The 144,179-nt window shown below is 48.4% G+C and overlaps 1 protein-coding gene and 1 pseudogene across 1 annotated transcript; both read left to right on the top strand.

Moving 5' to 3' along the window:
* The first annotated feature begins 40,943 nt into the window (after positions 1-40,943).
* Positions 40,944-143,054, top strand: LOC142312851 (uncharacterized; annotated as a pseudogene).
* Positions 98,095-111,812, top strand: LOC142311997 (oocyte zinc finger protein XlCOF29-like). Its single transcript, XM_075350873.1, has 3 exons — positions 98,095-98,282; positions 111,272-111,416; positions 111,546-111,812. The coding sequence occupies exons 1-3, from the start codon at positions 98,278-98,280 to the stop codon at positions 111,768-111,770; spliced, it is 375 nt and encodes a 124-aa protein (XP_075206988.1). The 5' UTR covers positions 98,095-98,277; the 3' UTR covers positions 111,771-111,812.
* Positions 143,055-144,179: the final 1,125 nt, after the last annotated feature.

Genomic DNA, 144,179 nt, shown 5'->3' with positions numbered 1-144,179 from the left:
GTACACTGTACGTGTACAGCCCACAGCGAAATCTGACTTGTGGTGCTGCTTCCCGAGCCCTGGCATGTCAATTTATTGCTGTGTAGCCACAAGTGTCTCCACAGAGAGATCAGAAGAGAGACCACAGCGGCCCGATCCCTGACTGTGGGCACAGGCTGCTGTGGTCCCTGCGGAGAGCACTCGTGGCCCTGCAGGAGGGGACATGCTGCGTCCAGGACACACCATGTCTAGACCGTGGGCATGTAGCCTTATAGTGCATTGTGTATGTGTAAAACATTTGTATCTGTAGGACACAACACTAAATCTATACGGGTGAGTGCCCACCATCAGGCGTCCTCACGGTCTGGAGACGCAGCGTGCTTTCTCTGGTGGAGACACTTGGCTCCTGGGCGGGAGATCACGCTGTCAGTGCACACCATCAGGCGTCCTCATGGTCTGGACGCAGCGTGCTTTCTCTGCTGGAGATGCTAGGCTCCTGGGCGGGAGAACGCGCTGTCCGTGCATACCATCAGAGTGACTGTCAGCGGATATTCGCTATATTCTCCCGCTCAGAGCACTAGCATCGCTGTTAGAATAAATTGACTTGCTGAGGATAGGAAAGCATCGCCACAGGTCAGTTTATGGAGCGTCCAAAAGAGCCCAGGGGGCCGGAGATTTCTATAAATCCATCCACTGTGCCTGTGCTGTACAATGCAGCATTTTGGACTGTGAAAAACACTCTGCATCCAAAACGCTGCCGACACTGATCGTGGGCACGCAGCACTAAGGGCTTGTTCACATATGTGTTAGGGAATGTCATTTGTCTTTCCATGTTTATGAAAAGAAGTGAAATTAACCCCTGCAGTGTGAGGTAGCTATGTCACCACCTTATGGCCTCCTTCACGTGTGTGTGTATGTGGTATGTGTTGTGTCCGTTTTTTTCACGGTTACAACGACTACCCATTATAATCTATGGTGCTGCTCACATGTCCATGTGTTTACACAGACCGTGTGTTATCCCTACGGAGACATATGTTTTTTTTTTCCGGCAGCGCAGATGGCAAAGGCCAATAGAAGTCTATGGTGCCGTGAAAAACACACACAGCACACAGATGGCATAAGTGTATAGTCCGTGTGCCAGCCGTGTTCTGTACGAGTTTAACATTGAAAATATAGGATAAGCTTTGTAATTGCTGTATATGTAGTTAGCTGGGTTATGGTACTGTATCTATGTAGTTTTGCTCCTATATCAATACAGTAAGCTCAGTTATGGTACTATGTCTATGCAGTAAACTTGTTGTCCTTGCTTGGTGTCCTGTTGCTGTTTCTATGTAGTAGACTAAGTAAGTACAATTTTGTTCCTGTATGGGTACAGTAAGCTCGGTTCTGCTCCTGTATCTCTGTAGTAAGCTCGGTTCTGCTCCCATATCTCTGTAGTAAGCTTGGTATTGATTCCCTTATCTCTGTAGTAAGCGCGATTCTGCTCTCATATCTATGTAGTAAGCTTGGTATTGTGTTACACCTCGTGGCTCTCCTGTTGCAAGGAATGAGGTGGTCCCCCATTCCTTGTCTGCTGCGAGCCCTCCTGCTCAGCAGCACCAAAGGTCTGGGAGACTGTGCAGTCTGCAGGAGTTGCCTCCTTGGAGACGCAGCAGAAGGGTGACACCTAGTGGTTCTCCCCTAGCAAGGAATGGAGTGGTCTCCCATCCCTTGTCTGCCACGAGCCCTCCTGCTCAGCATCACAGAGGGGCGGGGAGGTTGCGCAGTGTGCAAAGGATGGATACTCAGGGAAGCAGCAAGACTTCCCTTATCTCTGCACATTGTGAAACCGAGGATCCCGCCTTCATGACCCAGAGGCAGGAAGATGAGTATGTGCCCCACGTGACGTCTTCTGATTCGCTCACACGGCCCGATAACGAGGCTGGTGGTGTGCTGAATCTTGACTGGCCGGGCCAAGACGTCACGAATCCTGATTGGGTCACGTCCATCTCGCGCCCGCCCTTGGGTGGAGCTACACCTCCTTAAAAGCTCCCCCTGCCATCATGGCGGCGCGTGACTGGCCTTCTATGTTTGGATGTCTGGCAGCGTGCTGCCACGCCACTGCTCAGGCATTATTGTCTTTCGTGGGCTTTGCCCTTGCTGCTCAGGCAGCACCTGGTTTGCAGGCCGTGTTCCTGCCTTGCTGCTTCGGCAGTATCTCCTTTAACAGGCCGTGTTCCTGTCCCAGGTGAGCTCCTCGAGTCTCCACCGGACTCACCTGGTTATTGAAAGCACACGTGCGTGGGCACCTCTGTGCTACCCTCGTGCCATATCCTGTGACTCCCGCTGGCACACGTGCGTAGGCACCTCTGTGCGTCCCCGTGCAACAGGTACACCGATCGAGAAGCCCCGAGCCATACAACCCTCACGGGTTAGGGCGGACCGGTGTACATAGATCGTCTGTGACATTCCAGACGATCACTAGTAGCAACCCGCTCACTCTTTCCTGACCATAGCAGCGGTCCCTTACACCGCACAGTGGACCTTGACTGGCGGAAGCTGTCCATTTCCCATCTTGGCACGCTTCCCCGGGTCCCCCTCGTAACAGTATTGATTCCCTTATCTCTGTAGTAAGCTCGGTTCTGCTCCCTTATCTCTGTAGTAAGCTTGATTCTGCTCCCTTATCTCTGCAGTAAGCAGGGTTCTGCTTCCTTATCTCTGTAGTACAGTAAGCTCGGTTCTGCTCCCATATCTCTGTAGTAAGCTCGGTTCTGCTCCCATATCTCTGTAGTAAGCTCAGTTCTGCTCCCATATCTCTATAGTAAGCTCGGTTCTGCTTACATATCTCTGTAGTAAGCTCAGTTCTGCTCTCATATCTCTATAGTAAGCTCGGTTCTGCACCCATATCTCTGTAGTAAGCTTGGTTCTGTTCCCATCTCTCTGTAGTAAGCTCGGTTCTGTTCCCATACCTCTGTAGCAAGCTCGGTTCTGAACCCATATCTCTGTAGTAAGATCAGTTCTGTTCCCATATCTCTGTAGTAAGCTCTGTTCTGCTCCCATATCTCTGCAGTAAGCTTTGTTCTGCTCTCATATCTCTGTAGTAAGCTCAGTTCTGCTCTCATATCTCTATAGTAAGCTCGGTTCTGCACCCATATCTCTGTAGTAAGCTCGGTTCTGTTCCCATACCTCTGTAGCAAGCTCGGTTCTGAACCCATATCTCTGTAGTAAGATCAGTTCTGTTCCCATATCTCTGTAGTAAGCTCTGTTCTGCTCCCATATCTCTGCAGTAAGCTTGGTTCTGCTCTCATATCTCTGTAGTAAGCTCGGTTCTGCTCCCATATCTTTGTAGTAAGCTCAGTTCTGCTCCTGTATCTCTGTAGTAAGCCCGGTTTTGTTCCCATATCTCTGTAGTAAGCTCGGTTCTGTTCCCATATCTCTGTAGTAAGCTCCTTGCAGTTCCCATATCTCTGTTGTCATCTTGGTTCTGTTGCAGTATCTATGTAAGCAGTAAGCGTGGTTCTGATCCCATATCTCTGTAGTAAGCTCCTTGCAGTTCCCATATCTATGTAATCATCTTGGTTCTGTTGCAGTAATCGGGGTTCTGTTCCCATATATATGTACCAGTCTGCTCATAAAGTCTGTTACTGCTGCTTTAATGCAGTGGCCAGAGATAAACAGGCTGTACGCAGGGGTTTGTGTGTATGTGTATACGGCTGTACGCAGGGGTGTATGTATGTGTGTGTGTGTGTGTGTGTATACGGCTGTACGCAGGAGTGTATGTGTGTGTGTGTGTGTGTATACGGCTGTACGCAGGAGTGTATGTGTGTGTGTGTGTGTATGGCTGTACGCAGGGGTGTGTGTGTATGTGTATACGGCTGTACTCAGGGGTGTGTGTATGTGTATACGGCTGTATGCAGAGGTGTGTGTGTATGTGTATACGGCTGTACGCAGGTGTGTGTGTAGGTGTATACCGTGTCGGTGTATATGTCTATATATGTGTACACATCTCTGTACTGTATGTTTACAGTTCGTGTTTCTGGGGTTGTGTATGTGTGTAAGATGCCCGTATGTGACGCTGCCTGCCCACCATCAGAGTTCACAGTGTGTTGGATTCAGAATGTTTTCGCTGCATTGTACAGTACAAGCCCAGTGGATGGGTTTTGTACAAATCCTGTGTACACTGTACGTGTACAGCCCACAGCGAAATCTGACTTGTGGTGCTGCTTCCCGAGCCCTGGCATGTCAATTTATTGCTGTGTAGCCACAAGTGTCTCCACAGAGAGATCAGAAGAGAGACCACAGCGGCCCGATCCCTGACTGTGGGCACAGGCTGCTGTGGTCCCTGCGGAGAGCACTCGTGGCCCTGCAGGAGGGGACATGCTGCGTCCAGGACACACCATGTCTAGACCGTGGGCATGTAGCCTTATAGTGCATTGTGTATGTGTAAAATATTTGTATCTGTAGGACACAACACTAAATCTATACGGGTGAGTGCCCACCATCAGGCGTCCTCACGGTCTGGAGACGCAGCGTGCTTTCTCTGGTGGAGACACTAGGCTCCTGGGCGGGAGATCGCGCTGTCAGTGCACACCATCAGGCGTCCTCATGGTCTGGACGCAGCGTGCTTTCTCTGCTGGAGATGCTAGGCTCCTGGGCGGGAGAACGCGCTGTCCGTGCATACCATCAGAGTGACTGTCAGCGGATATTCGCTATATTCTCCCGCTCAGAGCACTAGCATCGCTGTTAGAATAAATTGACTTGCTGAGGATAGGAAAGCAGCGCCACAGGTCAGTTTATGGAGCGTCCAAAAGAGCCCAGGGGGCCGGAGATTTCTATAAATCCATCCACTGTGCCTGTGCTGTACAATGCAGCATTTTGGACTGTGAAAAACACTCTGCGTCCAAGACGCTGCCGACACTGATCGTGGGCACGCAGCACTAAGGGCTTGTTCACATATGTGTTAGGGAATGTCATTTGTCTTTCCATGTTTATGAAAAGAAGTGAAATTAACCCCTGCAGTGTGAGGTAGCTATGTCACCACCTTATGGCCTCCTTCACGTGTGTGTGTATGTGGTATGTGTTGTGTCCGTTTTTTTCACGGTTACAACGACTACCCATTATAATCTATGGTGCTGCTCACATGTCCATGTGTTTACACAGACCGTGTGTTATCCCTACGGAGACATATGGTTTTTTTTTTCCGGCAGCGCAGATGGCAAAGGCCAATAGAAGTCTATGGTGCCGTGAAAAACACACACAGCACACAGATGGCATAAGTGTATAGTCCGTGTGCCAGCCGTGTTCTGTACGAGTTTAACATTGAAAATATAGGATAAGCTTTGTAATTGCTGTATATGTAGTTAGCTGGGTTATGGTACTGTATCTATGTAGTTTTGCTCCTATATCAATACAGTAAGCTCAGTTATGGTACTATGTCTATGCAGTAAACTTGTTGTCCTTGCTTGGTGTCCTGTTGCTGTTTCTATGTAGTAGACTAAGTAAGTACAATTTTGTTCCTGTATGGGTACAGTAAGCTCGGTTCTGCTCCTGTATCTCTGTAGTAAGCGCTCGGTTCTGCTCTCATATCTCTGTAGTAAGCTTGGTATTGATTCCCTTATCTCTGTAGTAAGCGCGATTCTGCTCCCTTATGTCTGTAGTAAGCTTGATTCTGCTCCCTTATCTCTGCCGTAAGCAGGGTTCTGCTTCCTTATCTCTGTAGTACAGTAAGCTCGGTTCTGCTCCCATATCTCTATAGTAAGCTCGGTTCTGCTCCCATATCTCTGTAGTAAGCTCAGTTCTGCTCCCATATCTCTATAGTAAGCTCGGTTCTGCTTTCATATCTCTGTAGTAAGCTCAGTTCTGCTCTCATATCTCTATAGTAAGCTCGGTTCTGCACCCATATCTCTGTAGTAAGATCGGTTCTGCACCCATATCTCTGTAGTAAGATCAGTTCTGTTCCCATATCTCTGTAGTAAGCTCTGTTCTGCTCCCATATCTTTGTAGTAAGCTCAGTTCTGCTCCTATATCTCTGTAGTAAGGTCGGTTCTGCTCCCATATCTCTATAGTAAGCTCAGTTCTGCTCCTGTATCTCTGTAGTAAGCCCGGTTTTGTTCCCATATCTCTGTAGTAAGCTCGGTTCTGTTCCCATATCTCTGTAGTAAGCTCCTTGCAGTTCCCATATCTCTGTAGTCATCTTGGTTCTGTTGCAGTATCTATGTAAGCAGTAAAGGCCCCGTCACACTAAGCAACATCGCTAGCAACATCGCTGCTAACGAACAACTTTTGTGACGTTGCTTGTGATGTTGCCGTGTGTGACATCCAGCAACAACCTGGCCCCTGCTGTGAGGTCGTTGGTTGTTGCTGAATGTCCTGGGCCATTTTTTAGTTGTTGCTGTCCTGCTGTGAAGCACAGATCGCTGTGTGTGACAGCGAGACAGCAACAACTAAATGTGCAGGCAGCAGGAGCCGGCACTGACAGTGAGAGCGGCGGAGGCTGGTAAACATCGGGTAACCAAGAAGCCCTGTCCTTGGTTACCCGATATTTACCTTTGTTACCAGCCTCCGCCGCTCTCACTGTCAGTGCCGGCTCCTGCTCTGTGCACATGTAGCTGGAGTACACATCGGGTAATTAACCCGATGTGTGCTGTAACTAGGAGAGCAGGGAGCCAGCGCTAAGCATTGTGCGCTGCTCCCTGCTCTGTGCACATTTAGCTGCAGCACACATCGGGTAATTAACCCGATGTGTGCTGTAGCTAGGAGAGCGGGGAGCCAGCGCTAAGCGGTGTGCGCTGCTCCCTGCTCTCTGCACGTGTAGCTTCGTGCGCTGGTAACCAAGGTAAATATCGGGTTGGTTACCCGATATTTACCTTAGTTACCAAGCGCAGCATCTTCCACGCGGCGCTGGGGGTTGGTCACTGGTTGCTGGTGAGCTCACCAGCAACTCGTGTAGCCACGCTCCAGCGATCCCTGCCAGGTCAGGTTGCTGGTGGGATCGCTGGAGCGTCGCAGTGTGACATCTCACCAGCAACCTTCTAGCAACTTACCAGCGATCCCTATCGTTGTTGGGATCGCTGGTAAGTTGCTTAGTGTGACTGGGCCTTAAGCGTGGTTCTGATCCCATATCTCTGTAGTAAGCTCCTTGCAGTTCCCATATCTATGTAGTCATCTTGGTTCTGTTGCAGTAATCGGGGTTCTGTTCCCATATATATGTACCAGTCTGTTCATAAAGTCTGTTACTGCTGCTTTAATGCAGTGGCCAGAGATAAATAGGCTGTACGCATGGGTTTGTGTGTATGTGTATACGGCTGTACGCAGGGGTGTATGTGTGTGTGTTTTGTGTATGTATACGGCTGTACGCAGGGGTGTATGTGTGTGTGTATACGGCTGTACTCAGGGGTGTGTGTGTGTGTGTGTGTGTGTGTGTGTGTGTGTATACGGCTGTACGCAGGGGTGTATGTGTGTGTGTGTATATGGCTGTACGCAGGGGGGGTGTGTGTGTGTATACGGCTGTATGCAGAGGTGTGTGTATGTGTATACGGCTGTTCGCAGGTGTGTGTGTGTGTGTGTGTGTGTATACCGTGTCGGTGTATATGTCTATATATGTGTACACATCTCTGTACTGTATGTTTACAGTCCGTGTTTCTGGGGTTGTGTATGTGTGTAAGATGCCTGTATGTGATGCTGCCTGCCCACCATCAGAGTTCAGTGTTTTGGATTCAGAGTGTTTTCGCTGCATTGTACAGTACAAGCCCAGTGGATGGGTTTTGTACAAATCCTGTGTACACTGTACGTGTACAGCCCACAGCGAAATCTGACTTGTGGTGCTGCTTCCCGAGCCCTGGCATGTCAATTTATTGCTGTGTAGCCACAAGTGTCTCCACAGAGAGATCAGAAGAGAGACCACAGCGGCCCGATCCCTGACTGTGGGCACAGGCTGCTGTGGTCCCTGCGGAGAGCACTCGTGGCCCTGCAGGAGGGGACATGCTGCGTCCAGGACACACCATGTCTAGACCGTGGGCATGTAGCCTTATAGTGCATTGTGTATGTGTAAAACATTTGTATCTGTAGGACACAACACTAAATCTATACGGGTGAGTGCCCACAATCAGGCGTCCTCGCGGTCTGGAGACGCAGCGTGCTTTCTCTGGTGGAGACACTAGGCTCCTGGGCGGGAGAACGCGCTGTCCGTGCATACCATCAGAGTGACTGTCAGCGGATATTCGCTATATTCTCCCGCTCAGAGCACTAGCATCGCTGTTAGAATAAATTGACTTGCTGAGGATAGGAAAGCAGCGCCACAGGTCAGTTTATGGAGCGTCCAAAAGAGCCCAGGGGGCCGGAGATTTCTATAAATCCATCCACTGTGCCTGTGCTGTACAATGCAGCATTTTGGACTGTGAAAAACACTCTGCGTCCAAGACGCTGCCGACACTGATCGTGGGCACGCAGCACTAAGGGCTTGTTCACATATGTGTTAGGGAATGTCATTTGTCTTTCCATGTTTATGAAAAGAAGTGAAATTAACCCCTGCAGTGTGAGGTAGCTATGTGACCACCTTATGGCCTCCTTCACGTGTGTGTGTGTGTGTGTATGTGGTATGTGTTGTGTCCGTTTTTTTCACGGTTACAACGACTACCCATTATAATCTATGGTGCTGCTCACATGTCCATGTGTTTACACAGACCGTGTGTTATCCCTACGGAGACATGTTTTTTTTTTTTTTCCGGCAGCGCAGATGGCAAAGGCCAATAGAAGTCTATGGTGCCGTGAAAAACACACACAGCACACAGATGGCATAAGTGTATAGTCCGTGTGCCAGCCGTGTTCTGTACGAGTTTAACATTGAAAATATAGGATAAGCTTTGTAATTGCTGTATATGTAGTTAGCTGGGTTATGGTACTGTATCTATGTAGTTTTGCTCCTATATCAATACAGTAAGCTCAGTTATGGTACTGTTGCTGTTTCTATGTAGTAGACTAAGTAAGTACAATTTTGTTCCTGTATGGGTACAGTAAGCTCGGTTCTGCTCCTGTATCTCTGTAGTAAGCGCGATTCTGCTCTCATATCTCTGTAGTAAGCTTGGTATTGATTCCCTTATCTCTGTAGTAAGCTCGGTTCTGCTCCCTTATCTCTGTAGTAAGTTTGATTCTGCTCCCTTATCTCTGCCGTAAGCAGGGTTCTGCTTCCTTATCTCTGTAGTACAGTAAGCTCGGTTCTGCTCCCATATCTCTATAGTAAGCTCGGTTCTGCTCCCATATCTCTGTAGTAAGCTCAGTTCTGCTCCCATATCTCTATAGTAAGCTCGGTTCTGTTCCCATATCTCTATAGTAAGCTCGGTTCTGCTCCCATATCTCTGTAGTAAGCTCAGTTCTGCACCCATATCTCTGTAGTAAGCTTGGTTCTGTTCCCATATCTCTGTAGTAAGCTCGGTTCTGTTCCCATACCTCTGTAGCAAGCTCGGTTCTGTTCCCATATCTTTGTAGTAAGCTCAGTTCTGCTCCTATATCTCTGTAGTAAGCTCGGTTCTGCTCCCATATCTCTATAGTAAGCTCAGTTCTGCTCCTGTAGCTCTGTAGTAAGCCCGGTTCTGCTCCCATATCAATATAGTAAGCTCGGTTCTGCTTTCATATCTCTGTAGTAAGCTCAGTTCTGCTCTCATATCTCTATAGTAAGCTCGGTTCTGCACCCATATCTCTGTAGTAAGCTCGGTTCTGTTCTCATACCTCTGTAGCAAGCTCGGTTCTGAACCCATATCTCTGTAGTAAGATCAGTTCTGTTCCCATATCTCTGTAGTAAGCTCTGTTCTGCTCCCATATCTCTGCAGTAAGCATGGTTCTGCTCTCATATCTCTGTAGTAAGCTCGGTTCTGCTCCCATATCTTTGTAGTAAGCTCAGTTCTGCTCCTATATCTCTATAGTAAGCTCCTTGCAGTTCCCATATCTCTGTAGTCATCTTGGTTCTGTTGCAGTAATCGGGGTTCTGTTCCCATATATATGTACCAGTCTGTTCATAAAGTCTGTTACTGCTGCTTTAATGCAGTGGCCAGAGATAAACAGACCAAAGGTGGGCCACCGCAACTTGAGGGCCACTGCCTTATGATTGCCCCCCAGCCTAAAATGTGCCAGCCAGCCCCTGGTGTAGAGCGAGAAATAGTGGCAGCCTGGGAGTGAGTACCAAAGAATGACCACCGCCATGAAGTTGTGGCAAGCCTTGGTGTCCACAAGCCTACACGGCAACATTCCCAGGGCATGCATGCCTGTACTATTGTAGATGCTTCCTTCTCGCTATGCACTAATCCCTTCATCCCACAGATTCCCCTTTGAATGAAGACATGACACCCGCTTGGATAATTTGGCCAAATCGGCCTTTATTATACAAACATGACATTAAATAAATATCTTTCTTTAAAGCGAGGAGGGTTATTGGAGCTCCAAAACCTGGCGGACGTTCCCATAAAATTGATAAACCATCCGGAGTTGTCCCCAGCCGCAAACGACCACAAGCTCGGGGACACCATGACCGGAAAACCATTTCCCTAACACCGACTCCCAGGGGACCCCACCCTGGAGAGCCCCAAAGTCTGCCAGGTAATTACCATTCCAAATAAAAGAAGGGGGGTTACCATCCACCTGATGTACAACCCCCCCCACCACCATTTTACCACCAACTCCAAGAACCCCACCTCACTACCGCCACCACGAGCATTACCTGAGACCTCATAATGCGAGTCACCCCACCAACAAAGTGCTCGCTCCACCTTCCTGAACACCTGCTAACGACAGGTGCATCCACCGCGCCAACCTGTCCGTTCCAAGCCAAGAAACTCCCCACTGCCCTATCCACCTTAATTTCAGTCCTGTCGATCCCCTCTATCGACCAAACCACCAGTAAGGTTTTGTAGGCACAATATCCGACCACACCATCTTCACCTCTCGGGGAGGCGGAGCATAGCTGCAGTAAACCTTGGCAAATAACTACAATTTAATCCCCCATAGGGGGATATCCCCACATCATTTTCACCCGTGTGCAACACCAGCACATCGGGGGCACGATCCAACCTTAAAATGGTGAAAATCCAGTGTTACCTTAGACCACTCATACCTGGAACCAGATCCAAAGCACTAGAACGTGATCTCTCAACCAACCCAGCTGGCACTCATTCCTCCCCTCATCTGCCACCAGCCCCTCCCCCCAATTCAGGGCAGTGACCCAATTATCCAACCAGTGGCGCACCGCCTAGGAGAACGTAGAAAAAACAGGGGGGGGACATTTTTCCTTTTTTTTTTTTTTTTTTTTTTTTTTTTAAATTATACTTTTGCAGGAAGTCCCCCACTTTTCCACCTTGTTTGAGGCCCAAGACCACCAAAGGGCCTGAGCGATCACCCCCCCCAACAAAAATAAATACCCCCTGCAACACTCTACCGACCGCCTTATCAACCTCTTTACTGCTCACAACCTGACCCCCCAATTTTTATTTATTTATTTATTTATTTTTTTTTAAATATTTATTTAAGATGTATTCAGTTTGACCATTCCAACCAAACATTCCATGGGGTAGGTTAACCACAACAACCTGACTCAACATGCCACCTCCACTTGACGATGGAGCCACCAATTCCCCAAAGAGCAACTAAGAACAACTAGCCGAAACCACTTCACCTCAAATGGGGGAATTACTCACTGGTCTTGGCAGTGCCCACTGATCCAAGCAATTAACCAGTCCAGTTAAAGGACTCATCCCGCAAATCCCTCAAAAATTTCACTAAACAGTTTAATGACATCAACCAGACATTGAAACTTACAACCAGAAGTGGTCCTGAGCCATAAATTATTCCTTCAGCCGACACCCTACGTAACCAACACAGCAGTGCCCCTACCAAATCCTCCTCAGACTCCCCCGTGCCGAATTCCTGACTCCGATCCCCCGTTGCCTCACCAATCCGCCTCGTATGCTAACCTAGTACCCCCAGCAAAGGATACTGTAATGCATAATAAGCCTAGTGCCCAAATACCACCTCACAAAGCTCCTCCGGCCACTTGCAGCTGGTGGACTCTGCCTCTAGTGCCAGGCACCAAAAGCGATCCCACTACCATTGAAAAAGAGCATTAACGCTAATCTCCAAACACCTGGTGCCTGCACTGCCACTATCTTTGTGCTAAAGCAAAAAAGGCGCCGTAACCCAAAGTGCCTCTATAGCCCTGTTAACGGAGGAGAAACACCAAAAATTAGTTGCCAAAAACACCTGTTGACGCAACGAAAACTGATGTTTTTATTGCTGAAGTAGTCCCCCCACATGGAACTGGCCACTACCAAGAAAAACTCGAACAAAATCCGATTCCTGGTAAAATACTGCCTCCACCCAAGATTGTGGCTCTATGTCCATCCCCCATTTGCCCTGCTGAAAGCTCTGTCAACTAACCCAACCTGCCGCTACAGTAAAAGTTCACAATCAAAATAGACCACAAGCTCCAAAACACTAACGACCATCCATTATAACTACCCAGGAAAATATATCCTGGCCCCCACTGCCAGGTCGTTGAAGAATTCCTCCGGCAACCATATACAAAGCGTGGGGGCCTTGCCCCCGCCATAGCCACCTTCTCACTACCCGAAAAAATTCCGGCTATGGGCACATGCAAAAGCAAATTAAAGCATGCCCAGCAACCACCAAAGGTCTGCCACTGCATTTGATTTTTCTTATTTATTTTTTTAAATATATAACCCGCTTTGCGCACTTCAGTGAGGAAAGACACACTTCCTTGTCCCGTAACCTGTACTCAATCCTCCCCTGCTCTCCATCCTCCTAGAATCAATGGAGATTCCCAAGATGTTCAGACAATTGCCAGGGCCCTTCTTTCTCTCCTGGCAAACTGCTGAACTATCCATGCCCTAGCCCTTAGCAAAGATGGCAAAAAATTGGGGAGCTGACCGCCCCATGTACAGGAAGTTGTTGTCGTGTTTTTTGTTTTTTTTTTGAGGTAAGACTCATCATCAGCAACCCAGCCATACTGCAACCCCCCATTTTAGAAATGAACCAAACCCTTCCAATAGGCACAAGAAAATAGGGCAAACCATAAGTAAACACCAGACCACAAAATATGAACCATCCCAAAACAACCTAACAAATGCATGCTGTCAGGACGCCCTGGCAACGAACGGCATGTCAGAAACGATAACTCACAAGTGACCCGGAATTTATTCGGCTCCTTCTTTTGCACTACCCCTAACGAAGAAAAACCACCAGAACCAGAAATGGCAGAGATAAAACTGAACCGCCCAATACCTGCACGAAACCTCGCGCCCAAATTATTATTATATTTTATATACATTTACTATTATTATTATGATTCTAGAACCCACCGCAGCCTGAACCCTGGTATCTCAACGAGCCGTAAGGCTCCGTCACACACAAGGACAAATCCCCGGCAGATCCGCGGCCGCAGCGAAACCCCGGACACACCGCTTCATCTGTACACAGCCACAAACCTGGCACTGATTGTCCGCAACTTCACCGCGACCACCGATCCGCCGCAGATCCATCCCCGCGCGCGACAAGGCCCCCAAGGCTTTATGCAGTGTCACCCATCCTTCCACTGCCTGAACTGCCCATCATTTCAACACCGGGTGTGATCGCCACAAAACCAATGAACCTTCCTTGTAGCAGAACACCCCTGAACAATTCTCAGGCCCCCCCCCTTTTTTTTTTTTTTTTTGTGTGTGTGTGTGTGTGTGCCTGGATGCTTGCAGAATGGCAAACACCTAAAGCCAGTTAACAAAATCGAAAGTTTAACCACTCACCCTTCTCTATCTGCCCTGACACCGCGACCCTCACCACAAGATGTGGCCTAACTTGATGACCAACCGGCGACCTGCCTCAACGCCCGACACCCAAAACGGAAACGGGGGACCCCATTGACCCGACCTTTGCCTGCTCCACACGTTTCGGCAACTCCTTCCCAAACCCTAACATGCTGCAGACCCTACCAGGGCTGTGGAGTCGGAGTCGGAGTCGGAGTCGGAGCTCATTTTGGTGGAGGTGGAGTCGGAGTCGGAGTTGGAGTCGGTATAAAATGCACCGACTCCGACTCCTAAAATATATAATAAATTGGGGACAGGAGTGCAATGCAGAATGTGCTGAATATTTTACTAAATAATAACATTTAGTATAATGCTTATATTTAAGTGAAAAATTTATTGTAGTATAATGTGAACATTAGACATTTAATTGTTTTTATGATACAATAATCAAGATATTTGGATAGAACATAAAATATTTATTGGATACAACTTTAGAACACAAAAAACTAATAAATTGTAAATATGTAATATTATATATATATATACACAGTGTATATACACACACAAGATATATATGTAATCTACTGTATATTACATAGTGTATTACATATTTACAATTTATTACAGTTTTTTGTGATCTAAAGTTGTATCCAATAAATATATTTTATGTTCTATCCAAATATCTTGATTATTGTATCATAAAAATTATTAAATGTCTAATGTTCACATACACATATTCATGTACTACAATAAATTTTTCACCTAACTATAAGCAATATATGTAGGAGTCGGAGTCGGAGTCGGAGCCGGAGTCGGAGCCGGAGTCGGAGTCGGAGCCGGAGTCGGAGTCGGTGCAAGAGAATTTGAGGAGTCGGAGTCGGAGTCGAAGGTTTGGCTTACCGACTCCACAGCCCTGGACCCTACTAACTGACCCCACAGAGGCCCCCCAACATGCTAAAACTAAGACCGCCACCATTCCCCCTGGGCCTAATAAAACACCTACCCAGGAAAATCGCACTAGATGAACACACACAGAACATATAATTAAACTCACCAGGCTGCGTGGGGGCATGGGACCCACCAGCCGGAACACCCGATGACTCTCCTCAGGATGTTGAGGCACTCAAGCCGCTTAAGCAGCTTGCTTAGGGAGACCCCAGCAAGCCGCCGCGCTCAAACCTAGCGGGACCACCAGGGAGCAGACTACCTGTTGAACGACCTCCCAGGACGTGGATCATCCCCTCCTAGATGACGACCTCTTCCTCGACACGGACCTCATCCGCGACGACGAGCCCCTCCGTGCTGCTGACCTCCAACATAAAGGCGACCTCCACTGTGATGACGACAGCCTCCTCCTCAATGCTGACCTCCTTCCAGATGCCGATCCCTGCGCCGACCTCCTTACCGATAACCATTACCGAGCTGAAAATGACCTCCACATTGACCTCCAGCCAGATGATGACCTCCGCACTGACCACCACACTGAAAACAACCTCCATGCTGACTGCCAGCCATATGATGACCTCTGCGCTGACCACCTCACTGAAAACAACCTCCATGCTGACCGCCAGCCAGATGATGACCTCCGAGCTGACCACCTCACTGAAAACCTCTTGCTGACCGCCAGCCAGATGATGACCTCCGCGCTGACCTCTGTCCCCGATGACGACCTCCGCACTGACCTCTGACCCCGATGACTACCTCCGCGCTGACCTCTGACCCCGATAACCTCCGCGCTGACCTCTGACCCCGATGACGACCTCCGCGCTGACCTCTGTCCCCGATGACGACCTCCATGCCGACCTCTGTCCCCGATGACGACCTCCGCGCCGACCTCTGTCCCCGATGACGACCTCCGCGCCGACCTCTGTCCCCGATGACGACCTCCACGCCGACCTCTGTCCCCGATGACGACCTCCGCGCTGACCTCTGTCCCCGATGACGACCTCCGCGCCGACCTCTGTCCCCGATGACGACCTCTGCGCTGACCTCTGTCCCCGATGACGACCTCCGCGCCGACCCCTGTCCCCGATGACGACCTCCGCGCTGACCTCTGTCCCCGATGACGACCTCCGCGCTGACCCCTGTCCCCGATGACGACCTCCGTGCTGACCTCTGTCCCCGATGACGACCTCCGCGCTGACCTTTCCCTCGATGTTGACCTTTGCTTTTCTGACCTCAAGCCTGAAGCCGCCCTCTGCGCTGACCTCTGTCTCTGAGTGTTTCTCCGGATGTCCAGTTGCTGCCACCACAAGCAGTCCCCCCACAGGTATATCACTGGGAAGGACTGCCGCCATCTTGTTGAAGCCCTGATCACTAGAGGCAGAGCCTCAGTCACGTGATACACCGAGGCCCCGCCCACCTCCGCAGGTCCCGGCTGCCTTGTAAGATTCCTCCCCTGTTCCATCTAAAAGCACAGGATGGAGAGATGGACAGGGAGGGTCCCCGGGGAGGGGGCTCTTGCGGCACCACTGAGACCTCAGGAGCTGCTCCTGGTGGCAGACTGTCAGGCACCCTCGCCCTGCGTGCCCACTGGGGAAGTGGATCTTCTGCAGCACCCCCCACAGCCGAACCTCCCAATATCTCCAGCACCTGTGCTCTGATGCAGCTCCATCCACGCTGCTGGCAGCCCCCTGCAGCTGCTCCAGAAGTTTTAAATCACCATGATTACAGTCACAGCAGGAGATGAGGTGAAGGGGGCTCAGCACCTTTTCTGCTGGCTTCACATGCTGTTCTGATAGTACCCACCCCTTCTACTGATTCTATATTCCCAACTGACCACCCCTAGCACTTAACTCAGCCCCTTAAACTTCTGACCCCCACAGCCCACACTTTCTTTCCCTGCAACCAGTGTTAACCCCTCGTTGCCCTTCAAAGTCAGTCATGAGTCACTTTGCCCATGGCTCCGCTGTGGGCTCCGTTCAGCCTATCTGTCAATATGCCAGTTTAGTGTTTGGTCCTGTGGGTGGGTGCTTGTTTGGCTGGCTATCCATGTCAAAGCCTGGGGAAGGGACACCTGAATGCTGGGCTGGGAAAAAGAAAATCTGACATTGCTGATGGTTCTTGCAAATGTGCAATGACAGGTGCAGGATGGGAGGCATCTGCACCTTTATCCTGGACAGCGGATTGGCAAGCATGTAGGACCCTGTATACTTTCTTTCTTCATCTTCACCTGGTCCACATTCAAAGCTTCCTCTTTAACTGTGAGCAGGGAGCGTTTGAGTAGAAACAGAAGCAGGATAGTTAGGCTCGAGTCACACTTGCATATGACTCGCACGAGTGCAATGTGAGAAAATCTCGCGTTGCACTTGGCCCCATGTAAGACAATGATGCGGCTCAGATCTGCGTGCATTTTTCTCAGCCATAATCGGACTGATGAAAAAATTGCAGCATGCTGCAATTGTCTGCGAGACAAGTCTTCAAGTGTATGGGTGCGAGAGAAACATCGGACTGCACTCGGATGTTATCCAAGTGCAGTACAATATACGCACGTGACGCCCTGGACTATTCGGGTCGTCACAGGGTTCTGCACAATCTGCCCTTCCCGTGCAGGGCTCAAACCCCCATGGTTCTGGGAACCTAACCTGCAGTACTGTCTCCACCAGCATTCACAAATCCTAGATACACCTTGCACCACACCTGTCAGGCACACCAGTGGGCTGCTTAAGCAGGAATGCGGCCGCCCACCCAGGGGTCAGACAGTGAGGTGGGAGGTGTCAAGTTCAGTTGAGTAGTAGCCCTCGAGCTGTGAGGAGCTCTGAGGAAGCTGGGAGTTGTAGCTCCCAGGGGAGAAGCAGAATAGGTCGCAGACAGTGGCCTGGACCTAGAGGAGTCGGACCACTGGTCGCAGGGGATTGAGGCTAGGTGCTTGGAACCCGTCAAGGAGGACGGTGGGCAGCCTGGTCCTATCACCGGTCCGGGGCCGAAGGCACGTCGGGGTACACGGACCCTAGATCGGGGAGAAGCTTCAGGAGACCTGGCAATTAACCTGCGGAGGACAGGGCCTTTATGGACTGTTCCCACGAAGCTCAGAGATCATGGGCACGAGCGCAACGAGGGGGATAGGGCTTTCCTAGCAAGCGGCCCACTGAAATCCCAAGCGTGAGCTCCTTAGAGCAGGCTCCTTCACTTAGCCACAGTGGGGAGCGGGGCCCGGAAAACTCCAAGCTAACGGGCCACAACGGCCAATCTATATTGGTGCCAGGAGGCAGGTTACGGACCACCAGGCAGTGCTGCAGGGGACGGGACCCGGATGAGCCCCCCTCAAGAGACAGCGGCAGTCAGAGACTTGGTTTACCCTGTTGTCAGCATCTGCATCATTGCTGAGTGAGTACCTGACTGACCCCTGAACTGCGTCCCTGCATCACCATCCAGAGTCGCGGGGCCTACCCCTACCCGTGGAGGGTAACGTCATCTTGCTGCCCCACTCCATCACCCCGGGTACTCCCAACGGCAACGGCGGTACTCCCAATTACCGTACACCACGGATGGCGTCACGAACTACATATGTCCCCTGTAAATAGTCCCCCTTTTTCATTTAAGTGTGGCCCCTATCCCCCGGGTCCGGAGACCCTCGAGCCATGAGTAGTCAGCGGTCCAATCCGCTGCATGGGCGGCACACACAGGCTGACAATTAAGGAGATAGGGAGATTAATCCCTCCCTCTCCTCCGCAGCGCCACTCTCAGCTTCGCAGCTGTGACCCGATCGCAAGATTGTGTCACAGTTACATGACACTCAGCTCGCAGCAGAGCCTGAGCCAGGGGTCATTAGAATATGGCATCCGATGCCATACGCTAATGTGACTCCAGCCTTACACTGATTATCGTGTTATCAGCCTCCTCGTTGATTGCTCAAACTTGCAGAACTTCACAGATGTCATGCATTCATGCCCACTCATCGGTTCCTATATGTGGAAGCTGATTGGAATACCGACAGGCATATAATAGCTGGTATTGAAAAGTGCTACGGAATATGTGCTTTGGGTGCTATATAAATAAAAATTAAATTATGTATGTGAGGGCCCTCCCACTTCCCAAATTTCTGTTAGAGGGCCACCTGTGGGTTGTGGGCTCTCCCAAATAAATGAGTGGAAATCACTGTCTTATCATCTACCATTCTGGAAAGATCCGCAGCTCTGCTGACAGGACCTGTGATGATGTCACAGTCATGTGATCAGTCACATGGGTGGAGGAGTCAGAGGAGAGGTTGTAGGAAGTGAAGTGTTTTCCTCTGTAGGAAGCAGCTGCATGTAAGAGAAGAAGCTGGAGGAGAAGTCTGCACTGGAGACTGGTAATGAGGGGCCGGAGGGAACAGGACTCAGTGCTGGGGGAAAGGACCGGGGCTCTCTGCACATAGGAAACAGCCAGAAACACAGGAGAAGCTGGAGGAGAAGTCTGCACTGGAGACCGGTAATGAGGGGCCGGAGGGGACAGGACTCAGTGCTGGGGGAAAGAACCGGGGCTCTCTACACATAGGAAACAGCCGGAAACACAGGAGAAGCTGAAGGAGAAGTCTGCACTGGAGACCGGTAATGAGGGGACGGAGGGAACAGGACTCAGTGCTGGGGGAAAGAACCGGGGCTCTCTACACATAGGAAACAGCCAGAAACACAGGAGAAGCTGGAGGAGAAGTCTGCACTGGAGACTGGTAATGAGGGGCCGGAGGGAACAGGACTCAGTGCTGGGGGAAAGAACCGGGGCTCTCTACACATAGGAAACAGCCGGAAACACAGGAGAAGCTGAAGGAGAAGTCTGCACTGGAGACCGGTAATGAGGGGACGGAGGGAACAGGACTCAGTGCTGGGGGCAAGGACCGGAGCTCTCTACACATAGGAAACAGCCGGAAACACAGGAGAAGCTGGAGGAGACGTCTGCACTGGAGACCGGTAATGAGGGGCTGGGGACGGAGGGAACAGGACTCAGTGCTGGGGGAAAGGACCGGGGCTCTCTACACATAGGAAACAGCCAGAAACACAGGAGAAGCTGGAGGAGAAGTCTGCACTGGAGACCGGTAATGAGGGGACGGAGGGAACAGGACTCAGTGCTGGGGGCAAGGACCGGAGCTCTCTACACATAGGAAACAGCCGGAAACACAGGAGAAGCTGGAGGAGACGTCTTCACTGGAGACCGGTAATGAGGGGACGGAGGGGACAGGACTCAGTGCTGGGGGAAAGAACCGGGGCTCTCTACACATAGGAAACACAGGAGAAGCTGGAAGAGAAGTCTGCACTGGAGACCGGTAATGAGGGGATGGGGACGGAGGGAACAGGACTCAGTGCTGGGGGAAAGGACCGGGGCTCTCTACACATAGGAAACAGCCAGAAACACAGGAGAAGCTGGAATTTTTCATGTCAGTATTCACACAGCAGTTTCTGCTATTCCATGTATTCCCCTTCCATAGTCACTGGTGTGCATACCTTATCTCCCCATAGTGATGTTTTTTAGGTTTTTTGCACCCAGTTCAGACATAGAATGGAGTTCCAAACGTTATTCCTTAATGTTAGTAGTTTTTCGTTTGTGAACCTTCCCCATACACACCTATTGCCAATCCACATTATACGCATATATAGCCTGGGTCTCCGCGTCCCATACACGGTAAGTTTTTTAACTGCATGAGAGGACACACACAAGCTAGGGACCCCAACGTAGAGAAATACTTTGGCGTAGTGTTGGGGCTCTTCTGCATTGATCAATTCAGTAGCTAAATTTCTCTTTATTCATATATTCATGGCAGTAATGCAGGTTCCATTTTTCACATTTCATTCTTACAAATAGCTATTGAATTTTTCATGTCAGTATTCACACAGCAGTTTCTGCTATTCCATGTATTCCCCTTCCATAGTCACTGGTGTGCATACCTTATCTCCCCATAGTGATGTTTTTTAGGTTTTTTGCACCCAGTTCAGACATAGAATGGAGTTCCAAACGTTATTCCTTAATGTTAGTAGTTTTTCGTTTGTGAACCCTCCCCATACACACCTATTGCCAATCCACATTATACGCATATATAGCCTGGGTCTCAGCGTCCCATACACGGTAAGTTTTTTAACTGCATGAGAGGACACACACAAGCTAGGGACCCCAACGTAGAGAAATACTTTGGCGTAGTGTTGGGGCTCTTCTGCATTGATCAATTCAGTAGCTAAATTTCTCTTTATTCATATATTCATGGCAGTAATGCAGGTTCCATTTTTCACATTTCATTCTTACAAATAGCTATTGAATTTTTCATGTCAGTATTCCACACAGCAGTTTCTGCTATTCCATGTATTCCCCTTCCATAGTCACTGGTGTGCATACCTTATCTCCCCATAGTGATGTTTTTTAGGTTTTTTGCACCCAGTTCAGACATAGAATGGAGTTCCAAACGTTATTCCTTAATGTTAGTAGTTTTTCGTTTGTGAAACCCTCCCCATTACACACCTATTGCCAATCCACATTATACGCAATATATAGCCTGGGTCTCAGCGTCCCATACACGGTAAGTTTTTTAACTGCATGAGAGGGACACACACAAGCTAGGGACCCCCAACTAAGAGAAATACTTTGGCGTAGTGTTGGGGCTCTTCTGCATTGATCAATTCAGTAGCTAAATTTCTCTTTATTCATATATTCATGGCAGTAATGCAGGTTCCATTTTTCACATTTCATTCTTACAAATAGCTATTATTTTATGATAAAAATTTTTCATGTCAGTATTCACTACAGCAGTTTCTGCTATTCCATGTATTCCCCTTCCATAGTCACTGGTGTGCATACCTTATCTCCCCATAGTGATGTTTTTTAGGTTTTTTGCACCCAGTTCAGACATAGAATGGAGTTTCCAAACGTTATTCCTTAAAGAAACACAGGAGAAGCTGGAGGAGAAGTCTGCACTGGAGACCGGTAATGAGGGGACGGAGGGAACAGGACTCAGTGCTGGGGGAAAGGACCGGGGCTCTCTACACATAGGAAACAGCCAGAAACACAGGAGAAGCTGGAGGAGACGTCTGCACTGGAGACCGGTAATGAGGGGACGGAGGGAACAGGACTCAGTGCTGGGGGCAAGGACCGGAGCTCTCTACACATAGGAAACAGCCGGAAACACAGGACAAGCTGGAGGAGAAGTCTGCACTGGAGACCGGTAATGAGGGGACGGAGGGAACAGGACTCAGTGCTGGGGGCAAGGACCGGAGCTCTCTACACATAGGAAACAGCCGGAAACACAGGACAAGCTGGAGGAGAAGTCTGCACTGGAGACCGGTAATGAGGGGCCAGGAGGGGAACAGGACTCAGTGCTGGGGGGAAAGGACCGGGGCTCTCTACACATAGGAAACAGCCGGAAACACAGGAGAAGCTGGAGGAGAAGTCTGCACTGGAGACCGGGTAATGAGGGGCCGGAGGGAACAGGACTCAGTGCTGGGGGAAAGGACCCGGGGCTCTCTACACATAGGAAACAGCAAGAAAAACAGGAGAAGCTGGAGGAGACGTCTGCACTGGAGACCGGTAATGAGGGGACGGAGGGGACAGGACTCTCAGTGCTGGGGGAAAGAACCGGGGCTCTCTACACATAGGAAACACAGGAGAAGCTGGAAGAGAAGTCTGCACTGGAGACCGGTAATGAGGGGCTGGGGACGGAGGGAACAGGACTCAGTGCTGGGGGAAAGGATGGGGGCTCTCTACACATAGGAAACACAGGAGAAGCTGGAGGAGAAGTCTGCACTGGAGACCGGTAATGAGGGACGGAGGGGACAGGACTCAGTGCTGGGGGAAAGGACCATAGCTCTCTACACATAGGAAACAGCCAAAAACACAGGAGAAGCTCGGAGGAGACGTCTGCACTGGAGACCGGTAATGAGGGGACGGAAGGGGACAGGACTCAGTGCTGGGGGAAAGAACCGGGGCTCTCTACACATAGGAAACACAGGAGAAGCTGGAAGAGAAGTCTGCACTGGAGACCGGTAATGAGGGGCCGGAGGGGAACAGGACATCAGTGCTGGGGGAAAGGACCGGGGCTCTCTACACATAGGAAACAGCAAGAAAAACAGGAGAAGCTGGAGGAGACGTCTGCACTGGAGACCGGTAATGAGGGGGACGGAGGGGACAGGACTCAGTGCTGGGGGAAAGAACCGGGGCTCTCTACTCATAGGAAACACAGGAGAAGCTGGAAGAGGAAGTCTGCACTGGAGACCGGTAATGAGGGGCTGGGGACGGAGAGGAACAGGACTCAGTGCTGGGGGAAAGGATGGGGGGCTCTCTACACATAGGAAACACAGGAGAAGCTGGGGGGAGAAGTCTGCACTGGAGACCGGTAATGAGGGGACGGAGGGGACAGGACTCAGTGCTGGGGGAAAGGACCATAGCTCTCTACACATAGGAAACAGCCAAAAACACAGGAGAAGCTGGAGGAGACGTCTGCACTGGAGACCGGTAATGAGGGGACGGAGGGGACAGGACTCAGTGCTGGGGGGAAAGAACCGGGGCTCTCTACACATAGGAAAACACAGAAGAAGCTGGAAGAGAAGTCTGCACTGGAGACCGGTAATGAGGGGCTGGGGACGGAGGGAACAGGACTCAGTGCTGGGGGAAAGGACCGGGGCTCTCTACACATAGGAAACAGCCAGAAACACAGGAGAAGCTGGAGGAGAAGTCTGCACTGGAGACCGGTAATGAGGGGACGGAGGGAACAGGACTCAGTGCTGGGGGCAAGGACCGGGAGCTCTCTACACATAGGAAACAGCCGGAAACACAGGACAGCTGGAGGAGAAGTCTGCACTGGAGGACCGAAAATGAGGGGACCGAGGGGACAGGGCTCGGTGCTGGGGGAAAGGACCGGGGCTCTCTACACATAGGAAAGAGCCGGAAACACAGGAGAAGCTGGAGGAGAAGTCTGCACTGGAGACCGGTAATGAGGGGACAGAGGGAACAGGACTCAGTGCTGGGGAAAGGACCCGGGGCTCTCTACACATAGGAAACAGCAAGAAACACAGGAGAAGCTGGAGGAGAAGTCTGCACTGGAGACCGGGTAATGGGTGGGGCCGGGACGGAGGGGACAGGACTCAGTGCTGGGAGAAAGACCGGGGCTCTCTGCACATAGGAGACAGCCGGAAACACAGGAGAAGCTGGAGGAGAAGTCTGCACTGGAGACCTGTAATGAGGGGGACGGAGGGGACAGGACTCAGTGCTGGGGGAAAGGACCATAGCTCTCTACACATAGGAAACAGCCAGAAACACAGGAGAAGCTGGAGGAGACGTCTGCCACTGGAGACCGGAAATGAGGGGACGGAGGGGACAGGACTCAGTGCTGGGGGAAAGAACCGGGGCTCTCTACACATAGGAAACACAGGAGAAGCTGGAAGAGAAAGTCTGCACTGGAGACCGGTAATGAGGGGCTGGGGACGGAGGGGAACAGGACTCAGTGCTGGGGGAAAGGATGGGGGGCTCTCTACACATAGGAAACACAGGAGAGGCTGGAAGAGAAGTCTGCACTGGAGACCGGTAATGAGGGGCTGGGGACGGAGGAACAGGACTCAGTGCTGGGGGAAAGGACCGGGGCCTCTCTACACATAGGAAACAGCCAGAATCACAGGAGAAGCTGGAGGAGAAGTCTGCACTGGAGACCGGGTAATGAGGGGACGGAGGGAACAGGACTCAGTGCTGGGGGAAAGGACCGGGGCTCTCTACACATAGGAAACAGCCAGAAACACAGGAGAAGCTGGAGGAGACGTCTGCACTGGAGACCGGTAATGAGGGGACGGAGGGAACAGGACTCAGTGCTGGGGGCAAGGACCGGAGCTCTCTACACATAGGAAACAGCCGGAAACACAGGACAAGCTGGAGGAGAAGTCTGCACTGGAGACCGGGAATGAGGGGACGGAGAGAACAGGGCTCAGTGCTGGGGGGAAAGGACCGGGGCTCTCTACACATAGGAAAAAGCCAGAAACACAGGAGAAGCTGGAGGAGACGTCTGCACTGGAGACCGGTAATGAGGGGACGGAGGGGACAGGACTCCGTGCTGGGGGGAAAGAAACCGGGGCTCTCTACACATAGGAAAGAGCCGGACAACACAGGAGAAGCTGGAGACGTCTGCACTGGAGACTGGTAATGAGGAGCTGGAGACGGGAGGGAACAGGACTTAGTGCTGGGGGAAAGGACCGGAGCTCTCTACACATAGGAAACAGAGGAGAAGCTGGAAGAGAAGTCTGCACTGGAGACCGGTAATGAGGGGCTGGGAACGGAAGGGAACAGGACTCAGTGCTGGGGGAAAGGATGGGGGCTCTCTACACATAGGAAACACAGGAGAAGCTGGAAGAGAAGTCTGCACTGGAGACCGGTAATGAGGGCGCTGGGGACGGAGGGAACAGGACTCAGTGCTGGGGGAAAGGACCGGGGCTCTCTGCACATAGGAAACAGCCGGAAACACAGGAGAAGCTGGAGGAGACGTCTGCACTGGAGACCGGTAATGAGGGGACGGAGGGGACAGGACTCAGTGCTGGGGGAAAGGACCGGGGCTCTCTACACATAGGAAACAGCCGGAAACACAGGAGGAAGCTGGAGGAGAAGTCTGCACTGGAGACCGCTAATGAGGGGACGGAGGGGACAGGACTCAGTGCTGGGGGAAAGGACCGGGGCTCTCTACACATAGGAAACAGCCAGAAACACAGGAGAAGCTGGAGGAGACGTCTGCACTGGAGACCCGGTAATGAGGGGACGGAGGGGACAGGACTCAGTGCTGGGGGAAAGAACCGGGGCTCTCTACACATAGGAAACACAGGAGAAGCTGGAGGAGAAGTCTGCACTGGAGACCGGAAATGAGGGGACGGAGGGAACAGGACTCAGTGCTGGGGGAAAGGATCGGGGGCTCTCTACACATAAGGAAACAGCTGGAAACACAGGAGAAGCTGGAGGAGACGTCTGCACTGGAGACCGGTAATGAGGGGATGGAGGGGACAGGACTCAGTGCTGGGGGAAAGAACCGGGGCTCTCTACACATAGGAAAGAGCCGGAAACACAGGAGAAGCTGGAGAAGTCTGCACTGGAGACTGGTAATGAGGGGCTGGAGACGGAGGGAACAGGACTCAGTGCTGGGGGGAAAGGACCGGGGCTCTCTACACATAGGAAACTCAGGAGAAGCTGGAAGAGAAGTCTGCCACTGGAGACCGGTAATGAGGGGCTGGGGACGGAGGGAACAGGACTCAGTGCTGGGGGCAAGGACCGGAGCTCTCTACACATAGGAAACAGCCGGAAACACAAGACAAGCTGGAGGAGAAGTCTGCACTGGAGACCGGGAAATGAGGGGACGGAGGGAACAGGGCTCAGTGCTGGGGGGAAAGGACCGGGGCTCTCTACACATAGGAAACAGCCAGAAACACAGGAGAAGCTGGAGGAGACGTCTGCACTGGAGACCGGTAATGAGGGGACGGAAGGGGACAGGACTCAGTGCTTGGGTAAAGAACCGGGGCTCTCTACACATAGGAAACACAGGAGAAGCTGAAGAGAAGTCTGCACTGGAGACCGGTAATGAGGGGCTGGGGACGGAGGGAACAGGACTCAGTGCTGGGGGAAAGGATGGGGGCTCTCTACACATAGGAAACACAGGAGAAGCTGGAAGAGAAGTCTGCACTGGAGACCGGTAATGAGGGGCTGGGGGACGGAGGGAACAGGACTCAGTGCTGGGGGCAAGGACCGGAGCTCTCTACACATAGGAAACAGCCGGAACACACAAGACAAGGTGGAGGAGGAAGTCTGCACTGGGAGACCGGGAATGACGGGGACGGAGGGAACAGGGCTCAGTGCTGGGGGAAAGGACCGGGGCTCTCTACACATAGGAAACAGCCAGAAACACAGGAGAAGCTGGAGGAGACGTCTGCACTGGAGACCGGTAATGAGGGGACGGAGGGGACAGGACTCAGTGCTGGGGGAAAGAACCGGGGCTCTCTACACATAGGAAACACAGGAGAAGCTGGAAGAGAAGTCTGCACTGGAGACCGGTAATGAGGGGGCTGGGGACGGAGGGAACAGGACTCAGTGCTGGGGGAAAGGACCGGGGCTCTACACATAGGAAACACAGGAGAAGCTGGAAGAGAAGTCTGCACTGGAGACCGGTAATGAGGGGCTGGGGACGGAGGGAACAGGACTCAGTGCTGGGGGGCAAGGACCGGAGCTCTCTACACATAGGAAACAGCCGGAAACACAAGACAAGCTGGAGGAGAAGTCTGCACTGGAGACCGGGAATGAGGGGACGGAGGGAACAGGGCTCAGTGCTGGGGGAAAGGACCGGGGCTCTCTACAGATAGGAAACAGCCAGAAACACAGGAGAAGCTGGAGGAGGCGTCTGCACTGGAGACCGGTAATGAGGGGACGGAGGGGACAGGACTCAGTGCTGGGGGGAAAGAACCGGGGCTCTCTACACATAGGAAACACAGGAGAAGCTGGAGGAGAAGTCTGCACTGGAGACCGGTAATGAGGGGACGGAGGGAACAGGACTCAGTGCTGGGGGAAAGGACCGGGGCTCTCTACACATAGGAAACAGCCAGAAACACAGGAGAAGCTGGAGGAGAAGTCTGCACTGGAGACCGGTAATGAGGGGCCGGGGACAGAGGGAACAGGACTCAGTGCTGGGGGAAAGGACCGGCGCTCTCTACACATAGGAAACAGCCGGAAACACAGGAGAAGCTGGAGGAGAAGTCTGCACTGGAGACCGGTAATGAGGGGCCGGGGACAGAGGGGACAGGACTCAGTGCTGGGGGAAAGGACCATAGCTCTCTACACATAGGAAACAGCCAGAAACAAAGGAGAAGCTGGAGGAGACGTCTGCACTGGAGACCGGTAATGAGGGGATGGAGGGGACAGGACTCAGTGCTGGGGGAAAGAACCGGGGCTCTCTACACATAGGAAACACAGGAGAAGCTGGAAGAGAAGTCTGCACTGGAGACCGGTAATGAGGGGCTGGGGACGGAGGGAACAGGACTCAGTGCTGGGGGAAAGGATGGGGGCTCTCTACACATAGGAATCACAGGAGAAGCTGGAAGAGAAGTCTGCACTGGAGACCGATAATGAGGGGCTGGGGACCGAGGGAACAGGACTCAGTGCTGGGGGCAAGGACCGGGGCTCTCTGCACATAGGAAACAGCCGGAAACACAAGACAAGCAGGAGGAGAAGTCTGCACTGGAGACCGGGAATGAGGGGACGGAGGGAACAGGGCTCAGTGCTGGGGAAAAGGACCGGGGCTCTCTACACATAGGAAACAGCCAGAAACACAGGAGAAGCTGGAGGAGACGTCTGCACTGGAGACCGGTAATGAGGGGACGGAGGGGACAGGACTCAGTGCTGGGGGAAAGAACCGGGGCTCTCTACACATAGGAAACACAGGAGAAGCTGGAAGAGAAGTCTTCACTGGAGACCGGTAATGAGGGGCTGGGGACGGAGGGAACAGGACTCAGTGCTGGGGGAAAGGATGGGGGCTCTCTACACATAGGAAACACAGGAGAAGCTGGAAGAGAAGTCTGCACGGGAGACCGGTAATGAGGGGCTGGGGACGGAGGGAACAGGACTCAGTGCTGGGGGAAAGGACCGGGGCTCTCTGCACATAGGAAACAGCCGGAAACACAGGAGAAGCTGGAGGAGAAGTCTGCACTGGAGACCGGTAATGAGGGGATGGAGGGAACAGGACTCAGTGCTGGGGGAAAGGACCGGGGCTCTCTACACATAGGAAACAGCCAGAAACACAGGGGAAGCTGGAGGAGAAGTCTGCACTGGAGACCGGTAATGAGGGGCCGGGGACAGAGGGAACAGGACTCAGTGCTGGGGGAAAGGACCGGCGCTCTCTACACATAGGAAACAGCCGGAAACACAGGAGAAGCTGGAGGAGAAGTCTGCACTGGAGACCGGTAATGAGGGGCCGGGGACAGAGGGGACAGGACTCAGTGCTGGGGGAAAGGACCATAGCTCTCTACACATAGGAAACAGCCAGAAACACAGGAGAAGCTGGAGGAGACGTCTGCACTGGAGACCGGTAATGAGGGGACGGAGGGGACAGGACTCAGTGCTGGGGGAAAGAACCGGGGCTCTCTACACATAGGAAACACAGGAGAAGCTGGAAGAGAAGTCTGCACTGGAGACCGGTAATGAGGGGCTGGGGACGGAGGGAACAGGACTCAGTCCTGGGGGAAAGGATGGGGGCTCTCTACACATAGGAAACACAGGAGAAGCTGGAAGAGAAGTCTGCACTGGAGACCGGTAATGAGGGGCTGGGGACGGAGGGAACAGGACTCAGTGCTGGGGGAAAGGACCGGAGCTCTCTACACATAGGAAACAGCCAGAAACACAGGAGAAGCTGGAGGAGACGTCTGCACTGGAGACCGGTAATGAGGGGACGGAGGGAACAGGACTCAGTGCTGGGGGCAAGGACCGGAGCTCTCTACACATAGGAAACAGCCGGAAACACAGGACAAGCTGGAGGAGAAGTCTGCACTGGAGACCGGGAATGAGGGGACGGAGGGAACAGGGCTCGGTGCTGGGGGAAAGGACCGGGGCTCTCTACACATAGGAAACAGCCAGAAACACAGGAGAAGCTGGAGGAGACGTCTGCACTGGAGACCGGTAATGCGGGGATGGAGGGGACTGGACTCAGTGCTGGGGCAAAGAACCGGGGCTCTCTACACATAGGAAAGAGCCGGAAACACAGGAGAAGCTGGAGAAGTCTGCACTGGAGACTGGTAATGAGGGGCTGGAGACGGAGGGAACAGGACTCAGTGCTGGGGGAAAGGACCGGGGCTCTCTACACATAGGAAACACAGGAGAAGCTGGAAGAGAAGTCTGCACTGGAGACCGGTAATGAGGGGCTGGGGACGGAGGGAACAGGACTCAGTGCTGGGGGCAAGGACCGGAGCTCTCTACACATAGGAAACAGCCGGAAACACAAGACAAGCTGGAGGAGAAGTCTGCACTGGAGACCGGGAATGAGGGGACGGAGGGAACAGGGCTCAGTGCTGGGGGAAAGGACCGGGGCTCTCTACACATAGGAAACAGCCAGAAACACAGGAGAAGCTGGAGGAGACGTCTGCACTGGAGACCGGTAATGAGGGGACGGAGGGGACAGGACTCAGTGCTGGGGGAAAGAACCGGGGCTCTCTACACATAGGAAACAAAGGAGAAGCTGGAAGAGAAGTCTGCACTGGAGACCGGTAATGAGGGGCTGGGGACGGAGGGAACAGGACTCAGTGCTGGGGGAAAGGATGGGGGCTCTCTACACATAGGAAACACAGGAGAAGCTGGAAGAGAAGTCTGCACTGGAGACCGGTAATGAGGGGCTGGGGACGGAGGGAACAGGACTCAGTGCTGGGGCAAAGGACCGGGGCTCTCTGCACATAGGAAACAGCCGGAAACACAGGAGAAGCTGGAGGAGAAGTCTGCACTGGAGACCGGTAATGAGGGGACGGAGGGAACAGGACTCCGTGCTGGGGGAAAGGACCGGGGCTCTCTACACATAGGAAACAGCCAGAAACACAGGAGAAGCTGGAGGAGAAGTCTGCACTGGAGACCGGTAATGAGGGGCCGGGGACAGAGGGAACAGGACTCAGTGCTGGGGGAAAGGACCGGCGCTCTCTACACATAGGAAACAGCCGGAAACACAGGAGAAGCTGGAGGAGAAGTCTGCACTGGAGACCGGTAATGAGGGGCCGGGGACAGAGGGGACAGGACTCAGTGCTGGGGGAAAGGACCATAGTTCTCTACACATAGGAAACAGCCAGAAACACAGGAGAAGCTGGAGGAGACGTCTGCACTGGAGACCGGTAATGAGGGGACGGAGGGGACAGGACTCAGTGCTGGGGGAAAGAACCGGGGCTCTCTACACATAGGAAACACAGGAGAAGCTGGAAGAGAAGTCTGCACTGGAGACCGGTAATGAGGGGCTGGGGACGGAGGGAACAGGACTCAGTGCTGGGGGAAAGGATGGGGGCTCTCTACACATAGGAAACACAGGAGAAGCTGGAAGAGAAGTCTGCACTGGAGACCGATAATGAGGGGCTGGGGACCGAGGGAACAGGACTCAGTGCTGGGGGCAAGGACCGGAGCTCTCTACACATAGGAAACAGCCGGAAACACAAGACAAGCTGGAGGAGAAGTCTGCACTGGAGACCGGGAATGAGGGGACGGAGGGAACAGGGCTCAGTGCTGGGGGAAAGGACCGGGGCTCTCTACACATAGGAAACAGCCAGAAACACAGGAGAAGCTGGAGGAGACGTCTGCACTGGAGACCGGTAATGAGGGGACGGAGGGGACAGGACTCAGTGCTGGGGGAAAGAACCGGGGCTCTCTACACATAGGAAACAAAGGAGAAGCTGGAAGAGAAGTCTGCACTGGAGACCGGTAATGAGGGGCTGGGGACGGAGGGAACAGGACTCAGTGCTGGGGGAAAGGATGGGGGCTCTCTACACATAGGAAACAGCCGGAAACACAGGAGAAGCTGGAGGAGAAGTCTGCACTGGAGACCGGTAATGAGGGGACGGAGGGGACAGGACTCAGTGCTGGGGGAAAGAACCGGGGCTCTCTACACATAGGAAACACAGGAGAAGCTGGAAGAGAAGTCTGCACTGGAGACCGGTAATGAGGGGCCGGGGACAGAGGGGACAGGACTCAGTGCTGGGGGAAAGGACCATAGCTCTCTACACAGGAAACAGCCAGAAACACAGGAGAAGCTGGAGGAGACGTCTGCACTGGAGACCGGTAATGAGGGGACGGAGGGGACAGGACTCAGTGCTGGGGGAAAGAACCGGGGCTCTCTACACATAGGAAACACAGGAGAAGCTGGAAGAGAAGTCTGCACTGGAGACCGGTAATGAGGGGCTGTGGACGCAGGGAACAGGACTCAGTGCTGGGGGAAAGGATGGGGGCTCTCTACACATAGGAAGCACAGGAGAAGCTGGAAGAGAAGTCTGCACTGGAGACCGGTAATGAGGGGCTGGGGACGGAGGGAACAGGACTCAGTGCTGGGGGAAAGGACCGGGGCTCTCTACACATAGGAAACAGCCAGAAACACAGGAGAAGCTGGAGGAGAAGTCTGCACTGGAGACGGGTAATGAGGGGACGGAGGGAACAGGACTCAGTGCTGGGGGAAAGGACCGGGGCTCTCTACACATAGGAAACAGCCGGAAACACAGGAAAAGCTGGAGGAGACGTCTGCACTGGAGACCGGTAATGAGGGGACGGAGGGAACAGGACTCAGTGCTGGGGGCAAGGACTGGAGCTCTCTACACATAGGAAACAGCCGGAAACACAGGACAAGCTGGAGGAGAAGTCTGCACTGGAGACCGGGAATGAGGGGACGGAGGGAACAGGGCTCTGTGCTGGGGGGAAAGGACCGGGGCTCTCTACACATAGGAAACAGCCAGAAACACAGGAGAAGCTGGAGGAGACGTCTGCACTGGAGACCGGTAATGCGGGGATGGAGGGGACAGGACTCAGTGCTGGGGGAAAGAACCGGGGCTCTCTACACATAGGAAAGAGCCGGAAACACAGGAGAAGCTGGAGAAGTCTGCACTGGAGACTGGTAATGAGGGGCTGGAGACGGAGGGAACAGGACTCAGTGCTGGGGGAAAGGATGGGGGCTCTCTACACATAGGAAACACAGGAGAAGTTGGAAGAGAAGTCTGCACTGGAGACCGGTAATGAGGGGCTGGGGACGGAGGGAACAGGACTCAGTGCTGGGGGAAAGGATGGGGGCTCTCTACACATAGGAAACACAGGAGAAGCTGGAAGAGAAGTCTGCACTGGAGACCGGTAATGAGGGGCTGGGGACGGAGGGAACAGGACTCAGTGCTGGGGGAAAGGACCGGGGCTCTCTGCACATAGGAAACAGCCGGAAACACAGGAGAAGCTGGAGGAGAAGTCTGCACTGGAGACCGGTAATGAGGGGATGGAGGGAACAGGACTCAGTGCTGGGGGAAAGGACCGGGGCTCTCTACACATAGGAAACAGCTAGAAACACAGGAGAAGCTGGAGGAGAAGTCTGCACTGGAGACCGGTAATGAGGGGCCGGGGACAGAGGGAACAGGACTCAGTGCTGGGGGAAAGGACCGGCGCTCTCTACACATAGGAAACAGCCGGAAACACAGGAGAAGCTGGAGGAGAAGTCTGCACTGGAGACCGGTAATGAGGGGCCGGGGACAGAGGGGACAGGACTCAGTGCTGGGGGAAAGGACCATAGCTCTCTACACATAGGAAACAGCCAGAAACACAGGAGAAGCTGGAGGAGACGTCTGCACTGGAGACCGGTAATGAGGGGACGGAGGGGACAGGACTCAGTGCTGGGGGAAAGAACCGGGGCTCTCTACACATAGGAAACACAGGAGAAGCTGGAAGAGAAGTCTGCACTGGAGACCGGTAATGAGGGGCTGGGGACGGAGGGAACAGGACTCAGTGCTGGGGGAAAGGATGGGGGCTCTCTACACATAGGAAACACAGGAGAAGCTGGAAGAGAAGTCTGCACTGGAGACCGGTAATGAGGGGCTGGGGACGGAGGGAACAGGACTCAGTGCTGGGGGAAAGGACCGGGGCTCTCTACACATAGGAAACAGCCAGAAACACAGGAGAAGCTGGAGGAGAAGTCTGCACTGGAGACGTGTAATGAGGGGACGGAGGGAACAGGACTCAGTGCTGGGGGAAAGGACCGGGGCTCTCTACACATAGGAAACAGCCAGAAACACAGGAGAAGCTGGAGGAGACGTCTGCACTGGAGACCGGTAATGAGGGGACGGAGGGAACAGGACTCAGTGCTGGGGGCAAGGACCGGAGCTCTCTACACATAGGAAACAGCCGGAAACACAGGACAAGCTGGAGGAGAAGTCTGCACTGGAGACCGGGAATGAGGGGACGGAGGGAACAGGGCTCAGTGCTGGGGGAAAGGACCGGGGCTCTCTACACATAGGAAACAGCCAGAAACACAGGAGAAGCTGGAGGAGACGTCTGCACTGGAGACCGGTAATGAGGGGACGGAGGGGACAGGACTCAGTGCTGGGGGAAAGAACCGGGACTCTCTACACATAGGAAAGAGCCGGAAACACAGGAGAAGCTGGAGAAGTCTGCACTGGAGACTGGTAATGAGGGGCTGGAGACGGAGGGAACAGGACTTAGTGCTGGGGGAAAGGACCGGAGCTCTCTACACATAGGAAACAGAGGAGAAGCTGGAAGAGAAGTCTGCACTGGAGACCGGTAATGAGGGGCTGGGGACGGAGGGAACAGGACTCAGTGCTGGGGGAAAGGATGGGGGCTCTCTACACATAGGAAACACAGGAGACGCTGGAAGAGAAGTCTGCAATGGAGACCGGTAATGAGGGGCTGGGGACGGAGGGAACAGGACTCAGTGCTGGGGGAAAGGACCGGGGCTCTCTGCACATAGGAAACAGCCGGAAACACAGGAGAAGCTGGAGGAGACGTCTGCACTGGAGACCGGTAATGAGGGGACGTAGGGGACAGGACTCAGTGCTGGGGGAAAGAACCGGGGCTCTCTACACATAGGAAACAGCCGGAAACACAGGAGAAGCTGGAGGAGAAGTCTGCACTGGAGACCGGTAATGAGGGGACGGAGGGGACAGGACTCAGTGCTGGGGGAAAGGACCGGGGCTCTCTACACATAGGAAACAGCCAGAAACACAGAAGAAGCTGGAGGAGACGTCTGCACTGGAGACCAGTAATGAGGGGACGGAGGGGACAGGACTCAGTGCTGGGGGAAAGAACCGGGGCTCTCTACACATAGGAAACACAGGAGAAGCTGGAGGAGAAGTCTGCACTGGAGACCGGTAATGAGGGGCCGGAGGGAACAGGACTCAGTGCTGGGGGAAAGGACCGGGGCTCTCTACACATAGGAAACAGCCAGAAACACAGGAGAAGCTGGAGGAGACGTCTGCACTGGAGACCGGTAATGAGGGGACAGGACTCAGTGCTGGGGGAAAGAACCGGGGCTCTCTACACATAGGAAAGAGCCGGAAACACAGGAGAAGCTGGAGAAGTCTGCACTGGAGACTGGTAATGAGGGGCTGGAGACGGAGGGAACAGGACTCAGTGCTGGGGGAAAGGACCGGGGCTCTCTACACATAGGAAACACAGGAGAAGCTGGAAGAGAAGTCTGCACTGGAGACCGGTAATGAGGGGCTGGGGACGGAGGGATCAGGACTCAGTGCTGGGGGAAAGGATGGAGGCTCTCTACACATAGGAAACACAGGAGAAGCTGGAAGAGAAGTCTGCACTGGAGACCGGTAATGAGGGGCTGGGGACGGAGGGAACAGGACTCAGTGCTGGGGGCAAGGACCGGAGCTCTCTACACATAGGAAACAGCCGGAAACACAGGACAAGCTGGAGGAGAAGTCTGCACTGGAGACCGGGAATGAGGGGACGGAGGGAACAGGGCTCAGTGCTGGGGGAAAGGACCGGGGCTCTCTACACATAGGAAACAGCCGGAAACCCAGGAGAAGCTGGAGGAGACGTCTGCACTGGAGACCGGTAATGAGGGGACGGAGGGGACAGGACTCAGTGCTGGGGGAAAGAACCGGGGCTCTCTACACATAGGAAACAGCCGGAAACACAGGAGAAGCTGGAGAAGTCTGCACTGGAGACTGGTAATGAGGGGCTGGAGACGGAGGGAACAGGACTTAGTGCTGGGGGAAAGGACCGGGGCTCTCTACACATAGGAAACACAGGAGAAGCTGGAAGAGAAGTCTGCACTGGAGACCGGTAATGAGGGGCTGGGGACGGAGGGAACAGGACTCAGTGCTGGGGGAAAGGATGGGGGCTCTCTACACATAGGAAACACAGGAGAAGCTGGAAGAGAAGTCTGCACTGGAGACCGGTAATGAGGGGCTGGGGACGGAGGGAACAGGACTCAGTGCTGGGGGAAAGGACCGGGGCTCTCTGCACATAGGAAACAGCCGGAAACACAGGAGAAGCTGGAGGAGAAGTCTGCACTGGAGACCGGTAATGAGGGGACGGAGGGAACAGGACTCAGTGCTGGGGGAAAGGACCGGGGCTCTCTACACATAGGAAACAGCCAGAAACACAGGAGAAGCTGGAGGAGAAGTCTGCACTGGAGACCGGTAATGAGGGGCCGGGGACAGAGGGAACAGGACTCAGTGCTGGGGGAAAGGACCGGGGCTCTCTACACATAGGAAACAGCCGGAAACACAGGAGAAGCTGGAGGAGAAGTCTGCACTGGAGTCCGGTAATGAGGACACGGAGGGAACAGGACTCAGTGCTGAGGAAAGGACCGAGGCTGTCTAGACATAGGAAAGAGCCAGAAACACAGGAGAAGCTGGAGAAGTCTGCAGTGGAGACTGGTAATGAGGGGCTGGAGACGGAGGGAACAGGACTCAGTGCTGGGGGAAAGGATGGGGGCTCTCTACACATAGGAAACACAGGAGAAGCTGGAAGAGAAGTCTGCACTGGAGACCGGTAATGAGGGGCTGGGGACGGAGGGAACAGGACTCAGTGCTGGGGGAAAGGAACGGGGCTCTCTGCACATAGGAAACAGCCGGAAATAGGAGAAGCTGGAGGAGAAGTCTGCACTGGAGACCGGCAATGAGGGGCCGGGGATGGAGGGAACAGGACTCAGTGCTGGGGGAAAGGACCGGGGCTCTCTGCACATAGGAAACAGCCGGAAATAGGAGAAGCTGGAGGAGAAGTCTGCTTTGGAGACCGGGAATGAGGGGCCGGGAATGAGGGGCCGGGGATGGAGGGAGCAGGACGGACTCAGTGCTGGGGGAAAGGACCGGGGCTCTGTACACATAGGAAACAGCTGGAAATAGGAGACGCTGGAGGAGAAGTCTGCACTGGAGACCGGTAATGAGGGGCCGGGGACGGAGGGAACAGGACTCAGTGCTGGGGGAAAGGACCGGGGCTCTCTAAACATAGGAAACAGCCCGAAACACAGGAGAAGCTGGAGGAGAAGTCTTCACTGGAGAACGGTAATGAGGGGCCAGGGACGGAACAGGACTCGGTGCTGGGGAAAAAGACCAGGACATAGGAAACACAGGAGAATCTGGAGGAGAAGTTCACACTGGAGATCGGTAATGAGGAGCTGAAGGGAAGAATTGAAGCAGCAGCACTCACCATTTGTGTCCACGATTCTTTATTTTAATTCCATAAGATCACCAAATGCAAGGTGCATGGAAGGTGGAAAGTTTCGCTCCTGTTAAGCCACGCTTCAATAGGTCCTGAAGGTGGAGGAAAAGTATGTACTGCTGACCATTAATGAGGAGCCGGGGACAGAGGGAACAAGATTCAGTGCTGGTGGAAAGGATCAGGGCTCTCTGCACATAGGAAACACAGGAGAAGCTGAAGAAGTCTGCAGTGGTGGCCGATAATGAGGAGTCGGGGATGGAACTATAAGGCTATGTTCACACGCTGCGTTTTTGGTCAGTTTTTGCTGCAGAATTTTCTTGAGAAATTCTTGTAAGATTTCTGCAGACATTCCCCAGCAAAACCTATGGCAAAAAAAAATTAGCTGTGCGCACACTGCGTTTTTTTCTTAAGAAAATTCTTTCAGTAGATTTTCTTAAGAAAAAGAATGCGCATGTCACTTCTTATCTGCAGCTAACTGCGTTATTTCACTCCATTGACTGTAATGTAATCAGGAAATAGCACAGGAATAACGCAGGTAGCAAGTGATGTGCGTTATACCTGCGTTATTCCCGCCTTATTTCGCATTTTCGGGACATAGCGTACATCCCTGCCCTGCGTTTTGCAGGGAAGTGATGTCACTAGGACAGGAAGAAAAAGCGTGTGCTCCGCTGTATTTTTACTTTCCAGCCGGGTAAACACACAGCGGCGGCCCGGTATTCTCAGGCAGGAAAGGGTGAGAGACAGGGTTAATGCCCTCCCCCTCCTCCTGCAGCCGAGAATCTCAGCCGCAGCTGCCCCGGAACTGTCGCATCCATTATGCGACAGTCCCGGAGTGTCCCCGGCTCTTCCAGATGCCGTGATGCGGTGGCAATCCAGGTAATAAGGAGTTAACGGGAACCAATAGCTGCCGCTAAGTCCAAGATTAGTAATGGCAGTGTCTATGACTCGCCGTCACTAATCTGTAAGTGAAAGTAAAGAAACACACACACACACACACACCAAAAAATCCTTTATTTTGAATAAAAGACATAAAGCCCCTCTTTCTCCAGTTTATTAACCACTCCCAAACACACAGCTCCGACGTAATCCACAGCGATGTCCTGCGGCGCTTCCAGCCCTGCTCCAGCCGCGTGTGACAGTTCCCCACACAGCCTCGGTCAGGGAGCGAATGCTGAATGCGCTCCCTGAGCGAGTGCAGAGGTGACTCCAGGACATTTCTCACGGCCGGTGATGTGAACACACTACTGGCCGCGAGAAGTGCAGTATGTGGGGGGGGGGGGACATCATAAATAAAGCTGGAATATCTATCCCTCTATTGTCTGTCTGTCTGTCTGTCTGTCTCTCTATTATCTATTATCTATCTATTCCCCTAAATATATATTCTCTATCTTTATCTATTATCTATCTATCTATTATCTATCTATATCTATCTATTCCCCTAAATATCTATTATCTATCTATATCTATCTATCAATCCATCTATCCCTCTATCTAGCTATCATCTATCTTTCTCTGTATTAACTATTTTTTTTTTCAATTTTCACCATGCTTTATTGCTGTAAAGGCATTAAAAAAAGCAGGGAGCAACCTGAAAAAACGCACCAAAAACGCACCAAAACGCACCTGCGTTATTGGTGCGTTTTTTAACGCAGGTGCACTAATCCTTCACTCAAGAAATTTCTTAAGAAAAATCATTTTTCTAGTGTGAACATAGCCTAAGGCCACATGCACATGTTGAGTATTTGATGAGCTTTTTACCTCAGTATTTGTAAGTCAAAAGCAGGGGTGGGTAAAATAATACAGAAGTGGTGCCCGTGTTTCTAATATTTTTTTTACTCTGATTGTTCCACTCCTTGGTTTGGCTTACAAATACTGAGGTAAAAAGCTCACCAGATTAATGTATGCAAATCGCCTAGGGCCCTGGATCAAAAGGTCCCTTTGGCATATATGATAAAATCAATGCTACTAGACACCTGCAAGTTTTGGAGGTCAAATTAGGATAGAACCACTGTAATATTTTTATAGTGACCAATTAAATTTCTCTCACTAAACAAAATCCCCTGAAAACATATCTATATTTATTTTAATTTGAAAACTGCTATAGACATAAACATATTGATACATACATTTCTGAAAGGATCCAGATTCCTATGAGTCGAGAAAGGGAAGGGAACAGGGACTCTTTTACCCTATATATTTCCCTTACTGGATGCAGAGGTTGAACAAAACCAAGATGCTCAGTATGAGCCTCGGTGGCCGATTTTAATAATAGTACTTAGCTTTAGTAGATCATTTTCTGTGTTTTGTGTTTATTTTTATTTACACGATTAGTAGTGGGGGGGTCTCATAGACCCCTACCCATTACTAATCTGGGCCTTTGTAGCAGTTGTGTTTTTTTGACAAATCACAGCTGTCATTAACCTCTTATATTATCGCAATCGGGATGAGCCGTGTAAGTGCCAGGATTCGCGCATCTTATGGATGAGCCAATTCTGTGGTAACTGTAGGCTATTATTGTTAGGCTGGGGAGGGCTAATAACCATGGGCCTCCCCAGCCTCTGAATACCAGTCCCATCTTGGTTGGGTATAAAAAAAAAAAGCCAAGTGTAGTCCCCGTATTTTGATACACCACCAAGATGAAGCATACAGCTGGGGCCTGCAGTCTCCTGCTGTCTGCTTTATCTGTGCTGGGTATCAAAATACGGGGAACCCAAATCCATTTTTTTCAATCATTTATTTTTACACTCCACTTCGGGGACCCAGAAAGGTAATGTGAGGGAAACCAATCACAGATGCCGACAAAGAGGGTGGGCAGGGAATTGGTGAATATCCATAAGGTTTACTGAGTAGACCCGGAAGCAATGTGACAGCAGCGGTGGAACTCCTTAAGAATAACTGTCCTGCTTTAATCACCATTTTTTTATTTTTACCTATGCAGCCAAACCCAAACAGTAACATGAGGTTCGCGTTCGCCCATTATTGCTTGTGAGTTAAAGGTGCTTAGCACTCATCTAGATAAATTCCTTGAGGGTCTAGTTTCCAAAATTGGGTCACTTGTGGGGGAGCTCTATTATTAAGGCATATCAGGGGCTCTCCAAACGTGATATAGCACCACTAATAATTCCAGCCAAATTTGCATTCAAAAAGTTAAATGGCGCTTCTTCCCTTCTGTGCCCTGTCATGCACCCAAACAGTAGTTTTACACCACACTTGTGGTATCAGAATACTCAGGAGAACTTCCACAACTAATTGTATGGTGAATTTTCTCTTGTTACTCTTGTGAAAATGCAAAATTTGGGACTAAAGTAACATATTTGTGGGGAAAATGTAAAAACTAATTTTTTTCCTTCCACAATGCTTTAGTTCTTGCAAAGCACCTGAAGAGTTAATAAATTTAACTTCAAATAGAATGTGGTCCCTAAAAAAAGTTTTGTAAATTTTGTTGGAAAAATGAGAAATTGCTGATAAAATTTTAACCCTTCTAATGTTCTAACAAACAAAAATATGTTTTAAAAATGGTGCTGATGTAAAGTAGACGTGGGAAGTTAACTATATTGCAGAATAACTGGTTTAAGAGCATAAAAAATAAAAGTTTGACATTTTCAAAAACGGCACCAAATTTCTGATATGTTTTCACAAATACAAAAAGTATTGTCCAAAATTTGTAATTTTAGTATATAAAATGAGACTGGTCAGAAAAGAAAAATTTGGCCAGGTCATGAAGGTGAAAACAGGGTGGGTGGAGAAGAGGTTAATGTTCTATCATCTGTGCCCCACGGTCCCGATTCTGCCATCCCAATATCTGTGGATGTTCCTGCACTTTATAACTGTGTCTACTTTTTATGAAATATTTATTAAAGATTCAGCTATTTTAGATTTTTCCTTTTAAAATTTATTCTGTGATTTTGGTGCTGGATTGGAGATATTCTGTGATAAATCTCTGTGTGTGACTATAGTTGGATTGTGTGTTATACCAGGGGCAGGACGGGGCCAGAACTGGATGTAGTGATCATGTGAAGCCGGTAGCAGCTCCGGAGATTTCTGACATGGGATCTTTCTGATGTTACATCGTCATCTTCTCCCCATTCAGGTCCCTACAATATCGGATCCTCTCAGATCTTCTATATAAGAGAATTTTCCTGATTGACCTATCAAGGATGGATAGGGACAGGGACAAGATGGCGGAGAGGATATTACACCTCACCCTAGAGATCCTCTTCCGGCTTACTGGAGAGGTGAGAGATTCTGATGACGTCACATTACATCATTCTTATCTATGGGAATAACAGATGGACAGAACTGGAGAGGTGAGGACTCTGGAAATGTCTGTAGTGAGATCTATTAATGTGTCTCTCCATATCCAGGATTACACAGTAGTGAAGAAGACCTCTAGTGAGCGCTGTCAGGCCCCTGTGTCTGAGGGATGGGGAATACCTCTGAGCCCAATCACGGGGCCTCCACCTCACCCCCTGATACATGAGGACATCAATGACCAGAAGATCCTAGAACTCACCTACAAGATGATTGAGCTGCTGACTGGAGAGGTGACACTGCTGGGAATGCTGAGACATTATACAGTAACGCTATGAAGGGATCGGAGGATGACGGTATCATTGTATGTGTCAGGTTCCTATAAGGTGTCAGGATGTCACCGTCTATTTCTCCATGGAGGAGTGGGAGTATTTAGAAGGACACAAAGATCTGTACAAGGACGTCATGATGGAGGTTCCCCAGCCCCTCACATCACCAGGTAATAGACAGGACTAAATACACATGGACTATAATTATCTGTATGTAAAGAATGATTTCAGTCCCTGTATGTGTTTCCTACAGTTGTATCCAGAAAGAGGACAACACCAGAGAGATGTCCCCATCCTCTTCTTCCACAGGACTGTAAAGAAGAAAATCTCAATGTTCCTCAGGATGATCAGGTAGATGGAGGGAAGGTGTCATGAAATCTTCCCTATGATGTGTATGTAAGAAACAGGTCCAAAATGCAACACACTTAGGCTAGGTTCACATTTCCGTTGTTTTGCATCAGTCACATGCGTTGCTTGACGCATGTGACTGATGCGTTGTACAACGGATGACAAAGAACAGAAATCATTGTCGGACTCCGTTGTGTGCGGGGGGTGGAGCGCGAGGGGGCGGAGCCGAGCGGGGCCATGGCGCTGAGGACGTCAGTGCAGCGGGGACTGCACGGCTGGGGACAAGTGAGTGTGTGTGAGTGTGTACACATGCGGAGTGCGGGAGGGGGCAGAGCCGAGCGGGGAAGTGTCGGCCTCCTTAATCACGTATCCAGGGTAAATATCGGGTAACTAAAAGCAAAGCTCTTTTTGCTTGGTTATCCGATATTTATCTTGGATACCAGCGTACACCGCTTAGCGCTGGCTCCCTGCACACGTAACCACTGTAAATATCAGGTAACTAACCAAAGCGCATTGCTTGGTTACCCGATGTGTATCCTGGTTATGGGTGCAGGGAGCCAGAGAGAGCATGCGCAGCAAAATCCTACGGATTGCGCTGCTCAAAAAACGTTACAGGCTGCGTTGCTCCCGCCCGGCGGTCAGTTATAAAACGACTGACCTCGACGCAGCGGATGCAACGCAGCATCATCAGTCGCAATCCGTCACTAATAGAAGTCTATGGGGAAAAACTGGATTCCTGAAAAATATTTTGCAGGATACCGTAATTCCTCAAGGCGACGGATTGTGACTGATGCAAAACAATGGAAATGTGAACCTAGCCTTAGAAGGATGACGCAGTGTTGATTTTATATGGTATTTATTATTTACACAGGTTGATATGAGGCTTGGGAACTCAATGTAGGTTCCCGGGGTACAGTATATGAGCTTAAAAATACTCATCAAATATGGATTCAGGTTATACGTACAATGACCATAACTCTTAGCAGCATGTTACCCTAAGAACCACCTTGTAATAACACTCCTTTACCAGAAAAAGATGTAACCCAATTAACGATTGTCAAGTCACCCATTAATACAGTCATCTTCCTTGAGAGGTTATAAGCAGCGCCTGTGGCTTGACCACACAGCTTGGGCTTGTGGTTTTGACCATCAGCATCTGCGGCTTCACCATGTGGCGTGGACTGAGAGTTGTGACAAGCGGTGTCGGCCGGTGGCTCATGGGAGCGACTTGACTCACACACTTCACAGTCTGCAATGAGTTCGCTCCTTCAGCTAGGAGGGTAACATCACGCACCCTTGCACATACATCTGCTCGCTTCTGCTTCTTGGTGCCAATCCCGCCCTTTTGTCAACGTCCTACACTTTAATATTTTTCTTATTTTCTTTATATTGTCCTCTCATCTCTACTTGTAAATACAATATTCTTTTCCAATGGAGGCACATAACTTATACAGTTTCCATCAGTTACACCCAGTAGTTTTCACTGACCCTCTATTTTTCCTCATAGGACTTTTCCTGACTCCTTTTCCATGCAGTCCACTCCTCTGTACAGTCAGTCAGGGTAATACTTAGCCACTGTCCTTGTCACCTCAGGCTTCCCACAAACACTTAGCTACCTTTCTGGACCTTCAGCTCAAATCCACAAGAGTTGTTTCTTCTACTTCATTAACAGATATGTAATCTGGCCCCAAATCCTACCATCTTTACTCCAGTTTCTCGGCCTCTTAGTGGTCATTTTAGAAACACAATGTCTTCATCCTTCCTTGTCACACACACTGGTCCGGCCTTCTCCTCGCGTCTCTGTATTTCATTTCCTCTCTCTCAAACTCCAAGGGGTACTTTGCACGCTACGACATCGCTACTGCAATATCGTCAGGGTCAAATCGAAAGTGACTCACATCCGGCGCCAGTAACGATGTCGCAACATGTAAAGCCGCAGGAGCGAGGAACATCTTACCTGCGTCCCGCCGGCTATGCGGAAGGAAGGAGGTGGGCGGGATGTTTACGTCCTGCTCATCTCCGCCCCTCCGCTTCTATTGGCTGCCTGCCGTGTGACGTCGCTATGACGCTGCACGACCCGCCCCCTTAGTAAGGAGGCGGGTTGCCGGCCAGAGCGACGTTGCAGGGCAGGTAAGTGCATGTGAAACTGCCGTAGCGATAATGTTCGCTGCGGCAGCTATCACAAGATATCGTATGTGCGATGGGGGTGGGTACTATCGCGCTCGGCATTGCTAGCATCGGCTAGCGATGTCTCAGCGTGCAAAGTACCCCTAAATCTACAACTGATCTCTAACAGCCTATTTACAGAGTCTATTTACAGATTAAAACTTTACTCTTTTTCCTTAGTTTTTTGGACACATAATATCACATCTCAAGTGCAACAATGAGCAGTACATGGTGCCACAACGTCACTGTACAGAGCCCCACATAGGAAATGTGTGCTAGAATTACAGTCTATTGTTTATAAAATGAGTCAACTAGAAACCTCTCCAAAGACTCCCACCAGCTGCAGGACTGACCCTCTGTAACTCTCCTCTGCCCAGCTGCAGGGCTGACCCTCTGTAACTCTTCCTCTGCCCAGCTGCAGGGCTGACCCTCTGTAACTCTCCTCTGCCCAACTGCAGGGCTGACGCGCTGTAATTCTCCCCTGTCCCAGCTGAGAGGCTGACCCTCTGTAACTCTCCTCTGCCCAACTGCAGGGCTGACTCGCTGTAACTCTCCACTGCCCGGCTGAGAGGCTGACCCAATGTAACTCTTCTCTGCCCAACTGCAGGGCTGACGCGCTGTAACTCTCCCCTGTCAAGCTGAAGGTCTGACCCTCTGTAACTCTCCTCTGCCCAACTGCAGGGCTGACTCGCTGTAACTCTCCCCTGTCCAGCTGCAGTGCTGACCCTCTGTAACGCTCCCTTGCCCAGCTGCAGGGCTGACCCTCTGTAACTCTCTTCTGCCCAGCTGAGAGGCTGACCCTTTGTAACTCTCCTCTGCCAACTGCAGGGCTGACTCGCTGTAACTCTCCCCTGTCCAGCTGCAGGACTGACCCTCTGTAACTCTTCTCTGCCCAGCTGAGAGGCTGACCCACCTGTAACTGTCCCTTGCCGAGCTGCCTACTCTCCTATGACTTTCACATAAAAGTAATTACAACAAAACATAGTATCAACCATATAATGACAGTACTTAGCATAAGAGTCCTTTAATACCAGTATATCCTTCAGCATCACATGTAAAGCTTTATGTCACACAGCAAGTCTCTCCATTGGGTACCAGGATCTTCTATTTCTTTACACCAGGAACATGACATTACTTCTTCTTCCTTCCCCGGCCTTCACAGTCCTCAGATCTTAATCATATAAAGCATCTCTGTGCCAAGGTAGATGAGGTTGTTCAAAGAATGTCAGCTCCTCCATCTAATTTGCAGCAACTGCAAGTAATGATCCTGTTGGCAGTGACCAGTATTCCTGGGGAACAATCTCAACACCTAGAGGAATCTGATGTGATGAATTTGTGCTGCCCCCGTGCCAGCAGCCGGCGCTGCTCGGGCCCAGACCTTCAGGGGTGGTGCCTCGAGGGTCTCGCAGACACGCCGAATATACGGGCTGGGCCGTATTAAGTTCATGACGCCACCCACGGTGCGTGGTGAGTTGGGACACCACCGCTGCAGTTACGGGGCACCCGGGGGAGATGTTGCGCAGCAAGTTGTTAACCCCTCCGTGGGCAGGGATGGTGGCCCTGGGACCCGGTGGCTGAGGTGCAAGGGGATTGCAACCGCAAGATGGTGCAGGTGTACTCACTGTTAGTAAAACACACAAGTCTCTGGTAAACCAAGGTGATGGTGGCAGTTGCCTCGGCCGGTCGCATTCAGGGTCCCCCGTCCAGCTGGTGGTCTCTATCTCTGTCCTCTGCACTGTTTTAAGTAGAAATAACTTCCTAGTGTGAAACGTAGGAGTCCGCTCCCGGCTGGATGTGGCCTAAGAAGCCGTGCCCGCAGACGCTGGCCCGTGGGATCTATGGGCCCTGGCGGTGACCTCTTATCCCTAATCAGTGCGCTGTTGTCTTCTATGAGGGACTTTGGGTGGGACAGGACCTCTAGTCCTGGCCTCAATCAGTTAATTAACCAGTCCAGTCGTTTCTGGTTTCCGGCTTCAGGGTCCGAGTACCCCCATTGTGCTACGGTTTCCGGGTCGGTTCCCCGTGTCGGTACCGGCGAGCAACTACCCTGTCCCGGTCCACCTCGGTTCCACCGAGGCGTCTTCCCGTCTCCTGCTGATGGAGACCACCGTCTGCCACCTAGCCAAAGGCACCAGGGCCCCTACCCAGCCCCTACCCAGCCCCAGCACACCTCCTCTCAACTTGAACTTCAGAATAAGACTATTGTTTTCCCGCCCTGGGCTGTCTAAACCCCTAGGTGGGCATGCACCAACTGCCTGGTCACGCCCACTGGTGTGTCTATCTTTCCCTAAAGGGGGGTGACTAGGGTTTCAGGTCGGCTGTGTGTCACCTAATGAGGGAATGGTGTAATGCAGCGGCCTATCTGTGACTACCTGGATTCTCCAGGGCGTCACAAATTGCTGCAGTTCTGAAGACCTATGGAGGCCGAACGTGCTCCTAGATGGGGGTCTCTAATAATGTGGCCATTCAGTGTATGGTTTATACTTGGTGCAGATGACATGATAAAGATGATCATAGACATTAGATGTTGTCTGGATCTTCTCACAATTTTCTGGTTACCGAGACTGCTGGTTACAATTAGGAGGCGACAGGTTGGATTTTGTTTGATCTTTGTTGTTTTTCAAATCATTTCACCAAACATCTCCATTTGTCTGTGACTTTTAAAACATTTATTTCAGGATGAAGATCTGACCCATATGAATACTACAGAGACATTTGTGATAGGTGATGAGTGGTGTAAAGAGGAGATTCCTACAGATAACCGCCCAGGTGAGTAGTGATCACTAAATGCAGAGAAGTGACAGATTTGTTGGGGATGAGTGTTTTAAGATTTAGAGACTGTTTCATTAATGTTGGCATGGTGATTCCCGTCTTCTTAATGAAGAGCTGCGGTGGGGTAAGTTATGCTGAATTCATTACGATGTGTTTGAAATTTAATGAATTTGGCACATCTCAGAATCAAGAGTCTTGCCAGAAATGGTATTAAAGTTAGGGATCGACCAGAGCAACATTTTTGATGGGCGTCAGTTATGCTACTACAGTGGCATAACTCTTGAGGGATTTGGTGAATACCACCAAGCCTTGTCAATGCTGCACTCACTTTGGTGGACTTGGCTGAGACTGGCGTGAAAATGTCAAAAATTACTAGAGTTTTGTGACACTTTGAGCAAAAGGTTTGCGACTTTTCTGTGTTCTGTGCCAGAAAACTATTATAAACAGTTTGATAAATTGGCCCCTTTGTGCTAAAAAAATGTTTTTTACATGATCATGTAGGAAGGTTTCTTCCCTGTATCCATAATCCATTTCTGAGTTGCTGAAAAGGAGATACCAATTTAAACGATTCACAGAAAAAACGATCAAAAGGGAGTAACCCGAAAATATAAATCACAGAAAAAATACTCCTAAAATAAACAATTTAGCCCCAAGAAATGTTACCCTGTTACCCTAGGGCTAAATTGTTTATGCTTTTTTTTTACATGAAAAGAATACTGTATGTTTACTTTATCCTACTACAGTACTCTATAATTATTTTTTTTTACATTGTTCTACAAATAATACATATAGTCCAAGTTTCTGTATTTGAGAGATATATGCCAAATCTATATATATATTTACAATTTATATAAGTCTTTTTTTCAATGCATTGTTAACTATTGGATCTGGATGATAATTATTTTATGTTTTTCTGAACACCCCCCACCTTCACTTCACGTTTTCAATATATTGATATTCAATAAAAGTTTAACGAAAAATTTTAGGAGTATTTTTTCTGTGATTTATAGAGATACCAATTTACAGTCCGGCCCATCACAGGTCCTTGTGGTCAAGGGATGTCTCTAAATAAATATTACCAGTCAGCCACAGGCTTCACTGTTATGTACAAGAGAATTTTCTCCTTTTAAAAACCTCAATATTATTCTTCTATAAATGCTATAAATACTGATCTATACAGTTATCTCTACACTTGGTCAAAATTATTGTTATTCTGAACAGTTAAGCAAGTTGAAGATAAATTGATCTCTAAAAGGCATAAAGTTAAAGAGGACATATTTACTTTGTATTTTAGAAAATAAATTATATTCATCTTTTACATTTTAAAAATTACTAAAAGGAGAATGGGGTGATGCAATGATCCAAACGTTTGGGCAGACTAGGAGATGTGTGTCCAGACAGCTTTGTCTAAGGCATGGGTCCCCAACTCCAGTCCTCGAGGGCCGCCAACAGTACATGTTTTCAGGATTTCCTTAGTATTGCACATGTGATAATTTAATCACCTGCACAGGTGATGATTCCAACACCCATGCAATGCTAAGGAAATCCTGAAAACATGCACTGTTGGCGGCCCTCGAGGACTGGAGTTGGGGAACCCTGGTCTAAGGTTTCAGACCTTAATTAGACTGTTAGGGTTATGACTTGTTCACTATCATCGTTAGGAAAGGCCAGGTGATGCAAATTTCCCAGCTTTATCAAAAACAGCCTCCTCTGACCTTGTGCCAAAACAAGCAGCCATGGGTTAATCTAAGCAGCTGCCTAGCACTCTGAAAATGAAAATGGTGGAGGCCCAGGTGCTCTTTCCTCAGTTTGAAATGTAATTAAGAAATGGCAGTTAACAGAAATAGTGGAGGTCAAGATAAGGTCTGGAACAGCAAACTATTTCTGTGAGAGCTGCTTGTAGGATTGCTAGAGAGACAAATTAGAACCCCCGCTTGACTGCAAAAGACCTTCTGGAAGATTGGCAGACTCAAGTTGTGGTACATTCTTCTTCTGTTCAGAGACACCTGCACAAATATGGCCTTTGTGTAAGAGTCATCAGAAGAAAATCTCTCCTGCATCCTCACCATAAAATTCAGCATCAGTAGTATACAAAAGAAGATCTAAACAAGCGTGTTGCATTTTGGAAACAAGTTCTTTGGACTGATGAGGTTAAAAAAGAACTCTTTGGCCACAATGATCAAAGGTATGCATGGAGGAAAAAGGGAACACAATTTCAGGAAAAGAACATATAAATCACTTGTAAGGCCACATCTAGAATATGTGATCCAGTTTTGGGCTCCACATTTTAAAAAGGACATTTAGAAGCTAGAGTCAGTTCAAAGGCGGGTAACCAGACTGCTACAAGGAATGGAAGGCCTCCCATATGATGAGAGCTTGAAAAACTTAGATATGTTTAGCTTAGAAAAAAAGACGTCTCAGAGGAGATCTCATTTATATGTATAAATACATGTGTGGTAAATATAAAGGACTGGCACATAACTTATTCCTTCCAAAGACAGTACTAAGGACCAGGGGGCATTCACTATGAGTGGAAGAAAAGCAATTCCGGCAGCTAAATAGGAAAGGGTTCTTTACAGTTAGAGCAGCCAGACTGTGGAATGCCCTACCACAAGAGATAGTAATTTCAGATACTATAACAGCTTTTAAAAAAAGGGCTGGATGATTTTCTCAGTACACACAACATTGTTTGTTATAAGTGACTTAGTGACAAAATGTATACCGTATTTTTCGCTTTATAAGACGCACCTGATTATAAGTCGCACCCCCAAATTTGGTGAAGGAAAAGAGAATTTTTTTTTAATGTTAAATGGGGTGCATCTTATAATGGTAGTGTCCATCTAACAAATCATATAGGGTATATGTCCCTCATAGCCCCCCATCCTAAAATTAGCCCCCCTTAATCTGGATATGGCCCCCTTATATTGAATATAGCCCCCTTGTGCTGGGACACGTCCCCCAGTGATGCCACATGTCCTCCATTGATGACACACATCCCCTATTGCTGGCACATGTCCCCTATTTATGACACATGTCCCCCTGTGCTGGCATGCGTCCCCTATTGCTGGCAGCCTGTTACAAGTCTCATATTGCTGGCACACATCCCCTATAGCTGGCATACGTCCCCTACAGCTGGCACAGGTCTCCTATAGATGGAACACGTCTCCTACAGCTGGCACAGGTCTCCTATAGATGGCACACGCCTCCTACAGCTGGCACAGGTCTCCTCCTCCCCTGTGTTTGATATGGCCCCCATGTGTGCTGCCCATGGCCCCTATAGATGGCACACCTCCCCTGTGTTAGATATGGCACCCATGTGTGCTGCCCATGGCCCCTATAGATGGCACACCTCCCCTGTGTTAGATATGGCCCCCATGTGTGCTGCCCATGGCCACTATAGATGGCACACCTCCCCTGTGTTAGATATGGCCCCCATACTGCTGCCCATAGTAAAATAAAACACTCTTTCCTTACCTTCTAAGCGCTATCCCTCCTTGTGTCTCCCGGCGTGCTGCTCCTCCTCCTACACTTCCTGGTTCTCGGTGCCGGTCATGTGATCGGCACAGCAGAGTGATATCATCTCTGCGTGCCTGATGACAGCAGCAGAGACACCGGGAGATCAGCGCTAGAGGTAAGTAAAGCTTTTTTTATTTTACTATGGGCAGCAGTATGGGGGCCATATCTAACACAGTGGGGATCATGTGCTATCAAACGGGGGCGCAGGCAGATATAATATGCGCCGCTGCCCCAGCCCATCACCGCGGTGCGGTTTCAGCACCACGTTGATGGACAGCGGCAGTGCATATTATATGAGCGGGAGCAGGAGATCAAAGGCTCCCTCCTGCAGCTTTGACCAGCCCCCAGCACCTCTCCAGAGCTGCCCCCATCTCCCCTGGACCCTGCAGTATATATATATATATATATACACACACACACACATCCATATATTCGGATTATAAGACGCACCCGCTACTTTCCCCCAAAATTTGGGGGAACAAAAGTGCGTCTTATAAAGCGAAAAATACGGTAATTGGTGGATTGAAGGTTGAACTAGACGGACCTAGGTCTTTTTCAAAATATGTAACTATGTAACATATCGCCAACCATGAAGCAGGGGGGTGGATCAATCATGCTTTGGGGTTGTGTTGCAGTCAATGGCATAGGGAATACAGTTAGGTCCAGAAATATTTGGACAGTGACACAATTTTCGCGAGTTGGGCTCTGCATGCCACCACATTGGATTTGAAATGAAACCTCTACAACAGAATTCAAGTGCAGATTGTAACGTTTAATTTGAAGGTTTGAACAAAAATATCTGATAGAAATTGTAGGAATTGTACACATTTCTTTACAAACACTCCACATTTTAGGAGGCCAAAAGTAATTGGACAAATAAACCAAACCCAAACAAAATATTTTTATTTTCAATATTTTGTTGCGAATCCTTTGGAGGCAATCACTGCCTTAAGTTTGGAACCCATGGACATCACCAAACGCTGGGTTTCCTCCTTTTTAATGCTTTGCCAGGCCTTTACAGCCGCAGCCTTCAGGTCTTGCTTGTTTCTGGGTCTTTCCGTCTTAAGTCTGGATTTGAGCAAGTGAAATGCATGCTCAATTGGGTTAAGATCTGGTGATTGACTTGGCCATTGCAGAATGTTCCACTTTTTTGCACTCATGAACTCCTGGGTAGCTTTGGCTGTATGCTTGGGGTCATTGTCCATCTGTACTATGAAGCGCCGTCCGATCAACTTTGCGGCATTTGGCTGAATCTGGGCTGAAAGTATATCCCGGTACACTTCAGAATTCATCCGGCTACTCTTGTCTGCTGTTATGTCATCAATAAACACAAGTGACCCAGTGCCATTGAAAGCCATGCATGCCCATGCCATCACGTTGCCTCCACCATGTTTTACAGAGGATGTGGTGTGCCTTGGATCATGTGCCGTTCCCTTTCTTCTCCAAACTTTTTTCTTCCCATCATTCTGGTACAGGTTGATCTTTGTCTCATCTGTTCATAGAATACTTTTCCAGAACTGAGCTGGCTTCATGAGGTGTTTTTCAGCAAATTTAACTCTGGCCTGTCTATTTTTGGAATTGATGAATGGTTTGCATCTAGATGTGAACCCTTTGTATTTACTTTCATGGAGTCTTCTCTTTACTGTTGACTTAGAGACAGATACACCTACTTCACTGAGAGTGTTCTGTACTTCAGTTGATGTTGTGAACAGGTTCTTCTTCACCAAAGAAAGTATGCGGCGATCATCCACCACTGTTGTCATCCGTGGACGCCCAGGCCTTTTTGAGTTCCCAAGCTCACCAGTCAATTCCTTTTTTCTCAGAATGTACCCGACTGTTGATTTTGCTACTCCAAACATGCTACTCCAAACTGCTATCTCTTTGATGGATTTTTTCTTTTTTTTCAGCCTCAGGATGTTCTGCTTCACCTCAATTGGGAGTTCCTTAGACCGCATGTTGTCTGGTCACAGCAACAGCTTCCAAATGCAAAACCACACACCTGTAATCAACCCCAGACCTTTTAACTACTTCATTGATTACAGGTTAACGAGGGAGACGCCTTCAGAGTTAATTGCAGCCCTTAGAGTCCCTTGTCCAATTACTTTTGGTCCCTTTAAAAAGAGGAGGCTATGCATTACAGAGCTATGATTCCTAAACCCTGTCTCCGATTTGGATGTGAAAACTCTCATATTGCAGCTGGGAGTGTACACTTTCAGCCCATATTATATATATAATTGTATTTCTGAACATGTTTTTGTAAACAGCTAAAATAACAAAATTTGTGTCACTGTCCAAATATTTTTGGCCCTTACTGTATGTCAAGGGTAGATGGAAAAATGGATTAAATTAAATTTTAACATCACACAATCTGTAAAATAAAGCTGAAGTTGAAAAGAGCATGGCTTCTACAAATGGATAATGATCCTAAAAACATATCAAAATCCACAATAGACAACCTCAAAAGGCGCAAGCCAAAGATTTTACAAAATGTCCTTCCAGTCACTTGATCTGAATTTCATTGAAAATCTGTGGCTGTGGCTGTGGTTTACAAGGGTGCGCAAACATTTGCGTCAGCCCATTTTCCTTATTTTTAAAATGTAAAAGATGAAAATATATGTTTGTTTTGGCTATAATACAAAAAGAAGTCATCTTTAACTTTGTGCCTTTTAGAGATCAGTTAATTTTCAACTTGCTTAAATGTTTTGAATAACAGTAATTTTGATAAAGGTTGCTCAAACGTTTGCATGCTACTGTATACAATATAAATAGTTATATAATTCCAATGCAAACCTACTGATAAATAATAAAATCATTTTTATTCTTGGCAGATAACTGCACTAGGAGCTCAGAGGGACATCTGATATTCACTGATTTTTCAGCAGATAATCTTAGCATCACACCAAATACTTGTGAAGAACATGTGATTAGGTCAGATACACATCAAGACCTTCTCAGAAAAAAACGGTCATCTGATCCTTTTCAACAGGTCCTTTTTTCTGCTTCATCAAAGACAAAACAAAGACACAGCACTATTGAACATAAAATGGCTTACAAAGGGAATAAACCATTTTCATGTTCAGAATGTGGGAAGTGTTTTAATTGGAAAGCAAATCTTGTTACACATAAAAAAATTCACACAGGGGAGAAACCATTTTCTTGTTCAGAATGTGGGAAATGTTTTTCAGAGAAATCACATCTTGTTAGACATCAGAGAAGTCACACAGGGGAGAAGCCATTTTTTTGTTCAGAATGTGGGAAATGTTTTAACCAAAAAGCACATCTTGTTACACATCAGAGAATTCACACAGCAGAGAAGCCATTTTCGTGTTCAGAATGTGGGAAATGTTTTAAGTTGAAATCAGATATTGTCAGACATCAAAGAACTCACACAGGGGAGAAACCATTTTCATGTTCAGAATGTGGGAAATGTTTTAAAAAGAAAGAAAATCTTCTTATACATCTGAAAACGCACACATGAAAGTAGCTATTTTCTTTTTTTTTTATTGACAAAATGTAAAAGAAAAAAATACAAGTTATGGTAAATTCTTCAAACGAAATGAAAAAAACAATTTAGAGCATTAAATAATTATTAGAAAATTGTGATGCAGCGAGGGGTATATGGAAGATATATTTCTCTCAGGAATTGTTTCTCACACTGGTGAGCAACAAGGAGAAGGTCAAACCCTGGCCTAGATCTTCTCTGCTATTACAGGTTTTTGGGGCAACACCGAGGTTGCACAGCTGAAGGAGTTAGGACAGCATAAATAGACATCAGTGGAGAGTGGTGTTTTGGCTGAGAAAGCTGAAATGTGTTTTGTGGGAACTTCATACCTGAAAGGGCTGGCACGTCCGAGCCCTAAAATATGCTGGATAACAAACTGGACTTTTCTTTTGCATTCCCATCTGATGTACGATTCTGTTTTTTCTTTGCTACCAATGTGAATAAAACTCTGAGTTTAGACTGAAAAATTGTGTGCCTCTTTACTGTATCCCTGTCATTGCCTGCCAGAGCTAAACTGACGTCACATTACATCATTCTTATCTATGGGAATAACAGATGGACAGAACTGGAGAGGTGAGGACTCTGGAAATGTCTGTAGTGAGATTTATTAATGTGTCTCTCCATAACCAGGATTACACAGTAGTGAAGAAGACCTCTAGTGAGCTCTGTCAGGACCCTGTGTCTGAGGGATGGGGAAGACCCCTGAGCCCAATCACGGGGCCTCCACCTCACCCCCTGATACATGAGGACATCAATGAGCAGAAGATCCTAGAACTCACCTACAAGATGATTGAGCTGCTGACTGGAGAGGTGACACTGCTGGCAATGCTGGGACATTATACAGTAACACTATGAAGGGATCGGGGGATGACGGTATCATTGTATGTGTCAGGTTCCTATAAGGTGTCAGGACGTAACCGTCTATTTCTCCATGGAGGAGTGGGAGTATTTAGAAGGACACAGAGATCTGTACAAGGATGTCATGATAGAGGTTCCCCAGCCCCTCACATCACCAGGTAATAGACAGGACTAAATACACACGGCTGATAATTATCTGTATGTAAAGAATGAATTCAGTCCCTGTATGTGTTTCCTCCAGTTCTATCCAGTGAGAGGACAACACCAGAGAGATGTCCCCGTCCTCTTCTTTCACAGGACTGTAAACAAGAAACTGCAGATGTTCCTCAGGATGATCAGGTAGATGGAGAGAAGGTGTCATGAAATCTCCCTATGATGTGTAGACGGCTGTGAAGGTCTTGTGTTCAGGCTTATTATTTCCTCCAGTATTATACACTGAATGGGCACTAATTAGAGACACTTTCACACTCACATCTGACATTTAGGCTAAGTTCACACAGGGCATCTTTTGCTGCGTTTTTGAGGTCACAAAGATTCACCTAAATGCATGCATTTCCTTCTGCCAGCAAAGTCTATGAGATTTCTATTTTGCTGTCCACACTGGGCATCTTGACTGCATTTTTCAAGATGCAGCATGTCAATTCTTCTTGCTGCGTTTTTTAGCCCTCCAGTCATTAGATTTTACTTAAAAAGCATTGGGCAAAACGCGCTAAAAACGCTGCAAAAACTCATTGAGTTTTTGGTGCGTTTTTTTGGGACAAAAACACTGCAAAAACGTTCCATCTTTGTAGTTACAAAAGATGCCCTGTGTGAACTTAGCCTTATTAGACACATGACCGCAGAGTGCAGCATAAATCGGAGCGATCAGTTTTCAGGGAAGTTTGAGCAATCTCCAGTGCCTCATATACTGTAACTGTCTCAGCACGAGTATTTCTAAAATTACCGAACTCATGTGGTTCTTACATGTAATGGTGTGAAGAGTATACTGAGAATGGTGCGATCAAGGAAAAATATCCGGTGATATTGGATCCCCTGAATGTAAGCAACGTATAAGGGAAAATGTCAGCATTAGTTCTGAGAACATGTGGAGCTCCGTTATGCCCTGCAGCTGAATACTGCGGTAGAGCTCATCCCTTAGGCTGCTTTCACACTTCCGTGTTTTTCCATCAGTTGCAATCTGTCTCCTTGAGAAAATACAATATCCAGCAAAATAATTTGCAGGATTCAGTTTTTTCCCCATAGAATTGTATTAATGACGGATTGTGGATGATGGGCTTGCGATGCATCCTTCCCGTGACGTATCAGTCGTGGAATGACTGACCGTCGGACGGAAGCAACGCAAAATCGCAAAATGCAACGTTTTTAGTGTGCATCGAAAAAAACAAACAGGGACGGATCCATCGGCGTCCGTCGTTAGATATAATGGAAGCTTATGGGCGCAGGAATCCGTTGTCATCCATGAAATGACGGAATCAGGCGACAGATGTTTTTTTTAGCGTGGGCATGCCCAGATCAAATGGAAATTCAATTCTGGCCACAAAAATCTCTCTCTCACTCACTCACTTTCACTCTCTCTCCACGTGACATTTTACCTGCAGATATATCCACAGGTTTGTCCGCAGGTTTCCCGCAGCAGCTGGCCAGAATCAGCAGCTATCCATTGCTGCGGGATTCCAGCAGACACTCTTGCAACTTACTTGCGGAAGTCCCGCACTGTATCTCCATAGTGGAGAGGCGGGATTTGCCACATGAATAATCGACATGCAGTTATGTGCGGCTGCAGGACATCCGTAACATATTGCGCAGCCGCATATACTGCAAGGCTGACCCTCTGCTACTCTCCCCTGACCAACTGCAGGGCTGACCCTCTGTAGCCCTCCCCTGCCCAGCTGCAGGGCCGATCCTCTGTAACTCTCCCCTGCCCAGCTGCAGGGCTGACCCTCTGTAACCCTCCCCTGCCCAGTTGGAGGACTGACCCTCTGTATCTCCTTTGCCCAGCTGCAGGGCTGACCCTCTGTAACTCCTCTGCCCAGCTGCAGGCGCACCCTCTGTCACTCTCCCCTGCCCAGCTGCAGGACTGATGCTCTGTAACTCTCACCTGTCCAGCTGCAGGGCTGACCCTCTTTAACTCTCCCTTGCCTAGCTGCCAAGCTGCAAGGCTGATCCTCTGTAACTCTTCCCTGCCCAGCTTTAATGACAGCATAAAGCTGATCATAGACATTAGATATTTCTGGATCTTCTCACAATTTTCTGGTTATGGAGACTGCTGGTTGGAATAAGGAACCAATAGGTTGGATTTTGTTTCATCTTCGTTGTTTTTCAAAATCATTCCCCCAAACATCTCCATCTATTTGTGACTTTTACAATATTTGTTTCAGGGTGAAGATCTGCCCCATATTAATACTACAGAGACATATGTGAGGGGTGATGAGCGGTGTAAAGAGGAGATTCCTACAGATAACCGCACAGGTGAGTAGTGACCACTAAATGCAGAGAAGTCACAGATTTTACTAGTCACTGGTTGTAGAATAATTATAACTAGATGTTCAACTTGTTGGGGGGTTTTTTTGGTTGTCTTCACATGGAACTTTTGTCTGGATTTTACACTTTAAGATTTAGATTCTGTCTCATTAAAGCTGGCACCATTCTTGCCAGTCTGTTTTGGATCATTGTCTTGCTGAAATATCCATCCCCTGTGTAACTTCAACTTCGTCACTGATTCTTGCACATTGTTGTCAAGAATCTGCTGATACTGAGTTGAATCCATGCGACCCTCAACTTTAACAAGATTCCCGGTGCCGGCATTGGCCACACAGCCCCAAAGCATGATGGAACCTCCACCAAATTTTACTGTGGGTAGCAAGTGCTTTTCTTGGACTGCCGTGTTTTTTTTGCCTCCATGCATAACGCCTTTTTGTATGACCAAACAACTCAATCTTTGTTTCATCAGTCTACAGGACCTTCTTCCAAAATGTAACTGGCTTGTCCAAATGTGCTTTTGCATACCTCAGGCGACTCTGTTTGTGGCGTGCTTGCAGAAACGGCTTCTTTGCCATCACTCTCCCATACAGCTTCTCCTTGTGCAACGTGCGCTGTATTGTTGACCGATGCACATTGACACCATCTGCAGCAAGATGATGCTGCAGGTCTTTGGAGGTAGTCTGTGGATTGTCCTTGACTGTTCTCACCATTTTTCTTCTCTGCCTTTCTGTTATTTTTCTTGGCCTGCCACTTCTGGGCTTAACAAGAACTGTACCTGTGTTCTTCCATTTCCTTACTATGTTCCTCACAGTGGAAACTGACAGTTTAAATCTCTTAGACAACTTTTTGTATCCTTCCCCTGAACAACTATGTTGAATAATCTTTGTTTTCAGATCATTTGAAAGTTCTTTTGAGGAGCCCATGATACCACTCTTCATAGGAGATTCAAATAGGAGAACAACTTACAAGTGGCCACCTTAAATACCTTTTCTCATGATTGGATACACCTGCCTATGAAGTTCAAAGCCCAATGAGATTACAAAACCAATTTAGTGCTTTAGTAAGTCAGTAAAAAGTAGTTAGGAGTGTTCAAATCAAGAAATTGATAAGGGTGCCCATACTTTTGCACCGGTCAAATTTTGTTTAAATGCAGATTGCACATTTTCTGTTAGTACAATAAACCTCATTTCAATCCAGAAATATTACTCAGTCCATCAGTTATTAGATACATGAAACTGAAATAGCTGTTGCAAAACCCCAAATTGTTATAAAGAAAAAAGGTTAACATTAATAGGGGTGCCGAAACGTTTTCATGTGACTGTACATGGACTTAAAATGGATCCAGCACAAAGATATTCAACCATGACTAAAACCATAATTTTTAAAGTGCTGTACGCTGAGCGCTGTGTCTTGGGTTTATGTCTTTATACACAAGAATGGTATACAAATGTGCTTCTGACGTGTCCATTCAGTGCACTGAGGGAAATGTAGATGTGACGCCTGCCTGGAGCCATGGACTCAGGATCGGTGAAACAGGTGAATAGAGGCAACCACCCACAAAGCAGGAACCTGGACCCCACAACCCTTTAACCCCTATACAGGGATTTGGAATTTACGACAGGACCCAGGTGATCGCTGCCCGCGGAAGATTGTAGTCTTGAGAAGAGCAGTAACCAGGCAGGGTCAAACCCAGAAGGTAGAACAGGGACAAAAATTGTCAGGTGGGAGAGTGGTCAGATATCAGGCTAAGGGTCAAAACCGGAACTAGCAGCGAAGTACAGAAACGGCAGCCAGAAAAGTGGTCGGGTAAACAAGCTAAGGGTCAAAACCGGAGCTAGCAGCAAAGTACAGGGACAGCAGGCAGAAGAGTGGTCAGGTAGTCAAGCTAAGGTTAATATACAGGAATACAAACAAACAGCATGGCACCAGAGACTAGCAGGGATTTACAGGAGTATATTTGGCACCTCTCAACAGAAGGGAGAAAGCATAAGAGGAGTGTGGTGCCTTCCCATTGGCCCCAGCTGAAAGGTAACTACTCAGCCGGAAGGCGCACACCACCACAGTCAACCAGTGGTACTGCAGGTCCTAGTGAAACCCAGCCTAATAGATGAGCGGAGCCTGCGCCCAACAGAGCCACTGACTGCCCCCCCATCCCCAGCCTCCCCCACAGTGGTGACACGTCGTTGTCTGGTGATTGAAGCAGAAGTCGACTCTGGTGGAGACGTAACAGTAGACAGGTGTAATATCTCTGGGGAAGGTCAGTCTTCTTTCTTACATGCGCTTTTGTCTCATCTAGAGGCTACTGTTTGAAATCTCATGAAAAGACATTCAGACGTCCCTCTGCTGCAAGCATTGAGTTTGATAAGCTGGGATGCAGATGACCATGTACAACAATAGTGATAGTCCTGTTTACAAATTGCAGACTTGTTTGGCTCTGTGTGCAGCTTTAGATAGGTATTATGGATGGCTGCAGGGACTGCCTTGTTTTACATGCATGTGATGCCACAACTGATATTTTTGAAGGAGGCTCAATAGCATCTGAAAGCTTTGGTCATGGTTGTATTGGTGGTGAGTTGTTTTGTTATGTGAAGACTTTGCAAGAGGAATAGAAAGAAATTATACAGGCAAGAAAAGACTAGGAAATACAGCACTTCATTAACACATGAAGAAACATCACTGACCCCTTTAGGAAAAGTAAGCTGGCCAGCTATATGATCAAGGCTCAATCTATCCAGTGATCTCCTTGCACTTGTATTTTTGGTAACTAGGCTGCATCCACAAGTAGTAAGTGGTCGGTGTCCCATTTGCATCATCCACAAGTAATGTTTTTCATGTTCCTCCTCTATTTCTATTTACTGTCAGGCATCCGTCCATGATTGTGTGACAATGAACTATTTGTACGCTACAACTTCTGAGCCAAACTCAACTCCAACCTGGTCAAGTTTCTGTTAGTGCCGTCGCTGATGTACCACTTAGTGAACTGCACAGAATTTCGAGAAATGATGCACTCATCCTTGCTGGATGATGCCATTATTTCTTACAGAAAGGGGTGCCTTCCATGTGTCACAGGTTTAGGGTTGTGTAGCCACTCTTTCTCTTGGAATTAAGCTTGAATGTTGTTAGGTCCAGGAGGTGGATCCACTGGACCGTGCACCCCACCGGAGGCCTGGGTGCACGGTAGCCGGAGCACTAATGGGGCAGGGACAGCGTCCCACAGGGAACGGGTAGGACAAAGTCACTGGGGCCTCAGAGTTCCTGGAAACGGAGACAGTACAGGATTCCGGTACACGTGTCGGGTAGGAACGTCAGGCAATGGTACTTTTAACGGGACACGGCACAAGGGGACCTGAGCACCTAGCTCACAAGACTAAGCTTCAAGACACGTTGATCAGGCCCCCCCCCCACATAGAAAGGCCAGTCTTATATACCCAGCACAGCCCTATGTCATATACTGCTTCAGGTGTGCTGGGCCCATAAGACCAGTCAGAGTGGGCGCAGCCCGGTCCTATACAGAGGCATGAGACTAAAGGCCACTTTACACAGAGAGATAAATCTGCGACAGATCTGTGGTTGCAGTGAAATTGTGGACAATCAGTGCCAGATTTATGGCTGTGTACAAATGGAACAATATGTCCATGATTTCACTGCAACCACAGATCTGCCAAAGATGTATCTCTGTTTGTAAAGTGGCCTTAAGACTCAGAGTCAGACTCATGAGACCAGGAACAGGACGCAGGAGAGCACGAGCAGAGCGGCAGCCATGACCGGTGGACACGTGGACCTGATCAGTGGTCTCGGAGCGGTGCAGCGACGGTGAGACCGGATCAGTGGGTACGGAGCGGTGCCGGGATGGTGTGACCAGATCAGTGGGTAAGGAGCGCTGCTGGGAGACCGGGAGCGTGACAAATGTGCGTGGCTCCATAGAACAGCAACTATGGTCATATACAGTACATGTCCTTCATGGCTCACTGTGCAAAGGTTTTGTAGTAATATGTACAAGGCACTCCTGAATTCGGTAAAATATGATGATTTTTTATTATTTCATACTCAGTATAGTCAAGTCATAACTACTTGACTATACTGAGTATGAAATAATAAAAAATCATCATATTTTACTGAATTCAGGAGTGCCTTGTATATATTACTAGTTATATGGTTTGGAAACCTACCTGAGCACCCTGGTAACTAGAAATTCGGTAGAAGTGCCTTATCCTTTTTGAACTGTGCCAAGGTTTTGAACTGCAGCGATTCACCCTTGTAACCAGAATCTAGGATAAAAACAAAGTGAGCAAATACCTTGCAGTAAATAAATAGTAATAGTACATATAGATAACACGGAGTACTTTGTTGATGCTATTTTCATCAAAAGAGTATAAACCCCATCCCACCGCGACAAGGTGTAATTATAATGGTCCTTAACTCTTGTAGTTGACCCCTCTATGTGCTAGGAGCCCTCCAAAAGATGGGGGCAGAGCAGGATCCAGACCTGACTGCTTAAGCACCCCATGTAAGGGCTCGTGCGCACGTTGTGTAATTGCATGCATTTACGCTGCATATTGCACTGCAGCGTAAATGCATGCGTCCTGCGTCCCCAGCACAATCTATGAAGATTGTGCATAATCCATGCGCACGTTGCTTTTTTGAACGCAGCGATTTGGATGCTAAAATTTTGACCCAAATCCGTGCATACAAAAAAGCAGCATGTCAATTAATTGGTGCGCTTTGGATGCAGCTCCCACTCTGTCTATGGGAGAGCCAGCATCCATAGCGCATGAAATCGTCATGTAATCTGCTGAAACACTGCATCCATTACGCAGTTTTTCTGCAGCGATTTGAAGCGCACATGTGCTGTCAAATCGCTGCAGAAATTTCAGCATTTACGTGCGAACATAGCCTCAAGCTATATAGACAAAATGCAGAACTCAAAAGGGAGAGCCTTATATGTACAAAGTTCACAAAACTAAAGGAAAACCAGGAAATGAGCCAGAATGCAATGTGTAGATGCTTATTCCACATGTTATACCTGGAGAGCCAATTCATGAATAAGTAGAAGATTATTATTAGTATAAAGAAGTCCCTCCAAAATAAACAGCCACCTAGCATAGACACTATATAAATAAGTGGAGTGAAGGAAAAATATGAATATAATTATGTATCACACTCACATAGAAGAATGTCTAATTAACGACTTCCAGTATAACTAAAAAGAAATGTTTTGCAGTAATTGACCACAAAGAGTAGTACTTGCTAACGAAATTATATTTATGCGGGATAAGGTAAATTGGAGTCAGAAAATGCAAATGCCATGTGCAGGTCCTGTAGATAAACTGGATGAACTAAACCTGATACACAAAATAGTTAACACTCTATGTGTCTGCTGCATAATTGCTAGCCACACCTTGTAGATCAGGGGTGGGGAACCTCCGGCCCGCGGGCCGTATGCGGCCCGCGATGACCTTTTCTGCGGCCCCCGGGGCAGACTCCCGGTGGCTGAGGTGCTCGGGCAGCCGCTCATCTTGTCTATTGCTGGCCGACAGACAGCACTGGGGGTGGGACTTTCTCCCTCCCTCTGGCTCCTACATGCTCCTCTGTGAGATTGCAGCTATAAGCAGAGTGATGTGGGAGGGGCCTGCACGGCACTAAGAATGCTGTATAGTGCCGTGCGTTCTGCCTCTCACCCTCCCTTTCTCTGCACTCTGCCTCTGTGCTTGGCTGTTCAGGTCTAGCACCGCAGAGGAGAGAGAAGACGAGAAGGAAGCCAGCCCTTGAGCTGAGCTGCTGCATCCATCTTGCGGCAGGCAGGAACTTGTGCTGCACCTGAGGGCAACTAAGCAGCAGGTACTTATATGTGAGCTAAGTGTGTTTATATCTAATATATCAAATGTATTTGTGACTTAAAAGTCCAGTATGTATGTGTTGTGTATACGGCGTGTATGTGTGCTGTGTATACGGCATGTTGAGTGCTGTGCATGTGTGTGTGTGTGTGTGCTGTATACGGCATGTGTGTATATGGAGCGTGAGTGCTGTGTACAGTATACAGTATCTCCTGTGCATGTGTACTGTATATGGCCAGTGTGTGTCGTGGGTGGTGTACAATATGACCAATGTGTCAAGGCTGTGTGCAGTATACGGCCAGTGTGTGATTACAATGTGTGGTTTACAGCCAATGTATCAAGTTTGTGTGCAGTATACGGCCAGTGTGTCGGGGCTGTGTGCAGTATACGGCCAGTGTGTCGGGGTTGTGTGCAGTATACGGCCAGTGTGTCGGGGCTGTGTGCAGTATACGGCCAGTGTGTCGGGGCTGTGCCTGTATGTACAGTGTCTCCTGTGTGATATATATGATTTACCAATCTTATTATCATAAAGAGTTGCCTGCGCTCCAGACAAAGACAAACCTGGAAAAGCAGTTGTGAGAAGCGAACATTACAACCGCACCAAAGAGAAGCAGCTCCGGCCGCCATAGTAGGGGTGATTTAAATGTGTGACCAAATATAGCCGGGTCATTTTCAAGTTGATAATTTTTTGTGGCCCCCGAAGGTTGGCCACAAAAAAGGTAGAAGAAAGGTAGAATTTTCCAAATGGCCCCCAGCAGTAAAAAGGTTCCCCACCCCTGTTGTAGATGAACAAGATATTCATAAGAGCATGTAGTGTACCTGGAATTAAGGCAGGTTGAGTGTAGGGAATCCTTCCAGAATGCTGTCTGCTCCGATGTGCATTTCGGCTGTGCACCTTCGTTAAGAGGCAGTGACTTGCAGTGAAAGAAGAGGTTAAAAATAGGCACTGTCCAATCGGATCGCGGTATGATCCGTGATGACGCTTGTGTTGCTGTTGCCATCAGGGAAGCCCGTCGGCCTCCATGTCATATGCCAGGTGACGTCACCTGCCACTGTGGTAGTTAGAAAATAGTCAGCCATTGGCATAGGGGGGACTGAAATCATAATGTTACATAACTGACCTGCTAGATATTACAAATAGAAGTCTCCTTATCTACTTTTAGTGTGAAAGTCTGGTATAGTTTTTAGGTAAAATTTATGCAGAAATGTTAAAACACTTTTTAAGGATTTAGAAACTTTCAAGCACCCAGGGGCTATTATTTTTACAGAAGAAACTAAGGCAAATAATTTTTTAGATTCCCAGTGCTCCCATATTTGTATGCTTAGCCAATGTATATATTGGCTTGCATGATACTGTATATAAGAATATGAAGGACCTGTTCTCCTTTCTTGTAGCCACTACTTAGTTTACATTAAAAAAAGATATATAAATCCTTACTTTTTCCCCAGAGCCATGGCTTATGTGTAAATATGTAAGGAGGTGGCCATGTTCCTGCCCATGAAGGCACTGATCATACTGTCCAAATGTGATGTTTTCCTGTATAATGTAATGTGATATGTTCATGCATAATTACAAGATATAAGAATGCCATGTATATGTAGCAGTATTGGTTATGTATGATATGTAGAAATGTAAAATACTGCTATGTAGGATGTTTATCAAGGTAGCTCTGTCTGGGGCATACTACAGGAGCACAAGTGGCTAAAGGGAACCTGTCACAAGATTTGACGACTATAAGCTGCGGCCACCACCATTGGGCTCTTATATACAGCATTCTAACATGCTGTATATAAGAGCCCAGGCCGCTGTGTAGGACGTAGTACGTAATCCACACAATCCATACTAGGGTCCTGCGCAGGCGCACATTGATCTGCCCTGAGTAGAGCAGATCAAAGTATTATAGTGCGCCTCCACGGGACCTCAATGCCGGCTAGCGTGGATGACGTAGGACGCGTCATGCACCCAGGCTTCAGAAGAAGGAGGACAAAGATGGCTGAAAGAGGAGGTGCCGGTACCGGAGAATGGAGACACCTATCCGACCAGTCTGCACTGCACCACCTCTTAGGTGAGTGTTATAAAGTGATTTTTACATTCTACACAGTGGCCTGGGCTCTTATATACAGCATGTTAGAATGCTGTATATAAGAGCCCACTGGTGGTGGCCGCAGCTTATAGTCGCCAAATCTGGTGACAGGTTCCCTTTAAGTGTAGGTCTAGATTCTGTGACAGGGGTTAGTGGAGCAAGAGAAAAAGTTGTTCCTGAAAGAGCAGGGAATTAAGGCTGGGTAGTGCTCGGGAAGCAACTATGCTCTGATGAATAGAGATTCAGGCTAGTACTCTACTGCCAAATTCTCCTGAGACTTCTGGGGCACAAGACTCGAGTACAGTAGCCTATGTACTTGTGGGGGAGTACAGATCCGGAGCTGCAAGTAGGAACAAGTAAAGTTGTTTTTCATGGAACACATAAAGTGTCTTCTGATTTATATGTGTGGAGGAAGGCTTTTGAAAATGGAGGACTTGGAGGACACAGAATCCGATGGTCGGCAAGTGAGTGTAACACATCCAACACATTTCAGTGGGGACAAAACTTTTCTGTAGAGTATCAGGGTGTGATACTGTAGTTGCAGCTCCCCCACAAAAACCGCCCTTTGGCACCCTACACATGACTAATCTGCTCCAATGTACTGTGCTCTTTGCTATAGTGCTTGTGCCGTTCAGAGAATGTCTGAGATGGAATTGCATAATAAAAATGATTAAGGACCCCTAACACTATAATCTATCATTCCTTCTTTTGTGGTCTATTATCTTAGTCTGTCAATAATTGAATTGTATTGCAGTTTGCATGGAAATACTGTAAAGTTTATAATAATAATATACGTAATATACGGTAAATAGTCATATAATTCCCATGTTAAGTTTGTGAAAAATAATAAAAGTAATTTTTAATTTTTTTTTTGCAGATGACTGTACCAAGAGCTCAGAGGGATACCTGATATTCTCCGATTTTTCAGCTGATAATGTTGGTATCACACCAGATACTAGTGAAAAACATGTTATTATACCAGATACACCTCAAGACCTTCTCAGAAACAGTCTGTTATCTGATCCTTTTCAACAGGTCTTTTTTCCTGCTTCATCAAAGACAAATATAGAATACAAATATCACAGAAGGGCTGATAAACATGAAATAGCTTACAAAGGGGAGAAATCATTTTCATGTTCAGAATGCGGAAAATGTTACAATACTAAATCAAGACTTGTAAGACATCAGATAATACACACAGGGGAGAAGCCATTTTCATGTTCAGAATGCGGGAAATGTTTTAATCAGAAAACAAATCTTGTTACACATCTGAGAATTCACACAGGGGAGAAGCCATTTTCATGTTCAGAATGTGGGAAATGTTATAATGAGAAATATCAACTAATAACTCATCAGAAAATTCACACAGGGGAGAAGCCATTTTCATGTTCAGAATGTGGAAAATGTTTTAATTGGAAGCAAAATCTTGTTAAACATCTGAAAAGTCATAAGGGGGAGAAGCCATTTTCCTGTTCAGAATGTGGGAAATGTTTTACAGAAAAGTCCCATCTTGTTACTCATCAGAGAACTCACACAGGAGAGAAGCCATATTCATGTTTAGACTGTGGAAAACATTATACTGAGAAATTTAATCTTGTTAAACATCAAAGACATCACACAGGGGATAAGCCATTTTCTTGTTTAGAATGTGGGAAATGTTTTACCGATAAATCAAAGCTTCTACTGCATCAGAGAATTCACTCAGGAGAGAAGCCTTTTTCATGTTCAGAGTGTGGAAAATGTTATTATATGAAAGCTGATCTTGCTATACATCAGAGAGTTCACACAGGGGAGAAACCATTTTCTTGCTTAGAATGTGGGAAATGTTTTGCAGACAAATCAAATCTTGTTAAACATCAGAGAATTCACACAGGAGAGAAGCCTTTTTCATGTTCAGAATGTGGGAAATGTTATTGTAGGAAATCTGATCTTGCTACACATCAGAGAATTCACACAGGGGAGAGGCCATTTTCTTGCTCAGAATGTGGGACATGTTTTGCAGACAAATCAAATCTTGTTCGACATCAGAGAATTCACACAGGAGAAAATCCTTTTTCATGTTCAGAGTGTTAAAAAAGTTATAGTACAAAATCTGATCTTGCTTTACATAAGACAATTCACACAGGGAAGAAGCCATTTTCTTGCTCAGAATATGGCAATTGTTTTACAGATAAGTCAAGTCTGGTATCACATCAGATAAGTTACTCGGGCAATCAGGAGTTTTCATGCTCTTAATGTGGAAAATATTTTAAACGAAAATCTTTTTTAATTTTGCATCAAAGATATCACGGATAGCAAAAGCCATAATCATGTTCAAAATGTGGGAAATGTTTTACAGTAAAACAGCACCTTGTTAAACACCAAAGACCTCACACAGGGAAGAAGCCATATTCATGTTTCAAGTGTGAAAAATGTTTTACAGAGAAATACAGTCTAGTTAGATTTTTATTTAACTCACACAAGGTAGAAACCATGTTAATGTTCACAATCTAGGAAATGTTTTTATAGGAGAACAAATGTTCAACATCTGGAAACACACACACAGGAAAGTAGCTATTTACTTTTTTGTTTTATTGACAAAATGTAAAAGAAAAAACACAAGTTATGGTAAAGACTAAAAAAGTAAGGGAAAACAATTTAAAGCATTGAATGATTATTAGAAAATGCAACCATTTGCTATTGAAAACTAACTAATATCCAAATAATACACATACAGTATTTTCTGGATTGTAAGAAACACTTTTTCCCCTCCAAAACTAGGGGTAAAATGGGGGTGCATCTTACAAAATGGATATGGCTTACCGGGTCTGCGGTGGTGGAGCGGGGTCATAGAAGGCAGGGTGTCACGTCCCCACCAGAGTCCGCTCCTGCGACTTCTGCTTCGGTCACCAGGCGATGCTGTATTCCCGCCGTAGACAGTGCTGGTGATAGGGGAGAAGTCATGCCAGTGCCTCTAGTGGGCTTAGCTGGGTTTCCCTGGGACCTGCAGTACCACTGACTGACTGTGGTGGCGTGTATCTTCCAGCTGAAGTTACCACCTTTCAGCTACAGCCAATGGGAAGACATCATACCCTTCTAATTCCCCCTCCTTGTCTGCTGGTCCCACGAGATATAGTTTTGAAGTTCTGCTTGTTTCTGGTTCTCCCTTTCCTCTGACTATTGATCCCTGTATTTTAACCCCTGCCTGCTCTCTGACTAATTTCCTGCCTGCCGTTTTTGTACCTCGCTGCCATCTCCAGTTTTGAACTCAACCTGATTTCCTGACCACGCTCCTGTCTGTCAATTTTGCCCCCTTTCAGTTTCTCCTGGTTTGACCCTGCTTGACGACTACTCTCCTCTGGACTGCAGCCTTCCACAGGTAGCGATCTCCGGGGCCCTGTAGCAATTCCAAATCCCTGTATAGGGGTTAAAGGATTTTGGGGTTCTCAGGATCCTGCTTAGTGAGCGGCTTTCCTCTAACCTGTCCGTAACACCCATTTTGAGACTGTGGTTTCAGGCAGGCGTTACACAGGGTCGTCGATACTGAGGGCTCGGAGGAGCAGTGTAGCGGCTGAGAAGTGTCACAGGACGGGTTCGGTGGTGTCGCGGAAGCGAGCGCCATTGATTTGCAAGCGGACTGCAGGGGTGTCCCTGCAGTGGAGCGACTCAGGAGGGTCACTGGATGGGGTGTCTGTGCGGTGGGTGCATTGAGTTGACAGTGGGCTCCATTGAATCGCCCGCAGTTAACGCAATGGACTTCAAGCAAATGGTCGCGGAGGCGAGGCGTGCGCAGTTTCACTCAATGGACTTCAACACAATTGCCGCAAAGTTCTATCTGCGCACGCGTTTCCTTCCCGGCCTTTTTCTTGAAGTCCAACTTGTCAACCACGGACGATTCAATGGAGCCTGCATTCAGCTCAATGGCACCTTCCGCCGAGACACCCCGTCCTGTGACTCTCCACTGCAGTGACACTGCCGGTAGATTAAGGGCGCCCACCGCCGCTGCGACACCCCCGCAGCCACAGCAGATTAATGGCACCACCGAGGTGGTCGCCTACCCTCCTGAGCCTCAACACCCCCTCCTCTGAGCCTGCAGCATCGCTCTGCTTTCTGTGACCTTCCTGAGCCGCTCTACCACTATTGCCCCCCCCTGGTTAGCAGTAGGATTAAGACACACAGGGATTATAAGACAGACCCTCATTTTAACATTAAAAATTATATTTTCCTATTTTTCTCCTCTAAATTTGGGATGCATCTTATAATCTGGTGCGTCCTATAAAACGAAAAATACGGTATATTGTACGATGGCCACCGGACAGCTCCTCAAGGGTGATATGTATCACAGAGGTGATTATCCTCTGTGATGTAAGCCTGGAAACAAGCTCCATTTTCATAAAGGATTGAGGGTGTTAATAGGGCTGACAAGGGTCAGGTTTACGAGCAGTCAGAGAGATGGGAAGGACTCACTGCTAACATATCCCATCTTGGGGTGTGGTACTTCAAGTAAATGGAGACCTGTAGTCTCCAGTCTGTGTATCTATGTGGAGGTGTGCAGAGCGCCAGCAGTTTTATTTTTGTTAAGGATCCTGACACTATCCTGAGCAGGTGGACCCCGCAGTATCATATGAACTTGTTATTTTGTTTTACTGTTTATTTTAATACCTGGAAAAGGCTGTTTACGTTTATCTTATTGGGCAGTTTATAAAGATTAAATATACCAGATGACATTTAAATAGTTTCTGTGTTTACCTCAACAAGCAGCCAAGTGACTTGCATTACTACAATTGGTGCTAGAAGTGCAGGTAAGCTTCTCAGGAGCACGTGTGTGACTGCTGCGGACGAACCGCATGTTTTGGGTAAAAGCGACTGAAGGACTAAATATAGACAGCATGGAGGAGCTGAGCAATTAGCTATTACAAGCCAATGTGTAGGAGCAGCAACCTCAGCGGGAGACTAATAAGTAGCTCATACAGGCCAATCTGCAGCAAGCTCAACAGCAACCCCAGCAGCAACAGCTAGCCCAGAAGGAAACAAACCGTTGTTGCAACGTGTCCAGCAATAGCAGCAGCAGGCACTGAAGGAGCAGGTGAAAGTCCTAGCAGAGCCAGTCCATGGCCGGGCAACTGTCCCATCCCCAAGTCAACGTGATGACTCACATGTCCTGAATGCGGTAAGCAGAGCCATACAAAAGATGACCCCGGTGGTCTATATTGAACATCCTTTTTTATGGTGTTTAAAAGGATTGCAGAATGGGAGAAACTGCTTTTGGAGCAGTGAGTGGAGTGGCTGGCTCCACATCTGACTGGAGAGCCACAAAAGGACTATTGGCATGCTTAGCAACTGTCAGGGCACAATGGGTGCTCCATTGGGCATATCACACAGACAAACTTCCCTGCTCCCAAATGTTTGACTTGATGCGTTTAGTCCAAAAGTGGTTGCAGCTGGAGTCCTCCACCCTAGCACAGATAGTGGAGCAGGTTGTCATTGACCGATTCATTCACTCCTTTCCAATGCTGCTGCAGTTGTGGGTTGCCCAGGATGATCCCCGGAATGCTAATGACCTGATGGGCTTGGTAAAAAAGGTGAAAGGCAGATCAGAGGTCCATGGGGAAACCAGGGGTCAAAGCATTGCCATTCTTGAAATACAAAAGGGAGGCCGACACCCACAAAAAGGGTACTAGAGCCACAAGTGACGTGCTTTCAAGCATGGCTGAGCTATTGCGAAGCCTTTACCAAATAATGTAATTTGTTGGAGGTGTCACAGCCCAGGTCACATAGCTGCCCATTAACCCATGACCAAAGAGCCGATGAATTGCATCATGGGTGCAATCTTTGTAGTATGCCTATCCGCGCTCTGCAGTGTCGACTCTCAACCTGGTGAGGGGTCGCAGGCCTGTCCTGTGTCAATAAACGGAGTGCAAATTATGGGAATATTGGGCTTGGTGAGTTTGGTGAAACAGGTAAGGGATACATTCACTGGCTGATTCTGGGAAAACCGGTGGGTGTCTGCTAAATCTACAGAGATACTAAGGACTACCTTGTGGCTAGAGTGGCCATCGCGACAAATTGTGCCACTGTATCTCCTGAGGTCGACGTTATTAAGGACTTATTTCACCTGGTTTTTGGCGGGACTTTGCCTTTTTCTGGAACTTGTGGGGGTGCCTTTTTACTGCAGTGAGCCAGGTTACCCTTTAAGAAACCTCACTGCAGCTGGAGCCTGATGGGGTTCCCTTTTGTGTATTTGTGGGCGATGAGAAAGAGGCAGCATTCTCAGAGGCCATGCCTTAGCTGGGGTTGTCCGGTGGAAACATTGACACTGCCCAACTTAGGGACGTAACCCTTAAAGGGACATATAATAATGTTACGGTTCTACATGAGATTGCCCAGAAGCTGAGGGCAGATACCAGGTACCCCTACTTCACTGTAAATGGACACTTGTTATATTGGGCTACCAAGCAGAGAGGTAAAGTAATAGAGCAACTGTTTTTACCATGGCCCTATAGACAAAAGGTATTAAATCTGTCCCATTCTAATGTCTTTGGTGGTCATCTGGGCATAGACAAAATCCAGTTGCAGAAACTTCAGAGATTATACTGGACTGGAAGTCGCTTAGAGATTATGAACTATTTCAGGTAATGTACCACCTGCCAGCTAACTGGTTGAGTTGCTCACTTCCATAGTTCCTTACTGCCGTTACTTATCATAGTTTGACCAAATTGCTTTGGAGTTAGTGGGACCTCTGGTAAGACATTGGTGTACCATCCACAGACAGACGGCTAGAAAGGTTCAAGAAAACTTTAAAGGCCCTGCTCCAGAAGGTAAGTAAGTAAAATGGCTAGGACAGGGATTGCCTACTGCCATATCTGATGTTCTCTTTAACCTCTTCACGACACATGATGTGCTGGGTACGTCATGGATCATGGGAGGTTAAGCCCTGTGGCCTGCCGTGGGAAGTCCGCGGTAATCTGCACACATATCAGCTGATTTCAACAGCTGACACGTGTGCCTGCTAGTCGCGAGTGGAATCGTGTTCCACCCGTGACTATTAACTCCTTACATCTCACTGCCAATAACTGGCAGCGAGATGTATATGCGCGCCGCCATAATGGTAACTTTCCCGTCCCCATCGAAAATCACGTGACTTTCGGTGGTTGCCATGATAGCACAGGGTCATGTGATGACGCCTGTAGCTATCATGAGTCAGTTGCTTTTACACCTGGCAGACTGCGCTGTGTAAATAGGAGAGCTCCTTTTCTACAGTTCTCAGCTGTGTTGCTGTGATCTGGAGAAATGGAAGAGCGATCAGATTGCTGATCGTTATAGTCCCCTAAGAGACCTGGTAAAGTAAAAAAAAAGTTAAAAGTTTTAAAAAATGTAAAAAAAACCCCAAAACCTTAAAGTTCAAATCACTCCCATTCACCCCATTGATAATTAAAGAGTTAAAAAAATATACACATATTTAGTATCACCGTGTTCAGAAATGCCCGATCTATCAAAATATAAAATCAATTAATCTGATTGGTAAACAGCGTAGCAGCGAAAAAATTCCAAACCCCAAAATTACGTTTTTTGGTCGCCGCAAATTTTGCGCAAAATGCAATAACAGGCGATCAAAACGTAGCATCTGCGCAAAAATGGTATTGTTAAAAACGTCAGCTCAAGAAGCAAAAAATAAGCCATCACTGAGCCATAGATCCAGAAAAATGATAACTCTATGGGTTTCAGAGAATGGCACAAAATGTGTGACACTTTTTTTGGACAAACTTGTGAATTTTATTTAACTCCTTAGATACAAGTAAGCCTATACATGTTTGGTGTCAACAAACTCGCACCGACCTCAGGCATCATAGTGACATATCAGTTTTACCATATAGTAAACATGGTGAATAAAATATCCCAAAAACTATTGTGAGTACAACTCATCCCGCAAAAAAAAGAGCCCTGATATGGGCAGATTGACTGAAAAATAAAAAAGTTACGGCTCTCGGAAGAAAGAGAGGAAAACCCCTGAAAAACGCAAAAACGCCTGGGGGTGAAAGGGTTAACATCAGCCCCAACATCCAAGCACTGTCCCACTTCCTCCTCCAGGAGGGAACGCTGGCGCACTCATCCTTCTGGTCGCTTTACAGTGGTGTCGGATCCTGCTTCTGCCTTCGGCTCCCAGAACCTGCAGACACGATGCAGGTCCCTCAGGAGCGCACTTAGGGCACTTGCTCCTGCTCTCTTAAAGGGCAAGCATGCCATAACCTGGAAGTGCATCTCAGCTGGTGGCTGAGAATCATTAGGTATTTAAGGCATCCTCCCCCTATGGGAGGTGCGTGAACAATGTGATCATACTCCTAGACACACTTACTAGTTGCCTGGTCCCATTCCCAGTTTCCTGTTACTGTTATTAGTTCTGATAATCCGTACCTGTGTTCCAGAATCTGCCATACTTGTTGTACCTGCTAGAACCTGCCTCTAGTCTTCCTCTCTATTCCAGCCACCCTGCCTGGATCTGTGTTCATGACTGCACTCTCGACCCTGGGGTCAGTTGCCACGGAACCGAGAGATACTGTGTAGTGGCACCTGGCAGCTACTTTCCAGCACAAGCCTAATCTCACCAACAGAGGCTCTAGTGAATCTGAAGTAGTCACTTAGGGTGAGCCCGATCCTGTTGCACTGTGGGTCCACACCAGCGTGACATTCATCATTAGATAAGATCCCCAGGCCTCTACGGGGTTTTCTCCATTTGAACTCCTTTAGGGCCGACATGCTTGTGGTCTCCTAGACATAGCGAAGGAGATGAGGGTAGGGTCCCTATAGGAGCATCATCAAACAAGTGGCACAGATGCAGAAAATTATTGTAAACGTGATGCCTATCGTGAAGGAAAGACTTCTCCAGGCGCCAGAGGCCCAGGCGAGGGTCTACAATTGATAGGTAAGGGTGAGACTATGCAGTCCTGAAGACTGAGTGTTAGTGTTGATTGATTAGTTGATTCCTATGGTGGAGAGAAAATTTCTGGCCAAATGACTGGCCATGCGAAGTGGTAGAAAAACTTGGGGAAGTGAACTATAAGGTCCACCAGCCTGGAAGACAAAAGCCCTATCAAGTAGACCATATCAACCTGATCAAGATGTATTATAAATTTGAACAGAATACACATCTCAGTCATTTTTTATCTAAATCTCAAAAAGATCACTCCATAATAGCATAAGAACCAGAAAGGACAGGAGTTTTTGCAAGGCAGAATAAAGAATTTTATTGATACAAAAATCACAAGTAAACACATATGAAAAAACACGTAAAGGTTAAAATAGTGCTATAGGGGGGAGACGTGGGACAGAAAAGCATGCTCATATAAATATCAGAAACATGCGTATATACATCAGGCTTAAATAAGTTATAAAGTGCAATCATATAATAAGCCTTACTTCAATTGCTTACCCATTGTTAAAAGAGCGTCGCTAATGTGTCGCTAAAACGTCCCACAAGTCAGAAAAACCCTTCCAACGCGCGTTTCGCGTCGCACATCTCAGCTTCTTCAGGGAGGGCCGCCCTGAGGTAGCTGAGATGTGGGACGCGAAACGCGCGTTGGATGGGTTTTTCTGACTCGTGGGACGTTTTAGCGACGCATTAGCGACGCTCTTTTAACAATGGGTAAGCAATTGAAGTAAGGCTTATTATATGATTGCACTTTATAACTTATTTAAGCCTGATGTATATACCCATGTTTCTGATATTTATATGAGCGTGCTTTTCTGTCCCACATGTCTCTGGGTGTCTCACCCCTATAGCACTATTTTAACCTTTACGTGTTTTTTCATATATGTTTACTTGTGATTTTTGTATCAATAAAATTCTTTATTCTGCCTTGCAAAAACTCCTGTCCTTTCTGATCAAAATGTAGTGAGACAGGGAGCTGGTTTAAACTCAGTGTATGGTAGTCAATCCTGAAGCCGATATCGATGATGTCACAGTGGCAGAGACACTGTCACTGGAGCAGAAACATCATTGCCGGGAAATGCTCTAGTGAAACTGACACGTGTTTTCTGAATTACCGAGATCTCGTGGAACATGAGATTCTTATGGAACCTCACGTGAGGGTGAACTTGAAGCAATACCAGATCCCTGAGGCCTGTGCTGATTTTAGAAGAGGTGAAACAAATGTTGAACTTGGGAGTCATTTCAGGAAGCCAATGGCAATTAGAGATTCTGCAATGACTATCAGAAGGTGAATGAAGTATTCGTTGTGTATCCGATGAGTATCTGATGCCTCATGTTCATGAGCTAATTGAGAAGCTAGGGCCAGCATGCTATGTTGCCATTTTTGACCTAACGAAATTGTACTAGTAAATACCCCTGTCCCAAGATGCTAAGGAGAAGAGGGCCTTCTCTACGCCTGACTGGGGCTTTCAGTAAACACAGATACTGTTCGGGTTGCAAGGAGCTCCAGCCAGCTTCCTGAGGGCTATGGACCGGATCCTAGCTCCCCACAAGAAGTACACAGCGACATACCTAGACAATGTTGTGATTTTCAGAATAGAGTGAGGAAGTCATCTAAGAAAAGTTCAAGTGATGTTTGATGCTCTAAGGAAGGCAGGGTTTTCTATAACTGAAGAAGTGTGGAAGAAGTGTGCCATTTGGAAGGAGAAGGCCCACTATCTAGGCAATATAGTAGGTAGGAGTTGAAGCCATTCAGAATTGGCTCAATTCAGGGCTTTTGTTGAGATTGTGAGATACTACGGACGGTTTATCCTAAACTTCGCCATGATTGCCGCACCCCTGATTGAACTTGTTAAAGGTAAAAAGTAGGCTATGGCTAACTGGACTTTAGAAGCGGTTACGGCTTTTCAAGAATTAAAGGTAGCCCTCTGTAAACAGCCAATCTTGGTGGCACCCAACTTCAAGAAGGAATTTGTGGTCCACACAGATGCCTCAGAGCTTAGATTTGGGGCGGTTTTGTTTCGGGAGGTAAACAGTAGAGTTGAGTGAGTACCTAACTATTTGTACTCACTATACTCATAACGAGTACTGTGTAATATTCGCGTATTCGTTCCAAATAGCATGTGCAGTGCAAGTCAATGGGGAAATCTTGCAAATTAACGAGTAACCTGAATGCCGCACTATTTGCTACTCGCACTAATAGCATGGCATTCGAGTCACTCATTACTTTGCAAGTTTTTCCCCGTTGACTTGAACTGCACACGCTATTTGGAACGAATATGCGAGTATTAGACAGTACTCGCTATTAGTATAGCAAGTACGAATAGTTAGATACTCGCTCAACTCTACTAAACAGAGAACATCCAATACTCTACATGAGTGGGAAACTGTCGTCCAGCAAAAATAACTATTCTATCCTGAAGAAGTAGTGCTTGGCTATTAAGTGGGAGGTTCACACATTAAAGTACTACCTTTTATATCGATGTTATGCTTAATAGGAGAGAGACACTGCAAGGCCAGCACCAAACCAGCAAATGCACAGCCACAGACAAAAGCTAGGCAAGCCTTTAAAGGCTGGAATATTCTTCACCCAGCTCACAGTAAATGGGAGGGGGACTTTGACAAAAACTTTCTCGGCTGCTGTCCCCGGACAGCTGGTGTCTGGTTTTGCAGACTGAGTATTGTCAAACACCTAGAAAATGACTCTCAAAGAAACACAAGAAGTGTAGTAAATCAAAGGGATAAAACAAATTAGAGAGATCAAATCCAAATGGAGGAAGACAAACAATACTTGTACCACTCACCACTACTACCATGCATGAACTGCAATAAACAGCATTGACCTGGGCTGGGAAAAGGGTTGAAATAGTCCGTCTCATGCTGGACGAGATGATCAGGTGTTGGATATCTTCCAATCACTCCCAAAAAAACACTCCCTCTAACCAGCACAGCAGAATGGACATGCAATGCCTGCCTGGAACCACAGACTCAGACTGGTTGTCACGGACAGGCTAGAGGATAACCGCTCACAAAGCAGGACCCCGAGAACCCTTAAACCCTTTAACCCCTATACATGGATTTGGAATTACTGCAAGGCCCCGGAGATCGCTACCTGTGGAAGGCTGCAGTCCAGAGGAGAGTAGTAGTCAGGCAGGGTCAAACCAGGAGATGCAGAACAAGGCCAAAATCAACAGACAAGGACGTAGTCAGGAAAACAAGCAGATGTCAAATCCGGATCTGACAGCGAGGTACAAAAACGGCAGGCAGAAGAGTAGTTGTGACGCCCTGGCAAAACCAGGCAGTCACACAATAGGCCCCCGCATAACACCTTCCCTCACAGGGTTACATTCAGCAGACCTGAAACCCTAGTCACCCCCCTTAGGGCAAGACAGGCACACTAGTGGGCGGGACCAGGCGGTTAGGGAACACCCACCTAGGGGTCTAGACAGTAGATCAGTTTTAGAAATTGAGCTTGAATATCAAGTTGAGAGGAGTGGAAGGCTGGGGCTAGGTGTAGCTCCAGCGGAGGTGAAGCTCAAGTTGACTGGTGCCAGGGTCGGAGCCCTGGTACCTTGGCTAGGTGGCAGACGGTGGTCCCCGTCAGCAGGCGATGGGAAGACGGCAGCCGGAGATCAGAAGTGGACCGGGACAGGGTTGGAGCCCGCCGGTACCGACACCAGAGACCCGACCCGGAAACCGAGCACAGAGGGGGTACTTGGACTCTGAAGCCAAGACCGGAACCAACGGCCTAGCTAATTAACCAATTGAGGGCACAAACGGAGTACGGCCAACCCCGTACAACTACGTCCCCCTTTTCATTTGGCGTGTCTGCGTAACCCCTGGGTCCGGAGGATCCCTCGAGCCACACAGCGGGTCCAGACCCGAGCAGCTCGGCTGCTACAGGCGTGGGGGCGACACATAGTCAAAGAACAGGCAGAGGTCAAAACACAGGGATCACTATACAAAAAAGAGTGGGAACCAGAAAGCAGAAATACAAAACTATCTCTGGCAGACACCAGCAGACAGGAGGGAGAAATAGAAGGGTGGGGTGTCTTTCCATTGGTTGTAGCTGAATGGTGGTAACTTCAGCTGGAAGACACATGCCACCTACAGTCAGCTAGTGGTACTGCAGGTCCCAGGGAAACCCAGCTTAGTGGATGACCGCAGCCTGCACCCACCAGAGCCACTGACATCAACTCCTCTCCTATCACCTGCACACTCCATGGCGGGAACATGGCGCTGCCTGGTGATCAAAGCAGAAGTCACAGGAGCGGACTCGGGTGGTGACGTGACAAAATACAATCCCACCACTTACTAGTACGAGACACCTGCAGCATCCTGCGTTGCCTGGCAACTGAGGAACACAGTGTCCTATATTCACCGGGCAGTTAAACCAGTGACAGACATGGTGTCCTGCGTCCACACACACCCCACCACTCCACTATGCGCAGCTCCCTCAGATTGAGACGGGTTACCTGTGTTTGTAGAACTCCACCCCCAATGCAAACAGACCCCTTCCTGGTAAATGGGGGGAGGGTGGACGGTGTTCCCTTTTGGGCCTGCAGGATAATGGCAACGCTACTGACCAGAGTTGTGCTACACCAGACCAGATTTGCTTCCAGAGGGAAGCACTGAACTACCATTCCTAACAGTACCCTCCTCCCTAAGGCTACTTTCACACATCAGTTTTCTGCATTCAGGCACAATCCTTTTTTTTCCTGATCCAACGGATCCGGCAAAAAATGTAAAAACCGTATGCACCGGATCCGTTTTTTAACGTTTACAAAAACGGATCCGGCAGCCGCATCCATTTTTGCCGCATTGCGCCGGATCCGGTGTCCATAGACTTCCACTGTAAAACACGCCGTATTGCGCCGTATTCGGCGCGATGCGGTTTTTTTGCCGGACAAAAAAACGTTACAAGATACGTTGCCTCCGGCCGCCGCTTTAATTAATTTTGCCGCATCTGGAAAAAAACGGATGCAACGCAAAGCCATCAGGCACAATCCGGAAACAATGCAAATCTATGGGGATAAAACGGATGCGGTACCGGATCCGTTTTACCCGTTTTTTTCCGGATTGTGCCTGATGGAAAAAACCTGATGTGTGAAAGTAGCCTAAGAGAGACTTCTGGGCTCTCACCACTCTTTTTGTCTGGAAACACTTTGTGGAACTCAGCGATGAGATGGTTGGCATTCATTTTACCTCTCAGGACCAAAGACCTGTCCTCTGTAACATACCCTTTCCAATGAAATGCAGTGGTAAAAGAAGCACTTGCTACATTTTAGTTGTTAGATGGACATTCCCATTAAGTTTCTTGGTCAGGGCACCGGTGATGTTACGAGAAATGTTCTGGTGTAGAGCAGGGGCGGGCTAGGCCGAGGGGCGAGGGGCAATTGCCCCCCGGGCTGCTCTCCCAGGTATTGTAGAGGGCCGGCCGCCTGCTGCATAATGTCATTATAACACACATGGCCGCGCACAGTGAATTGCGCGCGGCCGTGTCTCGTGTACTGTGGCCGGGCACACTGACACTTCTACAGGCAAATGACCGGCCGTATAGTTCAGGAGACCGGCCGCTCGCAGTGCACAGTGCGCGGCCACGTGTGCTATAATGACGTCATGCAACACGCGCTGCCTCCATCCAGCCGAGGAGCATCAGACAAGGTTTGCTACTACATCCCAGTTTCTAGGAGCTGCCTGGGTAGTGGGCGTGACCGGCTTTGTTAGTGGGCGTGGCCATGTTTCCTCCCGTCCACTATAATCATGCAGGCTGCGCCCCCCCACCTACCCTCCTTCCCCCCCTGTGCCCCCCTGCACCCGCCTGAACCTCCCATCTGGAGGTCTTACCTCAGACCCCCGCTTCTATTATAAAGAACTCCAGGACACCTAAAGTTTCTTTCTGTTTTCAGCTGTATTGCTGAGGCCCCGCCCCCTAAGGATCACATGAGTGTGACGTCACCACAGGTCCTTTAGCCCGTGGGATTTGATTTTACCATCAAAGAAGTCTGTGGCTGCACGGGAGAGAAGAAGAGAGAAGTGTCCCCCAATCATCAAAAGTAAAAAGCCCCCAGTATGTGTCCGAGTGTATAGGATTGTGTCTGTGTATGAATTTTTGTATGTGAATGTTTTCAAATATGTATACACTTCTATGTGACTATATCTGTGTGTGTCTGTGTATGTGTGTGTGTATGTATACAGCTGTACGCAGGAGTGTGTATATGTATACGGCTGTACGCGGATGTGTGTGTGTATGTGTATACGGCTGTACGCGGATGTGTGTGTGTGTATACGGCTGTACGCAGGGGTATGTCTGTGTACGGCTGTACGCAGGTGTGTGTGTGTCTATGTGTATACGGCTGTACGCGGATGTGTGTGTGTATACGGCTGTATGCAGGTGTCTGTATGTGTATACGGCTGTACACAGGTGTGTGTGTCTATGTGTATACGGCAGGATGCAGGGGTGTTTATGTGTATATGGCTGTACTCAGTGGTGTGTGAATACGGCTGTACGCAGGGGTGTGTGTGTGTGTATGTGTATATGGCTGTATGCAGGGGTGTGTGTATGTGTACACTGCTGTACGCAGGGGTGTGTGTGTGTGCATACGGCTGTACGCAGTTGTGTGTCTATGTGTATACGGCGGTACGCAGGGGTGTTTATGTGTATATGGCTGTACTCAGTGGTGTGTATACGGCTGTACGCAGGAGTGTGTATGTGTATATGGCTGTACTCAGTGGTGTGTGTATACGGCTGTACGCAGTGGTGTGTATGTGTATCTGGCTGTACTCAGGGGTGGTGTATACGGCTGTACGCAGTGATGTGTGTGTATGTGTACACTGCTGTACGCAGGGATGTGTGTATACGGCTGTACGCAGGTGTGTGTGTCTGTGTATACGGCGGTACACAGGGGTGTTTATGTGTATGTGTATATGGCTGTAGTCAGGGGTGTGTGTATACGGCTGTACGCAGGGGTGTGTGTGTGTGTGTGTGTGTATGTGTATATGGCTGTACTCAGGGGTGTGTGTATACAGCTGTACGCAAGGGTTTGTGTGTATGTGTATACGGTTGTACGCAGGGGTTTGTGTGTATGTGTATACGGCTGTACGCAGGGGTGTATGTGTGTTTGTGTGTGTGTGTGTGTATACGGCTGTACGCAGGGGTGTATGTGTGTGTGTATATGGATGTATGCAGGGGTGTGTGTGTATGTGTATACGGCTGTACTCAGGGGTGTGTGTATGTGTATATGGCTGTACGCAGGGGTGTATGTGTGTGTGTATACGGCTGTACGCAGGGGTGTATGTGTGTGTGTGTATACGGCTGTACGCAGGGGTGTATGTGTGTGTGTGCATGGCTGTACGCAGGGGTGTGTGTGTATGTGTATACGGCTGTACTCAGGGGTGTGTGTATGTGTATACGGCTGTATGCAGAGGTGTGTATATGTGTATACGGCTGTACGCAGGTGTGTGTGTGTGTGTGTGTGTGTGTGTGTGTGTGTGTAGGTGTATACCGTGTCGGTGTATATGTCTATATATGTGTACACATCTCTGTACTGTAATTTTACAGTCCGTGTTTCTGGGGTTGTGTATGTGTGTAAGATGCCTGTATGTGACGCTGCCTGCCCACCATCAGAGTTCACAGTGTTTTGGATTCAGAGTGTTTTCGCTGCATTGTACAGTACAAGCCCAGTGGATGGGTTTTGTACAAATCCTGTGTACACTGTACGTGTACAGCCCACAGCGAAATCTGACTTGTGGTGCTGCTTCCCGAGCCCTGGCATGTCAATTTATTGCTGTGTAGCCACAAGTGTCTCCACAGAGAGATCAGAAGAGAGACCACAGCGGCCCGATCCCTGACTGTGGGCACAGGCTGCTGTGGTCCCTGCGGAGAGCACTCGTGGCCCTGCAGGAGGGGACATGCTGCGTCCAGGACACACCATGTCTAGACCGTGGGCATGTAGCCTTATACTGCATTGTGTATGTGTAAAACATTTGTATCTGTAGGACACAACACTAAATCTATACGGGTGAGTGCCCACCATCAGGCGTCCTCACGGTCTGGAGACGCAGCGTGCTTTCTCTGGTGGAGACACTAGGCTCCTGGGCGGGAGATCGCGCTGTCAGTGCACACCATCAGGCGTCCTCATGGTCTGGACGCAGCGTGCTTTCTCTGCTGGAGATGCTAGGCTCCTGGGCGGGTGAACGCGCTGTCCGTGCATACCATCAGAGTGACTGTCAGCGGATATTCGCTATATTCTCCCGCTCAGAGCACTAGCATCGCTGTTAGAATAAATTGACTTGCTGAGGATAGGAAAGCAGCGCCACAGGTCAGTTTATGGAGCGTCCAAAAGAGCCCAGGGGGCCGGAGATTTCTATAAATCCATCCACTGTGCCTGTGCTGTACAATGCAGCATTTTGGACTGTGAAAACCACTCTGCATCCAAGACGCTGCCGACACTGATCGTGGGCACGCAGCACTAAGGGCTTGTTCACATATGTGTTAGGGAATGTCATTTGTCTTTCCATGTTTATGAAAAGAAGTGAAATTAACCCCTGCAGTGTGAGGTAGCTATGTCACCACCTTATGGCCTCCTTCACGTGTGTGTGTGTATGTGGTATGTGTTGTGTCCGTTTTTTTCACGGTTACAACGACTACCCATTATAATCTATGGTGCTGCTCACATGTCCATGTGTTTACACAGACCGTGTGTTATCCCTACGGAGACATATGTTTTTTTTTTCCGGCAGCGCAGATGGCAAAGGCCAATAGAAGTCTATGGTGCCGTGAAAAACACACACAGCACACAGATGGCATAAGTGTATAGTCCGTGTAGCTTTGTAATTGCTGTATATGTAGTTAGCTGGGTTATGGTACTGTATCTATGTAGTTTTGCTCCTATATCAATACAGTAAGCTCAGTTATGGTACTATGTCTATGCAGTAAACTTGTTGTCCTTGCTTGGTGTCCTGTTGCTGTTTCTATGTAGTAGACTAAGTAAGTACAAATTTGTTCCTGTATGGGTACAGTAAGCTCGGTTCTGCTCCTGTATCCCTGTAGTAAGCTTGGTTCTGCTCTCATATCTCTGTAGTAAGCTTGGTATTGATTCCCTTATCTCTGTAGTAAGCGTGATTCTGCTCTCATATCTATGTAGTAAGCTTGGTATTGTGTTACACCTCGTGGCTCTCCTGTTGCAAGGAATGAGGTGGTCCCCCATTCCTTGTCTGCCGCGAGCCCTCCTGCTCAGCAGCACCAAAGGTCTGGGAGACTGCGCAGTCTGCAGGAGTTGCCTCCTTGGAGACGCAGCAGACGGGTGACACCTAGTGGGTCTCCCCTCGCAAGGAATGGAGTGGTCTCCCATCCCTTGTCTGCCACGAGCCCTCCTGCTCTGCATCACAGAGGGTCGGGGAGGTTGCGCAGTGTGCAAAGGATGGATACTCAGGGAAGCAGCAAGACTTCCCTTATCTCTGCACATTGTGAAACCGAGGATCCCGCCTTTATGACCCAGAGGCAGGAAGATGAGTATGTGCCCCACGTGACGTCTTCTGATTCGCTCACTGATATCACACGGCCCGATAACGAGGCTGGTGGTGTGCTGAATCTTGACTGGCCGGGCCAAGACGTCACGAATCCTGATTGGGTCACGTCCATCTCGCGCCCGCCCTTGGGTGGAGCTACACCTCCTTAAAAGCTCCCCCTGCCATCATGGTGGCGCGCGACCGTCCTTCTATGTTTGGATGTCTGGCAGCGTGCTGCCATGCCACTGCTCAGGCATTATTGTCTTTCGTGGGCTTTGCCCTTGCTGCTCAGGCAGCACCTGGTTTGCAGGCCGTGTTCCTGCCTTGCTGCTCCGGCAGTATCTCCTTTAACAGGCCGTGTTCCTGTCCCAGGTGAGCTCCTCGAGTCTCCACCGGACTCACCTGGTTATTGAAAGCACACGTGCGTGGGCACCTCTGTGCTACCCTCGTGCCATATCCTGTGACTCCTGCTGGCACACGTGCGTAGGCACCTCTGTGCGTCCCCGTGCAACAGGTACACCGATCGAGAAGCCCCGAGCCATACAACCCTCACGGGTTAGGGCGGACCGGTGTACATAGATCGTCTGTGACATTCCAGACGATCACTAGTAGCAACCCGCTCACTCTTTCCTGACCATAGCAGCGGTCCCTTACACCGCACTGTGGACCTTGACCGGCGGAAGCTGTCCATTTCCCATCTTGGCACGCTTCCCCGGGTCCCGCTCGTACCATTACGGTCGCGCCAAAGGTCTGGCTATGGCGGAAGAGCAGCAGCAGTTGCTGCGTTATGTGCAGCAGTTGGAGTCACGATTGGCAGCAGTGGAGCGGTCTTCCCCCGATAAGGCTGCTCTAGCAACAGTCGCCACCCAGGCGGCTACTCAGGCTGTGGAATTGTGCGGAAGGTCGCCTCGCCTTGCGCTCCAGGAGCGCTTCAGCGGGGACAGCTCTGAGTGCCGTGGTTTCATAAACCAGGTTACCACCTACTTGGAGTTGTCCGCGACTGATTATGCTACTGAGAAGGCGAAGGTAGCCTTCGTCCAGTCCCTGCTCACAGGGAAAGCGCTAAAATGGTCCACGCCGTTGTGGGAAGCGCGGAGATCGGGTGGTGAATCACCTTCCAGTTTATCTTGAGGACATGAGAAAGGTGTTCCTCGGGTCTCAAGTCACCCACGACTCCGCGCTGCGGCTCCTACGCCTTCGGCAAAGGTCCACTTCAGTCGGGGACTTTGCAGTACAATTCAGGACACTCGCCGCAGAGCTGGACTGGCCAGATAAAGTCCTGGTCCCTGTGTTCTGGGAGGGTCTGGCAGGGTTCGTCAAAGACGCACTGGCCACGCGTGACGTGCCGACCACCTTAGAGTCCTTGATTCGGCTTGCCTCTCGCATAGACATCCGCCACGCGGAGCGGAGGCTCGAGGTCTCTTCGGCACCCACGTCTACCTTGTCTATAGAGCCTCTGACTCCCCTTCCCCACCAGACCGGTCTCCCAGCCAGCTCTGTTGATGACTCTGTGGAGCCAATGGAAGTCTCCAAAGTGATCCCCTCTACCATAGGTTCTCGACCGTCGGCCGTTTGCTTTGCCTGTGGGCAGGGGGGACATGTAGCTACCCGATGTTTGAAACCTTCGGAAGAAAGTCAGTGTCTTGTTTCACCTACGGTCAGCGTGAGGAGGGTCATTTCCACTCCCCAATACCAGGTGCCACCTGGTAAGACCCTCACTTCCTCTGACTCCCAGAATGGTGTGCTGTCATGGGATCATGCCTCCAAAGTTGGGGTCCACTTCAGGGTCGACAGGACCAGAGACCTAGGGGTCAGGCATTATTGGGGGCCGGCGGTAGCCCAGGATGTACATAAGAATATGGAAGCCCGTACGTCCTGTGCGTATAATAAACCGTTCAGGCGGAGGCCTGCGGGTCTTCCACATCCTGTGCCATCTTTCGCACCTGGTGACCTAGTGTGGCTGTCTTCTGAACATATTAACCTTCCAGTACAGACAGCCGAGTTTGCTCCTAGGTACCTTGGCCCGTTTACAGTAATAGAGCGGGTAACCGCGGTAGTATATCGACTCCAGCTCCCTTCGTGCTGGGCTATTTCTAATACGTTTCATGTATCTCTTCTGAAACCCGTACGACCTAAAACCTCGGGGTCCCTGCTGTCCCAGGCCGACTTCTCTTCCGACGACCCAGAAGTAGCGAAGCTAGTAAAAACAAAAATCGTACAGGGCAAGAGGTAATTCCTCGTGGAGTGGGTCGGTCGTGGCCCAAAGCATAGGTCCTGGGAATTGGAGGATCATGTCCACGCCCCAGGTTTGGTGGTGGCCTTCGAGCGCAGGGGTAATGTTACACCTCGTCGCTCTCCTGTTGCAAGGAATGAGGTGGTCCCCCATTCCTTGTCTGCCGCGAGCCCTCATGCTCAACAGCACCAAAGGTCTGGGAGACTGCGCAGTCTGCAGGAGTTGCCTCCTTGGAGACGCAGCATAAGGGTGACACCTAGTGGTTCTCCCCTTGCAAGGAATGGAGTGGTCTCCCATCCCTTGTCTGCCACGAGCCCTCCTGCTCAGCATCACAGAGGGTCAGGGAGGTTGCGCAGTGTGCAAAGGATGGATACTCAAGGAAGCAGCAAGACTTCCCTTATCTCTGCACATTGTGAAACCGAGGATCCCGCCTTTATGACCCAGAGGCAGGAAGATGAGTATGTGCCCCACGTGACGTCTTCTGATTCGCTCACTGATATCACACGGCCCGATAACGAGGCTGGTGGTGTGCTGAATCTTGACTGGCCGGGCCAAGACGTCACGAATCCTGATTGGGTCACGTCCATCTCGCGCCCGCCCTTGGGTGGAGCTACACCTCCTTAAAAGCTCCCCCTGCCATCATGGCGGCGTGCGACCGTCCTTCTATGTTTGGATGTCTGGCAGCGTGCTGCCACGCCACTGCTCAGGCATTATTGTCTTTCGTGGGCTTTGCCCTTGCTGCTCAGGCAGCACCTGGTTTGCAGGCCGTGTTCCTGCCTTGCTGCTCCGGCAGTATCTCCTTTAACAGGCCGTGTTCCTGTCCCAGGTGAGCTCCTCGAGTCTCCACCGGACTCACCTGGTTATTGAAAGCACACGTGCGTGGGCACCTCTGTGCTACCCTCGTGCCATATCCTGTGACTCCCGCTGGCACACGTGCGTAGGCACCTCTGTGCGTCCCCGTGCAACAGGTACACCGATCGAGAAGCCCCGAGCCATACAACCCTCACGGGTTAGGGCGGACCGGTGTACATAGATCGTCTGTGACATTCCAGACGATCACTAGTAGCAACCCGCTCACTCTTTCCTGACCATAGCAGCGGTCCCTTACACCGCACAGTGGACCTTGACCGGCGGAAGCTGTCCATTTCCCATCTTGGCACGCTTCCCCCGGTCCCCCTCGTAACAGTATTGATTCCCTTATCTCTGTAGTAAGCTCGGTTCTGCTCCCTTATCTCTGTAGTAAGCTTGATTCTGCTCCCTTATCTCTGCCGTAAGCAGGGTTCTGCTTCCTTATCTCTGTAGTACAGTAAAGCTGGTGTCACACTAAACGACAGCGACAACGACGTCGCTGTTACGTCACCATTTTCGGTGACGTAACAGCGACCTTGTAAGTCGCTGTTATGATCGCTGCTTAGCTGTCAAACACAGCAGAAGCAGCGATCATAAGGTCGCTGTGCTACATGTTCAGAGAGCAGGGAGCCGCGCTTAGCGCTGGCTCCTTGCTCTCCTGCAGCACACATCGGGTTAATTAACCCGATGTGTGCTGCAGCTACATGTCACAGTTCAGAGAGCAGGGAGCCGCGCTTAGCGCTGGCTCCTTGCTCTCCTGCAGCACACATCGGGTTAATTAACCCGATGTGTGCTGCAGCTACATGTCACAGTTCAGAGAGCAGGGAGCCGCGCTTAGCGCTGGCTCCTTGCTCTCCTGCAGCACACATCGGGTTAATTACCCGATGCGTACTGCAGCCACATGTCACAGTGCAGGAGCCGGCACTGGCAGCAAGAGCGGAGGCTGGTAACCAGCGTAAACATCGGGTAACCAGGGAAAGGTCTTCCCTTGGTTACCCGATGTTTACGCTGGTTACAGCTTACCGCAGCTGCCAGTGCCGGCTCCTGATCGCTTCATTTCGTCGCTCTCTCGCTGTCACACACAGCGATGTGTGTGTCACAGCGGGAGAGTGACGACCAAAAAATGAAGCTGGACATTCAGCAACGACCGGCGACCTCACAGCAGGGGCCAGGTCGTTGCTGGATGTCACACACAGCGACAGCGACGGGACGTCGCTGCAACGTCACAGAAAATGGTGACGTAGCAGCGACGTCGTTGTCGTCGTCGTTATGTGTGACACCAGCTTAAGCTCGGTTCTGCTCCCATATCTCTATAGTAAGCTCGGTTCTGCTCCCATATCTCTATAGTAAGCTCGGTTCTGCTCCCATATCTCTATAGTAAGCTCAGTTCTGCTCTCATATCTCTATAGTAAGCTCGGTTCTGCTTACATATCTCTGTAGTAAGCTCAGTTCTGCTCTCATATCTCTATAGTAAGCTCGGTTCTGCACCCATATCTCTGTAGTAAGCTTGGTTCTGTTCCCATCTCTCTGTAGTAAGCTCGGTTCTGTTCCCATACCTCTGTAGCAAGCTCGGTTCTGAACCCATATCTCTGTAGTAAGATCAGTTCTGTTCCCATATCTCTGCAGTAAGCTTGGTTCTGCTCCCATATCTCTGCAGTAAGCTTGGTTCTGCTCTCATATCTCTGTAGTAAGCTCGGTTCTGCTCCCATATCTCTATAGTAAGCTCAGTTCTGCTCCCATATCTCTGCAGTAAGCTTGGTTCTGCTCTCATATCTCTGTAGTAAGCTCGGTTCTGCTCCCATATCTCTATAGTAAGCTCGGTTCTGCTTCATATCTCTGTAGTAAGCTCAGTTCTGCTCTCATATCTCTATAGTAAGCTCGGTTCTGCACCCATATCTCTGTAGTAAGCTCGGTTCTGTTCCCATACCTCTGTAGCAAGCTCGGTTCTGAACCCATATCTCTGTAGTAAGATCAGTTCTGTTCCCATATCTCTGTAGTAAGCTCGGTTCTGTTCCCATATCTCTGTAGTAAGCTCCTTGCAGTTCCCATATCTCTGTAGTCATCTTGGTTCTGTTGCAGTATCTATGTAAGCAGTAAGCGTGGTTCTGATCCCATATCTCTGTAGTAAGCTCCTTGCAGTTCCCATATCTATGTAGTCATCTTGGTTCTGTTGCAGTAATCGGGGTTCTGTTCCCATATATATGTACCAGTCTGTTCATAAAGTCTGTTACTGCTGCTTTAATGCAGTGGCCAGAGATAAACAGGCTGTACGCAGGGGTTTGTGTGTATGTGTATATGGCTGTACGCAGGGGTGTATGTGTGTGTGTGTGTGTGTGTGTGTGTATACGGCTGTACGCAGGAGTGTATGTGTGTGTGTGTATGGCTGTACGCAGGGGTGTGTGTGTATACGGCTGTACGCAGAGGTGTGTGTATGTGTATACGGCTGTACGCAGGTGTGTGTGTAGGTGTATACCGTGTCGGTGTATATGTCTATATATGTGTACACATCTCTGTACTGTATGTTTACAGTCCGTGTTTCTGGGGTTGTGTATGTGTGTAAGATGCCTGTATGTGACGCTGCCTGCCCACCATCAGAGTTCACAGTGTTTTGGATTCAGAATGTTTTCGCTGCATTGTACAGTACAAGCCCAGTGGATGGGTTTTGTACAAATCCTGTGTACACTGTACGTGTACAGCCCACAGCGAAATCTGACTTGTGGTGCTGCTTCCCGAGCCCTGGCATGTCAATTTATTGCTGTGTAGCCACAAGTGTCTCCACAGAGAGATCAGAAGAGAGACCACAGCGGCCCGATCCCTGACTGTGGGCACAGGCTGCTGTGGTCCCTGCGGAGAGCACTCGTGGCCCTGCAGGAGGGGACATGCTGCGTCCAGGACACACCATGTCTAGACCGTGGGCATGTAGCCTTATACTGCATTGTGTATGTGTAAAACATTTGTATCTGTAGGACACAACACTAAATCTATACGGGTGAGTGCCCACCATCAGGCGCCCTCACGGTCTGGAAACGCAGCGTGCTTTCTCTGGTGGAGACACTAGGCTCCTGGGCGGGAGATCGCGCTGTCAGTGCACACCATCAGGCGTCCTCATGGTCTGGACGCAGCGTGCTTTCTCTGCTGGAGATGCTAGGCTCCTGGGCGGGAGAACGCGCTGTCCGTGCATACCATCAGAGTGACTGTCAGCGGATATTCGCTATATTCTCCCGCTCAGAGCACTAGCATCGCTGTTAGAATAAATTGACTTGCTGAGGATAGGAAAGCAGCGCCACAGGTCAGTTTATGGAGCGTCCAAAAGAGCCCAGGGGGCCGGAGATTTCTATAAATCCATCCACTGTGCCTGTGCTGTACAATGCAGCATTTTGGACTGTGAAAAACACTCTGCGTCCAAGACGCTGCCGACACTGATCGTGGGCACGCAGCACTAAGGGCTTGTTCACATATGTGTTAGGGAATGTCATTTGTCTTTCCATGTTTATGAAAAGTAGTGAAATTAACCCCTGCAGTGTGAGGTAGCTATGTCACCACCTTATGGCCTCCTTCACGTGTGTGTGTGTATGTGGTATGTGTTGTGTCCGTTTTTTTCACGGTTACAACGACTACCCATTATAATCTATGGTGCTGCTCACATGTCCATGTGTTTACACAGACCGTGTGTTATCCCTACGGATACATATGTTTTTTTTTTCCGGCAGCGCAGATGGCAAAGGCCAATAGAAGTCTATGGTGCCGTGAAAAACACACACAGCACACAGATGGCATAAGTGTATAGTCCGTGTGCCAGCCGTGTTCTGTACGAGTTTAACATTGAAAATATAGGATAAGCTTTGTAATTGCTGTATATGTAGTTAGCTGGGTTATGGTACTGTATCTATGTAGTTTTGCTCCTATATCAATACAGTAAGCTCAGTTATGGTACTATGTCTATGCAGTAAACTTGTTGTCCTTGCTTGGTGTCCTGTTGCTGTTTCTATGTAGTAGACTAAGTAAGTACAATTTTGTTCCTGTATGGGTACAGTAAGCTCGGTTCTGCTCCTGTATCTCTGTAGTAAGCTCGGTTCTGCTCTCATATCTCTGTAGTAAGCTTGGTATTGATTCCCTTATCTCTGTAGTAAGCTCGGTTCTGCTCCCTTATCTCTGTAGTAAGCTTGATTCTGCTCCCTTATCTCTGCCGTAAGCAGGGTTCTGCTTCCTTATCTCTGTAGTACAGTAAGCTCGGTTCTGCTTCCATATCTCTATAGTAAGCTCGGTTCTGCTCCCATATCTCTGTAGTAAGCTCAGTTCTGCTCCCATATCTCTATAGTAAGCTCGGTTCTGCACCCATATCTCTGTAGTAAGCTCGGTTCTGTTCCCATACCTCTGTAGCAAGCTCGGTTCTGAACCCATATCTCTGTAGTAAGATCAGTTCTGTTCCCATACCTCTGTAGCAAGCTCGGTTCTGAACCCATATCTCTGTAGTAAGATCAGTTCTGTTCCCATATCTCTGTAGTAAGCTCTGTTCTGCTCCCATATCTCTGCAGTAAGCTCTGTTCTGCTCCCATATCTCTGCAGTAAGCTTGGTTCTGCTCTCATATCTCTATAGTAAGCTCGGTTCTGCTTTCATATCTCTGTAGTAAGCTCAGTTCTGCTCTCATATCTCTATAGTAAGCTCGGTTCTGCACCCATATCTCTATAGTAAGTTCGGTTCTGCACCCATATCTCTGTAGTAAGCTCGGTTCTGTTCCCATACCTCTGTAGCAAGTTCGGTTCTGAACCCATATTTCTGTAGTAAGATCAGTTCTGTTCGCATATCTCTGTAGTAAGCTCTGTTCTGATCCCATATCTCTGTAGTAAGCTCTGTTCTGCTCCCATATCTCTGCAGTAAGCTTGGTTCTGCTCTCATATCTCTGTAGTAAGCTCGGTTCTGCTCCCATATCTCTGCAGTAAGCTTGGTTCTGCTCTCATATCTCTGTAGTAAGCTCAGTTCTGCTCCTATATCTCTGTAGTAAGGTCGGTTCTGCTCCCATATCTCTATAGTAAGCTCAGTTCTGCTCCTGTATCTCTGTAGTAAGCCCGGTTTTGTTCCCATATCTCTGTAGTAAGCTCGGTTCTGTTCCCATATCTCTGTAGTAAGCTCCTTGCAGTTCCCATATCTCTGTAGTCATCTTGGTTCTGTTGCAGTATCAATGTAAGCAGTAAGCGTGGTTCTGATCCCATATCTCTGTAGTAAGCTCCTTGCAGTTCCCATATCTATGTAGTCATCTTGGTTCTGTTGCAGTAATCGGGGTTCTGTTCCCATATATATGTACCAGTCTGTTCATAAAGTCTGTTACTGCTGCTTTAATGCAGTGGCCAGAGATAAACAGGCTGTACGCAGGGGTTTGTGTGTATGTGTATACGGCTGTACGCAGGGGTGTGTGTGTGTGTGTGTGTGTATACGGCTGTACGCAGGTGTGTGTGTGTGTGTGTGTGTGTGTGTGTAGGTAGGTGTATACCGTGTCGGTGTATATGTCTATATATGTGTACACATCTCTGTACTGTATGTTTACAGTCCGTGTTTCTGGGGTTGTGTATGTGTGTAAGATGCCTGTATGTGACGCTGCCTGCCCACCATCAGAGTTCACAGTGTGTTGGATTCAGAATGTTTTCGCTGCATTGTACAGTACAAGCCCAGTGGATGGGTTTTGTACAAATCCTGTGTACACTGTACGTGTACAGCCCACAGCGAAATCTGACTTGTGGTGCTGCTTCCCGAGCCCTGGCATGTCAATTTGTTGCTGTGTAGCCACAAGTGTCTCCACAGAGAGATCAGAAGAGAGACCACAGCGGCCCGATCCCTGACTGTGGGCACAGGCTGCTGTGGTGCCTGCGGAGAGCACTCGTGGCCCTGCAGGAGGGGACATGCTGCGTCCAGGACACACCATGTCTAGACCGTGGGCATGTAGCCTTATAGTGCATTGTGTATGTGTAAAACATTTGTATCTGTAGGACACAACACTAAATCTATACGGGTGAGTGCCCACCATCGGGCGTCCTCGCGGTCTGGAGATGCAGCGTGCTTTCTCTGGTGGAGACACTAGGCTCCTGGGCGGGAGAACGCGCTGTCCGTGCATACCATCAGAGTGACTGTCAGCGGATATTCGCTATATTCTCCCGCTCAGAGCACTAGCATCGCTGTTAGAATAAATTGACTTGCTGAGGATAGGAAAGCAGCGCCACAGGTCAGTTTATGGAGCGTCCAAAAGAGCCCAGGGGGCCGGAGATTTCTATAAATCCATCCACTGTGCCTGTGCTGTACAATGCAGCATTTTGGACTGTGAAAAACACTCTGCGTCCAAGACGCTGCCGACACTGATCGTGGGCACGCAGCACTAAGGGCTTGTTCACATATGTGTTAGGGAATGTCATTTGTCTTTCCATGTTTATGAAAAGAAGTGAAATTAACCCCTGCAGTGTGAGGTAGCTATGTCACCACCTTATGGCCTCCTTCACGTGTGTGTGTGTGTATGTGGTATGTGTTGTGTCCGGTTTTTTTCACGGTTACAACGACTACCCATTATAATCTAGGGTGCTGCTCACATGTCCATGTGTTTACACAGACCGTGTGTTATCCCTACGGAGACATATTTTTTTTCCGGCAGCGCAGATGACAAAGGCCAATAGAAGTCTATGATGCCGTGAAAAACACACACAGCACACAGATGGCATAAGTGTATAGTCCGTGTGCCAGCAGTGTTCTGTACGAGTTTAACATTGAAAATATAGGATAAGCTTTGTAATTGCTGTACATGTAGTTAGCTGGGTTATGGTACTGTATCTATGTAGTTTTGCTCCTATATCAATACAGTAAGCTCAGTTATGGTACTATGTCTATGCAGTAAACTTGTTGTCCTTGCTTGGTGTCCTGTTGCTGTTTCTATGTAGTAGACTAAGTAAGTACAATTTTGTTCCTGTATGGGTACAGTAAGCTCGGTTCTGCTCCTGTATCTCTGTAGTAAGCTCGGTTCTGCTCTCATATCTCTGTAGTAAGCTTGGTATTGATTCCCTTATCTCTGTAGTAAGCTCGGTTCTGCTCCCTTATCTCTGTAGTAAGCTTGATTCTGCTCCCTTATCTCTGCCGTAAGCAGGGTTCTGCTTCCTTATCTCTGTAGTACAGTAAGCTCGGTTCTGCTCCCATATCTCTATAGTAAGCTCGGTTCTGCTCCCATATCTCTGTAGTAAGCTCAGTTCTGCTCCCATATCTCTATAGTAAGCTCGGTTCTGCTTTCATATCTCTGTAGTAAGCTCAGTTCTGCTCTCATATCTCTATAGTAAGCTCGGTTCTGCACCCATATCTCTGTAGTAAGCTTGGTTCTGTTCCCATACCTCTGTAGCAAGCTCGGTTCTGAACCCATATCTCTGTAGTAAGCTCAGTTCTGCTCCTGTATCTCTGTAGTAAGCCCGGTTCTGCTCCCATATCTCTATAGTAAGCTCGGTTATGCTCTCATATCTCTATAGTAAGCTCGGTTCTGCACCCATATCTCTGTAGTAAGCTCGGTTCTGTTCTCATACCTCTGTAGCAAGCTTGGTTCTGTTCCCATATCTCTGTAGTAAGATCAGTTCTGTTCCCATATCTCTGTAGTAAGCTCTGTTCTGCTCCCATATCTCTGCAGTAAGCATGGTTCTGCTCTCATATCTCTGTAGTAAGCTCGGTTCTGCTCCCATATCTTTGTAGTAAGCTCAGTTCTGCTCCTATATCTCTGTAGTAAGGTCGGTTCTGCTCCCATATCTCTATAGTAAGCTCCTTGCAGTTCCCATATCTCTGTAGTCATCTTGGTTCTGTTGCAGTATCTATGTAAGCAGTAAGCGTGGTTCTGATCCCATTTCTCTGTGGTAAGCTCCTTGCAGTTCCCATATCTCTGTAGTCATCTTGGTTCTGTTGCAGTAATCGGGGTTCTGTTCCCATATATATGTACCAGTCTGTTCATAAAGTCTGTTACTGCTGCTTTAATGCAGTGGCCAGAGATAAACAGACCAAAGGTGGGCCACCGCAACTTGAGGGCCACTGCCTTATGATTGCCCCCCAGCCTAAAATGTGCCAGCCAGCCCCTGGTGTAGAGCGAGAAATAGTGGCAGCCTGGGAGTGAGTACCAAAGAATGACCACCGCCATGAAGTTGTGGCAAGCCTTGGTGTCCACAAGCCTACACGGCAACATTCCCAGGGCAAGCATGACTGTACTATTGTAGATGCTTCCTTCTCGCTATGCACTAATCCCTTCATCCCACAGATTCCCCTTTGAATGAAGACATGACACCCGCTTGGATAATTTGGCCAAATCGGCTTTTATTATACAAACATGACATTAAATAAATATCTTTCTTTAAAGCGAGGAGGGTTCTTGGAGCTCCAAAACCGGGCGGACGTTCCCATAGAAATTAATAAACCATCCGGAGTTGTCCCCATCCGCAAACGACCACAAGCTCGGGGACACCATGATCGGAAAACCATTTCCCTAACACCGACTCCCAGGGGACCCCACCCTGGAGAGCCCCAAAGTCTGCCAGGTAATTACCATTCCAAATAAAAGAAGGGGGGTTACCATCCACCTGATGTACAACCCCCCCCCCCACCACCATTTTACCACCAACTCCAAGAACCCCACCTCACTACCGCCACCACGAGCATTACCTGAGACCTCATAATGCGAGTCACCCCACCAACAAAGTGCTCACTTCACCTTCCTGAACACCTGCTAACGACAGGTGCATCCACCGCGCCAACCTGTCCGTTCCAAGCCAAGAAACTCCCCACTGCCCTATCCACCTTAATTTCAGTCCTGTCGATCCCCTCTATCGACCGAACCACCAGTAAGGTTTTGTAGGCACAATATCCGACCGCACCATCTTCACCTCTCGGGGAGGCGGAGCATAGCTGCAGTAAACCTTGGCAAATAACTACAATTTAATCCCCCATAGGGGGATATCCCCACATCATTTTCACCCGTGTGCAACACCAGCACATCGGGGGCACGATCCAACCTTAAAATGGTGAAAATCCAGTGTTACCTTAGACCACTCATACCTGGAACCAGATCCAAAGCACTAGAACGTGATCTCTCAACCAACCCAGCTGGCACTCATTACTCCCCTCATCTGCCATCAGCCCCCTCCCCCAAGCCCTTAGCAAAGATGGCAAAAAATTGGGGAGCTGACCGCCCCATGTACAGGAAGTTGTTGTCGTGTTTTTTGTTTTTTTTTTGAGGTAAGACTCATCATCAGCAACCCAGCCATACTGCAACCCCCCATTTAGAAATGAACCAAACCCTTCCAATAGGCACAACAAAATAGGGCAAACCATAAGTAAACACCAGACCACAAAATATGAACCATCCCAAAACAACCTAACAAATGCATGCTGTCAGGACGCCCTGGCAACGAACGGCATGTCAGAAACGATAACTCACAAGTGACCCGGAATTTATTCGGCTCCTTCTTTTGCACTACCCCTAACGAAGAAAAACCACCAGAACCAGAAATGGCAGAGATAAGACTGAACCGCCCAATACCTGCACGATACCTCGCACCAAAATTATTATTATATTTTATATACATTTACTATTATTATTATGATTCTAGAACCCACCGCAGCCTGAACCCTGGTATCTCAACGAGCCGTAAGGCCCCGTCACACACAAGGACAAATCCCCGGCAGATCCGCGGCCGCAGCGAAACCCCGGACACACCGCTTCATCTGTACACAGCCACAAACCTGGCACTGATTGTCCGCAACTTCACCGCGACCACCGATCCGCCGCAGATCCATCCCCGCGCGCGACAAGGCCCCCAAGGCTTTATGCAGTGTCACCCATCCTTCCACTGCCTGAACTGCCCATCATTTCAACACCGGGTGTGATCGCCACAAAACCAATGAACCTTCCTTGTAGCAGAGCACCCCTGAACAATTCTCAGGCCCCCCCCCCTTTTTTGTGTGTGTGTGTGTGTGTGTGTGTGTGTGTCTGGATGCTTGCAGAATGGCAAACACCTAAAGCCAGTTAACAAAATCGAAAGTTTAACCACTCACCCTTCTCTATCTGCCCTGACACCGCGACCCGACCCCCACCACAAGATGTGGCCTAACTTGATGACCAACCGGCGACCTGCCTCAACGCCCGACACCCAAAACGGAAACGGGGGACCCCATTGACTCGACTTTTGCCTGCTCCACACGTTTCGGCAACTCCTTCCCAAACCCTAACATGCTGCAGACCCTACTAACTGACCCCACAGAGGCCCCCCAACATGCTAAAACTAAGACCGCCACCATTCCCCCTGGGCCTAATAAAACACCTACCCAGGAAAATCGCACTAGATGAACACACACAGAACATATAATTAAACTCACCAGGCTGCGTGGGGGCATGGGACCCACCAGCCGGAACACCCGATGACTCTCCTCAGGATGTTGAGGCACTCAAGCCGCTTAAGCAGCTTGCTTAGGGAGACCCCAGCAAGCCGCTGCGCTCAAACCTAGCGGGACCACCAGCGAGCAGACTACCTGTTGAACGACCTCCCAGGACGTGGATCATCCCCTCCTAGATGACGACCTCTTCCTCGACACGGACCTCATCCGCGACGACGAGCCCCTCCGTGCTGCTGACCTCCAACATAAAGGCGACCTCCACTGTGATGACGACAGCCTCCTCCTCAATGCTGACCTCCTTCCAGATGCCGATCCCTGCGCCGACCTCCTTACCGATAACCATTACCGAGCTGAAAATGACCTCCACATTGACCTCCAGCCAGATGATGACCTCCGCACTGCCCACCACACTGAAAACTACTTCCACGCTGACCTCCAGCCAGATGATGACCTCCGCGCTGACCCCCTCACTGAAAACAACCTCTATGCTGACCGCCAGCCATATGATGACCTCTGCGCTGACCACCTCACTGAAAACAACCTCCATGCTGACCGCCAGCCAGATGATGACCTCCGCGCTGACGACCTCACTGAAAACCTCCATGCTGACCGCCAGCCAGATGATGACCTCCGCGCTGACCTCTGTCCCCGATGACGACCTCCGCGCCGACCTCTGTCCCCGATGACAACCTCCGCGCTGACCTCTGTCCCCGATGACGACCTCCGTGCTGACCTCTGTCCCCGATGACGACCTCCGCGCTGACCCCTGTCCCCGATGACGACCTCCGCGCTGACCTCTGTCCCCGATGACGACCTCCGCGCTGACCTTTCCCTCGATGTTGACCTTTGCTTTTCTGACCTCAAGCCTGAAGCCGCCCTCTGCGCTGACCTCTGTCTCTGAGTGTTTCTCCGGATGTCCAGTTGCTGCCACCACAAGCAGTCCCCCCACAGGTATATCACTGGGAAGGACCGCCGCCATCTTGTTGAAGCCCTGATCACTAGAGGCTTTAGGCAGAGCCTCGGTCACATGATACGCCGAGGCCCCGCCCACCTCCGCAGGTCCCGGCTGCCTTGTAAGATTCCTCCCCTGTTCCATCTAAAAGCACAGGATGGAGAGATGGACAGGGAGGGTCCCCGGGGAGGGGGCTCTTGCGGCACCACTGAGACCTCAGGAGCTGCTCCTGGTGAGACCTCAGGAGCTGCTCCTGGTGGCAGACTGTCAGGCACCCTCGCCCTGCATGCCCACTGGGGAAGTGGATCTTCTGCAGCAACCCCCACAGCCGAACCTCCCAATATCTCCAGCACCTGTGCTCTGATGCAGCTCCATCCACGCTGCTGGCAGCCCCCTGCAGCTGCTCCAGAAGTTTTAAATCACCATGATTACAGTCACAGCAGGAGATGAGGTGAAGGGGGCTCAGCACCTTTTCTGCTGGCTTCACATGCTGTTCTGATAGTACCCACCCCTTCTACTGATTCTATATTCCCAACTGACCACCCCTAGCACTTAACCCAGCCCCTTAAACTTCTGACCCCCCACAGCCTGCGCTTTCTTTCCCTGCAACCAGTGTTAACCCCTCGTTGCCCTTCAAAGTCAGTCATGAGTCACTTTGCCCATGGCTCCGCTGTGGGCTCCGTTCAGCCTATCTGTCAATATGCCAGTTTAGTGTTTGGTCCTGTGGGTGGGTGCTTGTTTGGCTGGCTATCCATGTCAAAGCCTGGGGAAGGGACACCTGAATGCTGGGCTGGGAAAAAGAAAATCTGACATTGCTGATGGTTCTTGCAAATGTGCAATGACAGGTGCAGGATGGGAGGCATCTGCACCTGCATCCTGGACAGTGGATTGGCAAGCATGTAGGACCCTGTATACTTTCTTTCTTCATCTTCACCTGGTCCACATTCAAAGCTTCCTCTTTAACTGTGAGCAGGGAGCGTTTGAGTAGAAACAGAAGCAGGATAGTTAGGCTCGAGTCACACTTGCATATGACTCGCACGAGTGCAATGTGAGAAAATCTCGCGTTGCACTTGGCCCCATGTAAGACAATGATGCGGCTCAGATCTGCGTGTATTTATCTCAGCCATAATCGGACTGATGAAAAAATTGCAGCATGCTGCAATTGTCTGCGAGACAAGTCTTCAAGTGTATGGGTGCGAGAGAAACATCGGACTGCACTCGGATGTTATCCAAGTGCAGTACAATATACGCACATGTGACGCCCTGGACTATTCAGGTCGTCACAGGGTTCTGCACAATCTGCCCTTCCCGTGCAGGGCTCAAACCCCCATGGTTCTGGGAACCTAATTTGCAGTACTGTCTCCACCAGCATTCACAAATCCTAGATACACGTTTCACCACACCTGTCAGGCACACCAGTGGGCTGCTTAAGCAGGAATGCGGCCGCCCACCCAGGGGTCAGACAGTGAGGTGGGAGGTGTCAAGTTCAGTTGAGTAGTAGCCCTCGAGCTGTGAGGAGCTCTGAAGAAGCTGGGAGTTGTAGCTCCCAGGGGAGAAGCAGAATAGGTCGCAGACAGTGGCCTGGACCTAGAGGAGTCGGACCACTGGTCGCAGGGGATTGAGGCTAGGTGCTTGGAACCCGTCAAGGAGGACGGTGGGCAGACTGGTCCTATCACCGGTCCGGGGCCGAAGGCACGTCGGGGTACACGGACCCTAGATCGGGGAGAAGCTTCAGGCGACCTGGCAATTAACCTGCGGAGGACAGGGCCTTTATGAACTGTTCTCCCGAAGCTCAGAGATCATGGGCACGAGCGCAACGAGGGGGATAGGGCTTTCCTAGCAAGCGGCCCACTGAAATCCCAAGCATGAGCTCCTTAGAGCAGGCTCCTTCACTTAGCCACAGTGGGGAGCGGGGCCTGGAAAACTCCAAGCTACCGGACCACAACGGACAATCTATATTGGTGCCAGGAGGCAGGTTACGGACCACCAGGCAGTGCTGCAGGGGACGGGACCCGGATGAGCTCCCCTCAGGAGACAGCGGCAGTCAGAGACTTGGTTTACCCTGTTGTCAGCATCTGCATCATTGCTGAGTGAGTACCCGACTGACCCCTGCACTGCGTCCCCGCATCACCATCCAGAGTCCCGGGGCCTACCCCTACCCGTGTAGGGTAACGTCATCTTGCTGCCCCACTCCATCACCAAATCCCAACGGCAGCGGCGTTACTCCCAATTACCGTACACCACGGGTGGCGTCACGAACTACATCTGTCCCCTGTAAATAGTCCCCCTTTTTCATTTGAGTGTGCCCCTAGCCCCCGGGTCCGGAGACCCTCGAGCCACGAGTAATCAGCGGTCCAATCCGCTGCACGGGCGGCACACACAGGCTGACAATTAAGGAGATAGGGAGATTAATCCCTCCCTCTCCTCCGCAGCGCCACTCTCAGCTTCGCAGCTGTGACCCGATCACATGACACTCAGCTCGCAGCAGAGCCTGAGCCAGAGGTCATTAGAATATGGCATCCGATGCCATACGCTAATGTGACTCCAGCCTTACACTGATTATCGTGTTATCAGCCTCCTCGTTGATTGCTCAAACTTGCAGAACTTCACAGATGTCATGCATTCATGCCCACTCATCAGTTCCTATATGTGGAAGCTGATTGGAATACCGACAGGCATATAATAGCTGGTATTGAAAAGTGCTACGGAATATGTGCTTTGGGTGCTATATAAATAAAAATTAAATTATGTATGTGAGGGCCCTCCCACTTCCCAAATTTCTGTTAGAGGGCCACCTGTGGGTTGTGGGCTCTCCCAAATAAATGAGTGGAAATCACTGTCTTATCATCTACCATTCTGGAAAGATCCGCAGCTCTGCTGACAGGACCTGTGATGATGTCACAGTCATGTGATCAGTCACATGGGGGAGGAGTCAGAGGAGAGGTTGTAGGAAGTGAAGTGTTTTCCTCTGTAGGAAGTGGCTGCATGTAAGAGAAGAATCTGGAGGAGAAGTCTGCACTGGAGACCGGTAATGAGGGGACGGAGGGAACAGGACTCAGTGCTGGGGGAAAGGACCGGAGCTCTCTACACATAGGAAACAGCCGGAAAAACACAGGAGAAGTTGGAGGAGAAGTCTGCACTGGAGACTGGTAATGAGGGGACGGAGGGAACAGGACTCAGTGCTGGGGGAAAGGACCGGGGCTCTCTACACATAGGAAACACAGGAGAAGCTGGAGAAGTCTGCACTGGAGACCGGTAATGAGGGGACGGAGGGAACAGGACTCAGTGCTGGGGGAAAGGACCGGGGCTCTCTGCACATAGGAAACAGCCGGAAACACAGGAGAAGCTGGAGGAGAAGTCTGCACTGGAGACCGGTATTGAGGGGACGGAGGGAACAGGACTCAGTGCTGGGGGAAATGACCAGGGCTCTCTACACATAGGAAACAGCCGGAAACACAGGAGAAGCTGGAGGAGAAGTCTGCACTGGAGACCGGTAATAAGGGGACGGAGGGAACAGGACTCAGTGCTGAGGGAAAGGACCGGGGCTCTCTACACATAGGAAACAGCCGGAAAAACACAGGAGAAGTTGGAGGAGAAGTCTGCACTGGAGACTGGTAATGAGGGGACGGGGGTAACAGGACTCAGTGCTGGGGGAAAGGACCGGGGCTCTCTACACATAGGAAACAGCCAGAAACACAGGAGAAGCTGGAGGAGAAGTCTGCACTGGAGACCGGTAATGAGGGGACGGAGGGAACAGGACTCAGTGCTGGGGGAAAGGACCAGGGCTCTCTGCACATAGGAAACAGCCGGAAACACAGGAGAAGCTGGAGGAGAAGTCTGCACTGGAGACCGGTAATGAGGGGACGGAGGGAACAGGACTCAGTGCTGGGGGAAAGGACCAGGGCTCTCTACACATAGGAAACAGCCGGAAACACAGGACAGGCTGGAGGAGAAGTCTGCACTGGAGACTGGTAATGAGGGGCCGGAGGGAACAGGACTCAGTGCTGGGGGAAAGGACCGGGGCTCTCTACACATAGGAAACAGCCGGAAACACTGGAGAAGCTGGAGGAGAAGTCTTCACTGGAGAATGGTAATGAGGGGCCAGGGACGGAACAGGACTCAGTGCTGGGGAAAAAGACCAGGACATAGGAAACACAGGAGAATCTGGAGGAGAAGTTCACACTGGAGATCGGTAATGAGGAGCTGAAGGGAAGAATTGAAGCAGCAGCACTCCCCATTTGTGTCCACGATTCTTTATTTTAATTCCATAAGATCACCAAATGCAAGGTGCATGGAAGGTGGAACGTTTCGCTCCTGTTAAGCCACGCTTCAATAGGTCCTGAAGGTGGAGGAAAAGTATGTACTGCTGACCATTAATGAGGAGCCGGGGACAGAGGGAACAAGATTCAGTGCTGGTGGAAAGGATCAGGGCTCTCTGCACATAGGAAACACAGGAGAAGCTGAAGAAGTCTGCAGTGGTGGCCGATAATGAGGAGTCGGGGATGGAACTATAAGGCTATGTTCACACGCTGCGTTTTTGGTCAGTTTTTGCTGCAAAAATTTCTTGAGAAATTGTAAGCTTTCTGCAGACATTCCCCAGCAAAACCTATGGCAAAAAAAATTAGCTGTGCGCACACTGCGTTTTTTTAAGAAAATTCTTTCAGTAGATTTTCTTAAGAAAAAGAATGCGCATGTCACTTCTTTTCTGCAGCTAACTGCGTTATTTCACTCCATTGACTGTAATGTAATCAGGAAATAGCACAGGAATAACGCAGGTAGCAAGTGATGTGCGTTATACCTGCGTTATTCCCGCCTTATTTCGCATTTTCGGGACATAGCGTACATCCCTGCCCTGCGTTTTGCAGGGAAGTGATGTCACTAGGACAGGAAGAGGAAGAAAAAGCAAAAAAAAAGCGTGTGCTCCGCTGTATTTTTACTTTCCAGCCGGGTAAACACACAGCGGCGGCCCGGTATTCTCAGGCAGGAAAGGGCGAGAGACAGGGTTAATGCCCTCCCCCTCCTCCTGCAGCCGAGAATCTCAGCCGCAGCTGCTCCGGAACTGTCGCATCCATTATGCGACAGTCCCGGAGTGTCCCCGGCTCTTCTAGATGCCGTGATGCGGTGGCAATCCAGGTAATAAGGAGTTAACGGGAACCAATAGCTGCCGCTAAGTCCAAGATTAGTAATGGCAGTGTCTATGACTCGCCGTCACTAATCTGTAAGTGAAAGTAAAGAAACACACACACACACACACACCAAAAAATCCTTTATTTTGAATAAAAGACATAAAGCCCCTCTTTCTCCAGTTTATTAACCCCTCCCAAACACACAGCTCCGACGTAATCCACAGCGATGTCCTGTGGCGATTCCAGCCCTGCTCCAGCCGCGTGTGACAGTTCCCCACACAGCCTCGGTCAGGGAGCGAATGCTGAATGCGCTCCCTGAGCGAGTGCAGAGGTGACTCCAGGACATTTCTCACGGCCGGTGATGTGAACACACTACTGGCCGCGAGAAGTGCAGTATGTGTGGGGGGGGGGACATCATAAATAAAGCTGGAATATCTATCCCTCTATTGTCTGTCTGTCTGTCTGTCTATCTCTCTATTATCTATTATCTATCTATTTCCCCTAAATATCTATTATCTATCTTTATCTATCTATCTATCTATTATCTATCTATATCTATCTATTCCCCTAAATATCTATTATCTATCTATATCTATCTATCAATCCATCTATCCCTCTATCTATCTATCATCTATCTATCTCTGTATTATCTATTTCTTTAACGTTCCTATGGGAGACCCAGACCATGGGTGTATAGCTACTGCCTCCGGAGGACACACAAAGTACTACACTCAAAACGTGTAGCTCCTCCCTCCTAGCATATACACCCCCTGCTAGCCAGTCCTAGCCAGTTCAATGCTTTGTGTTTCAGGAGGTCACACACACATGCATTCTCTGATTTTGATTTTTGATTTTTCCTTCTGGATCAAAGATTTGGAAGAAAAGCGGGTCCAGCTGGACTCCCGGCATGTCCCTTCTCACCCCACTGTGTCGGCGGTGCTGTTAAGGTTGATTTTCCAAGGCTGGAGCCTTCTCATGCCGCGCTCCTTCACCATCCCATGCTGGGGCTCTGGCTTGAAGTGGGAGCCAACACGGTTCTCACTGCTTTGCAGGAGACCGGTCTCCATCCGCAGCCCTTTTTCAGGATCCTGCTGGACGGAGCTATCACCCCCCAGGGACCTGGCAACCTGCGTCTCACAAGCTAAGTATATGAGACGTTATTACCACAGAAAGTGGTCTTTCCAGGGGTCCTTTATATTTATTTATTGGGGGAGTGTGTTTTATGTTTTGTGTTAACATTTCCGGCCGGTTCTCCAGTTTTCACTGGAGAACCGCGCCGATGGTGCCTGCACGCCGGCCGCATGTTTTACTCTAGGCCCCGGCTTCGCCTGAGGCCTAGTTTCGGTTTCCACTGTCTCTGCATGTCAGTCAGGCAGAGGGACAGTGTGGCTCCGCCCAGCGGCTGCACAGGGAAGGGACACTCCTCACTGAGGAAGGATTCCCTCCCCTGGCTACCTCACTTGCCGCTCTCAGAGTAGGCCCCGCCCCCTCCCCTCGCTCCGGTCGCCATTTTCTCAGCGTTCTCTGTGCCTGCATAGGCACAGAGATTCCATTGTGACAAGTGGGGGCCTGGGCTGAGGGACTAGAGGGCACAGACATGTCTGTTTAAACGATCTGGCAGCCACAACCTCCGGTTTGTGCAGCTGCTTATTTTATCTGTTTATATATGCTGGGGGCCATTCTAGACAGAGCCCCCACCTCTGCAGCATGTCTCACAGAGCGAGGCTGCAGGCTGTTTTTATTATCCACTGCAGGTAGTCTCGTACGGCTGTACCGAGCTCATAACCACTGTGGCCCCTCAGCTTGGAGGTTCATTAGTGGTCCCTCCAGCTGCTCCGGCTTCGGTGGCTGACCCCTGGTTTGGCTGGAATCCTCCAGGGGTCGGCTGTCCCGGCATCTGCTGAGCATGCAGCCCCCTTCTCAGGGCGTTTTCTGCTACAGCTCGCTCAGCAAAGCTCACAGAGGACTCTCCTTCTGGTCTCAGACCCCGTCCTCCTGACAGGGAGACGCAGGGTCCCCTGTCCTCCCCGTCCAGCAGCTCTGATTACGAGCTGACTCACTGGACGAGGAGGATGTCTCTACCAGGGGCTCGGACGCTACTTTATGTACCATTGATCCGTCCGTAGGTGACGCAGATGCTAATGATTGGATTGCGTCCATTATACTTGTACTGGACCTCCATCCGCCTGTATCAGGGGAGTATTCCCCGCTGGCAGAAAGGCATCAGTATACCTTTAACAGGACAAGGAGTGTGTTCCTTAACCACTCCAGTTTTCAGCCCACTGTGTCCAAGCCCACAGCCTGTCCTGTCAGACCCCAAAGCGGGGTTCTGCTGCCTGTTTCCCCCTCCCATCAGAGGTGGTCAAGGAGTGAGCTCATTCGCCAAGGGTGGTCCCTCCAGTATCTAGACTTTCAGCCCGGATAGTTGTATCAGTGGCTGACGGCACCTCTATAAGGATCCCACGGTACATTAATTTTGTACTGGACCTCAATCCGCCGGAGTTACCTTGCCTAGGAGAACACAATGTGTGTTCCTTAACCACTCCAGTTTTCAGGCCACTGTGACCAAGTCCAGGGTCCGCTCTGACAGTCGCTTCCCATGAAGCGTGATTCTGAGGACTGTTTTTTCCCTGTCCACCAATGGTGGTCAAGAAGTGGGCTCATTCACCTCAGGTGGCTCAGCCCGGACCGTTATGTCAGTGGCTGATGGCTCCTCACTTAAGGTTTTGCGGTCCGCCCGGTTGTCCTTCTGGCCAAATCTGTATGAGGGCGGCAGGAGCTTCGTTCTCCTCAGCTTTACAGCAGTGCGGTTTTTTTGTAGCCTTCTCTGCTTCTCTAGAGGAGATGCATTCCCTCACAGGGACTCTATGCCCGAAACGGTTGCCTGAACTTCCAGACTTCAGTCTTTTCATCCTATGCCATGTCTGCCATGCTGGACACCGCACGGCGGTGGCCTTGGCTACTTTCCTCGCTATCCGCAGGCTCCTGTGGCTTCGGAAATGGAAGGCAGATGCCTCTATAGAAGTTCCTTGCTGGGCTCCCTTTTGTGGGACCAGTCTCTTCGGAACCAACTGGATGAAATTAAGGAAGCTCTTGGCGGGGAGAGTTCTTCCTTGCCACAAACCTAAACCAGGGAACCTGTCCAGGGCAGGAATCAGTTGAGGTTTCGGTTGTTTCCGTTCCTCCATCTGATCGTTCTCTAAGCCCTCGGCCTCGTCCTCTAGCTCGGCCAAGGTTCATAGACCCAAATGGCGCTCGAAGCTGCGTCTTCAGAAGACCGCAGGAGATGCTGCCACTGAGTCAGCTTTCTCCGAGCTATCTAGCCACGCCAACAACCTCCTTGGTCGGTGGCAGGCTCTCTCCACTTGGCGACGTATGGTTTTAACACGTCTCCGTTCAGTGGGGGCGGGATTATATCTCCCATGGCTACAGGATGGAATTCTATCCACCCGCCAAACAGATTTTTTCTGTCAACTCCCCCCGGCTCCAAGGCCGCCGCCTTCTCACAGGCCGTGGCATTTCTTGCAGGCCAATGGAGTAATTGTACCAGTTCCCGACTGGGAATGGTTCTGAGATTTTTGCTTAAATCTATTCCTAGTCCCCGAAGAGGGCGGTGCCTTCCGACCTGGATCTTTAGCTTTTCAAGCATGGTCAGGTGTGGCGTTTTCACATGGAGTCTCGGTCTTGTTCCGTGTGTTTTTTTCACCGGATCAATCAAGAACCCAAGGAGATTCCCTAGCAGCCATCGGCATCAGAGATGCCTATCTGCAGGTGTCAATCGCAGTTTCACACCAGCGTTGGCTACGTTTTGCAATCGGAGTGGTCCAATTCGTGGCTCTTCCCTTGGGGTTAGCCACGGCCCCTCGAGTATTCTCATTGGGGCAGCTGTGATTAGGGTCCTGCACCTCTAGGGATTGGCAGTGATCTTTTGCCCTGGACGGTCTTCTTGTCGGTGCTTCATCCATTGCAGACTCTTAGCAGAGTGCTTCGCTCACTCTCGCCACTCTAACCAATTCGGGTGGCTTGTCATTCTGTCCAAGTCCACTCTGACTTCGAACCAGAGGTTCCCAGGGACGCAATTCGAGACTCTGTCGGCACTTGTGAACCTGCTCTTAGTCGAACAGTAGTCCCTCCGCTGGCGGTCGACGTCGTTCTATCAGACACCGAATACAGGTGCTGGTCAGATGGTGGCGTCAATGGAAGCGATTCCTTGCCCAGTTTCTCCTGCGTCCTCTGAGACTGGATGTTTTCCGCTGTACAAGCGAACTTCCTCCTTCCACGGGGTGGTGGCTTCGCCACTGACCAGGGGCTCGTTTCAGTGGTGGCTTCGGCCACTCTGTCTCAGGGACGCTCCTTCCTGGCCCCGTCCCGGGTGATCCTCACCAGGATGCTAGTCTATCCGCCTTGGGAGCAGTATATCTCCACCGTGGAGCGCAGGGCGCTTGGACTCTGTCCGAATCAGCCCTCTGGATCAATGTGCTGGAAATCAGAGCTGTATTTCTAGCTCTCTAAGCCTTTCACCATCTGTTGGCGGCTAGGCACATTCATGTCCAGTCGGACAACGTGACAGCGTTTTCCTACATCAACTTCCAGGGCGGGACACTCAGCCGCCTGGTAATGTTGGCGGCTCAACGCATTCTTCAGTGGACGAGGGACTCCTAGTCCACCGTATCCGCAGCCCACATCCTAGATGTGAAAACTGCGAGGCAGACTATTTCAGCTGTCCAACCGTGGTCCACGATCCTCAGGTTTTGCGGCAGACGCACTGGTTCATGTTTGGTCCCAGTTTCGTCTCTTTTACGTATTTCACCCTCTAGCTCTTGTCCAGAGTCCTGTGCAAGATCAGTAAAGAGGGCCGTCGGGTCATTCTCATACTCCAGACTGACCCAGGCAGGCTTGGTACCCTGACCTGCTCCTTCTGTCCGTTGGGTTGCCATGGCATCTTCCGGACCGTCCAGACCTTTTCTCAAAAGGTCCGTTTTTTCCGCCAGAATTCTGGACTCTCAGATTGACGGCGTAGCTCTTGAGTCCTGGATCTTGACGACTTCTGGTATCCTTCCTGAAGTCATCTCCACTATGACTCGAGCTCCAAAGTGTCCTTTGACCTTTTTGGCCTTGCCGACCCTCCTGTCCCTTCCACAGTCCGGTCTACAGCTAGGACTATCCCTCATTAAGGGACAGGTCTCGGCTCTGTCAGTGTGTGCCAGCGGCGTATCGTCCGGCTGGCTCCGGTGCGCTCCTTCAAGGGCGCATCTCACATAATTCCGCCTCTCCGGCGGCCTATGGAGCCCTGGGACCTTAATCCGGTCCTCACGGTTCCCGGAAACCCCCCTTTGCGCCTCTTAGGGAGGTTTCTTTGTTTCATCTTTCACAGAAAGTAGTCTTTCTAGTGGCCATAATTTCCCGCCAGAGAGTTTTGGCTGCACTCTCTTCGGAGTCACCCCCTTTTTTGGTCTTTTGTATCAAGACAAGGTGGTCTCCGTCCGACTCCGGACTTTTTCCCTAAGGTGGTTACTGCTTCCACCTTATCCGGGGCAATTTTCCTGCCTTCCTTTTGTCCGGCTCCTGTTCATCGCTTTGAGGAAGCGTTGCATATCCTGGATCTGGTGCGGGCGCTCCGGATCTATGTGTCTCGCACCGCCGTTATTAGGCGGTGCACCTCTCTCTGGTGCTGACCGCTAGTCAGCGTAGCGGTCTCTCGGCATCTAAGCCGACCCTGGTTCGTTGGCTTAGGTCGGCCATTTCCGATGCCTACAAGTGTACTCAAGTGCCTTCCCCGCCGGGGATCAGGGCACACTTGATCAGACCTGTCGGTGCCTTTTGGGCTTTCAGGCACCAGGCTACGGCTCAGTAGGTCTGTCAGACTGCAGCTCGGATTAGTCTGCATACTTTTTCGAAGCACTACCCAAGGCATGCTCATGCTTTGGCAGACGCGGGCTTGGGCAGACACATCTTTCAGGCGTCTGTCGCCCATTTGTGAAGTTAGGTTTCGCCTGCTTCTCAGTTGTCTGTTTATTCCCACCCATGGACTGCTTTAGAACGTCCCATGGTCTGGGTCTCCCATAGGAACGTTAAAGAAAAAGAGAATTTTGTTACTTACCGTAAATTCTTTTTCTTGTAGTTCCGTCATGGGAGACCCAGCACCCTGCCTATATCCTGTTGGCAGGTTTCTTGTTCCGTGTGTCTTCACCGGCTGTTGTTGTTGTAGACAGAGGTTCCGGTTCTTCCGGGTTTTACTCTGTCTCTTCTTGTGGGTGGATGTCCTCCTTCAGCTTTTGCACTAAACTGGCTAGGACTGGCTAGCAGGGGGTGTATATGCTAGGAGGGAGGAGCTACACGTTTTGAGTGTAGTACTTTGTGTGTCCTCCGGAGGCAGTAGCTATACACCCATGGTCTGGGTCTCCCATGACGGAACTACAAGAAAAAGAATTTACGGTAAGTAACAAAATTCTCTTTTTTTTTTCCATTTTCAACATGCTTTATTGCTGTAAAGGCATTAAAAAACGCAGGGAGCAACCTGAAAAAAACGCACCAAAAACGCACCAAAACGCACCTGTGTTATTGGTGCGTTTTTTAACGCAGGTGCACTAATCCTTCACTCAAGAAATTTCTTAAGAAAAATCATTTTTCTAGTGTGAAGTCTAGTGTATATTATCGCAATCGGGATGAGCCGTGTAAGTGCCAGGATTCGCGCATCTTATGGATGAGCCAATTCTGTGGTAACTGTAGGCTATTATTGTTAGGCTGGGGAGGGCTAATAACCATGGGCCTCCCCAGCCTCTGAATACCAGTCCCATCTTGGTTGGGTATAAAAAAAAAAAAAGCCAAGTGTAGTCCCCGTATTTTGATACACCACCAAGATGAAGCATACAGCTGGGGCCTGCAGCCTCCTGCTGTCTGCTTTATCTGTGCTGGGTATCAAAATACGGGTAACCCAAACCCATTTTTTTCAATCATTTATTTTTACACTCCACTTCGGGGACCCAGAAAGGTAATGTGAGGGAAACCAATCACAGATGCCGACAAAGAGGGTGGGCAGGGAATTGGTGAATATCCATAAGGTTTACTGAGTGGACCCGGAAGCAATGTGACAGCAGCGGTGGAACTCCTTAAGAATAACTGTCCTGCTTTAATCACCATTTTTTTATTTTTACCTATGCAGCCAAACCCAAACAGTAACATGAGGTTCGCGTTCGCCAATTATTGCTTGTGAGTTAAAGGTGCTTAGCACTCATCTAGATAAATTCCTTGAGGGTCTAGTTTCCAAAATTGGGTCACTTGTGGGGGAGCTCTATTATTAAGGTATATCAGGGGCTCTCCAAACGTGATATAGCACCACTAATAATTCCAGCCAAATTTGCATTCAAAAAGTTAAATGGCGCTTCTTCCCTTCTGTGCCCTGTCATGCACCCAAACAGTAGTTTTACACCACACTTGTGGTATCAGAATACTCAGGAGAACTTCCACAACTAATTGTATGGTGAATTTTCTCTTGTTACTCTTGTGAAAATGCAAAATTTGGGACTAAAGTAACATATTTGTGGGGAAAATGTAAAAACTAATTTTTTTCCTTCCACAATGCTTTACTTCTTGCAAAGCACCTGAAGAGTTAATAAATTTAACTTCAAATAGAATGTGGTCCCTAAAACAAGTTTTGTAAATGTTGTTGGAAAAATGAGAAATTGCTGATAAAATTTTAACCCTTCTAATGTTCTAACAAACAAAAATATGTTTTAAAAATGGTGCTGATGTAAAGTAGACATGGGAAGTTAACTATATTGCAGAATAACTGGTTTAAGAGCATAAAAAATAAAAGTTTGACATTTTCAAAAATGGCACCAAATTTCTGATATGTTTTCACAAATACAAAAAGTATCGTCCAAAATTTGTAATTTTAGTATATAAAATGAGACTGGTCAGAAAAGAAAAATTTGGCCAGGTCATGAAGGTGAAAACAGGGTGGGTGGAGAAAAGGTTAATGTTCTATCATCTGTGCCCCACGGCCCCGATTCTGCTATCCCAATATCTGTGGATGTTCCTGCACTTTATAACTGTGTCTACTTTTTATGAAATATTTATTAAAGATTCAGCTATTTTAGATTTTTCCTTTTAAAATTTATTCTGTGATTTTGGTGCTGGATTGGAGATATTCTGTGATAAATCTCTGTGTGTGACTATAGTTGGATTGTGTGTTATACCGGGGGCAGGACGGGGCCAGGACTGGATGTAGTGATCATGTGAAGCCGGTAACAGCTCTGGAGATTTCTGACATGGGATCTTTCTGATGTTACATCGTCATCTTCTCCCCATTCAGGTCCCTACAATATCGGATCCTCTCAGATCTTCTATATAAGAGAATTTTCCTGATTGACCCATCAAGGATGGATAGGGACAGGGACAAGATGGCGGAGAGGATATTACACCTCACCTTAGAGATCCTCTTCCGGCTTACTGGAGAGGTGAGAGATTCTGATGACGTCACATTACATCATTCTTATCTATGGGAATAACAGATGGACAGAACTGGAGAGGTGAGGACTCTGGAAATGTCTGTAGTGAGGTTTATTAATGTGTCTCTCCATAACCAGGATTACACAGTAGTGAAGAAGACCTCTAGTGAGCGCTGTCAGGACCCTGTGTCTGAGGGATGGGGAAGACCCCTGAGCCCAATCACGGGGCCTCCACCTCACCCCCTGATACATGAGGACATCAATGACCAGAAGATCCTAGAACTCACCTACAAGATGATTGAGCTGCTGACTGGAGAGGTGACACTGCTGGGAATGCTGAGACATTATACAGTAACGCTATGAAGGGATCGGAGGATGACGGTATCATTGTATGTGTCAGGTTCCTATAAGGTGTCAGGATGTCACCGTCTATTTCTCCATGGAGGAGTGGGAGTATTTAGAAGGACACAAAGATCTGTACAAGGACGTCATGATGGAGGTTCCCCAGCCCCTCACATCACCAGGTAATAGACAGGACTAAATACACACGGCCTATAATTATCTGTATGTAAAGAATGATTTCAGTCCCTGTATGTGTTTCCTACAGTTGTATCCAGAAAGAGGACAACACCAGAGAGATGTCCCCATCCTCTTCTTCCACAGGACTGTAAAGAAGAAAATCTCAATGTTCCTCAGGATGATCAGGTAGATGGAGAGAAGGTGTCATGAAATCTTCCCTATGATGTGTATGTAAGAAACAGGTCCAAAATGCAACACACTTAGGCTAGGTTCACATTTCCGTTGTTTTGCATCAGTCACATGCGTTGCTTGACGCATGTGACTGGTGCGTTGTACAACGGATGACAAAGAACAGAAATCATTGTCGGACTCCGTTGTGTGCGGGGGGTGGAGCGCGAGGGGGCGGAGCCGAGCGGGGCCATGGCGCTGAGGACGTCAGTGCAGAGGGGACTGCACGGCTGGGGACAAGTGAGTGTGTGTGAGTGTGTACACATGCGGAGTGCGGGAGGGGGCAGAGCCGAGCGGGGAAGTGTCGGCCTCCTTGCACACGTATCCAGGGTAAATATCGGGTAACTAAAAGCAAAGCACTTTTTGCTTGGTTATCCGATATTTATCTTGGATACCAGCGTACACCGCTTAGCGCTGGCTCCCTGCACACGTAACCACTGTAAATATCGGGTAACTAACCAAAGCGCATTGCTTGGTTACCCGATGTGTATCCTGGTTATGGGTGCAGGGAGCCAGAGAGAGCATGCGCAGCAAAATCCTACGGATTGCGCTGCTCAAAAAACGTTACAGGCTGCGTTGCTCCCGCCCGGCAGTCAGTTAAAAAACGACTGACCTCGACACAGCGGATGCAACGCAGCATCATCAGTCGCAATCCGTCACTAATAGAAGTCTATGGGGAAAAACTGGATTCCTGAAAAATATTTTGCAGGATACCGTAATTCCTCAAGACGACGGATTGTGACTGATGCAAAACAATGGAAATGTGAACCTAGCCTTAGAAGGATGATGCAGTGTTGATTTTATATGGTATTTATTATTTACACAGGTTGATATGAGGCTTGGGAACTCAATGTAGGTTCCCGGGGTACAGTATATGAGCTTAAAAATACTCATTAAATATGGATTCAGGTTAGACGTACAATGACCATAACTCTTAGCAGCATGTTACCCTAAGAACCACCTTGTAATAACACTCCTTTACCAGAAAAAGATGTAACCCAATTAACGATTGTCAAGTCACCCATTAATCCAGTCATCTTCCTTGAGAGGTTATAAGCAGCGCCTGTGGCTTGACCACACAGCTTGGGCTTGTGGTTTTGACCATCAGCATCTGCGGCTTCACCATGTGGCGTGGACTCAGAGTTGTGACAAGCGGTGTCGGCAGGTGGCTTATGGGAGTGACTTGACTCACACACTTCACAGTCTGCAATGAGTTCGCTCCTTCAGCTAGGAGGGTAACATCACGCACCCTTGCACATACATCTGCTCGCTTCTGCTTCTTGGTGTCAATCCCGCCCTTTTGTCAATGTCCTACACTTTAATATTTTTCTTATTTTCTTTATATTGTCCTCTCATCTCTACTTGTAAATACAATATTCTTTTCCAATGGAGGCACATAACTTATACAGTTTCCATCAGTTACACCCAGTAGTTTTCACTGACCCTCTATTTTTCCTCATAGGACTTTTCCTGACTCCTTTTCCATGCAGTCCACTCCTCTGTACAGTCAGTCAGGGTAATACTTAGCCACTGTCCTTGTCACCTCAGGCTTCCCACAAACACTTAGCTACCTTTCTGGACCTTCAGCTCAAATCCACAAGAGTTGTTTCTTCTACTTCAGTAACAGATATGTAATCTGGCCCCAAATCCTACCATCTTTACTCCAGTTTCTCGGCCTCTTAGTGGTCATTTTAGAAACACAATGTCTTCATCCTTCCTTGTCACACACACTGGTCCGGCCTTCTCCTCGCGTCTCTGTATTTCACTTCCTCTCTCTCAAACTCCAAGGGGTACTTTGCACGCTGCGACATCGCTACTGCGATATCGTCAGGGTCAAATCGAAAGTGACTCACATCCGGCGCCAGTTACGATGTCGCAACATGTAAAGTCGCAGGAGCGAGGAACATCTTACCTGCGTCCCGCCGGCTATGCGGAAGGAGGTGGGCGGGATGTTTACGTCCTGCTCATCTCCGCCCCTCCGCTTCTATTGGCTGCCTGCCGTGTGACGTCGCTATGACGCTGCACGACCCGCCCCCTTAGTAAGGAGGCGGGTTGCCGGCCAGAGCGACGTTGCAGGGCAGGTAAGTGCATGTGAAACTGCCGTAGCGATAATGTTCGCTGCGGCAGCTATCACAAGATATCGTATGTGCGATGGGGGTGGGTACTATCGCGCTCGGCATTGCTAGCATCGGCTAGCGATGTCTCAGCGTGCAAAGTACCCCTAAATCTACAACTGATCTCTAACAGCCTATTTACAGAGTCTATTTACAGATTAAAACTTTACTCTTTTTCCTTAGTTTTTTGGACACATAATATCACATCTCAAGTGCAACAATGAGCAGTACATGGTGACACAACGTCACTGTACAGAGCCCCACATAGGAAATGTGTGCTAGAATTACAGTCTATTGTTTATAAAATGAGTCAACTAGAAACCTCTCCAAAGACTCCCACCAGCTGCAGGACTGACCCTCTGTAACTCTCCTCTGCCCAGCTGCAGGGCTGACCCTCTGTAAATCTTCCCCTGCCCAGCTGCAGGGCTGACCCTCTGTAACTCTTCCTCTGCCCAACTGCAGGGCTGACGCGCTGTAACTCTCCCCTGTCCAGCTGAAGGTCTGACCCTCTGTAACTCTCCTCTGCCCAACTGCAGGGCTGACTCGCTGTAACTCTCCCCTGTCCAGCTGCAGGGCTGACCCTCTGTAACGCTCCCTTGCCCAGCTGCAGGGCTGACCCTCTGTAACTCTCTTCTGCCCAGCTGAGAGGCTGACCCTTTGTAACTCTCCTCTGCCAACTGCAGGGCTGACTCGCTGTAACTCTCCCCTGTCCAGCTGCAGGGCTGACACTCTGTAACTCTTCTCTGCCCAGCTGAGAGGCTGACCCACCTGTAACTGTCCCTTGCCGAGCTGCCTACTCTCCTATGACTTTCACATAAAAGTAATTACAACAAAACATAGTATCAACCATATAATGACAGTACTTAGCATAAGAGTCCTTTAATACCAGTATATCCTTCAGCATCACATGTAAAGCTTTATGTCACACAGCAAGTCTCTCCATTGGGTACCAGGATCTTCTATTTCTTTACACCAGGAACATGACATTACTTCTTCTTCCTTCCCCAGCCTTCACAGCCCTCAGATCTTAATCATATAAAGCATCTCTGTGCCAAGGTAGATGAGGTTGTTCAAAGAATGTCAGCTCCTCCATCTAATTTGCAGCAACTGCAAGTAATTATCCTGTTGGCAGTGACCAGTATTCCTGGGGAACAATCTCAACACCTAGAGGAATCTGATGTGATGAATTTGTGCTGCCCCCGTGCCAGCAGCCGGCGCTGCTCGGGCCCAGACCTTCAGGGGTGGTGCCTCGAGGGTCTCGCAGACACGCCGAATATACGGGCTGGGCCGTATTAAGTTCATGACGCCACCCACGGTGCGTGGTGAGTTGGGACACCACCGCTGCAGTTACGGGGCACCCGGGGGAGATGTTGCGCAGCAAGTTGTTAACCCCTCCGTGGGCAGGGATGGTGGCCCTGGGACCCGGTGGCTGAGGTGCAAGGGGATTGCAACCGCAAGATGGTGCAGGTGTACTCACTGTTAGTAAAACACACAAGTCTCTGGTAAACCAAGGTGATGGTGGCAGTTGCCTCGGCCGGTCGCATTCAGGGTCCCCCGTCCAGCTGGTGGTCTCTATCTCTGTCCTCTGCACTGTTTTAAGTAGAAATAACTTCCTAGTGTGAAACGTAGGAGTCCGCTCCCGGCTGGATGTGGCCTAAGAAGCCGTGCCCGCAGACGCTGGCCCGTGGGATCTATGGGCCCTGGCGGTGACCTCTTATCCCTAATCAGTGCGCTGTTGTCTTCTATGAGGGACTTTGGGTGGGACAGGACCTCTAGTCCTGGCCTCAATCAGTTAATTAACCAGTCCAGTCGTTTCTGGTTTCCGGCTTCAGGGTCCGAGTACCCCCATTGTGCTACGGTTTCCGGGTCGGTTCCCCGTGTCGGTACCGGCGAGCCACTACCCTGTCCCGGTCCACCTCGGTTCCACCGAGGCGTCTTCCCGTCTCCTGCTGATGGAGACCACCGTCTGCCACCTAGCCAAAGCCACCATCGCCCCTACCCAGCCCCTACCCAGCCCCAGCACACCTCCTCTCAACTTGAACTTCAGAATAAGACTACTGTTTTCCCGCCCCATGGCTGTCTAAACCCCTAGGTGGGCGTGCACCAACTGCCTGGTCACGCCCACTGGTGTGTCTATCTTTCCCTAAAGGGGGGTGACTAGGGTTTCAGGTCGGCTGTGTGTCACCTAATGAGGGAATGGTGTAATGCAGGGGCCTATCTGTGACTACCTGGATTCTCCAGGGCGTCACAAATTGCTGCAGTTCTGAAGACCGATGGAGGCCGAACGTGCTCCTAGATGGGGGTCTCTAATAATGTGGCCATTCAGTGTATGGTTTATACTTGGTGCAGATGACATGATAAAGATGATCATAGACATTAGATGTTGTCTGGATCTTCTCACAATTTTCTGGTTACCGAGACTGCTGGTTACAATTAGGAGGCGACAGGTTGGATTTTGTTTGATCTTTGTTGTTTTTCAAATCATTTCACCAAACATCTCCATTTGTCTGTGACTTTTAAAACATTTATTTCAGGATGAAGATCTGACCCATATGAATACTACAGAGACATTTGTGATAGGTGATGAGGGGTGTAAAGAGGAGATTCCTACAGATAACCGCACAGGTGAGTAGTGATCACTAAATGCAGAGAAGTGACAGATTTGTTGGGGATGAGTGTTTTAAGATTTAGAGACTGTTTCATTAATGTTGGCATGGTGATTCCCGTCTTCTTAATGAAGAGCTGCGGTGGGGTAAGTTATGCTGAATTCATTACGATGTGTTTGAAATTTAATGAATTTGGCACATCTCAGAATCAAGAGTCTTGCCAGAAATGGTATTAAAGTTAGGGATCGACCAGAGCAACATTTTTGATGGGCGTCAGTTATGCTACTACAGTGGCATAACTCTTGAGGGATTTGGTGGATACCACCAAGCCTTGTCAATGCTGCACTCACTTTGGTGGACTTGGCTGAGACTGGCGTGAAAATGTCAAAAATTACTAGAGTTTTGTGACACTTTGAGCAAAAGGTTTGCGACTTTTCTGTGTTCTGTGCCAGAAAACTATTATAAACAGTTTGATAAATTGGCCCCTTTGTGCTAAAAAAATGCTTTTTTACATGATCATGTACGAAGGTTTCTTCCCTGTATCCATAATCCATTTCTGAGTTGCTGAAAAGGAGATACCAATTTAAACGATTCACAGAAAAAACGATCAAAAGGGAGTAACCCGAAAATATAAATCACAGAAAAAATACTCCTAAAATAAACAATTTAGCCCCAAGAAATGTTACCCTGTTACCCTAGGGCTAAATTGTTTATGCTTTTTTTTACATGAAAAGAATACTGTATGTTTACTTTATCCTACTACAGTACTCTATAATTATTTTTTTTTTACATTGTTCTACAAATAATACATATAGTCCAAGTTTCTGTATTTGAGAGATATATGCCAAATCTATATATAAATTTACAATTTATATAAGTCTTTTTTTCAATGCATGGTTAACTATTGGATCTGGATGATAATTATTTTATGTTTTTCTGAACACCCCCCACCTTCACTTCACGTTTTCAATATATTGATATTCAATAAAAGTTTAACGAAAAATTTTAGGAGTATTTTTTCTGTGATTTATAGAGATACCAATTTACAGTCCGGCCCATCACAGGTCCTTGTGGTCAAGGGATGTCTCTAAATAAACATTACCAGTCAGCCACAGGCTTCACTGTTATGTACAAGAGAATTTTCTCCTTTTAAAAACCTCAATATTATTCTTCTATAAATGCTATAAATACTGATCTATACAGTTATCTCTACACTTGGTCAAAATTATTGTTATTCTGAACAGTTAAGCAAGTTGAAGATAAATTGATCTCTAAAAGGCATAAAGTTAAAGAGGACATATTTACTTTGTATTTTAGAAAATAAATTATATTCATCTTTTACATTTTAAAAATTACTAAAAGGAGAATGGGGTGATGCAATGATCCAAACGTTTGGGCAGACTAGGAGATGTGTGTCCAGACAGCTTTGTCTAAGGCATGGGTCCCCAACTCCAGTCCTCGAGGGCCGCCAACAGTACATGTTTTCAGGATTTCCTTAGTATTGCACATGTGATAATTTAATCACCTGCACAGGTGATGATTCCAACACCCATGCAATGCTAAGGAAATCCTGAAAACATGCACTGTTGGCGGCCCTCGAGGACTGGAGTTGGGGAACCCTGGTCTAAGGTTTAAGACCTTAATTAGCCTGTTAGGGTTATGACTTGTTCACTATCATCGTTAGGAAAGGCCAGGTGATGCAAATTTCCCAGCTTTATAAAAAACAGCCTCCTCTGACCTTGTGCCAAAACAAGCAGCCATGGGTTAATCTAAGCAGCTGCCTAGCACTCTGAAAATGAAAATGGTGGAGGCCCAGGTGCTCTTTCCTCAGTTTGAAATGTAATTAAGAAATGGCAGTTAACAGAAATAGTGGAGGTCAAGATAAGGTCTGGAACAGCAAACTATTTCTGTGAGAGCTGCTTGTAGGATTGCTAGAGAGACAAATTAGAACCCCCGCTTGACTGCAAAAGACCTTCTGGAAGATTGGCAGACTCAAGTTGTGGTACATTCTTCTTCTGTTCAGAGACACCTGCACAAATATGGCCTTTGTGTAAGAGTCATCAGAAGAAAATCTCTCCTGCATCCTCACCATAAAATTCAGCATCAGTAGTATACAAAAGAAGATCTAAACAAGCGTGTTGCATTTTGGAAACAAGTTCTTTGGACTGATGAGGTTAAAAAATAACTCTTTGGCCACAATGATCAAAGGTATGCATGGAGGAAAAAGGGAACACAATTTCAGGAAAAGAACATATAAATCACTTGTAAGGCCACATCTAGAATATGTGATCCAGTTTTGGGCTCCACATTTTAAAAAGGACATTTGGATGCTAGAGTCAGTTCAAAGGCGGGTAACCAGACTGCTACATGGAATGGAAGGCCTCCCATATGATGAGAGCTTGAAAAACTTAGATATGTTTAGCTTAGAAAAAAAGACGTCTCAGAGGAGATCTCATTTATATGTATAAATACATGTGTGGTAAATATAAAGGACTGGCACATAACTTATTCCTTCCAAAGACAATACTAAGGACCAGGGGGCATTCACTATGAGTGGAAGAAAAGCAATTCCGGCAGCTAAATAGGAAAGGGTTCTTTACAGTTAGAGCAGCCAGACTATGGAATGCCCTACCACAAGAGGTAGTAATTTCAGATACTATAACAGCTTATAAAAAAAGGGCTGGATGATTTTCTCAGTACACACAACATTGTTTGTTATAAGTGACTTAGTGACAAAATGTATACCGTATTTTTCGCTTTATAAGACGCACCTGATTATAAGACGCACCCCCAAATTTGGTGAAGGAAAAGAGAATTTTTTTTTAATGTTAAATGGGGTGCATCTTATAATGGTAGTGTCCATCTAACAAATCATATAGGGTATATGTCCCTCATAGCCCCCCATCCTAAAATTAGCCCCCCTTAATCTGGATATGGCCCCCTTATATTGAATATAGCCCCCTTGTGCTGGGACACGTCCCCCAGTGATGCCACATGTCCCCCATTGATGACACACATCCCCTATTGCTGGCACATGTCCCCTATTTATGACACATGTCCCCCTGTGCTGGCATGCGTCCCCTATTGCTGGCAGCCTGTTACAAGTCTCATATTGCTGGTACACATCCCCTATAGCTGGCATACGTCCCCTACAGCTGGCACAGGTCTCCTATAGATGGAACACGTCTCTTACAGCTGGCACAGGTCTCCTATAGATGGCACACGCCTCCTACAGCTGGCACAGGTCTCCTCCTCCCCTGTGTTTGATATGGCCCCCATGTGTGCTGCCCATGGCCCCTATAGATGGCACACCACCCCTGTGTTAGATATGGCACCCATGTGTGCTGCCCATGGCCCCTATAGATGGCACACCTCCCCTGTGTTAGATATGGCCCCCATGTGTGCTGCCCATGGCCACTATAGATGGCACACCTCCCCTGTGTTAGATATGGCCCCCATACTGCTGCCCATAGTTAAATAAAACACTCTTTCCTTACCTTCTAAGCGCTATCCCTCCTTGTGTCTCCCGGCGTGCTGCTCCTCCTCCTACACTTCCTGGTTCTCGGTGCCGGTCATGTGATCGGCACAGCAGAGTGATATCATCTCTGCGTGCCTGATGACAGCAGCAGAGACACCGGGAGATCAGCGCTAGAGGTAAGTAAAGCTTTTTTTATTTTACTATGGGCAGCAGTATGGGGGCCATATCTAACACAGTGGGGATCATGTGCCATCAAACGGGGGCGCAGGCAGATATAATATGCGCCGCTGCCCCAGCCCATCACCGCGGTGCGGTTTCAGCACCACGTTGATGGACAGCGGCAGTGCATATTATATGAGCGGGAGCAGGAGATCAAAGGCTCCCTCCTGCAGCTTTGACCAGCCCCCAGCACCTCTCCAGAGCTGCCCCCATCTCCCCAGGACCCTGCAGTATATATATATACACACACACACACACATACACATCCATATATTCGGATTATAAGACGCACCCCCTACTTTCCCCCAAAATTTGGGGGAACAAAAGTGCGTCTTATAAAGCGAAAAATACGGTAATTGGTGGATTGAAGGTTGAACTAGATGGACCTAGGTCTTTTTCAAAATATGTAACTATGTAACATATCGCCAACCATGAAGCAGGGGGGTGGATCAATCATGCTTTGGGGTTGTGTTGCAGTCAATGGCATAGGGAATACAGTTAGGTCCAGAAATATTTGGACAGTGACACAATTTTCGCGAGTTGGGCTCTGCATGCCACCACATTGGATTTGAAATGAAACCTCTACAACAGAATTCAAGTGCAGATTGTAACGTTTAATTTGAAGGTTTGAACAAAAATATCTGATAGAAATTGTAGGAATTGTACACATTTCTTTACAAACACTCCACATTTTAGGAGGCCAAAAGTAATTGGACAAATAAACCAAACCCAAACAAAATATTTTTATTTTCAATATTTTGTTGCGAATCCTTTGGAGGCAATCACTGCCTTAAGTTTGGAACCCATGGACATCACCAAACGCTGGGTTTCCTCCTTTTTAATGCTTTGCCAGGCCTTTACAGCCGCAGCCTTCAGGTCTTGCTTGTTTCTGGGTCTTTCCGTCTTAAGTCTGGATTTGAGCAAGTGAAATGCATGCTCAATTGGGTTAAGATCTGGTGATTGACTTGGCCATTGCAGAATGTTCCACTTTTTTGCACTCATGAACTCCTGGGTAGCTTTGGCTGTATGCTTGGGGTCATTGTCCATCTGTACTATGAAGTGCCGTCCGATCAACTTTGCGGCATTTGGCTGAATCTGGGCTGAAAGTATATCCCGGTACACTTCAGAATTCATCCGGCTACTCTTGTCTGCTGTTATGTCATCAATAAACACAAGTGACCCAGTGCCATTGAAAGCCATGCATGCCCATGCCATCACGTTGCCTCCACCATGTTTTACAGAGGATGTGGTGTGCCTTGGATCATGTGCCGTTCCCTTTCTTCTCCAAACTTTTTTCTTCCCATCATTCTGGTACAGGTTGATCTTTGTCTCATCTGTTCATAGAATACTTTTCCAGAACTGAGCTGGCTTCATGAGGTGTTTTTCAGCAAATTTAACTCTGGCCTGTCTATTTTTGGAATTGATGAATGGTTTGCATCTAGATGTGAACCCTTTGTATTTACTTTCATGGAGTCTTCTCTTTACTGTTGACTTAGAGACAGATACACCTACTTCACTGAGAGTGTTCTGTACTTCAGTTGATGTTGTGAACGGGTTCTTCTTCACCAAAGAAAGTATGCGGCGATCATCCACCACTGTTGTCATCCGTGGACGCCCAGGCCTTTTTGAGTTCCCAAGCTCACCAGTCAATTCCTTTTTTCTCAGAATGTAACCGACTGTTGATGTTGCTACTCCAAACATGTCTGCTATCTCTTTGATGGATTTTTTCTTTTTTTTCAGCCTCAGGATGTTCTGCTTCACCTCAATTGAGAGTTCCTTAGACCGCATGTTGTCTGGTCACAGCAACAGCTTCCAAATGCAAAACCACACACCTGTAATCAACCCCAGACCTTTTAACTACTTCATTGATTACAGGTTAACGAGGGAGACGCCTTCAGAGTTAATTGCAGCCCTTAGAGTCCCTTGTCCAATTACTTTTGGTCCCTTGAAAAAGAGGAGGCTATGCATTACAGAGCTATGATTCCTAAACCCTTTCTCCGATTTGGATGTGAAAACTCTCATATTGCAGCTGGGAGTGTGCACTTTCAGCCCATATTATATATATAATTGTATTTCTGAACATGTTTTTGTAAACAGCTAAAATAACAAAACTTGTGTCACTGTCCAAATATTTCTGGACCTGACTGTATGTCAAGGGTAGATGGAAAAATGGATTAAATTCAATTTTAACATCACACCATCTGTAAAATAAAGCTGAAGTTGAAAAGAGCATGGCTTCTACAAATGGATAATGATCCTAAAAACATATCAAAATCCACAATAGACAACCTCAAAAGGCGCAAGCCAAAGATTTTACAAAATGCCCTTCCAGTCACTTGATCTGAATTTCATTGAAAATCTGTGGCTGTGGTTTACAAGGGTGAGCAAACATTTGCATCAGCCCATTTTCCTTATTTTTAAAATGTAAAAGATGAAAATATATGTTTGTTTTGGCTATAATACAAAAAGAAGTCATCTTTAACTTTGTGCCTTTTAGAGATCAGTTAATTTTCAACTTGCTTAAATGTTTTGAATAACAGTAATTTTGATAAAGGTTGCTCAAACGTTTGCATGCTACTGTATACAATATAAATAGTTATATAATTCCAATGCAAACCTACTGATAAATAATAAAATAATTTTTATTCTTGGCAGATAACTGCTCTAGGAGCTCAGAGGGACATCTGATATTCACTGATTTTTCAGCAGATAATCTTAGCATCACACCAAATACTTGTGAAGAACATGTGATTAGGTCAGATACACATCAAGACCTTCTCAGAAAAAAACGGTCATCTGATCCTTTTCAACAGGTCCTTTTTTCTGCTTCATCAAAGACAAAACAAAGACACAGCACTATTGAACATAAAATGGCTTACAAAGGGAATAAACCATTTTCATGTTCAGAATGTGGGAAGTGTTTTAATTGGAAAGCAAATCTTGTTACACATAAAAAAATTCACACAGGGGAGAAACCATTTTCTTGTTCAGAATGTGGGAAATGTTTTTCAGAGAAATCACATCTTGTTAGACATCAGAGAAGTCACACAGGGGAGAAGCCATTTTTTTGTTCAGAATGTGGGAAATGTTTTAACCAAAAAGCACATCTTGTTACACATCAGAGAATTCACACAGCAGAGAAGCCATTTTCGTGTTCAGAATGTGGGAAATGTTTTAAGTTGAAATCAGATATTGTCAGACATCAAAGAACTCACACAGGGGAGAAACCATTTTCATGTTCAGAATGTGGGAAATGTTTTAAAAAGAAAGAAAATCTTCTTATACATCTGAAAACGCACACACGAAAGTAGCTATTTTCTTTTTTTTTTATTGACAAAATGTAAAGGAAAAAAATACAAGTTATGGTAAATTCTTCAAACGAAATGAAAAAAACAATTTAGAGCATTAAATAATTATTAGAAAATTGTGATGCAGCGAGGGGTATATGGAAGATATATTTCTCTCAGGAATTGTTTCTCACACTGGTGAGCAACAAGGAGAAGGTCAAACCCTGGCCTGGATCTTCTCTGCTATTCCAGGTTTTTGGGGCAACACCGAGGTTGCACAGCTGAAGGAGTTAGGACAGCATAAATAGACATCAGTGGAGAGTGGTGTTTTGGCTGAGAAAGCTGAAATGTGTTTTGTGGGAACTTCATACCTGAAAGGGCTGGCACGTCCGAGCCCTAAAATATGCTGGATAACAAACTGGACTTTTCTTTTGCATTCCCATCTGATGTACGATTCTGTTTTTTCTTTGCTACCAGTGTGAATAAAACTCTGAGTTTGGACTGAAAAATTGTGTGCCTCTTTACTGTATCCCTGTCATTGCCTGCCAGAGCTAAACTGACGTCACATTACATCATTCTTATCTATGGGAATAACAGATGGACAGAACTGGAGAGGTGAGGACTCTGGAAATGTCTGTAGTGAGATTTATTAATGTGTCTCTCCATAACCAGGATTACACAGTAGTGAAGAAGACCTCTAGTGAGCTCTGTCAGGACCCTGTGTCTGAGGGATGGGGAAGACCCCTGAGCCCAATCACAGGACCTCCACCTCACCCCCTGATACATGAAGCCATCAATGACCAGAAGATCCTAGAACTCACCTACAAAATGATTGAGCTGCTGACTGGAGAGGTGACACTGCTGGGACATTATACAGTAACACTATGAAGGGATCGGGGGATGACGGTATCATTGTATGTGTCAGGTTCCTATAAGGTGTCAGGATGTCACCGTCTATTTCTCCATGGAGGAGTGGGAGTATTTAGAAGGACACAGAGATCTGTACAAGGACGTCATGATAGAGGTTCTCCAGCCCCTCACATCACCAGGTAATAGACAGGACTAAATACACACGGCTGATAATTATCTGTATGTAAAGAATGAATTCAATCCCTGTATGTGTTTCCTCCAGTTCTATCCAGTGAGAGGACAACACCAGAGAGATGTCCCCGTCCTCTTCTTTCACAGGACTGTAAACAAGAAACTGCAGATGTTCCTCAGGATGATCAGGTAGATGGAGAGAAGGTGTCATGAAATCTCCTTATGATGTGTAGACGGCTGTGAAGGTCTTGTGTCCAGGCTTATTATTTCCTCCAGTATTATACACTGAATGGGCACTAATTAGAGACACTTTCACACTCACATCTGACATTTAGGCTAAGTTCACACAGGGCATCTTTTGCTGCGTTTTTGAGGTCACAAAGATTCACCTAAATGCATGCATTTCCTTCTGCCAGCAAAGTCTATGAGATTTCTATTTTGCTGTCCACACTGGGCATCTTGACTGCATTTTTCAAGATGCAGCATGTCAATTCTTCTTGCTGCGTTTTTTAGCCCTCCAGTCATTAGATTTTACTTAAAAAGCATTGGGCAAAACGCGCTAAAAACGCTGCAAAAACTCATTGAGTTTTTGGTGCGTTTTTTTGGGACAAAAACACTGCAAAAACGTTCCATCTTTGTAGTTACAAAAGATGCCCTGTGTGAACTTAGCCTTATTAGACACATGACCGCAGAGTGCAGCATAAATCGGAGCGATCAGTTTTCAGGGAAGTTTGAGCAATCTCCAGTGCCTCATATACTGTAACTGTCTCAGCACGAGTATTTCTAAAATTACCGAACTCATGTGGTTCTTACATGTAATGGTGTGAAGAGTATACTGAGAATGGTGCGATCAAGGAAAAATATCCAGTGATATTGGATCCCCTGAATGTAAGCAACGTATAAGGGAAAATGTCAGCATTAGTTCTGAGAACATGTGGAGCTCCGTTATGCCCTGCAGCTGAATACTGCGGTAGAGCTCATCCCTTAGGCTGCTTTCACACTTCCGTGTTTTTCCATCAGTTGCAATCTGTCTCCTTGAGAAAATACAATATCCAGCAAAATAATTTGCAGGATTCAGTTTTTTCCCCATAGAATTGTATTAATGACGGATTGTGGATGATGGGCTTGCGATGCATCCTTCCCGTGACGTATCAGTCGTGGAATGACTGACCGTCGGACGGAAGCAACGCAAAATCGCAAAATGCAACGTTTTTAGTGTGCATCGAAAAAAACAAACAGGGACGGATCCATCGGCGTCCGTCGTTAGATATAATGGAAGCTTATGGGCGCAGGAATCCGTTGTCATCCATGAAATGACGGAATCAGGCGACAGATGTTTTTTTTAGCGTGGGCATGCCCAGATCAAATGGAAATTCAATTCTGGCCACAAAAATCTCTCTCTCACTCACTCACTTTCACTCTCTCTCCACGTGACATTTTACCTGCAGATATATCCACAGGTTTGTCCGCAGGTTTCCCGCAGCAGCTGGCCAGAATCAGCAGCTATCCATTGCTGCGGGATTCCAGCAGACACTCTTGCAACTTACTTGCGGAAGTCCCGCACTGTATCTCCATAGTGGAGAGGCGGGATTTGCCACATGAATAATCGACATGCAGTTACGTGCGGCTGCAGGACATCCGTAACATATTGCGCAGCCGCATATACTGCAAGGCTGACCCTCTGCTACTCTCCCCTGACCAACTGCAGGGCTGACCCTCTGTAGCCCTCCCCTGCCCAGCTGCAGGGCCGATCCTCTGTAACTCTCCCCTGCCCAGCTGCAGGGCTGACCCTCTGTAACCCTCCCCTGCCCAGTTGGAGGACTGACCCTCTGTATCTCCTTTGCCCAGCTGCAGGGCTGACCCTCTGTAACTCCTCTGCCCAGCTGCAGGCGCACCCTCTGTCACTCTCCCCTGCCCAGCTGCAGGACTGATGCTCTGTAACTCTCACCTGTCCAGCTGCAGGGCTGACCCTCTTTAACTCTCCCTTGCCTAGCTGCCAAGCTGCAAGGCTGATCCTCTGTAACTCTTCCCTGCCCAGCTTTAATGACAGCATAAAGCTGATCATAGACATTAGATATTTCTGGATCTTCTCACAATTTTCTGGTTATGGAGACTGCTGGTTGGAATAAGGAACCAATAGGTTGGATTTTGTTTCATCTTCGTTGTTTTTCAAAATCATTCCCCCAAACATCTCCATCTATTTGTGACTTTTACAATATTTGTTTCAGGGTGAAGATCTGCCCCATATTAATACTACAGAGACATATGTGAGGGGTGATGAGCGGTGTAAAGAGGAGATTCCTACAGATAACCGCACAGGTGAGTAGTGACCACTAAATGCAGAGAAGTCACAGATTTTACTAGTCACTGGTTGTAGAATAATTATAACTAGATGTTCAACTTGTTGGGGTTTTTTTTTGGTTGTCTTCACATGGAACTTTTGTCTGGATTTTACACTTTAAGATTTAGATTCTGTCTCATTAAAGCTGGCACCATTCTTGCCAGTCTGTTTTGGATCATTGTCTTGCTGAAATATCCATCCCCTGTGTAACTTCAACTTCGTCACTGATTCTTGCACATTGTTGTCAAGAATCTGCTGATACTGAGTTGAATCCATGCGACCCTCAACTTTAACAAGATTCCCGTTGCCGGCATTGGCCACACAGCCCCAAAGCATGATGGAACCTCCACCAAATTTTACTGTGGGTAGCAAGTGCTTTTCTTGGACTGCCGTGTTTTTTTTGCCTCCATGCATAACGCCTTTTTGTATGACCAAACAACTCAATCTTTGTTTCATCAGTCTACAGGACCTTCTTCCAAAATGTAACTGGCTTGTCCAAATGTGCTTTTGCATACCTCAGGCGACTCTGTTTGTGGCGTGCTTGCAGAAACGGCTTCTTTGCCATCACTCTCCCATACAGCTTCTCCTTGTGCAACGTGCGCTGTATTGTTGACCGATGCACATTGACACCATCTGCAGCAAGATGATGCTGCAGGTCTTTGGAGGTAGTCTGTGGATTGTCCTTGACTGTTCTCACCATTTTTCTTCTCTGCCTTTCTGTTATTTTTCTTGGCCTGCCACTTCTGGGCTTAACAAGAACTGTACCTGTGTTCTTCCATTTCCTTACTATGTTCCTCACAGTGGAAACTGACAGTTTAAATCTCTGAGACAACTTTTTGTATCCTTACCCTGAACAACTATGTTGAATAATCTTTGTTTTCAGATCATTTGAAAGTTCTTTTGAGGAGCCCATGATACCACTCTTCATAGGAGATTCAAATAGGAGAACAACTTACAAGTGGCCACCTTAAATACCTTTTCTCATGATTGGATACACCTGCCTATGAAGTTCAAAGCTCAATGAGGTTACAAAACCAATTTAGTGCTTTAGTAAGTCAGTAAAAAGTAGTTAGGAGTGTTCAAATCAAGAAATTGATAAGGGTGCCCATACTTTTGCACCGGTCAAATTTTGTTTAAATGCAGATTGCACATTTTCTGTTAGTACAATAAACCTCATTTCAATCCAGAAATATTACTCAGTCCATCAGTTATTAGATACATGAAACTGAAATAGCTGTTGCAAAACCCCAAATTGTTATAAAGAAAAAAGGTTAACATTAATAGGGGTGCCGAAACGTTTTCATGTGACTGTACATGGACTTAAAATGGATCCAGCACAAAGATATTCAACCATGACTAAAACCATAAATTTTAAAGTGCTGTACGCTGAGCGCTGTGTCTTGGGTTTATGTCTTTATACACAAGAATGGTATACAAATGTGCTTCTGACGTGTCCATTCAGTGCACTGAGGGAAATGTAGATGTGACGCCTGCCTGGAGCCATGGACTCAGGATCGGTGAAACAGGTGAATAGAGGCAACCACCCACAAAGCAGGAACCTGGACCCCACAACCCTTTAACCCCTATACAGGGATTTGGAATTTACGACAGGACCCAGGTGATCGCTGCCCGCGGAAGATTGTAGTCTTGAGAAGAGCAGTAACCAGGCAGGGTCAAACCCAGAAGGTAGAACAGGGACAAAAATCGTCAGGTGGGAGAGTGGTCAGATATCAGGCTAAGGGTCAAAACCGGAACTAGCAGCGAAGTACAGAAACGGCAGCCAGAAAAGTGGTCGGGTAAACAAGCTAAGGGTCAAAACCGGAGCTAGCAGCAAAGTACAGGGACAGCAGGCAGAAGAGTGGTCAGGTAGTCAAGCTAAGGTTAATATACAGGAATACAAACAAACAGCATGGCACCAGAGACTAGCAGGGATTTACAGGAGTATATTTGGCACCTCTCAACAGAAGGGAGAAAGCATAAGAGGAGTGTGGTGCCTTCCCATTGGCCCCAGCTGAAAGGTAACTACTCAGCCGGAAGGCGCACACCACCACAGTCAACCAGTGGTACTGCAGGTCCTAGTGAAACCCAGCCTAATAGATGAGCGGAGCCTGCGCCCAACAGAGCCACTGACTGCCCCCCCATCCCCAGCTCCCCCCACAGTGGTGACACGTCGTTGTCTGGTGATTGAAGCAGAAGTCGACTCTGGTGGAGACGTAACAGTAGACAGGTGTAATATCTCTGGGGAAGGTCAGTCTTCTTTCTTACATGCGCTTTTGTCTCATCTAGAGGCTACTGTTTGAAATCTCATGAAAAGACATTCAGACGTCCCTCTGCTGCAAGCATTGAGTTTGATAAGCTGGGATGCAGATGACCATGTACAACAATAGTGATAGTCCTGTTTACAAATTGCAGACTTGTTTGGCTCTGTGTGCAGCTTTAGATAGGTATTATGGATGGCTGCAGGGACTGCCTTGTTTTACATGCATGTGATGCCACAACTGATATTTTTGAAGGAGGCTCAATAGCATCTGAAAGCTTTGGTCATGGTTGTATTGGTGGTGAGTTGTTTTGTTATGTGAAGACTTTGCAAGAGGAATAGAAAGAAATTATACAGGCAAGAAAAGACTAGGAAATACAGCACTTCATTAACACATGAAGAAACATCACTGACCCCTTTGGGAAAAGTAAGCTGGCCAGCTATATGATCAAGGCTCAATCTATCCAGCGATCTCCTTGCACTTGTATTTTTGGTAACTAGGCTGCATCCACAAGTAGTAAGTGGTCGGTGTCCCATTTGCATCATCCACAAGTAATGTTTTTCATGTTCCTCCTCTATTTCTATTTACTGTCAGGCATCCGTCCATGATTGTGTGACAATGAACTATTTGTACGCTACAACTTCTGAGCCAAACTCAACTCCAACCTGGTCAAGTTTCTGTTAGTGCCGTCGCTGATGTACCACTTAGTGAACTGCACAGAATTTCGAGAAATGATGCACTCATCCTTGCTGGATGATGCCATTTTCTTTTTCGCTCTATTGGGAGACCCAGACAATTGGGGTGTATAGGCTATGCCTCCGGAGGCAGCACAAAGTATTACACTCAAAAGTGTTAAGCCCCTCCCCTTCTGCCTATACACCCCCCGTGCTCCCACGGGCTCCTCAGTTTTTTGCTTTGTGCGAAGGAGGCAGACATGCAAGCACAGCTCCACAGATTAGTCAGCAGCAGCTGCTGACTAGGTCGGATGGAAGAAAAGTGGGCCCATATAGGGCCCCCAGCATGCTCCCTTCTCACCCCACTCTTGTCGGCGGTGTTGTTAAGGTTGAGGTATCCATTGCGGGTACGGAGGCTGGAGCCCACATGCTGTTTTCCTTCCCCATCCCCCTTAGGGCTCTGGGTGAAGTGGGATCTTATCGGTCTCCAGGCACTGAGACCGGGCTTCATCCACAACTCCTTTGGAGCCTGATGGATAGGAGCCGATACCGTTCAGGGACATGGCCCTGCATCTTAGAGGTACTCTGTATCCCTAGGGGGACCGCGCACGGCATCACCTCAGCTTTGCTGGGTGTGCTAGTGCACCGGGGACCGCGGCGCTGACCGGGTCTATATGTGCCATTACACACTCAGCGTCGCTGAGTGTGTTTATATGTAAGGGCTACCGCACTGACCGCCGTTGCCACGGGACACTGCTGTGCGGCTGGGACTTGTAGTTCGCCGGGGACTTTCACGCGACCGCGCTTTTACGGCGGCCGCGTTTATTACTACAGTCCCCGGCTTCATTGCGGCCTAGTTTCCCGTTTTTTCTCCCGCCCTCAGCCCTGACAGGCAAGGGAAGGGCGGGACGCTGCACGGAGCGAGCAGCAATGAGGGCTGGAGTATGATTTACATGCTCCACTCCCCTCACTGTGCACAGTATGAGCGCCCGTTTCGCGCTCTTTCTAGGCCACGCCCACAGCTTCCTCAGCTCGTCAGGACGCCGCAGCCATTCCTGTCAGCTCCACCGACGCTGCAGAGAGGGACATATTCATGGGAGACCCAGACACGGTCTCTGGTGGCCTCACAACCGCTTAGGCGGCTGGTAAGCAGCACATGTGGTGCTAGCCCCATGGTGCTGTATTGTATTGGTACATTATTTGTGTACTGTATATAATTTACACTGTATGAGCACAGTTCTTTCTGGCTATATACCCTATTGTGTTACTCAGGGAAAACTATAGCATGGCGCCCACAAAAGGCAGGGGTGCCAAAACACAGGCTTATTATGTTGCCTGCGCCGCATGTAAGACCCAGCTACCGGCAGGTTCCACTGACCCTCATTGTGTACAGTGTTCGACCCCTGTGACACTTCCTCAGCCGGATCCTCTACTAAGAGGGGCCCAGGGGGAGCCACCTGTTGACACTGTCCAGGTGACGGGGACTGAGTTTGCAGCCTTTAAGGATCAACTTTCTGAGACTATGGCTAAGATACTAGAAGCCTTGCAGTCCAGACCGGTATCTCAGCAAAGGGACTCTGTTGAATCATTGTTCCCTGACCCCCCTCAGTTGGACCAACAAGGTCCTCACGGGGTATCTCATACATCCCAGGCGGAGGGTTCGGACTTAGAACCTAGCCCCAGATCGTCTAAGCGGGCCCGCTTAGAATTTCCCTCGACATCATATTGTTTAGGGTCTCAGCGGGGGGATTCTCTGGTTGATGATGCGGAGACAGCTGATCAGGATTCTGATCCTGGGAGCGCTCTCAATCTTAATTCTCCAGACGGGGACGCCATAGTGAATGATCTTATTGCATCCATTCATCAGTTGCTGGATATTCTTCCCTCAGCCCCTCCGGCGGAGGAGTCAGATTCTCAGCAGGAGAAATTTCGCTTCAGGTTCCCCAAGCGTACACAGAGTATGTTTCTAGACCACTCTGATTTCAGAGAGGCAATCCAGAATCACCATGCTTGTCCGGATAAGCGTTTCTCTAAGCGCCTTAAGGATACACGTTATCCTTTTCCCCCGGAAGTGGTTAAAGGTTGGATTCAATGTCCCAAAGTGGATCCTCCAATCTCCAGACTGGCGGCTAGATCCATACTTGCAGTAGAAGATGGGGCCTCGCTTAAAGATGCCACTGACAGGCAGATGGAGCTCTGGATGAAATCCATCTATGAAGCTATCGGAGCTTCTTTTGCCCCAGCATTCGCAGCCGTATGGGCGCTACAAGCTATATCAGCAGGTCAAGCGAAAATTGAAGCGGCCGCGCCACAAGTGGCTTCCATTACCTCCCAGACCTCGGCAATTGCGTCTTACGCTATGAATGCTGTCCTGGACTCTGTGAGCCGTACGGCAGTTGCGACCGCCAATTCGGTAGTAGTCCGCAGGGCCTTGTGGCTACGGGAGTGGAAGGCAGATTCCGCTTCCAAAAAGCGTTTAACCGGTTTGCCAATTTCTGGCGACAGGCTCTTTGGCGAGCGCCTGGATGAAATCATCAAACAATCCAAGGGAAAGGATACATCCTTACCCCAGCCCAAGCAGAACCTCTCCCAACAGAGGAGAGGGCAGTCGAGGTTTCGGTCCTTTCGGGGCGCGGGCAGGTCCCAATTCTCCTCGTCCAAAAGGTCTCAGAAAGAACAAAGGAACTCTGATGCATGGCGGTCTAAGTCACGTCCTAAAAAGGCCATTGGGAGCACCGCTAACAAAGCGGCTGCCTCATGACTTTCTACCTCCTCTAGTAGCATCCTCGGTCGGTGGCAGGCTCTCCCGCTTTTGCGACACCTGGCTGCCACAAATAAAAGACCGCTGGGTGAGAGACATTCTCTCTCACGGTTACAAGATAGAGTTCATCTCTCGTCCCCCGACTCGATTCTTCCGGTCCTCTCCGCCTCCCGAGCGAGCCGAGGCTCTTCGGCAGGCGCTGGGCACCCTGAAGGCAGAAGGAGTGGTGGTCCCTGTTCCTCTTCAGCAACAGGGCCACGGTTTTTACTCCAACTTGTTTGTGGTCCCAAAGAAGGACGGGTCCTTCCGTCCTGTCCTGGACCTGAAACTTCTCAACAAACACGTAAAGACCAGGCGGTTCCGGATGGAATCCCTCCGTTCCGTCATCGCCTCAATGTCCCAGGGAGATTTCCTTGCATCGATCGATATCAAAGATGCTTATCTCCACGTTCCGATTGCCCCAGAGCACCAACGCTTCTTGCGCTTCGCCATGGAAAACGAACACCTGCAGTTCGTGGCACTACCATTCGGCCTGGCAATGGCCCCACGGGTTTTCACCAAGGTTATGGCTACTGTAGTAGCGGTCCTCCATTCTCAGGGTCATTCTGTGATCCCGTACTTGGACGATCTGTTGATCAAGGCACCCTCTCAAGAGGCATGCCAACACAGCCTCGACGTTACCCTGGAGACTCTCCAGAGTTTCGGGTGGATCATCAATTTTCCAAAGTCAAATCTGACACCGGCCCAATCGCTGACGTACCTTGGCATGGAGTTTCATACCCTCTCAGCGATAGTGAAGCTTCCGCTGATCAAACAGCAGTCACTACAGAAAGGGGTACAGTCTCTCCTTCAAGGCCAGTCACACCCCTTGAGGCGCCTCATGCACTTCTTGGGGAAGATGGTGGCAGCAATGGAAGCAGTCCCTTTCGCGCAGTTTCACCTGCGTCCCCTTCAATGGGACATCCTACGCAAATGGGACAGGAAGCCGACGTCCCTCGACAGGACCGTCTCCCTCTCTCAGGCGACCAAAGCCTCCCTTCGGTGGTGGCTTCTTCCCACTTCATTATCGAAGGGGAAATCCTTCCTTCCCCCATCCTGGGAAGTAGTCACGACGGACGCGAGTCTGTCAGGATGGGGAGCGGTTTTTCTCCACCACAGGACTCAGGGTACGTGGACCCGGCAAGAGTCCTCGCTTCAGATCAATGTTCTGGAAATTCGGGCAGTGTATCTTGCCCTGAAAGCGTTCCAGCAGTGGCTGGCAGGCAAGCAGATCCGAATTCAGTCGGACAATTCCACAGCGGTGGCATACATCAATCACCAAGGCGGCACACGCAGTCGTCAAGCCTTCCAGGAAGTCCGGCGGATCTTGATGTGGGTGGAAGCCACGTCCTCCACCATATCCGCAGTTCACATCCCAGGCGTGGAAAACTGGGAAGCAGATTATCTCAGTCGCCAGGGCATGGACGCAGGGGAATGGTCCCTTCACCCGGACGTGTTTCAGGAGATCTGTTGCCGCTGGGGGGTGCCGGACGTCGACCTCATGGCGTCCCGGCACAACAACAAGGTACCAATGTTCATGGCACGGTCTCAAGACCCCAGAGCTCTGGCGGCAGACGCCTTAGTTCAGGATTGGTCGCAGTTTCAGCTCCCATATGTGTTTCCTCCGCTGGCACTGTTGCCCAGAGTGTTACGCAAGATCAGGGCCGACTGCCGCCGCGCCATCCTCGTCGCTCCAGACTGGCCGAGGAGGTCGTGGTACCCGGATCTGTGGCATCTCACGGTCGGCCAACCGTGGGCACTACCAGACCGAACAGACTTGCTGTCTCAAGGGCCGTTTTTCCATCTGAATTCTGCGGCCCTCAACCTGACTGCGTGGCCATTGAGTCCTGGATCCTAGCGTCTTCAGGATTATCTCAGGATATCATTGCCACTATGAGACAGGCTAGGAAACCAACGTCCGCCAAGATCTATCACAGGACGTGGAAAATTTTTCTGTCATGGTGCTCTGCTCAGGGTTTTTCTCCCTGGCCATTTGCATTACCTACTTTTCTGTCCTTCCTTCAATCTGGACTGGAAAAGGGTTTGTCGCTTGGCTCCCTTAAGGGACAAGTTTCTGCGCTCTCGGTGTTTTTCCAGAAGCGCCTAGCTAGACTTCCACAGGTACGCACGTTCCTGCAGGGAGTTTGTCACATCGTTCCACCTTACAAGCGGCCGTTAGAACCCTGGGATCTGAACAGGGTGCTGATGGTTCTTCAGAAACCACCATTCGAGCCAATGAGAGATATCTCTCTCTCACGCCTTTCGCAGAAGGTGGTCTTCCTAGTAGCAGTCACCTCTCTTCGGAGAGTGTCTGAGCTAGCATCGTTGTCATGCAAAGCCCCTTTTCTGGTGTTTCACCAGGACAAGGTGGTTCTACGTCCGGTTCCGGAATTTCTCCCTAAGGTTGTATCCCCCTTTCATCTCAATCAGGATATCTCCTTACCTTCTTTTTATCCTCATCCAGTTCACCAATGTGAAAAGGATTTGCACTTGTTAGATCTGGTGAGAGCACTCAGATTCTACATTTCTCGTACGGCGCCCCTGCGCCGCTCGGATGCACTCTTTGTCCTTGTCGCTGGCCAGCGTAAAGGGTCACAGGCTTCCAAATCAACCCTGGCTCGGTGGATCAAGGAGCCAATTATCGAAGCTTACCGTTCGGCTGGGCTTCCGGTTCCCTCAGGGCTGAAGGCCCATTCTACCAGAGCCGTGGGCGCGTCCTGGGCTTTGAGGCACCAGGCTACGGCTCAGCAGGTGTGTCAGGCGGCCACCTGGTCGAGCCTGCACACTTTCACGAAACACTATCAGGTGCATACCTATGCTGCGGCGGATGCCAGCCTAGGTAGACGAGTCCTTCAGGCGGCGGTTGCCCACCTGTAGGAAAGGGCCGTTTTACGGCTCTCTTACGAGGTATTATTTTACCCACCCAGGGACTGCTTTTGGACGTCCCAATTGTCTGGGTCTCCCAATAGAGCGAAAAAGAAGAACGGAATTTTGTTTACTTACCGTAAATTCCTTTTCTTCTAGCTCTAATTGGGAGACCCAGCACCCGCCCCTGTTTTTTTGTGTACACATGTTGTTCATGTTGAATGGTTTCAGTTCTCCGATGTTCCTTCGGATTGAAGTTACTTTAAACCAGTTTGTAATTATATTTCCTCCTTCTTGCTTTTGCACCAAAACTGAGGAGCCCGTGGGAGCACGGGGGGTGTATAGGCAGAAGGGGAGGGGCTTAACACTTTTGAGTGTAATACTTTGTGCTGCCTCCGGAGGCATAGCCTATACACCCCAATTGTCTGGGTCTCCCAATTAGAGCTAGAAGAAAAGGAATTTACGGTAAGTAAACAAAATTCCGTTCATTTCTTACAGAAAGGGGTGCCTTCCATGTGTCACAGGTTTAGGGTTGGGTAGCCACTCTTTCTCTTGGAATTAAGCTTGAATGTTGTTAGGTCCAGGAGGTGGATCCACTGGACCGTGCACCCCACCGGAGGCCTGGGTGCACGGTAGCCGGAGCACTAATGGGGCAGGGACAGCGTCCCACAGGGAACGGGTAGGACAAAGTCACTGGGGCCTCAGAGTTCCTGGAAACGGAGACAGTACAGGATTCCGGTACACGTGTCGGGTAGGAACGTCAGGCAATGGTACTGGTAATGGGACACGGCACAAGGGGACCTGAGCACCTAGCTCACAAGACTAAGCTTCAAGACACGTTGATCAGGCCCCCCCCCCACATAGAAAGGCCAGTCTTATATACCCAGCACAGCCCTATGTCATATACTGCTTCAGGTGTGCTGGGCCCATAAGACCAGTCAGAGTGGGCGCAGCCCGGTCCTATACAGAGGCATGAGACTAAAGGCCACTTTACACAGAGAGATAAAGATAAATCTGCGACAGATCTGTGGTTGCAGTGAAATTGTGGACAATCAGTGCCAGATTTATGGCTGTGTACAAATGGAACAATATGTCCATGATTTCACTGCAACCACAGATCTGCCAAAGATGTATCTCTGTTTGTAAAGTGGCCTTAAGACTCAGAGTCAGACTCATGAGACCAGGAACAGGACGCAGGAGAGCACGAGCAGAGCGGCAGCCATGACCGGTGGACACGTGGACCTGATCAGTGGTCACGGAGCGGTGCAGCGACGGTGAGACCGGATCAGTGGGTACGGAGCGGTGCCGGGATGGTGTGACCAGATCAGTAAGTAAGGAGCGCTGCTGGGAGACCGGGAGCGTGACAAATGTGCGTGGCTCCATAGAACAGCAACTATGGTCATATACAGTACATGTCCTTCATGGCTCACTGTGCAAAGGTTTTGTAGTAATATGTACAAGGCACTCCTGAATTCGGTAAAATATGATGATTTTTTATTATTTCATACTCAGTATAGTCAAGTCATAACTACTTGACTATACTGAGTATGAAATAATAAAAAATCATCATATTTTACTGAATTCAGGAGTGCCTTGTATATATTACTAGTTATATGGTTTGGAAACCTACCTGAGCACCCTGGTAACTAGAAATTCGGTAGAAGTGCCTTATCCTTTTTGAACTGTGCCAAGGTTTTGAACTGCAGCGATTCACCCTTGTAACCAGAATCTAGGATAAAAACAAAGTGAGCAAATACCTTGCAGTAAATAAATAGTAATAGTACATATAGATAACACGGAGTACTTTGTTGATGCTATTTTCATCAAAAGAGTATAAACCCCATCCCACCGCGACAAGGTGTAATTATGATGGTCCTTAGCTCTTGTAGTTGACCCTTCTATGTGCTAGGAGCCCTCCAAAAGATGGGGGCAGAGCAGGATCCAGACCTGACTGCTTAAGCACCTTCCCATGTAAGGGCTTGTGCGCACGTTGCGTAATTGCATGCATTTACGCTGCATATTGCACTGCAGCGTAAATGCATGCGTCCTGCGTCCCCAGCACAATCTATGAAGATTGTGCATAATCCATGCGCACGTTGCTTTTTTGAACGCAGCGATTTGGATGCTAAAATTTTGACCCAAATCCGTGCATACAAAAAAGCAGCATGTCAATTAATTGGTGCGCTTTGGATGCAGCTCCCACTCTGTCTATGGGAGAGCCAGCATCCATAGCGCATGAAATCGTCATGTAATCTGCTGAAACACTGCATCCATTACGCAGTGTTTCTGCAGCGATTTGAAGCGCACATGTGCTGTCAAATCGCTGCAGAAATTTCAGCATTTACGTGCGAACATAGCCTCAAGCTATATAGACAAAATGCAGAACTCAAAAGGGAGAGCCTTATATGTACAAAGTTCACAAAACTAAAGGAAAACCAGGAAATGAGCCAGAACATAAGTGCAATGTGTAGATGCTTATTCCACATGTTATACCTGGAGAGCCAATTCATGAATAAGTAGAAGATTATTATTAGTATAAAGAAGTCCATCCAAAATAAACAGCCACCTAGCATAGACACTATATAAATAAGTGGAGTGAAGGAAAAATATGAATATAATTATGTATCACACTCACATAGAAGAATGTCTAATTAACGACTTCCAGTATAACTAAAAAGAAATGATTTGCAGTAATTGACCACAAAGAGTAGTACTTGCTAATGAAATTATATTTATGCGGAATAAGGTAAATTGGAGTCAGAAAATGCAAATGCCATGTGCAGGTCCTGTAGAGAAACTGGATGAACTAAACCTGATACACAAAATAGTTAACACTCTATGTGTCTGCTGCATAATTGCTAGCCACACCTTGTAGATCAGGGGTGGGGAACCTCCGGCCCGCGGGCCGTATGCGGCCCGCGATGACCTTTTCTGCGGCCCCCGGGGCAGATTCCCGGTGGCTGAGGTGCTCGGGCAGCCGCTCATCTTGTCTATTGCTGGCCGACAGACAGCACTGGGGGTGGGACGTTCTCCCTCCCTCTGGCTCCTACATGCTCCTCTGTGAGATTGCAGCTATAAGCAGAGTGATGGGGGAGGGGACTGCACTGCACTAAGAATGCTGTATAGTGCCGTGCGTTCTGCCTCTCACCCTCCCTTTCTCTGCACTCTGCCTCTGTGCTTGGCTGTTCAGGTCTAGCACCGCAGAGGAGAGCGAAGACGAGAAGGAAGCCAGCCCTTGAGCTGAGCTGCTGCATCCATCTTGTGGCAGGCAGGAACTTGTGCTGCACCTGAGGGCAACTAAGCAGCAGGTACTTATATGTGAGCTAAGTGTGTTTATATCTAGTATATCAAATGTATTTGTGACTTAAAAGTCCAGTATGTATGTGTTGTGTATACGGCGTGTATGTGTGCTGTGTATACGGCATGTTGAGTGCTGTGTATGGCTTGTTGAATGCTGTGCATGGCTTGTGTGTGTGTGTGTGTGTGTGTGCTGTATACGGCATGTGTGTATATGGAGCGTGAGTGCTGTGTACAGTATACACTATCTCCTGTGCATGTGTACTGTATATGGCCAGTGTGTGTCGTGGGTGGTGTACAATATGACCAATGTGTCAAGGCTGTGTGCAGTATACGGCCAGTGTGTGATTACAATGTGTGGTTTACAGCCAATGTGTCAAGTTTGTGTGCAGTATACGGCCAGTGTGTCGGGGCTGTGTGCAGTATACGGCCAGTGTGTCGGGGCTGTGTGCAGTATACGGCCAGTGTGTCGGGGCTGTGTGCAGTATACGGCCAGTGTGTCGGGGCTGTGTGCAGTATACGGCCAGTGTGTCGGGGCTGTGTGCAGTATACGGCCAGTGTGTCGGGGCTGTGTGCAGTATACGGCCAGTGTGTCGGGGTTGTGTGCAGTATACGGCCAGTGTGTCGGGGCTGTGTGCAGTATACGGCCAGTGTGTCGGGGCTGTGCCTGTATGTACAGTGTCTCCTGTGTGATATATATGATTTACCAATCTTATTATCATAAAGAGTTGCCTGCGCTCCAGACAAAGACAAACCTGGAAAAGCAGTTGTGAGAAGCAAACATTACAACCGCACCAAAGAGAAGCAGCTCCGGCCGCCATAGTAGGGGTGATTTAAATTTGTGACCAAATATAGCCGGGTCATTTTCAAGTTGATAATTTTTTGTGGCCCCCGAAGGTTGGCCACAAAAAAGGTAGAAGAAAGGTAGAATTTTCCAAATGGCCCCCAGCAGTAAAAAGGTTCCCCACCCCTGTTGTAGATGAACAAGATATTCATAAGAGCATGTAGTGTACCTGGAATTAAGGCAGGTTGAGTGTAGGGAATCCTTCCAGAATGCTGTCTGCTCCGATGTGCATTTCGGCTGTGCACCTTCGTTAAGAGGCAGTGACTTGCAGTGAAAGAAGAGGTTAAAAATAGGCACTGTCCAATCGGATCGCGGTATGATCCGTGATGACGCTTGTGTTGCTGTTGCCATCAGGGAAGCCCGTCGGCCTCCATGTCATATGCCAGGTGACGTCACCTGCCACTGTGGTAGTTAGAAAATAGTCAGCCATTGGCATAGGGGGGACTGAAATCATAATGTTACATAACTGACCTGCTAGATATTACAAATAGAAGTCTCCTTATCTACTTTTAGTGTGAAAGTCTGGTATAGTTTTTAGGTAAAATTTATGCAGAAATGTTAAAACACTTTTTAAGGATTTAGAAACTTTCAAGCACCCAGGGGCTATTATTTTTACAGAAGAAACTAAGGCAAATAATTTTTTAGATTCCCAGTGCTCCCATATTTGTATGCTTAGCCAATGTATATATTGGCTTGCATGATACTGTATATAAGAATATGAAGGACCTGTTCTCCTTTCTTGTAGCCACTACTTAGTTTACATTAAAAAAAGATATATAAATCCTTACTTTTTCCCCAGAGCCATGGCTTATGTGTAAATATGTAAGGAGGTGGCCATGTTCCTGCCCATGAAGGCACTGATCATACTGTCCAAATGTGATGTTTTCCTGTATAATGTAATGTGATATGTTCATGCATAATTACAAGATATAAGAATGCCATGTATATGTAGCAGTATTGGTTATGCTATGTAGAAATGTAAAATACTGCTATGTAGGATGTTTATCAAGGTAGCTCTGTCTGGGGCATACTACAGGAGCACAAGTGGCTAAAGGGAACCTGTCACAAGATTTGACGACTATAAGCTGCGGCCACCACCATTGGGCTCTTATATACAGCATTCTAACATGCTGTATATAAGAGCCCAGGCCGCTGTGTAGGACGTAGTACGTAATCCACACAATCCATACTAGGGTCCTGCGCAGGCGCACATTGATCTGCCCTGAGTAGAGCAGATCAAAGTATTATAGTGCGCCTCCGCGGGACCTCAATGCCGGCTAGCGTGGATGACGTAGGACGCGTCATGCACCCAGGCTTCAGAAGAAGGAGGACAAAGATGGCTGAAAGAGGAGGTGCCGGTACCGGAGAATGGAGACACCTATCCGACCAGTCTGCACTGCACCGCCTCTTAGGTGAGTGTTATAAAGTGATTTTTACATTCTACACAGTGGCCTGGGCTCTTATATACAGCATGTTAGAATGCTGTATATAAGAGCCCACTGGTGGTGGCCGCAGCTTATAGTCGCCAAATCTGGTGACAGGTTCCCTTTAAGTGTAGGTCTAGATTCTGTGATAGGGGTTAGTGGAGCAAGAGAAAAAGTTGTTCCTGAAAGAGCAGGGAATTAAGGCTGGGTAGTGCTCGTGAAGCAACTATGCTCTGATGAATAGAGATTCAGGCTAGTACTCTACTGCCAAATTCTCCTGAGACTTCTGGGGCACAAGACTCGAGTACAGTAGCCTATGTCCTTGTGGGGGAGTACAGATCCGGAGCTGCAAGTAGGAACAAGTAAAGTTGTTTTTCATGGAACACATAAAGTGTCTTCTGATTTATATGTGTGGAGGAAGGCTTTTGAAAATGGAGGACTTGGAGGACACAGAATCCGATGGTCGGCAAGTGAGTGTAACACATCCAACACATTTCAGTGGGGACAAGACTTTTCTGTAGAGTATCAGGGTGTGATACTGTAGTTGCAGCTCCCCCACAAAAACCGCCCTTTGGCACCCTACACATGACTAATCTGCTCCAATGTACTGTGCTCTTTGCTATAGTGCTTGTGCCGTTCAGAGAATGTCTGAGATGGAATTGCATAATAAAAGTGATTAAGGACCCCTAACACTATAATCTATCATTCCTTCTTTTGTGGTCTATTATCTTAGTCTGTCAATAATTGAATTGTATTGCAGTTTGCATGGAAATACTGTAAAGTTTATAATAATAATATACGTAATATACGGTGAATAGTCATATAATTCCCATGTTAAGTTTGTGAAAAATAATAAAAGTAATTTTTAAATTTTTTTTTTGCAGATGACTGTACCAAGAGCTCAGAGGGATACCTGATATTCTCCGATTTTTCAGCTGATAATGTTGGTATCACACCAGATACTAGTGAAAAACATGTTATTATACCAGATACACCTCAAGACCTTCTCAGAAACAGTCTGTTATCTGATCCTTTTCAACAGGTCTTTTTTCCTGCTTCATCAAAGACAAATATAGAATACAAATATCACAGAAGGGCTGATAAACATGAAATAGCTTACAAAGGGGAGAAATCATTTTCATGTTCAGAATGCGGAAAATGTTACAATACTAAATCAAGACTTGTAAGACATCAGATAATACACACAGGGGAGAAGCCATTTTCATGTTCAGAATGCGGGAAATGTTTTAATCAGAAAACAAATCTTGTTACACATCTGAGAATTCACACAGGGGAGAAGCCATTTTCATGTTCAGAATGTGGGAAATGTAATAATGAGAAATATCAACTAATAACTCATCAGAAAATTCACACAGGGGAGAAGCCATTTTCATGTTCAGAATGTGGAAAATGTTTTAATTGGAAGCAAAATCTTGTTAAACATCTGAAAAGTCATAAGGGGGAGAAGCCATTTTCCTGTTCAGAATGTGGGAAATGTTTTACAGAAAGTCCCATCTTGTTACTCATCAGAGAACTCACACAGGAGAGAAGCCATATTCATGTTTAGACTGTGGAAAACATTATACTGAGAAATTTAATCTTGTTAAACATCAAAGACATCACACAGGGGATAAGCCATTTTCTTGTTTAGAATGTGGGAAATGTTTTACAGATAAATCAAAGCTTCTACTGCATCAGAGAATTCACTCAGGAGAGAAGCCTTTTTCATGTTCAGAGTGTGGAAAATGTTATTATATGAAAGCTGATCTTGCTATACATCAGAGAGTTCACACAGGGGAGAAACCATTTTCTTGCTTAGAATGTGGGAAATGTTTTGCAGACAAATCAAATCTTGTTCGACATCAGAGAATTCACACAGGAGAGAAGCCTTTTTCATGTTCAGAATGTGGGAAATGTTATTGTAGGAAATCTGATCTTGCTACACATCAGAGAATTCACACAGGGGAGAGGCCATTTTCTTGCTCAGAATGTGGGACATGTTTTGCAGACAAATCAAATCTTGTTCGACATCAGAGAATCCACACAGGAGAAAATCCTTTTTCATGTTCAGAGTGTTAAAAAAGTTATAGTACAAAATCTGATCTTGCTTTACATAAGACAATTCACACAGGGAAGAAGCCATTTTCTTGCTCAGAATATGGCAATTGTTTTACAGATAAGTCAAGTCTGGTATCACATCAGATAAGTTACTCGGGCAATCAGGAGTTTTCATGCTCTTAATGTGGAAAATATTTTAAACGAAAATCTTTTTTAATTTTGCATCAAAGATATCACGGATAGCAAAAGCCATAATCATGTTCAAAATGTGGGAAATGTTTTACAGTAAAACAGCATCTTGTTAAACACCAAAGACCTCACACAGGGAAGAAGCCATATTCATGTTTCAAGTGTGAAAAATGTTTTACAGAGAAATACAGTCTAGTTAGATTTTTATTTAACTCACACAAGGTAGAAACCATGTTAATGTTCAGAATCTAGGAAATGTTTTTATAGGAGAACAAATGTTCAACATCTGGAAACACACACACAGGAAAGTAGCTATTTACTTTTTTGTTTTATTGACAAAATGTAAAAGAAAAAACACAAGTTATGGTAAAGACTAAAAAAGTAAGGGAAAACAATTTAAAGCATTGAATGATTATTAGAAAATGCAACCATTTGCTATTGAAAACTAACTAATATCCAAATAATACACATACAGTATTTTCTGGATTGTAAGAAACACTTTTTCCCCTCCAAAACTAGGGGTAAAATGG

Source organism: Anomaloglossus baeobatrachus, chromosome 5 (genome assembly GCF_048569485.1).
Source record: "Anomaloglossus baeobatrachus isolate aAnoBae1 chromosome 5, aAnoBae1.hap1, whole genome shotgun sequence".
NCBI classification, from domain to species: Eukaryota; Metazoa; Chordata; class Amphibia; order Anura; family Aromobatidae; genus Anomaloglossus; species Anomaloglossus baeobatrachus.
This window is presented reverse-complemented; position numbering and strand designations above follow the sequence as displayed.

Bases quoted from the DNA above. Each gene is read 5' to 3' on its own strand.
- LOC142311997 (XM_075350873.1), top strand. The intron at 111,417-111,545 runs GTGAGAGATTCT...CTCCATAACCAG, and splicing joins TCTTCCGGCTTACTGGAGAG to GATTACACAGTAGTGAAGAA.